Genomic DNA, 121,896 nt, shown 5'->3' on the forward strand with positions numbered 1-121,896 from the left:
AAATCCAGGAGAAGGAATTACTGAAGTGTTTGAGAGGTACAATGCGTTGATCAATAACCTGAACATCAATGGAAAGTATTATTCAATCAGGGAGGTCAACAAAAAGTTCCTTTTAACACTACCAGCTCATCTTGAACATAGAATCACTGCCATTAGAGAAGCTAGAGATCTGAGTGAGATTTCTTTGGACAGGCTCTATGGAGTGTTAAAAACCTATGAGTTGGAGCAGATTCAACAGAAGGAAGTCTACGGGAAGGATAGAATGGTCAGCACATCTACTGCACTTGTAGCTGAAGGTCAACAACAACAACAATCTCAACAGTTAGAAAGAATGGTACAGTTTTCCAAGGGTGAGGAAAATATGTTAGTAGCAGAATATGATCCTTCTACTACAAATCAATCAAGTGATGATTTTTATTCCTTGGAAGAGCTGGAGCAATTGGAAGACGAGTCAATGGCCCAAATTGTCAAGAGATTCTCCCATGTCAGATTCAAGAAGAATCCCAAGCTTAAGTACAAGTCCAACTACAACAAATTCCAGAAAGGTGGATCTTCATCCTCTAACACCAGCAGTGGTGGGTACAAAACAGGGATGGTTGATCGGAGCACCATTAGATGCTATAACTGCAATGAGTTGGGACACTTTGCCACAGAATGTAGGAAGCCAAAGCAAGTAAGAAAGAACTCTGAAAGGGCTTATCTGGCAAAGGGAAGAAGCTGGGATGATACTGATAGTGAAGATGAAGAAGAAGGAAATCTTGCTCTTATGGCTATTGATGGAAAAGCTTCATCGTCAAGAAAAGAGGTAAAACTTTCTGATGCTGAAATGGTTTATCATCTAAGAGGTAACTTAGATTGTGCACGTCGTGATAATGAACTGTTAAGTTTACAGATCACAGACCTTGAGAAAGAGGTCAATGAATTAAGACTTGTGCACATTAATCAAGACAAATTAAAAGAACAGGTATCTTTTCTAGAGAATAGAGTTGACTGTTATAGAAAACTCGAAACTATTCTCAAAGACAAGATCACCGGTCTTGAGACTAAGGTTAGAACCTACTTCAATTCTTGTTCGAAGGCTAAAGAGTTCTACAGTAAGCAAGCTGTTAATCAAACATCTGGAATAGGTTATGATTACAATGCTGCTATTGGAGAATCAGGGACAAATTTTGAAGGTGGATTTTCTTTAAATGCTTAGATTAAAATCACTTTGTAATATGTCAAACCCAAATGTTATAATGTCTTTTTACTAACTTTTTGTATGTCATAATACATGTAAGTACAACTCCAAAAGTCAGTTTGACAAAGAAGTAGGCTGCTTTTAGTGTTTGATTCTGAATAAGAGGAAGTTTAGTTGATACAAACCTTGATAACATGTCTGATGTTTCTTAAGTTGTCTGGGTTCTACGAAACTAATTAGTGTTTTCTCTGATAGTCTATATTTCTTTGCTTTTTATGTTCCTAATTCAGTGTTAGTGTGTCTTAAGTTTCCGATGTGCATAACTAACTGAAATAACAACAACGTCTAAACTCATTATTTAATAATTATGATGTACATATTTATGCATTCAATCAATTTCTGTAATTTTCAGGCTATATGCGCTTTAAAGGGAATTATGGCTGGTCTTACCATAACTTTTATATTGATTGCATTATTTGTGACAATTTTGTTGTGGATGTATAAAATCTTCTAGGCTACAACTTTTTTGACATCTATTGAGGTAAATCTTTGATAATAATTCAGCTGTGTTTATTATACTGTTGTTTTCTATTTTGATTTTGGCTCTAAGGTTGGTATTTCAGTGGTAATTTGTTGGTAATTTAAAATATATTAGCTCTATCTAATAATGTCCCTTCAAGCCATAAGAATCATTCTGCATTTCTGCTACAAGTCAATAGTTCATCAGTTTCGGCTTGACAGATAGAAGAAAATGGTTTTCAATTACCATTCCTTTGCGGTACCAATTTGATCGACCATTTACTTTACTATAAAGTATGGACCTTCCTTCACTTTTAGATATGTTGTTGCTACCTTTAACGTCTACATCAGCCTCTCAGCCACCTCTTCTATAATTTACTAAACCATTTTTTACTGCAAAACTAAAGAGTTGGAAAATAAGAATTTCTATAATGTTTCGAGAGTTTCATTTATAGTAAGTCATCTTTCTAAGCATTTATTTTTCGAGAGTTATGATTTGTTTTATACTTCAAAATTCCCAAAAGTAATTCTAAAGAACTTCCATCTAAAGGGATTAGAGTAAAATAAAAGTATAAAACCCTTTTCAGTGCAATTTATCTTGAGTTCCAAGAAAATTATATTATTTTGTTGGAGATATTTTACCATTTACTGTTTATCTTTCTGAAGCCTTCTTCTTATACCACCATAAACTAAGTAATGACGAAATGGAAAAGGTTAGAGGTTCATCTGTACCATTCTGGGAAAAGTTGAAGATATTAGGCCGTGTAGTAAATGTGGTTGACCTTCGATTAAGTGCAGCCAGAGAGGAAACTCATGGATGCCTACAATGAAAAACCTATCATTTGACGTCTAACGTCCTCAATATGAGTTCTATTTAGTATGTGTGTACTTAATACTTCATATCCTGATTTATGCATATGGATAAGGTTGTAAAATGTGCAGTTTCCGTGAGGATATCAAAAGAATATTTTTTGTAAATTTTCATCATAAATTCACCTGTTTTTTAAGGGAGAAAATTATTTGGAGATCGATTTAGACATGAATAGATTTGGTTACACCTTTGGAGACTGAATCGCTGCATCTTGGACTTCTGCCTTACAATTTAGGGAAGTCGTATAATACCTAAACAACTTTGATTGTTTCATCATTCATGTAGTGGTTCACGCTCTACTATGGCTAACACTATTTCTTTTGTACGCCCAGGAAAACAAACCTAAAGAGTTACTATAGCAAATCTTATATTATGTGCGGTTAAATGAAATTGATTACTCCAATTACCAGCTAGAAAATCTAACTAAAAAAATAGAGTACGTTATAAAGAATTAATCGGCCATTCACAACCACTGATGAAGGATTCCTCGAAAAGTTAAGGATTAGTAATCTTTTTTAGAAATCGAATGGATTCGGTCCAGGAGTATTTAGCCTTGCAAGGTGGTCCTTGCTGATTCACACGGGATTCCACGTGCCTCATCTATTCTTGAAATAAACAACTCGCACACACTCCCTTTCCAAAAAAAACCAATACCCCAGGCACTTTTTCTGTCCGCGAGGATCCCACCAGAGCGCCTTCTACTTGTAATGGATTCAAAGATGGGGTTAAAGATTACAAATTGACTTATTTGGGTGTTTTGCTTGAGCTGTACGAGATCAAAAAAATGATCCATTTAAAGTCCTCGACTAGTTGGATTAATGGACAAATTAAAACTTGAAAAGGATCTTTCTGATTCTCGAAGAATGAGGTAGGATTTGAACCTACGACATCAGGTTTTGGAGACCCACGCCATTAACTACTTCATTTATGAATTTCATACTAATGAAATGATCCTTGATCGGTCTCCTCTACATAGCGCCTAGCCCTCCAGTATAAGTTATACCAATAGCCCCTAGTATCCGCCTAGCTTGTCAACTTTTGGAGAAATGATACAAAGTAGACAATTCTAGTTACAACAATGTTGATTATTTATTCGGCGTGCCAAGCTTATTGCTAGCCTATCGGCTAAAGCCTGCCGAAGACTGAAGAGTAAACCATTGCATTCGAAGGATGAACAAGGTTAGTAATCTCTTACCATAAAAATGGCTGCATGCACAGCAGCGCCAACTATGAGAAATCCACCAATTCATAACCGTTCGAGCACAACCCATATATATTCGACAATTAAACCGTAGCATCCGAGGTTGCATTAATGGAGGATACACGACAGAAGGCCTATTACAAGTAGAAGGCGCTCTGGTGGGATCCTCGTGGACCGATGTACCTTGCAGCTCGTACTGTTTGTTGACCATAATTTGAATGTTCACTCGGGTTAGCGGGGGGTCTACTTGACAGACTCCAAGAACAAAACGCCTGGTTTAGCGTACGATGTGTTTGGAAGCCCGCTCAAGAGAGAGACCCCAGTCCCAGTAGCTCCGCTAAATGGTGATCCCTCTTGTTCCTGTTTAGTCCCCTTCGTTTCGGAAGATGTTTGATTTGGATTCCGAATTTAAAAAATTTATTATTGATCGTCAAACCTTTCTTTAGATTTATAGTCATTATATCTATTCGTGAAATAAGTGTTCCGCCCAAAATAGGAATGGGCTAGGGTTATGAACTTATAATTTATAATCTGATGATCGAATCATTTAAATAATAATTCTTGTGGTTTACGACGTGTGAGTAAAAAAAAGAGGGGGCTACTCTAGGCTCGCTTCTTCAAGCCCCTTCAAAACCGGACGTGAAAGTTTTCTTTCATACGAATAAAAACAGAACAAGTAGAAAAAAAGACTTTGCACTATAATTAGCTCAGCAGTTGAAAACTATCATGCCTTTTTAATGAAAAACTGACTTTTCTCATAATTTTTATATCCGCAATAGTGCGTTATAAATATTAGGCATCTTGCCCGGTGGGCCAAGGGGAAAGATGCCCGAATAACGGTTATTTTGGAATGTACCGGTTGTGTTCATTATGGAATTGATTAACAATATTGCCAAGGCCCTCTAGGGGTATTTTAGTGATAGGTTCTATAGAATCGAGACCCGGCCTGGCTCGTGTCGTTTGCTATCCACCCCTCCTTTTCCTCCCACCCCAAAACAAAATCGAGAATTTGCGCGAAAAAAAATCCGAAATCTCCGGATCTATGCTTATTTTCAACTCCATTTGTATTAAACTCAAACTTCCCTCTTGCATACGCCTATAGCTGCAGAAGTCGGAATAATGGCACCAAGAAATATTGAATGGTGATGTGGGTGGGGGATTCCGAGGAATACGGTCATTTACCTGTAACTATTCAATATCCCTACGAAGTTCCGGAGTTACGAAGGAAGCTTAGAGCTCATATTGGTCATGGGTTGAGAACAGACAGAAGAATTGAACACTAATAGACAAACAAGAGTTGAATGGGCCCCCCTACACTCGGTTTCAGACTTGGTACAACCCAAAGTCGCCTTCCCAAGGTATACTTACTCGCTTTCTGGCATGATCAATTCCTTTTTCAAACCCCGCTGCAGCATAAAATGCGTCTTAATAAGTCTCTGCTCCAAAAATGAGATTTCGGGAGAAGGAATTACTAGCATTTCCCCCTCTTGGGGTTGGTTCCCCGCGCCTGTAGCTCAGAGGATTAGAGCACATGGCCATTGAATAAGTTTCTTCGGCTTGAGTCAGGTTATTAAAAAATAATAAAGTATGGCGGATTTTTCATCATATGTTGTATCCCTTTGCTTTCGAGATAGAAAAGTAAATTTCTAATCGTAACTAAATCTTACAATTTTTATTTGTATAAAATAAATTGAAGCAAAATAACTGGTTATTCCTTACCTCGGGACCAAATTGGTTATTGGGCAGGTGAACTGAAACATCTTAGTAGCCAGAGGAAAAGAAAGCAAAAGCGATTCCCGCACTCTCTCTTAGCCCATTCGGAAGGCTCTCATAATTTCTAGAAATTTCCATCTCATCTCAAGGTTTAGAAAAGAATTTTAGCCATTTGCATTAAACTCAAACTTCCCTCTTGCATACGCGCCCCCCGGAAGCACATACTATAATAAGAAAACCTGTCTTTTTTTTTAATCGAAGAAAAGTCCCGGCGGTTCATTCATCTGACCGTAAACTAGAGCCACTTTTAACAAAGGATTATCCCGGACCTATGCCGAGGTATGCCTTACCATGGCGTTACTCTACCGCTGAGTTAAAAGGGCCATTTTGATTCAATCTCTCGTTCAAAAATAAATTTAATACCTCATAAGAGATTCGTCGTTCCTGACCCTGCTTTGCCCTACCCAGCCCATCTGGAAATATTGGTTCAAACTCTGCCTTCGGCATCCCCCTCCTTGCGGTTAAGGTAACGACTTCGGGCATGGCCAGCTCCCAAGTACCGCCTCGTCCCGGGCCGTCGCACGGAAAACTATAACCGTCAGTCATCCTAAAATTAGGATTCATTTCCCCCCCTATCAAGCAAGAAAGAAGCAGCTCTTCCCACGGCGGAAGACGATGGAGTCTCCCTATTTTTTGTTTTGTTCAACTCCAAAATGGCATTTTCTTTTGACCCTATTTTTTTTCCTTATCAGTCAGAAAAGATAAAAAAATTTCAGGTTCGTAGACAAAGCGGATTCAGAATTGTCTTTCATTCCAAGGCCTAACTTGTATCCATGTGCTTCAAAAGCCTGTGAAACTGCTATTGTGATTAAATCGAACAAGAGATCTTTCTCGATCAATCCCTTTGCCTTACTATGTTCACTGAAGCAATAACTGTAAATGCACCAGAGCAGTTAGTCAATATTCAAGTGCCTAAAAGGGCCAGCTATATCAGAGTCATTATGTTAGAGTTAAGTCGTATAGCATCGCATTTGTTATGGCTTGGCCCTTTCTTGGCAGATATTGACGCACATACCCCTTTCTTCTATATTTTTCGAGAGAAAGTTTTGTATATCTTAATTCGGAATGAAATATTCTGTGCCCAGGTGGTTTGGCCAATAGTGGGCCAAGAAATATTGAAGCTAAATTAGTCGGTCATGCTGAGTTGGAGTTTACAGTAGAGGCCAGTATAGAAGAATTTTCTCAGTAAGGTAGAAAGATTCATGGAGGAAATGCTGCAGAATCTGATGATCAACAGTTTTGAAGGTATCTTTGATTGGTAGTTTTGTTTTACGGTTTCAGTGATTTCAAAATATGAAGTATTAAACCAATGTTAGATTTTGTTATTCACTTTATTTTTCATTATTAATACATGACTACTATTTTTTCGATAATATATGTATTAGTGCAAATAAAATATTTTGAAATTATTTAAAATATTAACACCATCATCGTATACATATGTGCTTGATAAGTTTTATTTAATTATATAGTAATTACTTATTTAATTTCCTTTTTATCTTGAATCTAAAGAATTATTGTCAGGCATCGAGAGACTTTTTATTATAAATGAGACATGTTTTAAATATTTAAACTTCATTTTTAATAAATACATGTTCTTAATTACAAGTTGTTTATTAAATTTTACCGTACATTTATATTTTTCTTAATGAAAAATAAGTTATACATGGTTTTTATAATTAAAATAAAGACCTAATTTGTAAAAATGTGGTTACTCGGATTAATAATTTAATAAATTGACTCTATAGGCCAAAAGAGGAGAAGAATTTAGTAGAATTATGTAAAATGACTGCATTTCTATGACAAAAAAGAGAAAAATAAGGAGGGCAAAGGTGTATTTAAAAAAGAAATAATTAAAACTTAGGGAAAATTTTCATTTATTATAGAAACATGTTTCAAATATTTAGAAATTATTTATTATAGATATATATTATGAATTAAGTTATATATAATTTTTAAAGTACATTTTTATTATTAAAACGCAAGGTACACATGTTTCTATATATATGAATAAAATATTGTGTTTCCAAATCTTAACATCGGTTATGATAACACTATTTTTTCTCTTCTTTTGCTAAATTATAAAAATAGTTTTAGTAGAATTAAAAAGAAATTATGTATATTGCCAAAATTCCCGTGTGCGAAAAACGACCTATATTACTAATATAACAGTTATATATTTATTCGCTATATTAAAGTTTAAAGTTGACTATCACTGATTAGAACTTGCATATGTTGGTGTATGATATAGCATCCGGTAATCACAGAGGAGTTGTACAAAACATACCAAACAATCTAGAACAAACTCACCATGTTTTAGTCTTACCTTGAATTAATTTTTGTTTTATGGTTAAGTTGCTTGATAAACGAGTAATAGACAACGACAACCTTTATTTATTATTTTTGTTATCATTAGCGCGCATCATCTGCACTAGGCCATCCTACAGAAAAAGGTCATATTTTGTTTCAGGTTTCCATTTCGCGGATTAAACCAAGAAATAGTCGTAGTTTAGAGATTGAGCAACAAACTAAGTATAATACTTTCGACAAAGGTAAATCTACTTTTCTGAAGTGTTTTAACACATCTTGGAAAATCTTTGAACCCTCCTCACCGTCTCATTTTTTTGTCATTTTGCTTTTTGCAGATATAGGTTTGTAAGTTTTACCAAAGTACAACTATGGTAGCAATCAAACTCGAATCGATGATCGGATAATTTAAACACCAAACGACTCCATAAAAAAAAGCATAGAGAAGTGATACTTTTATTGTTCCAGAACCAACAAATTGGTGTTAAAGACCATGTAGTAATTTAGACCATTTCTGCCTATTTTTTTTTAAACAATTTTGCTTATAAAAAGTAAGATAATAATCTATTTATCTTTTTCCCCCAGTTTGGTTTCCAGCATCAGGGTAATTAAAATTAATATTTTGTAAGTTTTTCTTTAATATCTCTAATTGATTTCTTAGACGGCGACCATGTTATATTTCTAAATGCAGTTCAACTATATATTTATTCCCTCTTACAATCTTTGGTCAGATAACAATGATGTATACTGTGCTCAACCAAAAATTGATGAACCATCTACCTGCTCTGGTGTCAAAAATTTGTTACCAACATTCAATGAAAAATAAGAAGAATCACTTGAGAATATAACAATTTGTTTCTGATTTAGTTTTCTTTAATTATAATATCCTTATATTAATTCTTTTGCAAATTCCAAATTCTTACTATCCAGATTTTCATGTTGTATATACACTACGATGACGAGAAATTTGATCCCTATTATATGTACTAATTGTAATTAGCTTTTTTCTTATTACTTTTAAAATTGTCCTATAATTCCATACTAATTAAAATTTATCATGTCACAGTAAACGTTCATGGAGGTGGAGGTGAATATTTATGTGATATTTTATATGCATTTCAAAATATATGCATACACAGTTTATATTTTCGAAGAATTATATTTATCTGCATTTCAAAATCATTGATATATTTTATGTAATTTTAATTTTGTTTACTACAAACTATGTCGAGAGAAGAAATATTTTAATTTTATAATTTTTTTTTGAATAATTAATTTTATAATGTTTAAGATATGAGGTGTCAGTGTAAGGTCGCTATCAATAATTTTAAAATGAATTTTTAATAAGCAAAATAATTTTAATACATTAACGTTTACTTTTGCAAATTGTATACATCAAATATAACATAGTGGTTGTCAATTAACATATTTTAAAATGACTTATATAGAATATTTACATTTTTATTTTTTTCAAAGTTTAAAATGCGAGGTGTCGCTGTAAGGCGACGCCGAGTAATATTGAACTAAATTGTATCTCAAAATTCAGCTATTTTGAATATAACTATATAATTTTTATTTGTTTATAGTATATATTTATCTTTTGACAATTAAGGTAATTTATGTAATTTTAAAACTTTTTAGATCAAACTTTTTCAAGGAAAGAAATATTTTAATTTTATTATCTTTTTTTTGAAGAATTATTTTTATAATGCTTAAATTGGAGATGTGAGTTTAAGGTGGCTATTAGTAATATTAAAATGCATTTTTAATAAAAAGTTTTCGTTGCAAAATAATTTTAATGCACTAATGCATAATTTTGCAAATTGTATACATCAAACATAAAATAGTGGTTGTTAATTAATTTATTTTAAAATAAGTTATTATTTTTTCAATGTTTAAAGTGGGGAGTGTCGCCGTAAGCGACGTCGAGTAATATTAAACTAAATTTTATATCAAAATTCAGCTATCTTGAATATAACTATATAATTTCTATTTGTTTATAGTATATATTTACATTTTAACAATTAAAGTAATGTTATGTAATTTTAATTTTTTTAGAGCAAACTCTGTCGAGAAAATAATATTTTAATTTTTTATAAGATTTTTTTTGAAGAATTAATTTTATAATGTTTAAATTAGGAGGTGTCACTGTAAGATGGCTATCATTATTATTAAAATAAATTTTTAATAAAAAAATCCGTTAGCAAAATAATTTTAATGCAGTAACTGTTTAATTTTGCAAATTGTATACATCAAATAGAAAATAGTGGTTGTCAATTAACATATTTTAAAAATATCTTATGTAGAGTATTTATATTTTTTATTTTTTCAAAGTTTAAAGTGCGAGGTGTCGCCGTAAGACGACGTCGAGTAATATTGAACTAAATTTTATATCAAATTTAATATATATTAATGCTATTAGAGGAGTAATTGACAAAAAATGATTTTGAGTTTATATGTTTAATGTGTTAAAACCGCGATCAACTGAAATAATCGCGTAAACAACATTTATAACCTACAAAAATTGCGTAAACAATATTTTTTTACTGAAAAAATGAACTTTAAAAGATTTAATAAAAACAAGATATTAACACCTCTCTCGGTTGAATTAATTATATGTATTACTAACAAAATATTTAAGTAAACATTATCCACTTTAAACTCTTTAAAAAAAATTAAAGTTTATTGAGCGTGCGCTGAGTGCGGGCAAAAATTCCTAATTTGAGTAAAAGATACGGTAATAGATACAATATTTGACTTAATCTGTAAACATTGTTCTAAATGCCAAACTATAAGAATGGTCAAGATATTTCTAATCAATTAATTTTAAGAGTTCAGAAAACTTTAAGGAAATGTAAAAGTTATGAAAACTTGAGCAGTTTTGAGTACTATCATTTGTAAGCTATTAAGCTAAAACAAAATATTTATTTATATTTATATTTATTTATTATTCACAATTTCGGCTTATTATTAATGGTCGGCTTATTAACATAAATATTATTAATGGTTAGCTTATTCAATTCTCTATAATTAATACACAGTCGCATACTTCCATCTTTTTTGAAAGAATGCCCAGAATATCTCATTTTCCAGCCCCAACTGCCCAAAATACCGAGATGCGCGCGGACTGCCCAAAATACCGACGGATTACGCATTAAATTACTGCGTATACAACCTCCAGTTTGTTTGTAAAGGATACGCATGTGTGCTATGCGTATTCACTTTTTTGGAAAACAAGGAATACGCATTTCACACATGCGTATTCCCTAAAAACAAAAAAATGAATACGCATTTCACACATGCGTATCCTTTATAAATTTTAAAAAAATGAAATTCGCATGTTGGACATGCGTATTCAACGGGTAATTTGGACACTCCGTCCCGCCAAATGGTATTTTGGGTACTAAACCCCCAAATGGTGGGTATTTTATTTTTTCACCCATTTTTTTTCTTAACAAACAGAACCGGTGCGCCTCACGGGGATACACTTGGTCTTATAACTCCTTTCTCCAAAAGATCTTGCAATTGAATTGCTAATTCTTTCATTTCTACTGGTGTCATCCAATATGGAGTTTTAGAAACTGGTTCCGTCCTTGGTTCCAAATCAATAGCAAACTCAATCTCTTTATCGGGAGGTAATCCCGGAAGATCGTCTGGAAAGACATCTGAAAACTTATTGACTACTGGAATCACTTCTTGTGCTAGAACCTCCTTGTTAGTATCCATCACATTGGCCAAATATGCTTCACAATTCTGACACGGTAACTTCTTCGCTTGAGCTATTGTTAAAAACTTCTTTTCCTATTTATTTACTCGAACTATCACCTTCTTTTTACATTGAAGTCTCACTTTAATATTCTTACGATCAATCTGTGGGTTGTTCTCTGACAGCCAATCTTGATCTTTTGGAGAATTGAATTATTTATGTATTTATTTATTACTTTAAAGAAATGTAAAAGCTATGAAAGCTTGAGCAGTTTCGGCTTTTTAGACATCTTAATTTATTATATATTTATATTTATTTATTAATCACAATTTGATAATGACTAAAATCATTTAAGGGAAAAAAATAAAAATAGATGCTATATAAAAAGACCGTTGCGAAGCGCAACTTTGTACACTAATAATAATAAAACAAAAACGCTAAACGATCTACCATTTTAGTCAAAAATTATCCGATCACGCACTAATAATATTTTGGCTTAATAATATTTTCAGGCATTTTTACGGATTGTGTCGTTTTGGACATTTATTCTCGCACAGTACACAGGGCCACCCTGCTATTTTCCCATAGTTGTTTTACAGATCTCATAAAAAAACAAATTTTAATATATACTCCCTCTGTCCCATCCATTTCTTTACATTTCTTTACAGTTACTATTTTGGGTCGTCCCATCCATTTCTTTACATTCCAAAAATATTAAACTTTTAATAATATAAAACACTATTACATCCACTAACTTCCTCCACTCTCTCAAATATATTATTAAATATTAATAGGTCCCACTACTTTAACCACTTTTCATCATTTTTCATTATTTACCTACTTTTATATATATATATATATTGGTTTCCGTGCCCACCAGATATGTAAACATCATGGTGTGACGGAGGGAGTACAAAATTATAAATTTATAGTTTGCGAAGAGCGACGGAGAAAAAAGAAAATAAGATGAAGAAGAAAGGCACAAACGTGTCACTCTCACAATAATCGTTAGCTAACTTATGTACGTGTACATATTTGTCATGTACTTTGAATATATTTGTTTTTCTGTGAGGCATTTTATCAAACAGGTTGTGTGCAATCAATTCGATCCGTTAAAAAACCGAGAAAAATCTCGAATACAAAATCGATAATGTGTAGATGAACTCCAAATCAATCTATTTGTACAAGCGTCTTCCCATGAGGAACGCACTCGTTTGTCTCAAACGACACCGTTTCGGTCTCTTTTCACCTGGTAGTTTCGCAACTCTCTTTTGATTTCCTATGTATAATGTCATTGTGCGTTTTTCTCGTTATATATTTTGTACAAATGTATCGTAATTTAGATGTTTGGTAGTATCGTAATTTAGATGTTTGGTAGTATCGTAATTTAGATGTTTGGTGAATTAGTGGAGGTCTGGTGAATTTGGTGATTAACTTGTTGTGTACGCCTGTATTTGCCTTCGGAATAAAGAAACGTTGTTAGTTGAAGTTAATTATGCATTGTTAGGTTAAATTACGGTGTAAAACGACAATTATGTGAAGAAGTAATGGAGAGAGGAATTTTCGTGTAGTTCATAGTTTTCAATATACATTTAATGATGATATGTTTCTTTTTTGTATGTGTTTAATTTGAATCGAGATCAACTAGATTAGTTCCCGGGCAGATGCCCGGTTATATGATATTTATTTTAATTAAATTACTATTTTAAAGTTAATATACATAATTATATATTAAATTATATTATTTATAATTTGGAATTAATAATCTATATGTCTTAATAGACATACTTAATATTGTATTCAAATATGTGAAGATTTACAATGATGAGTATGATTGAATAGTTTAAGTGCTTATGAGTTTATCTTGTATCGTTAAAAGTCATGAATTCGACTCTGGCTCACTTGAAGGATTCACTTCAAGGATTTTTTAGAACAAATATCCCTGTTGTAAGGTTGTAAGTTATATTAGCCAAAAAAATAATTTACAATGATAATAAAGGGAAAGTGAGATAAAAAAGAAATTAAGAGATATGATCCATATGAAAATGAAGAAGATAGATAATTAGTGGAGAAAGAAAAACTAATTAATTAAGGAGGAGTAAGAATTATTAGAGATTTTTTTTAAAGATAGTGGAGTTTTCCATGTAAGCACCAACTTTTAAGGAGAGAAAGGCATGTGTCTAATTTAATGAGAGAGTGACACATGTCTAAGTGTACTCTGTTTTAGTATAGTGTAGATTAGGCAAACATGTAGACACAGGTCGATTTGCTCCTAAGAATTGTGAAGTGAGAGGTTTCGTAATTTTGTCTTGCTTAATGAATTTTTGACTTTGTAAATGTGAGCTTTTCTTGCACATACTAACTGCAATGAAAGTCTATGTAGCTGAATGTGAGGTATCTGGTATGTAGGTCTAGTTTACTATGTAGGTGAATGTGAGGTATCCGATTTTTAAGTCTAGTTTACTATGTAGGTGAATATGAGGTACCCGATATTTAGGTCTAGTTTCTTGCAAAAAATTTTAGCTACGTAAATGCACGTTTGAAAACCCGATGCTTGACTGTATAGTTTATGCAATATCCATGCGGTTTAAATTACGAACAATGACAATAATAATTTGCAGCCTCTCCTAGGAAAGCATCAACTGAATAACCAGGCCATCTGTTTGCTTACTAGTTTTCTATACCCGATCTCTGTAAATTTAGACATCCTAGTAGAGTGATAAAGTTATAATTAGCTGTTCGGTTCTGAGAATTAACCACATCTTCATGTTTTGACGTGCAGCTATGCGAGATGAAATTGCAGTTGAGAATTTGCAAAAAATTATATTGCTGGGTGGGCCTATAAACAATGCAGCTGGGAGGTGGTAAGTGTTTGCTGTACTTGTCAAACTGACATGAAAACATATTCCTAGTCTCGTCTCTTTTTATGATATTGAAGTTAGTTACTGCTTCTTTTAAAATGTCATATACTTTTTGATTTGGTGTAGCCTTGTGCATTAAGCCTCTGGTAGTTAGAATTTGGCTATATTCGTCACTCTGAAATATTTGGATTATAAATTAGTGCTTGAACCTGTCTAGAAGTTGGTCTCCATATTTGATTTAGAAGTTTCTGATTTCGTTTTTCTTCCTTTGAAAAGAAGGATTATTTGTCTATCTTGTGTAGAATTTGTGCAATAAGGATTAGATAATTGGTGTTATTAACTCCTGCTTTTTTGCCCAGCTTTTCGACAGGCTTTTCTAGTGTGCATGGAGAACGTCCTTCTGCTGAGTATGCAAAGCTGAGGAAACAATCACTGGAAAGTGAATTTGGGCATGCATTAAACTATAGCTCAAAACGTCTTTCCACATTCTACCGTTTTGGGCCATTTTTAGCTCTTTATCGAGCTGCAATTATTTCATATTATGCAGTGAAGTTAACCGTATGGCAATTTTTTGTTCACGACACTAAGAAGCGTTCCATTAAGGTAATCTCCCAATATGGCCTTAATATACTCTTTAGAGGAGATGTAGCAAGCCAAATTACAAAAAAATTTAACTAGGGGTTTGTCATTTTGTGTAAAATTGCATGCTCACGAGCATTGGAAGACAGATGCTTACTGCAGCAAAGATATTCGAGCTTTTCCCCAACTTCTGTTATGCAAATCGAGTTATTCTAAAAACGCAGTACATCAAAATATAATGGATTATAATTTTGTATTGTGGATATTTTCTTGGGAAATCAACATGCAAAAAGTGATTTGGTATAGTAGCAACTCACTAGATATATTTGTATTTTAGTTGGCATAAATTTTTTAATTGATGCAGTCAATCAGTCATGCAGGTTATTAATACAGTAGTACTAACAAGTATATTGATTAGTAAGCTCATTTTTTACATATCTTTAACCCTGTGTAAAAACAAAGATCATATGCATATAAATCACCAGTGGCTTAGTACTTAGTAAGGCAGAGCTGCAGGCCTGTAGCAATTCAAATTACTCCCTGCTACTTTTTATGCACTGATTCAGCCTCAAAGAGGGGTCATGGTCTTATCTCCCGAGTCATGGGACGCTTCACCTTACTAATAGCATTGAAACTAGGCATTTTGTAAATTTGACTTTCTTCCTGTTGTATCAACAATCGAAATTCTCTCAACGATTTGTTACATCAATTCCTCGTAAGTGTGTTTGTGGCTTCATTAATGAAACTCTCTTCGGAATATCATTTCCGCTCAAGATTTTTTGACTAAGTTTTCACTTGGGAAATCATTTTCATACAGAGTAAGTGATTAAGTTAAGCTTTTGGCATGTATCTCTGTCTAGATGCATAGTGGATAAGAGTTCTCGAGAAGGTTATTCGATTAATGGGTTATTTAATATTTGTCCTTTTGTTTGTTTTGGGAATATATTGGTTCGATCAGTACATTTTTAAGCGTATTGGCTTTGTTTGTACAGTTGGAACTTGGAAATGTATTTGCAAGTTGCAAGTGCATCTAATATGTATTATTTCGAAACTTGACAGTGTCATGATTGAAGATCAAATTGTTGAGTTATGTGTATTTATTTGTTGCATTGCATTGTTCTCTCGTCAATGAAGTTTTGATGTTAAGCTAAATCAAGTTAAACATTTTGCAGTTTCGCGAAACGCTGATCCAGTTGGGACCTTTCTATATCAAGGCAAGTAATACTTTAGAATAATTGCTTTGGAAATTTATCACGAGTTTATTGTTTAGAATCTGACTTCTGTGAATAATTGTATTCAAGTGGATCTCAATAGAACTGGGGGGTCTTTTCAAGAAACCAAGAAAAATGTATCTAGAGGGACTCATACCTCATAGTAAGCAGAAGATAGCTGTTGTTTGATAAGTGGTAGTACTATGGATAGAAGTGTATGATCTTTTTCAAGTAAAAAAGTTGCAAAATAAATAAACTGAACACCAGTACTTTGGTAGATTTTTTATCTGACGAGCAACATAAAAACATGTTCTAAAGCAATCCGAGGCTTCAAATTAAGGATATGAATAGATCTTTCTGTAACCATTTAAATGCAAAGAAGAAATCCACTATTGATCGTAGTATGGGGTTTCCTTAAACTGGACCATGTAATCATAACCTATGTCGCTGGCAGTCCTATTTGTATATGTCTCAAATGCATGCTCATAGAGGTTTAATACCAACAGCAGTTTATGTTTAGTGCTGCCTCTATCTAAGCTGTTGCTATAAAGAGAGCAAGAAAAGGTATAATGGGCTGCAGTGGGGGTATGTTGGTGTAGTAGTGGTGCAGTGATTCTACCAGTTGTTTGTACCAATTTGGACATTTTTGGGTGTTATCACTAGATTAATATGGCTAAAAAAGGTATAAAGGGCTGCAGTAGGGGTGTGTTGATGTAGTAGTACATGGTTCTAAAGTTATTGTTTGTACTGATTTGGACATTTGGTGATGGTGTTATCACTAGATTAATGTGGCTAGGAAAGGACTACATGTTTGGCTCTCTTTACCTTTATAAAGGGCTGCGGTGGATGTGTTTTGGTGTAGTAGTGTGCAGCGGTTGTACGGTAACTGACTTGGACATTTGGTGCTGATGTTAGCACTAGATTAGAGTGCCTCTTATAAGATTATTGGAAGTCTGATTCCGTAAAAGCTACAGGCAACTGAATTTATACTAGAGTGATCTTATTTTGATGTTCAAAACATACAAAAGTGTCACATGCAATATATCGTGCAGACTGCAGATACATATTTATTTGTTAATGTACAGAGGCAAAAATTTTGAACTTACGTCAGAAGTTTTGTAAATGACTGTAGTGAACAAGTGAACTTTCAGACCTGTAATTAGCATCCATTTATCATTTAAATTGCTCGGATAGTAGTATATGTTTGGTGATATATTTAACTATTATACGTTATGATGGGCTAATAGTGATTCTTATAATGAAAACCAATTTCTGATTCTACAGCTTGGACAAGCTCTGAGCACAAGGCCAGACATAGTGCCCCCTGTGTATTGCCAAGAATTGGCAAAGCTACAGGTATACTGTCTCCCTAATTGCGGGGTTCAATTTGAGCACAAACACAGGGGTATATCCATGTTGAATACACACTATACTCTGTCAGTTTACATTGTATCTTACTTGAAAGGTTATACGTATTGGATAAAAACAATTGAAATTTATTCTCTTATGCCAGGATCAAATACCCCCGTTCCCGAATCGTGTTGCTATCCAATCTATTGAATCTCAGTTAGGTGTTCCTGTTTCCCATATATTTGCTGATATCAGCCCGGAGCCCGTTGCTGCAGCGTCTCTCGGACAGGTGTATAAAGGTAACATGATACAAGCATGTGGAGGAAGTAATCTTAGACCCTTTTGTTATGTCCACCTGTTTTTTTGGACTTCTATGGTTATGTTAATTGAGTTTTAAAATTTGGCTATGTTGCTTTATTCAAATCTTTTTTTGCTCATGCATTCAGCATTCCTCAACTCGTAGGAAGTAGATCACTAGATATGTATCGATCATTATACTTCAATGCATCTTAAGGGTTCTCTTAATGGTTCAAGTTTTGCAGCACACCTGCATTCCGGGGAGCTGGTAGCTGTAAAGGTACAAAGGCCTGGTATGTCGGAATCTTTGACCCTTGATGCCTTGTTATTCAACATGGTGGGAGGCCAGTTAAAGAGATTTGCAAAAGCGAGGAAGGACCTTCTTGTAGCAGTCAATGAGATGGTGAGAATCCTACCCATGGCAATATATCTCTTCTAATTGTTGTTATGCACCACTTTATTGTATCTGCTCATGCAGGTAGATATAGCTATTCATGTGTCGGGAGGCTGTTAGATGTAGAAGCGATATTTAACCAATTCTGATTAATAGGTCCTTGTTCTGTGTAGGCTGTCTTCCAAAAATCAATGGTGAATCAGTTGATATGTCCTTGAACTTTTAGGTTTGTTAGAATTACGTTTTTTTTTCCAAATAAATGCAAGGTTTTTGTCATGTTCTTATACCTGCGAAGGTGGTTTTGGGAGGGGGAGTTTTGTGGGGGGGGGGGGGGTTAAAAAGCCTGTATCTTTCTCTTTGTCTTTTTTCCAAATAAATAAAAGGTTTTTGTCATGTTCTTATACCTGCGAAGCCGGTTGGGGGGGGGGGGGGTAAAAGCCCGTGTCTTTCTCTTTGTCGCTATTATCTCCGTATGCCTACATTTACTGCGAAACTAGGCTTCGTTGCTTTGCACCGGGGCGCTTGGGGACACTTTTGGCACCTCCCTTAGGTACCGAGGGTGCTGACAAACATACATATATAGTGCCTTTCCTTAATCTCTTCCTCTTAGGAGCTCTTATTTGGTCCCCGAAATATACTGGATGTGATAAGGAGATGATGAAAATCTAAGAGATAAATAGAACTATATAACTATAGCTTACCTTTATAAAAATATATTGATAAGTATATATATTTTTTAATCTGCCATAAAAATCCATGATGTTCCTATTATTTTTTCTCTCTCAAAAGAAACAGAGATTCTGACCAAAAAAAAGAAACAGCGAGATACATTAGTTAATTACACATGTATCCCTGTGTTTTTACGAGTTGCAAATACCTTGATTAATGAAAAAACACAAATGACTCTTTCAAGCGACATTAGCTGTCACTGGAAACACATTACTATAATGTGGAAGCATAACATGTCTCATCAATTATCTTAGGACTCAAGACATTATATCTTTTTAAAATTCTGAATTTTAATTTTGTCTGTAGTTAGTCACTACTTATGAACTTTGGACAATAGAGTGGTATATTTGTTGAATTGTTTTCACAATTTATATGTTGATACGGTAAGTATAACACATCTTCTTCATTTGCCTACCTCACATGTGTTTTCTGTACTTCATTTTAAGTAGATACTTTATTTAGTTTAATAAATAGCCTTTTCATGAATGAATAGGTGAGGCACATGTTTGAAGAGATCGACTACATTCTAGAGGGACAAAATGCGGAGCGTTTTGCTTCTCTTTATAGTTACAAATCGTGTAAGTTGTGCTAAAGTTAGTTTTTTTTCAGTAAAACATGTCTTGTTCGGATAAAAATGGATTACGATTTTGTTCATTAATGATATCTTAATCCCTAACTCAATATTCACACAAAGTCTATTCCAGTTTTGAAAGTCCTGAAATTTCCTGGTGGTATGTATAGTTTGTTGGAAACAGTAGGCGAGGTTGTACACTTTCTTAATGTTAATGGTGTCTTGGTGCCACATTATCCTCATGTCTATTATACTTATATGTATTCATCCCGTTTTCTTCACTCATCATTCTGACAGTTACATGATAAATTTGTAAAGTCTCTGATCAATGCAACAAATTAAATGTACAAGTAGTGGTACATGGTTTTCTGCCGGTACCTTCGTTTAAAGAAACAAAGCTTTACTCAGTAAGGTATCAAAATGTTTGAAGAAACATGCTTATAAGTAGACAGTTTGATGATTGGATGCACGATCAAGACTAGGGATTTCGTAATAGTAATTCTGTATCATATGTTGAAGAAAGGCATGCTTGATCTCCTTTTTTGTTTCAATGCCCAAAACAAACTAGAATTTTGAAAGACGTAAAAATTGGTGAAATTGTAAGATTTTGAATTACACAAACACTGGCTAGGAGTGGATAAGTTACTTGCCTAAAATCCCCAACATCTAATTACAGCAAATTACAGCAGAATACCAAAATTTGTAATCAATCAACTAGTGCATAGCTATATACGTCCATACAACATTCTAGTTACGATGCGAGACAAACTTAATCCTCAGTGTTGACCAGAACCGTAAAACAGGAACTCTGATAATCTAAATGATCATTTTTGGATACTTATAAAACACACAGGGTTTAGATAATTGTAAAGACCGTTTCTGAATGATAAGACTTATCAGTTATCAGTACTAGATTTTAAACATATTCAGCATTGGGTAAAATGTAACCCAGCAGAGCTATTAGATGCTGCTACATCTAAAAACGTTTCAAGAACAAGTAAAGAGCTCTGAAGCTTTTTTGACTTATGGATTATGAAATTTCTATTTCTTTCAGCAGAAACAAATTACGCTAATCATATATTGAAGAATTTTATAAGCGTGACTTGAATAAAAGTTTAGGAAGTCCAGACATCGAAATTGAAGTTAGAACAGATACAATATAAATTTCTAGATAATCTAATATTTAGGATACAGAATGCACAAATTCGGATCACTAAATTGAGTATAAGAAACTTCATACATTGCTGAGGCTGAATCAAATTTACTCCTTTGACACCTCGACCTGTTTTGTAGTTTTTTAAGAAAAAGGACAATATGAGCCCAATTCTAATTTATGTATGTTGCTTTTAAATTAGTTCAGCAACTAATCTGACTTGCAGTTAGTGAGTCCTTAGATCTTATCTGTTAATTCACCTTCTAGTTACCGTGACAATTATGAATTATCTCTTTTGATAATAATGATAATAATAATAATAGTAATAATTATAGCAATAACAATAATAATAATAATAGTAATAATAATTTTATGACGTTCATTTTTGGTAAATTACGGTATTGCATCCTCATATCCTCTATTGTATTTGGTAGAGGTATTAACATTGCCGGTATTTTTAATGATGTTTTTAATGATGCATGTGGTATCAATTGTCATTTCATGAGTAATGAGAAGTAAGTATTTCGAGTAATGAGAAGTAAGTATTTCTCGCGACTATTAGTATGAGAGGGGTGAATTTATTATAGCATGTAGTCTAATATTGTATATCATCGTATTGAGTGGAGGTTACCCTTAATGTGCAAGAATAAATTGTTGCCACAAACCCCCAAGTCTATGAAGGCTATGGAAATTGTGATGCATTGTAATCATCACGTTGATGAAGGAGAAGGCACAGGTACTTGCACTGTGTTCTAGAAACTTCTTTTGAAAGAAAAGAAAGGAAATGCTTAGGTTTTATTTCTTCAACTTTTTACTGAATGGATTTTTCAGAAAGAAAGGAGAGGATCTCTGAAGAAATGGGAAGAAAATCCATCTGTAATTGTTTTCATAATTTTCTACCCACTTTTGGAAAGATTTAAAAAGAAAAGAAAATAACTCATTTTCTATTCTTTTTATTGTCTTTCATTGATTTGGGAACATAACGTTAGTTGGATTAGGATTGCAGTCTGAACTTTGAATAGCCACTAGCCGTGTATTAATATACTTTTACTGTCAACCATAAACAGGACCAGATATTAATATCTAGGTATTAAAGTTCGAATGCCTAAAAATGTACCCGGGTTTTGCAGTAAATTTAATCCGTGGGAGAAATGAAGATTATGTAGGATAGTGAAAAAGAATAAATAGATGAAATTCACATATATCTGCACCTAAGTTATAACATCATGTTTAGCAACCTTGCAAGACTGGTTCTTGATCTAAAAGAGAGGAAAAACAAGAAGACTATCAGGTAATCAGAATGTAATACCACCATCTATAAAGACAGATTCTCTTAGAAATGGGTAATGTCAGGTGACCAGGTGAGTGCCGTTGTAAAGAATCCAAGGATAGATGCTATTAGAGTAGTAAGCTTTTTAAACAGATTACATATATATGCTTGGTAAATATAACAATTCGAGGTTGGAAGGCTGGCATCTACAAGCTTAATCGGAGGCAATTGTTTATTTGTTATTTGTTACTCCCTCCGTCCCTCTCATTTCTTTACAGTTTTTTTCACATTCTTGACACGCATTTTTAAGGCAACTACAAAGTATATCTCCGTAATTTATTTTTAATTTTTTTTTTTGTATAAAAGTTTAAACATTATATTTTTATTTAGAGGAAAAAAAATTTTAAAAAAAATTATGCAAATACATTTAATAAGAGCATTAAAGTGCGTGCCGAGCCCCCGTCCCCCAATGTAAAGAATTGAGGGGGACGGAGGGAGTATATCTTAGACTATTTTAGTAATTTTTTCCCACTCCCACTCTTTTTATGTCATGTGTACTCTCTTTCTTGTTTTTTTTTTTTTTTTTTTTGTATCCCTGTTCAGAATGAGATCTTTGACGGTCATTATATTTTGTTGACAGATAACGAACAAAAGAGTTCAAAAAGAAAAACCAGCGATAGTGTAAAGTACGAAAAGGAAAAATATGTGAAAGTACCAAAGATTTATTGGAAGCTGACCCGCAAGTCTGTGCTGACAATGGAATGGATTGATGGAATAAAGCTTACAGACGAAGTTGCACTTAAGGAAGCCCTTTTAAATCGAAAAGAACTGATTGATCAGGTATTGGGCAAGCTTGATGACATTTTCTGTCTTTTCGCCTTTATTATTTATGTATTGTTCTTTTTTGGGCAAATCTGGATTCTACTGTTTGGCCTATTGAATTCAAGTTTCATTGACATGGCTTATCAGGGACTGTATGCCTCTTTAAGGCAATTACTTGAGGTAGGGTATTTTCATGCTGACCCTCATCCAGGAAACCTTGTTGCTATAAAGGATGGATCCATTGCTTATTTTGACTTCGGAATGATGGGGGATATTCCTCGCCACTACCGTGTTGGACTAATTCAAGTGGTAAAATTGTTTACAAATAATTCTTTCAGGGACCACTTATTCTAAAATGTGGTCTCTAGTTGTTTATTCTTTAGAAGGCGCAAAGCACTGAATCACCACCACAGGTAGTGTGCGTCTGGACTTTGGCAGCGGAATCATGGTATCAAACTTAGGGACATTGTGTCGCTGTAGAATAACATTATTCCAATCCATCTTGTTTCAGTTGCTTTCTGGTCCAGTTTGCAGTATGTTATCAGTATATGAGTTTATCTACTTCTTCCCACTTTTATCTCTTGCAGTTCATATAGAACTTAGAAAACTTTTGACTTAGCAAAAATTTATATTTCTTGCTGGAGAATTTTCAAGGTTTTTTTTTTTCTCCATGTCCATATGGTTTGATGCAAATATTTTAAACAGGAATTGTTGACCCTGCCTAAACATTTTACCAAATAAATTACTCTTAAATCTTAGTATGCAACTTTTCTTGTCTACTAGACTGTAATTTAAACTGTCAGTAAGCCCTAGTCACTCCTGACAATACTCCGAATCTTTGATGTTTTGGTTAGTATACTTCAATCTGGACGACAATCACCAAAATTTGTTCTTTATCACTTTTTCTTGCAATCCTGTTCCTTTTCATTATACTCTATATGTTCGTTAGGCAGTGTAGTGATAATCGTTGCATTTAAGTATATATTTCTCTCAACATATATATATCTGGCACATAGTAGACTGTTGTCTCCTGTAAGATGCTGTTGGGATTTTCTCTTCCACTCATGATATTCTATATTTTCTCACACACTTAAGAAATTATATTTTCTAATGGGGTTTGGTTTCTTTCAGCTTGTCCACTTCGTTAACCGTGACTCTCTGGGCTTAGCAAATGATTTTCTCTCTCTAGGGTTTCTTCCGGAGGGGGCTGACATTCAGTTAGTATCAAATGCCTTGCGAACATCCTTTGGTGCCGATGGATCAAGGCAATCTCAAGACTTTCAGGTTTGCCTTCTTTTTCAAGAATATGATAATTTAATATTTCCATTAGCATTTGGCCAGTCTAATATCCTCTACTGAAGCATCTTTGATAAGTAATTATAGAGGACTTATCCTTCTGTCAAAGTGTGTGTGTGTGTGTATGTGTGTGTGTGTATAACGCATTGCCCATAAATCGTTTTCCTAAAAGCACATCTTTGGGTGGTCAACATGATCTTTGATATTCAAAGACATATTTTTCAGTAATTTCGCAGTTTCATTTTTTCTCCCTCGAGTAAACTTTTTATGTTTTATGAAATAAAATTAAAGAGAGAGTTTTGCGATTAAGAGCATTTGTTCACATAGTGTTATCAACAATTGAGTATTGGCCAAGGGTTTTCTTTTTCTGTATGTCGTCAAACTAGTGAATTAAGAATCAATAAATCTATATTAAATAGTTTTTACTTTCAAATGGCAACCCAAAACCAGGATATATGGGATGTGCTGAAGTACATGATATACTACTTTTTCCCCTAATTTGAAGTTCTAGACCCGTTATCTTGTTTTGGCCAATAATATGTGTGAGTATTGTCAAAGTCGTGCCTAGACGAGAGCAATAGTGAGGCACACTAACCACCTTGCCTTGCTTGCCTGAGGGAGGCATTTGCAACATGTGCCCTTCACCTATTGAGGCATTCATGGTGCAGGCGAGTCGTGCTTCATTCAAGTGAAGCCTAATTTGACCTATTCTAATTGTCTGTAGACCCAATTTTCTATGTCTGTTCTGTTGATTATAAGTCTTGAGTATGTAATTTAAACAAAACTTGTAAGCCATACATCTGTTGCGTATATATGCGATGGTAACCCCAAAAAAAATCAATGTTTAATCGTCTTACAAAAGATTACATACTATAAATTAATTTGAATTCGTTTGTAGATAAATCAATAAATCATTATTATTTTGGCATTTGTTCACATTGTATTTTATACTTTAGTTTATGTTCAGATACTAATTATTGTTCGAATCTGTTCTCATAATTTGAACATGTGACCATATCTGGACAAGTGCGAACTGGATCATCACGTTTATACGGCCTTATTTGTGTGAAAACGGGGGCAGAAAGTACTTGTCAAACAATATATATATAAATGAAAGCTATACAAAACTATCTGTTAAACCCAGAATACTTCAAGCTCCTGTCAAGTTCCTGTGTAGACATCAAATGGATATTAGTGGACTGCTACTTAAGTTCATAGTGTTGATCTTTTCTCATTGTGAAACTTGTGTTTTATTTTGTTATTGTGGAGGGGATTTGGACCTTCTGTGATATGGCTGGACCTTCTGCGGCTTAAAGCGTTTTTTTATGATAGTGTGTAAGGTCATTCAGGATCACTGATGCACATGTATAGTTTACCAATACAACACCTAATTTGGTAAAAAGTAGGACACTCTCGCTATACCACTGCTTACGTTACACAGATCTTTGAAATCAATGTTCTTGAAATAGTAGGTTTGAATGGAATAATTTAAGGCGTAGAAATACTAATATTGGATTTATAAAAAATCAGGTCATCCAAAATTCTAAATTTCAAGCTACTGTAGTCTGAAGATCCAATCATTGTGAAATTCGAAAGGATGATTCATCTATTTGACTGCTGTGTGGTGCTAGTATTGTTTATTTATCTTTCTTGATGAGCTGTTTTATTTCACTTCTGACATATGTATACAATGTCAATGTTAATCATGCCCTCCTGCTTGAGTGTAAAATATGCATACACCCGATACCAATGAAAGTATATAATGTTAATTATGTATTCTGCTTTGGTGTAATAGACAATCGTACCAATACACCTGATACCAGTGAAAGATTCTTTGACAAAGGTAAAAAAATTGACATTTATGTTGTATCGGGTTGCAGAGCATAATGAACCAATTATATGATGTTATGTACGACTTTGACTTCTCGCTTCCTCCAGACTACGCTCTGGTGATAAGAGCATTGGGATCTCTTGAAGGGACTGCAAAAACGTTGGATCCCGATTTCAAAGTTGTTGAGAGTGCATATCCCTTCGTCATTGGGAGGCTTTTGGCTGATCCACATCCAGATATGAGGAAAATATTAAGAGAGCTTATTATACGCAATAATGGTTCTATCAGGTGGAATCGTCTAGAACGATTGGTACACTCTTTTGACTTTCAGTGATTTTTTTTTCTGCCTATTATCAACCTCAGTATGCTTCTGCCACAGATATGCTTAATTATTAGTTGTTCAGTAGACTTTCCTGTCAGGTCTATATTTTCAAGTTTCAGCTGTATTTTTCTTTTGAAACTCTTTTTCATACTAAGATATAGTAATAGCATATGAATCAAGTTTCAGCTGTTTTTTCTGTTGAAATTCTTTTTCATACTAAGATATATAGTAATAGCATACAAAATACAAATTGCTTTACAGATTATATTTGGTAGAGTTTACATACATCGCCAGTGAGTAATAATTCTGATTTGATGTTAGGGGCACTTGTTTTTAAGTAAGCAACTTGATTATAGGAATTCAATTAGATCCTTTTATACTCTCTTTGATTATATCCGGCACAAGAATAAAAGAGATAAAACATAAACAGTGGAAAGTGGTGTTAGTTGTGTAACTTAGACCTGATTGCTATAGATAACTTTTTGTGCCTAGACCCCATGGAGTTTTACGCCTTTGACAACACAGATCTCACGTGTATCATAATGTGCACAATTTTTGCAAATATAGTTCTTCTCTCACTCACTTGTTTGACCAATATTCCCAGGGTCTAATCTCTCAGGTTGAGGCAGTCCATGCAAGCTGAGAGTTATAGTGTGATATCTCCTCTTAACTCCAGCTTGCGTCCAAAATTATAAGTATTATACAAACTAATAAAAGATAACTGTCTTTGTATATTTATTATTGTCATATATGGGGATTTGCACCGTCTTGATATACCTTTGTGGAGTAATGAAAATGTTACAATTTTTTGTTTATTGAATAATTTTACCTTCTTTCCTGATGCATGGTCAAAAAATAGTTATTGGTGCTTCAAATTACTATCTATGGTTTCCAACTATCCTATTCTGTTTTGCCTTTTTGAGTTGGTCTGAGCAACTAAATAATGCCTGACCTTGAAATGCTGATTCAATTCTGTCAGGTAGAAGCAATAGCTAATCAAGCGGGGCCTGTGGAGGAGAAGTACTCTAATCCTTTGGGATGGAAGTCATTTGACATGCGGGCAGTTGTATCTGCCACAGAAGATCTTTTTCAATTTATATTAAGTGACAAGGGAGCAAGAGTACGCGTTTTTATTCTAAAAGACATAATTAATGCGGCTGATACTTTCCTTGAAGATGAAGTAGTTGCCTCCATGTTTGATATAAACAGCCAGGCAAAAGGTGCATCTGAATCAGAGGTTGGTATTAATTTACTGTTATATTTTAGTATTAAAAGTTGCTCCGAGGATTATAATGAGAGATTGCAAATTTATAATGAGATATGAGAGAGATCAAATTTATAATGAAAGATGCAGTTGTATTCCCTAAATTATTCTAGTTTTGCTGAACTATTTGGAGTTGGTTATTATTACAAGACAGTTGAGTAAGCATACAAATTTTAATAAACACGTCCACTTTCCTGAAGAACGACATATGTGACTCTAACTAATGCACAATGTGTATATGTATGTTTTAACATACATGTGTATATGTGAATATTTGCTACTTTCCCGAAGTTCCCTTGTGTCTAATGAGGTTTGACTCTTAAATAGTCTGTCAAAAAAAAACTCTCGAGTCGTCTACGTCTCATTACACAGGGGGATGTCTGTATTTAAGGTGGTGTGTAGACTTTATTAGTGTTCTAGGTGTTCTCTTATATGTACCTGTTTCTCCACAGGGGCAGGCAATGTTGAAAAGATTGGTGAAAGGATTCAGATATCTATATCAAGCCATACAGTTGGCCCCAGATGTATGGGCAGCTATGATGATTCGTATGACTCTTAAGCCTGAGGTCCATAGATTTATGTTAGATATTGTATCTACTTTGTTATTACGCTCAGGAGACAAACTTCCACAAACATTGTGGCTTTTTATATCCAAATGTATTCACGAGTCGGTAAATAAAGAAACCCGTTGAGTTATAAAATGAACATTTATACAATCTCACTGTGGGCAGCTTGATCCAGTATTTTTTGTAAGATACCACTTACAAGTCGTTGCCAACCAGTAGAACTGTCGTCGGACAGTTCTTCTCTGCTGGGAAGTGCGTGGTAACAGGAAATCTAACAGCACAAAATTCCAAGGGAGATTAGTTAGAGTTGGGTATACATATGTATGTTAATCTGCTTCCTGTGCAAATAACTGTCGCCGAGCAAAATATAAAGCTCTTTTTTTTTGCTGTTATTGTTATTTTATGGGTTTTATCAGCTGGTCAAGACTTATATAATGCATGAATGCTGATCAACTTGGTTTTGAAGATTTGATCTAAAGGTTTAAGATTCTAGTTTGAGCAAGATAACATGACAGGTCCTACTTCCAATCGGGCTCAAATTTAAATGTTTTCAAAATTGTAGTACATCTTAAATATTATTATTTATGAGAAAAACTAGAAGAAACTTTTTTTTTCAATATTTCATTTTTCATGCTAATTACCAATTCGCTAATCGGTAAACTGAAACTGAGCTGATGCCAAATAAGTCTGGCAAATAAAATTTTAATTTTTTTTTCTTCAATTTCATGCCCGATGGTGATCACGTCTAAGAGACCAAATTATTAGTACATTTTTATAAATAAAAAAGATTAAAAATTACGCTAATAGTAAATATAATTTTGATTGCATCACTTAATGTATTTATTATCTTTATAAATTAATATCAAGGTAACTAATATATTTTTTATTTGGTGAAAGAAGGTAACTAAAAAACAACTACTGTAAAATATTTTTAAAAAAAAATTCAAATTAATGGCATATATTTTTGGTCCGAATGGTTTGGGGCGTTTGAAGGGAAAAAAAGAATGAAGTGGTGGAAGGGTGGCATCTCCTTCCCGTCTTCAATTTGTACATCACAGTCGTTGTATTACAGGTGGATATCTTCCCGCCATTCTTCCACCAAATTGTTTGTTGGAGGTGCTCTCTCTCTCTCTCTCAATCTCTCTCTCTCTCTCTCTGGTGCTCTCTCTCTCTCTCTCTCTCTCTCTCTCTCTCTCTCTCTGCCTCTCTCTTCCTCTCTCTCTCTGGTGCTCTCTCTCTCTCTCTCTCTGCCTCTCTCTCCCTCTCTCTCTCTCTCTCTCTCGCTCTCTCTCCCTCCCTCTCTCTCTCTCTCTCCCTCTCCCTCTCCCCCTCTCTCTCTATTCCCCTCTTTCCCTGCCTCTATCTCTCTCTTTCTATAATACCCCTAGCATCTAGTTTACTTTAGTTAATCAGTAAGAATCTTGCCAATGTTGATCTCTTTGTACTACTACTACATTTTTATGTGTTTTCTTTACAATGTTTAAGCTTGTTGTTATGCACTAACTTCTTAAAACTATGCAATACACACTAACATTTATATAGAAACAGACTTGTGGATAATAACATCTAGAGACAAGGGTGAGAAGAGATTGACAATCCCCTCGAAATGAACTATAAATTAATGAAATATACTGCTAATTCCTAACTGGGTAAAAATTCTCAATAGGCAGCTGATTATATAGTCTTTATATTTGAACATAACTTAAGTTTAATTGAATTTTCTTAATAAGTTCATGTTTAGCTTTTTTTTGTAAAATATGTTCAATTTATTATTTTTGGTATCAGTCTTTCGGGGAGTGGACTGGCAGAGTTGGAACGTTATATTACGTTTATTGTGCTTAGACGTTGTTGCTCTTACTACAAAACTATTATTCGTACAAGATGCCAATATGACTTACGGACATATCACCCTCATCGGCTTGCAGGCTCAGAACCTAGTGGATATTTCGTATTTTTTCACTTAAATAAATTTATGAATGAAATACAAATATTGACCAATATGTGCTAATTACATTTGTATTTATGGAATGAATTCTGATTTTATCCTTTCTTTAGTACATAATACATATTACTTCATATTGTTGCTAATTTGGTTGCAGGGCTTTCTTATGACACCAACGAGACAGTATTGAGGGATGCATTTGTTAGTCATGGTGAAATAATTGAAGGTATATTCACTGACCCTTTTTCAATTATATTAGCTTCTTGTATGTTTTGTGTAAAGAAAATGGCTTCCTTGCTCTGCAGTGAAAGTCATATGTGATCGTGTCAGCGGCAAATCCCAAGGATATGGATTTGTGCAATTCACTTCTGAGAATGCAGCCAGCAAAGCTTTAGAGGAAATGAATGACAAGGTGCATGAGCGTATTGTGTACATTTTGCTAGCTCCAATATTGTTACTCACGCGCAGTCGTTATGCATTGCAGTTATTAGATGGCAGAAACATCCGTGTTCACTATGCACACAAGAAATAATTAAATTGCAGAATGCAGAAAGCACCCCAGGTCTGATGCTGTAGACGTTTTGACTAATAGCTGCAACCAGCTTTTTTTTTTTGAAAAAACGAAAGCAGTATAGTTATCAGTGGAGTATTTCAAGAACTCTGAGTGATGTTAGACGAGACCAGCTGCTTTTTGTTTTCCTAGATTGCACAATTGCGCGTATATAATCAAATGACAATTTTGCTAATGCTATTTGTTTGTTTCTTGTCTGCACCTGTTGTTGTGATACAGTATGTTGTCGTTCTGTTTACCTGCATTGATAAATATGAATCGCGGCTGGTAGCTCACACTCTAGGAATGGATAGGAAAATCGGTATTGTGACGTACCTAAATCTCAGTCCTAAAATTGTTCTTGACTTGTGCAGGGAAAATGGAAGAGAAAAGAGTTATAAGAAAACAAGGTCATAAAAGTGATCGAGACAGATAAGATTTATCTTACTTCCGAAAATGTTTAACTCTCCAGGCCTAGGCCTTCTTATGTGAACATCCTTTCCAACCCGATACCCTTTCCTGAACTGAACCAAACGACCCCTAGTGATAATCTTATGTTGTAATATCCCAGATCTTTGTAAGTTAGTGTAACTTTTGGGGTTAAAACCTGCTGCTTAATCAAAAGTTTGGCTGTTCTTTGCAGAACAATGTTGGTTCAAATTAGTGAAAACATCTTCTTCTTCATGTCATGGAAGATGAGAAGTATATACAGAAGTTGATTCGAGTTGAGTTCCATAAAATTTTACATATTTTCATTAAAATATGAAAATAGCTAGAGTTTGGTCCCTCGTTAACTTGATTTACAGGGCAACTTACAAGTCCGTAATTAGAGATGCACAAAAAGTCTTTCGGGCGGGGCTTTATTCGGGCTTTAAAAACACGGTTTTTTTAAAACGGACGGCCAAGACTTTTTTAAAAATTAGGCCGGGTCGGGACAGGCTTCCTAAAAAATATAAGGCCGTTTTAGGCCCGCGGGCCGGGCCGAACCGGGCTTTATCTGGGATTTTTATTTATATATTAAAAAAATATTATAATATTTTATAACTCGAATTATGAGTAGTTTAAATAACAGAGAAAATAATATCTTGACATATTAGATGTAGTAGTTTAAACACCGAAATAAATAAATATTTTAAAGATAATATATAAATAATCATATATACCTTATTTGATTCTAATATTATAATATAATACTTTAAAAATCATAAAAAGTATTGTATATTTTCAGATTTTATATAAAAAATCGGTTTTTTAATCGGGCTTTTCAAAAAGTCCGGACTTTTATCGGGGCTGAACCGGGCTTTTTTAGATCCGGACTTTTTGGGTTTCGGGTTTCGGGCCGGATCGAATTTTTGAGAAAAAAAGAGGCTTATATAAGGCTCACGGGCCGGGTTTTTTTCCAGATCGGGTTTTTGGGGCTTTTTTCCGGATCGGATCGGATTTCGGACTTCATATTTTTTAAAAATCTCTATTAATAACATATATATACTCTCTATGCTTTTTATTTGTCGTTTTGACTTTTAAATCGGGTTGTTAGAAATCTGATTTTTAAATTTTTATTTTTCTTAATTAAAATATAAGTTGTCTGTCTATTTATATTTACAAATTTTTTTACAAATAATATTTATTTTTAAATTAAATCAAACAATCTATAAAACTCATCAACTGTAACTTAAAATTGATTCTGTTGATTCCACCGTTGTTTAGATTCCATCTGAGAATAAATTAATGGATAAGAAAATACTTTTGCCGACTTGAAGATGAATCACGTTCTTCCTAAATAAACAATGGATTAATTGTTATTTTACCATTTTTGTAATATAATAATTTGGTATCTGTGTACCGAACATTTGACCCCAGATCAACATTTTTGAGTATACACTATAAGCCTCACGCTTTTTTAGAATAAGATAATAATACCCTTTTACTTGTCGCTTTGCCTTTTTTAGTGTTTTGATTGATTAAGTTTAAAAAAATGATAAAAATAACTAATTATTTAATAAAAATAATTATTTAAAAAAATTTAATTTTAATTGATTGAATATTTCACGATCAGTTAAGTATGCCAATTTATATGACATGTTCTAGTAGTAGTTGGTTTTTCACGGTCGGTTGAGTTTATATAACATGCTCCCCTATTAGGTTTTTCACGGTCAGTTGTAAAGTCAATACTTCACTGTAAGTTTGATATCTAATCGGTTAAAGTTGACCGGTTTTTTGAAAATTGCTCATTTTTTTTAATTATAAAAAATAGGCTAAACTTGTCATTTGCCCTGAAGTTTTGGTTAAAGATTATATATTTTTCTCGAATTTTTTAGAAAACTGGATATTATATATAAAATTAAATTAAATATATTTTTTAATAATATAATTTTTTTATTTTGTTCGATTAAAGAATATTAATAAATTTAAATTAAATTAAATGGATAAAAGTTAAATGTGATTATTAAGAAGGGAGTTAGGAGTAAATATATTGATTTTGAAATTTAATAAACATGTATAATAAACGGAAAAACAACTTAGGGACCGGATATTCTAATTTATACAAATGGAAGTTACTCTAACTAAATCTTCATTAATCCATTTGATCATTTGTGGCGAGTTTAAGAATTGTTCTTCGTAAGTACATAAATTTAACCTTTTTGCGGAAAAACAATAATATTTCAAAAAGTAAATATTGAAAAATTCCGAAGCACTTCGTTAAAATCACTTCGTTTTTACCATTTTAATTGTTTTTAATTTTTATGGCCCGTTAAAAAAATCATGATTACATATATTTGTTATTTTTTAATATTTCTAGAATCTAAGCTTTAATTTAATATAAAATTTATATTTGTTTATCAAATATAAATAATATTTTTTATCGTCTTAAAATAACAAAAATATTATTTAAAAATAGAATTAAACAAAAATAAATACAAAAATAAAGTGATCCAAATTCAATATATTTAGAAATGCTGAGTTGTCAAGATTTAAATGTGTTGTCATTCTACCCAAATTCCACGTATATTAATATAAATCACACAAATAAAAGAATACCACGTACCAAAAACATTTTTGAAACTTTTGAGTTTTGAGTATATAGGATTTGCTCTTTACATTTTACCACTTTACCAATATTAAACCTCAAATAATATTCCCAGAAAAAGAAATAAAAATGCACACAATAATGAGTAAATCAATGGTGGTGCCTCACATCACAGTCACCATAGATAAGATTCCTCACTTCAAGGTCTCTATTATTATTATAATGTCTCTGTCTCAACAACTCTTAACTTTATTTTTGTAACATTATTTATTTTCATTGGCTCTTTCTTCTAATATTATCAAGATTATTATTATTGGATTGTGTGTTTTTTAGTGGAGGGAGAGAGTGAAGACTAAAGATTCAATTGGGTTGAAGAAGATGAGGAAATTAGAGGTTGTTTCCCCAGTGCCTGCAGATATAGATATTGCTAACTCTGTTGAGCCTCTCCATGTTTCTGAGATTGCTAAGCAGCTTAATCTCAGTCCTGACCATTATGATCTTTATGGCAAATATAAAGCTAAGGTACTTTGTTTTTTTTTGTGTTTTTTTTTGGGTTGTGAAGAAACAGTTTTTTGAGGGGTTTTTGGCATCTGGGTCATCATGATTTTTGCTCACACACACAAAAGATACAATTTTTATAGTGTTTTTGTGGTTTTGGTCAAATGGGTCATCAAGATTTTTACTCACACACACAAAAGAAGCAATTTTTATGGTGTTTTTGTGTTTTTTGTCAACTGGCTTATCAAGATTTGGATATTTGGAGTGATATAGGTGATCTTGATGGTTAAATGTGTGTTGTATATATGCATATGACATGGTATACATACAAAAGAAACAATTTTGTGAGTGTTTTTGTGTTTTGTGTCAGATGGGTGATCTTCAAGAATTGGATATTTGGAGTGATAGATTAAGTGATCTTTATGCTTAAATGTGTTTAAATATATGCATATGACATGTTATAGATAGAAAGAAACACTTTTGTGAGTGTATTTGTGTTTGTGTCAGATGGGTGATCAAGATTTGGATATTTGGAGTGATAGATTTGGTGATCTTTATGGTTAATGTGTGTAATGTAAGTAAATGCATATGACATGGTAAACATACAAAAGAAACATTTCTGTGAGTGTTTTTGTGTTTTGTCAGATGGGTCATCAAGATTTGGATATTGGGTTGAAAGATTGGATTTTTATGCTATAATGTGTTCATGTACCTGCACATGACTTTTTTTATATACAGAGAGACATAATAAATGTAAAAGATTCATTAAGTGAACAAATAATTTGTAGTTTATGATTCTTAAATGCAACATTTACAGAAGTACATATAAAATTCACACACCTGAAAGAAACATTTTTTTGAATGTGTTTGTGTTTTGTGTGAACTGGGTAATCAGGATTTGGGTAGGAATGATAGATTAAGTTATTTTTTGCTAAAATGTCTACATGAACATGCATATGACTTGTTTTTATACCCACTGACACACACAGAATGCACACATGGTGCGGTAATAAATATAGAACTAAATGAATAAAAATAGATGTAGTTTATTGTTTTGCAAATACAAGATTTACTAAAGTACATATGAGATTCAAAGTACAAATATTGAATGTATGAAATAAAACTCATTGAATCAATATGCATGACTCGCTGTTTGTAGTGTTTGCAGGCTAAAGCTGTTTGTGAAATACAAGCCTACCTGATATATTTATATGTGTGTGTGTGTTAGCATTATGTGCTATTTGCAGTTAAAATGTGTGGTATATTTTGTATGTATGATTATAGGTGTTGTTGCCTGTGATTGATGAACTTCAAGGAAGGGAAGACGGGTATTATGTGGTGGTTGGAGGAATCACTCCAACCCCGCTTGGAGAAGGGAAGTCAACTACCACTGTTGGTCTTTGTCAAGCCTTGGGAGCTTTTCTTGATAAAAAGGTAATTCAATTTATGTTCCTTTCACCTGTACAAACGCATACAGCCATTATCTTTTCGATTACTTATCTTTTCTTCTTCCACCTGACTTATTCCCCTAGTCCAGTTACTACGCCATACAAATCCATCAGAAGAGTCTTAGATTGAGAGATGAATTCTCCTTTGTTTAATGCATATGGCTTTCTAATTTTTTTTGGTAATTATGACCAAGAACTACAATTCTTTCTAGGCTTGCTAAACTTTTTACCAAGTAACTGATGAAGTCTGTGCTATTCTTGTTATAATAATTTCATAGTCTCAGATGCAGCTCTTATGACATGATTTGCCTTCATTTCTTATAGGTTGTTACTTGTCTTCGACAACCATCACAAGGACCAACATTTGGAATAAAGGGAGGTGCAGCAGGTGGTGGATATAGTCAAGTTATTCCAATGGATGAGTTCAATCTTCACTTGACAGGAGATATTCATGCGATAACAGCTGCAAACAACCTTTTGGCTGCCGCCATTGATACACGAATGTTCCATGAATCAACACAAAGTGACAAAGCCCTCTTTAACCGTTTGTGTCCGGCTGACAAAGAAGGTAAACGGAAATTTAGTGACATCATGTTCAGGCGTTTAAAAAAGCTTGGTATCACCAGCACCAAACCTGAAGATCTTACCCCAGAAGAAGTTACCAAGTTTGCCAGGCTTGATTTAGACCCTGCTTCAATAACATGGAGACGAGTTATGGATGTCAATGACCGATTTTTAAGAAAAATTTCTGTTGGTCAGGGCCCCGATGAGAAAGGCATGGTGAGAGAAACAGCATTTGATATATCAGTTGCTAGTGAGATAATGGCAGTATTAGCCCTCACTACCTCTTTAGCTGATATGAGAGAGAGGCTTGGTAAAATGGTTGTTGGAAACAGCAAGGCTGGTGACCCTGTTACTGCTGATGATCTTGGCCTTGGTGGCGCTTTGACTGTTTTAATGAAAGATGCTATCAATCCTACTTTAATGCAGACTCTTGAAGGAACCCCCGTTTTCGTTCACGCAGGTCCTTTTGCAAATATTGCTCATGGAAATTCCTCTATTATAGCTGATAAGATTGCACTTAAACTGGTGGGACCAGGTGGGTTTGTCATCACTGAAGCAGGATTTGGTTCTGATATTGGAACTGAGAAGTTTATGAATATAAAATGTCGCTATAGTGGGTTAAAACCTCAGTGTGCTATCATTGTGGCAACTATAAGGGCACTCAAAATGCATGGTGGAGGGCCGCAAGTTGTGGCTGGGAGGCCTCTTGACCATGCCTACATCACTGAGAATGTGGCTCTTGTTGAGGCTGGCTGTGTTAATCTAGCAAGGCATATATCTAATACAAAGGCATATGGTGTGAATGTTGTCGTAGCTATAAATATGTTCTCAACTGACTCCGAGGCTGAAATAAATGCTGTTAGGTCTGCATCATTAGCAGCAGGAGCATTTGATGCCATTCTCTGCACTCATCATGCCCATGGTGGAAAAGGAGCGGTTAGTACCATACTCTTATTATTTCAGTCCAAAATTAAATGTTTACTTTATAATTTTTAAAAGTCTGTATGAATTACATACGACGAGCCTTTAAAACCTCCTAGATCAATATTGTTCTATTACCTTTAAACAAACAAATTAGTAAAAAAAGATTATGTAAAAAAAGATTAATAGATTTTAATATTGTTTGTCCGTATTAAGAAAATTTCAAATATGTTAGTATGTAGGATGTGCTTTTGAGGTTCTTATGGTTATTGTTTGAACTTGTTTTTTTTCCTTTATGTCAATTTGCTGGAACCTGCAAAAATTGTTGAAAATTGAAAGGGATAGTTATAATTCTTCTAAATTTTACATATCAGTTAACCAGCTTATCTACAATGTGAAATGTTCAGTAGCTTTTTTCCTTCGTTATACTTGGCAGAAGTTGATATAATATTAGGCACTTGAAAGCAAGGCATTAATTTATACATGTGATGACTTTCTCTCTTTTTTTTTTATCTGCATTCCATGTCCATGATAAGTTCCAGAATTCTTCTGTTTATCGCATAATGTTGTCATGGTCTGTTTATTGGAGTTTCTTCTTTTGTTGGGTATACTCAGTGTTGTGACACTTCTGTATAAGTCTAATGTCCAATGTATTTCTATATTCCCTCATTCTGACTTGTGACCCATTTTGACTTCTCAACAAGTCACTCTCACTTAAAAGCTAATGTTGGTAACATAATCTTTTGGTCCAATTTTGAAGATTGTATACTAATAATCTATTCCGGGATTCACATTTACATGTTGATAATGAATTAAGAAATGAGGTTACTTATATTTCAATCTCTATTTGGGAAGGAAAGTACGTTTCTATTGCTTTCTTGGAAGTGAAATCCAGTGATTGTAGAATTGTAGTTCTTGTATAATTTTTTTCAGCTAGTTGTATTTAATTTTGATCGGTAATTAAAATCAATTGAATTATTGCAATCTTGCAGTTGTGTGCATGTCCTCGATTGACGATTATGTATCTTCTTGGAAAATTTAATGTCCTACTGCAAACAACCTTTCACCCACCCAACAGCTTTATAACTTGGTCTGATTTTGTGATCTGCAGGTAGACCTAGGTATTGCAGTTCAAAAGGCCTGTGAAAATGTGACACAACCCCTAAAATTCTTGTATCCTCTAGATATCAGCATCAAAGAGAAAATAGAAGCAATTGCACGGTCTTATGGTGCTAGTGGTGTTGATTACTCTGAACAGGTAAGCGTTCTAGCTGGTTGCACATTTAGTTTCCCTCATTTGTTTCTATTATGTCCATAAGCGTAAGGTAAATTTAAGTACAACAAGTTTTAACGAATAGACACACAAATTCGATCCCTTTTTGGTGACAGTTGAGCGAGAAATAAACGGCAAAATAAAAACTGATTTTATCGCTTCCCTACCAATTAATTGTAGGTAAATAAAATTTAATACTACCTTCACCTATTTCTGAATATATAATTATATAACTCGAAGTCATTTGTTTCCTTTCATCAGAACGACTGGCATTGAATTGATTGTTTATGATCATTATTCTGGTACTAATTATATTTGCAACTAATATTCCATCTTCAAAGTCAATTAGGAAGGCAATATATATGTACGTGACATCCTGTTCAAGCATATCATCCTCTGGCTATTTGTGACACATCTTATAGCACCAATAGCACTGAAATAATCTGTCTGGCTTAATTATTAATCTTTTGCTGGAATAGGCTGAGAAGCAGATTGAGATGTACACCAAGCAAGGATTTTCTGGTTTGCCAATCTGCATGGCGAAAACCCAATATTCATTTTCAGACAATGCATCAGCAAAGGGTGCTCCATCTGGGTTTGTCTTGCCAATTCGAGATGTAAGGGGAAGCATTGGTGCTGGGTTTATTTATCCATTAGTTGGCACTATGAGTACAATGCCGGGACTTCCTACAAGGCCGTGCTTCTATGACATTGATCTCGACACAGCCACAGGAAGAGTTATTGGTCTTTCATAAGAACCTTCCAGGGGGTATAGCATCTGAAAGGATGGGATTGATTTGATACTCCTTTCTCACTCGCAACTTGTTGAGAAATTTGTACAATTTCCTTTCTTCTATATTGTCTTATCGTATTTTGAGAATAATGCTGATCCAAGATCGAATGCAAGTACTGAAAAATAATAAGCAATTTGATTTTTGTTCAATATTAGTTGAAGATTTTTCTCCAGATTCTACTTTGATCCTACTGTTATCTTCTTTTGCTATAACTTTTAAAACCTTGGTCCTCAGCATCACAGCATGTCAATCTTTGAGTTTTGATGCCCATACAAAAATTGCTGGAATTTTTACAAGATTGGAGCAAGTTAATAATAGCATCTATTGACAGACAGCTGGTTGCTAACAAGCAGCCTTTCTGTGTTTTTTCACGGCTAGGTGAAATTCTAAAAAAAATAAAATTAAGCACGTATAGAGTGACGTTTAATAGTATTTATCATTTTATCTTATTCGAGAAGCTAGTTCTTCATTTTTACATCAAATTCCCACAAAAATATGCAGTTTTCTTCATATGCATTGTTCTGTTCCAACATTAAATTGCCTATGAATATCATCATCTCTTCAACACTACTCTGAGCATGGATGGGTTCAAATGTTTGTATATAACTTTAATAAATCACCATTAAAAAAAACAATAAAAAGAGATATATGAAGCAAACTCATGAAACAAATATTTGCTTCACTAGTCACTACCAATAGCATAATAAAGAAAAAGAAACTACAAATTCATACTTACTGAAGCAAAAATGATATCCTATTTTTCAATTTTCCCTAAAATTAAAATAATATAATTTTAATAAACGAGGGTATAATTGAAAAAAAAATCATTCACTATATATAAATAAAAAAGATTTTTAATCCTCCATGCATGTAGATATGCACTAAACAGTAAGTTTGTTCTTGACATCTAAATCCAGAACAACAAACTCTTCTACACAACAATGTCAGATTCTCCAACAACACCAAGAACAAGATCAGTCTTTTCCTTAGAAAGATCAAACAACAACAATAATCATCTTTCAAACATTTTCGCAACTCGTAGATCGACAACATTTGCATGCACCCTCACCATTTTCTTCATCCTGTCAACAGTCTTCTTTGTCCTCAGTCATCTCTCATACGACAGATCTCCAGCTTTTGTTACATACATTATCGAAAACCATTCTCATTTCTCTTCCTTCTTCTCCAATCTCTTCCCTACAACCTCTGCAAATACTGCCAATTTTTATCCTGAAACTAGAGCGGTTTTGCCAGATTCTGTTAATGCAAGTAGTCCTCAGTTTTCACCTGGAACAGATGGTTTTTCGAGGAAAATTAACGAGTCGGCTTCAGATTTTTATAAGAGACAGGGGATTAGTGGTTTGAAAAGTATGGTTAATTCATCAGCTGGAGAGCTTGAAAGTCTGATTAATTGTGATCTTTTTGATGGGGATTGGGTGGAGGATCATGATCATCTTCCTATGTATCAACCTGGTTCATGTCCTTTTATCGATGAATCGTTCAATTGTTTTCTTAATAAAAGGCCTGATAATGGTTATGAAAGATATAGATGGCAACCTAGGCATTGTAATATTCCCAGGTATGCAGTACATTTTATATAATTGTGTTTCAGCTTAGCAGTCAATATAAAATTTGTTTTATAACTCCTAAATTTCGGTTAAAAATTAGTAAAAATTTAATTTTAAGCTCCGGCTAACATCTAAAATTTAGGTATAAAGACTTAAAATTTACAGTAGTCTCTGGTAGTATTAATCTATAGAATGTTTACTTATGTTGCTAAACATGCATGTGTGAAAAGGACTCTAGATTTTTGAATTTATGCATGGGAAAATGAGATCTGCAGTCTCATTCTAGTGGTAGGTATGCAAGTTTATCTTTGAATAGAAAGTCTTTTTAGTTTGGCCTACATATAGTTTGTACATGTGAGATTTTGAGCATTGTTGAGAGCCAGATGTTTGGCCTCCATGTAAATTTTATGCGCCTCGCTTTAAAGTGCAGGTGGAATGGCAGACACATGTTGGAGTTATTGAGGGGAAAGAGAATGGTGTATGTTGGTGATTCACTGAATAGGAATATGTGGGAGTCAATGGTATGTATGCTTAGAAATTCAGTAGTGAATAGGAGCAATGTCTATGAAGCCTCTGGTAAAGTCGAGTTTAAAACAAAGGGTTCATACTCTTTTCTTTTCACAGTAAGTTCCTCATACTTGATGATACTTGATATGATTTGTGTTCATTGCCCTTAGTATACTTAAAGAGTTCTGTATTTGCTCATATTTCTTGGTCTGTCAGTTGAATTTTCTCTATGTATTGGTAGAACTATAATTTCTCGGTGGAGTTCTTTAGAAGTACATTTCTGGTTCAAGAATGGGAGATGCCAGATGGAAATGGATCGTACAAAGAAACCCTTCGGATTGATCTTATTGAGAATTCATCAAACAGATATCAGAATGCAGATGTTCTTGTCTTCAACACTGGACATTGGTGGACTCATGCAAAAACATCGTCCGGGTAATTAGCTATCTCCCACTCTTCTCTTTTGATACATGTCAACTACTTAGCTCCTGAGACTAGGCTAAAACAAACTAGAGTTTTCACCAAATTAGCCTCTCCACTCTTTGAGAGGAGAATGCGAGATGTATTGTACTAGGTACGTCTCAATTGCTTTACTTGGCAAATGCAGAAGGCCAATGATTTTTTAAAAAATTTGCAGAAAAGGTTATTACCAAGAAGGCAACCACGTCTATGATGAACTGGACGGACTGGAGGCATATCGGAGAGCATTGACAACATGGGCAAGATGGGCTGATTCCAATATAAATTTTACGAAGAGCCTTCTGTTCTTCAGAAGCTATTCTCCCTCCCACTTTAGGTGAACTAAGTCTATATCACACTTTCTTTAACTAAAATCATTAGGCTTTCAGTTCACTGATTCACAGATTGTGTCTTAATTATGTGTCTGATCACAGAGGTGGACAGTGGAATTCTGGAGGGCAATGTGACAACGAGACTGAACCAATTAAAAACGAGAAATACATCAACATAAAAGATTTCTTCCCATATCTAGAAACGCTGGAGAAAGTGTTAAAGAAAATGAGAGTGCCACTCTTCTACTTAAACATAACAAGAATGACTGATTTTCGGAAAGATGCACATCCATCTATTTTCACAAAGAGAAACTTAACAGAAGAGGAAAGACGATCTCCGGAGAGGTTCCAGGACTGCACTCACTGGTGCCTGCCTGGTGTTCCTGATACCTGGAACGAAATTGTGTATGCTCAGATGTTGAGAAAGTACTATCTGGAACAGAAAGGTAAGCAGAAGGGGAGGCCTAAACAAGGATAGGTGACTTGAAAATTAGTACATGATGTTGTTTAAGTAGAGCATTAGAGGAATGGTAAGTTTGGAATACTAGTTGCATTAGGAAGTTCATTCTTGTGCTTAACTTTGAGGGAGGGATATAAGGTAACATAGTTGTATCTGACATTACTGATGAGGATAATTTGTGATTATTAAAGTCTATAGGTTGTTTTTTTTTAAATTTATCTGCCACATTGTTCCAGAACAGTTGGATATAATGAAGCATTTGAACACGAAAAGTTTTGATCTGCAAAAAAAACTTCAATCTGGGCCATTAAAATATAAATCCGACGCCTCATAAACAATCTATGCATCAGTGACCAACACCCTACTATCAAATGCATGAGAAATTAATTTTCCTTTATATTTTTTAAAATGCACCATTATTTGTTTAGCTCGATAATTTGAAATCAAATTATTTTTTTAAAAAATGCAGGATTTAAATTATTAAAAAAAATATTTATGTGATAAGGATGAGCATTTCTCTAAATTGTGATAATCTGGACTGTTTAAATTGAAAATTTATTAAAAAAAGGACCCAGATCCAAATAAAAATAAAACAGGTTACTAATTTTTTTAGGAACCGATTTGATATCCTGAAAATTATGTCAATTGAAATAACGGAAAAAAGAGTACGGTTGGATATTTGTAGGGTTTAAGAGTTTATCATCTATCGTTCTAGATCCTGAGTTCGATCCTTTCAACCCCGAGAATTTATGAGAACAGATGGGGAGGCTACAAGCCATATTTGTTTATAAAAAAAATAACGGAAAAAGACGTCCTAGTTGGGGAGTTACAAAAAAATGAAGATAGAAGGTAGGACCCAACAGAAGCTGAGGTGTAAGGACGTATAACCATCCACGTGTCACAAAAAAAATCAGAATCTCTCCCAATATCTCTCCCAGTACATGTACATGTTAAGTTGAGGCTGCCATTCATTTAACCTGCCAACACAACACAACACTAATGGCTGCTGCTGCTGCTGCTGCTGCTGGTGTTACAGCTGCATGTGAGCTTACAAATGTAGTAGGGTTCGGGTCAAGACCAGTATCTACTGCATTTAGTTGTTTTACAACAACATCATTTAGAAATAATAACAAGAAGAATAAGAAGAAGATATGTTATAAGTCTGTTTCGTGTTCATTAGTTAACAGTCAGCAGCAGCAGAGTTGGGATCAAGTGTCGTTCAGCGAAGACGAAAATTTGTTGATTGAAGCTCTTATCGGTATTCAAGGCCGTGGCCGTTCTGCTTCTCCCCAACAATTACAAGTATGATTGTGTCTGTAAGTTATAAGTATTGAATTTTTAAGCTAATGACCAAAAAATATCGAGACCTTACAATTATGACAGTCTTATCGATTAGATTGAAAGTATTTGTGTGCTTGACAAGTTAATAGCTATTCATTTGTCTATTTGATAAGTTAATAGCTAATGGTTATCAAAATTGTTAGCTCGTTTGGACTGACCTGTGGTTAGTTGTTAAGTTTGGTATGCATTCGGTTGTGAGCTTGTATTGTACAGGTTAACTACATCAAGTTGTAATGTCAAATCTCACTAAATATCATGTTATTCAACTAAATCCAAATCCAATCGTAACATATATGATTATTAGGAGAATTGTGGGATAGGTTTTTTACTATATTAGTTCCCTATACAACAATTTTGTAATTTTTGTTACTATTGTTTAATTGTCTCTATATAATCATCTATTCTATTGTTCAATTAACTATTATAATAGAATTTACCAAAAAAATAACTTTTTATGAAAATATTTGCAAAAATAAGGACGCGAGTTGCATATGTGGTTGCATATGAGGTCGAAACGGTTGCATATGTGTTTGCATATGAGGTTGATCCGTATTTTTACAAATATTTTCTGCAACTTGGGTATTTATGCAAAAATCCCTTGATTTTTTTGGCTCAAATCCACTGTTTGAATTGAAATCCTGGTTACGATAAGTGTTTGGAAATGGATGAAACGTCACAGTAAAATTGATCATCTTATTCTGGTTTTAGAATGATCATCATGATTACGATAGAACTCCCTGTGACAGATAATATGAGTTCCTAACTGACATTTAGCGAGACTGATTTCTGATGAAGATTGTGTCTACATATTGATGTGCATTGTGCAGGAAGTTGAACGCGCAGTGCAAGTTTTAGAAGCTTCTCAAAGCATCAGTGATCCGGTGGCTATTTTTTTCACAAATTTTTACTTAGTTTAGAAACTGAACAATAACGAACAATAAGTATAAGTGGAACAGAAATTTAAATGTTCAATTTTATATTTCCAGACAAGTTCTAGTTTGATTGAGGGGCGCTGGCAGTTAATGTTTACAACAAGACCAGGAACAGCCTCTCCAATTCAGGTACTATGTCATCCTTTAGGTATTATTTCAATTTGGTTTTGCAACTTTGCTAGATGGTTAATCTATGTTATTGCCACATCTTCAGAGAACTTTTGTGGGGGTTGATTTCTTCAAAGTTTTCCAAGAGGTGTATCTTCAAACAGACGATCAACGTGTCTCCAACATTGTAAAGTTCTCTGATGCAATTGGCGAGCTGAAAGTAGAGGTATGACTTCTTGATCTATAGTTGTTGGTACAAAATTTATACAGGAGGTATCAAAGGTCCATGTTATGAACTGTTAACTCAATTTGTGGAATCTGGGTGATAAATTTAACAACTGATGTTGTAAATGCAGGCTGCAGCATCAGTCAAAGATGGAAAGCGCATCCTTTTTCAGTTTGATAAAGCAGCCTTTTCTTTCAAGTTCCTACCTTTCAAGGTTCCGTATCCTGTACCTTTTAAACTTCTAGGAGATGAAGCCAAGGGTTGGTTAGACACAACTTACCTTTCAAATTCTGGAAATCTCCGAATATCAAAAGGAAACAAGGTAAATATGCAACTATTTGGCACCTCTGCCTTATCTGCTCTTTTAAGTTTCCGCTCTCAGAAGTAGAACATTACACTCATATTCTCTTCTAGTATGTACCTGCTAAGGATTAAGGACCCCAGATATGTTGGTATAGTGCAGGGCACCACATTTGTGCTACAAAAGACCAGTGAACCCAGGCAAAGACTGCTTTCGGCTATTTCTACAGACACAAAAGTCAGGAAGGTAAATTCCTATCCTTTGAATACCTTCCATCTGCATTACATCCAAAATTGTCTACAATTGACTGGAATATTTATGCTATAGCTTTCTTTTACGGACTAATACATGATTATTTCACAGGAAATCGATGACTTTCTTGCTATGAATCGAAATGCAGCTAAAGGTGAACACCAGCTCCTCGAGGGTGAATGGAACATGATATGGAGCTCACAGGTGAGTTTGAGTCTTAAATACTATTGAACAAGGTATAAAAATGAAATGGATAACTTCCATAGCATAGTGGAATAATCTGTTGAACAAGACATGGCCTCTGTGTTTCAGATGGAGACAGATAGTTGGATAGAGAATGCTGCTAATGGTCTAATGGGAGCACAGGTTCCGTCGAACTCATGATATTAAAACATTACAAAATAAGTTTCTTGGTTGAAGAAGCTCTTCTAAGCTGATCTTTATGTTTTGTTGACTACCTTAGATTGTCAAGGGAAACGGAGAACTAAAGTTTCTGGTTGATATTGTGCTTGGCCTCAAATTCTCCATGACCGGAACATATTTGTAAGTCCACTAGTTCACTGGTTTAAATTTGAAGTAGATGCTATCTTTACCACCAAGATGTTGAATGCTTCCTCATAACGAAAAGCTTCAAATGTAACTCCTAGTTAAAAATTGATAACACCAGATCTTTTGTCCATCGAGTTGTTTCAGGAAATCAGGCACCAACCTATACGAGGTGACAATGGACGATGCAGCAATTCTAGCTGGCCAATATGGACTTCCGGTAGAAATAGAAAGCAGATTCAATCTCGAGTTGCTGTATGTGCTTCCACCTTACTCCCTCCGATAACTTAGATTCATCTCACGAGTTCACTACTTTGATTGACAAACTTTTAAATTAATTCTCATTTTCCAGATATGCTGATAACAAGTTGAGGATCACGAAAGGATACAAAAATACTATCTTTGTCCATGTACGCGTAGAAGGAGCAAACAAGAAGTAAAAGATTCTGGATTCAATTTATAAGCGTAAATTATTTATCATTTAGCTTGTAAATTGTAGAAAGGAGGGCAACTTATCAGGCAGTAAAAGTTTGTATAACTTATGTTTCAGTCCTGGACATGCAAGCCTAAGCTGCGAATTGAATCAAATGTAAGTGAAAAGAAGTCTTCAAATGCAGTTTATGCTTTGGCAGGTTTCTGTATGTAATGTAACTGAGGGTTTATATGATCAACAAATGGCTAGAAATAAGGACTTCAGTTACTTTGATATATGAACAACTCATTGATATTATCTTTATCAAACAAGATAGACACCAATCTGTATTAGTTGCAGATATTGCATTGACAGGAAAGTGTATTGTAGAGCTGTATTTGGTGAAAAATAATCAAAATGCTGCTTTAGTAGAGAACTCAAATGAGAGAGTGGATGACCTGTTTGCTTTGGTGAAGAATTCGAATGGAAAGGGAGGGAGTTTTTATAGTTGCAAAATATGCATTGTTGTGGAAAAATTGGATGTTCGCCGTGATGTAGAATCATAGATTCTGTGGCTGAACATGCTGCAAGACGTAAGAAGTGACAAGAACAATACGCTTCATATTACTCACAGAAATAGTCTACGAATTCTTTACAAGATTCAGCTACATTGACACAAAATTGCGGTTTTGGTGAAAATGAGACACAAATGAACTCCAGGTAACTTGTCTCAAGTCGCTTCATATTAATTTCCATTGTTTTATTCTAGGAGAAAACATCTAAAAAATTAAGACAGAGTTAAAACACAAATTCCATTTCTATTCATTCAAATTCTTCCAAAAACATGTGCAAGATTGTGCAAAATACCTGCGATACTTCCTTCTTTATCTAATACAGAACAGAACCAAATGGGGGGCGATAATAAGGCTACAACCATTTGGCTAAATCAACTTCAGGATACTTCAGCTATTATTTCGCCAGCGGCTGCGCTTTCTACTTCCTCTTCCTTGAGTTCCTTGACTGCCCGTATGAGTCCCGCCGTGATCCCATTAAGATGCAAGCCATTGTTTTCCATCTCCTCGTGCAGCTTCTCTGCAGTTTCCCAATCCAAAGCTTTCAAACAAAGTGATTGGATCAGTTTATTGTACTCATCTGCATTAGGACGTACTCCGTATTGCTTCATCTCACTTAACAATCCCAAGGCTTCATCAAATCTTTCTAACTTACAATACCCTCTGATGAGTGTATGGTAAGTCACTGGGGTCAGTTTGGTGTGCTTTGTTTTGGCTTCAGCCAATACTTTACGAGCCTCTTCCATTTCACCACCCTTTGAATAACCGCTTATGATCACACTGTAAGTGTACACATCAGGTTTCAGACCCCTACTTTCCATGACTTTCATTATCTTTGTTGCTTCCTTCATCTCTCCAGCCTTGGAAAGGCTATTAATAATCAAATTAAATACAGCGTTTCCGGGAGGAGGACCTGATTCAATCATGTCAAATAACAGAACTTTTGCCTTATCAGTGTCCTTTATTCGGCACAGCCCCTGAACGACTCTTGAAAACAGCTTGATTGCACTTTTCCTTTCTTCGTTAGCGACTTCGCCCAACATTTCTAAAGCCAGGGGGACATTCACATCCTCACGACAAAGTGAGCTGATCAAAAGGTTAACTGAGGACCGAGGTGGGATTTTATCTTGCTTCTTTGCAAACAAGTACAGAGCATGTGCATCTTTTGCTTTTTTACCTTTACACAGACCAGTAATAATAACACCAACTTTCTCGGAATCTGGCAACTTCCCTGCACTCACCATCATCTCACAAACAGAAACAGCCCAATCAAAGATCGATCTCCTACAAAGAGCCTCAACCGTAAAAAAGAAAGACTCTTCATTCGGAACACAGTTAAATTCCTCAAACTTGTTAAACACTTCATAACAAGCCTTTCCTTTACCCAACACCGAGAGCAGTGATAACAAACCATTAAGAATCTCCGTAGTCAACAAGCCATCCTCACCCACCTCCTTGAAAAAATCCCACAAAGCATATGCACTACTCCTCTTACATTCAACACCAACAATCCGAACAAGCGCTTCCACCGACGCACTGGTCACAGCAAGCTTCTCCTTCTCCAAAACCAGTTTAACAAACCCAATCAATTTTTCACCCGAAATAAGTGGGGTTTCAATCACCCTAACAACAAACTTCTCCAACAACTCCACACTTATATCATTATCAAGAAATGACCGTAAAGCCCCATAATCGACATTACCACTCTGAAGCAACGCCCCATTATCATCGACATCTCTCTGAAGCAACGACAACACATGCTCCATTTTCTCCAACAAAACCTCTTCACCTACAACACCCACTTCACTATCATCATCACCAACAACATCCCCATTCACATTCTCATCAAACCCCTCTTTTTTCTCCTCAGACATTTCATCAAACACATTGTGTGCATCACCAAAAACATCATTTTCACCAACTTCCACACTACCAAATGTCTCAAATTGGGGCATTTGAGCATCATTGGCAAATGGGGTTGAAGAATCTTGAGAAAAAAATCTAGGGTTTTGAAGAAAATCAAGCTTATGAGCAAGAAAAACCACATTTTTTGGTGTTTTTGAGTGGAGTACCTGAGAGTGAAGAGCAAGATTGAGGGTTACACCAGAGGGTCTTGATCTTCTAGAAATTGCGGCTGCTACAGATCTCCACATTCTCACTTTGTCAAGAGTGTATGTGTATGTATATGTGTGTATATGCGATGTAATACAAAGAAAATGTTGTAGTGCGAAATAGGGGAAGTGAGCGGCAGCAAAATGATAGACTAGCTCTGAAAAGAAAATGGATTTAAAAAGTTGGGGAAATTATAAATAAACACTCGTAAGATACTAACTATATTATAATAATAACTGTATTAAATAAAAAGGGATGGAGAGGTGATAAAGAAGAAAGAAGAATGTAAGGAAAAAAGAGATTGATGCTGGCGTGTTTTTTATTCACAAGTGTATGCCTTTTACGGGTAAGGTAAGTAACAAGATATTAATTGCATGTATATAATTTCAAATGCTAGTTCATAGCCCTACTATTACAAACTGACAATATTGACAATATTGACCATGTGTGACAATCATATTATAACACTCCTCTTTGATTGTCATTATGGATCTTAGATTACTTCATTAAAAACCTTGTCAAAAAAAACCTAGTGGGATAAAAATTTTGAAGAAGAAAAAAGAGTACAATCACCCTTTGGAAAAACTAATCATTCTCTGAAATTTTGCTGTAACAAATCTTTAAGTCGTCGCATTCCAATGTTATGTCGCAACTTCCCAAATATTGAATTCGGTAATGATATCGTGAATAAATCTGCAAGATTGTCGCATGATCGAATTTGTTATATATCAATTTCACCATTCTTTTGAAACTCATGAGTGTAGAAGAATTTAGGTGAAATGTGTTTCGTCATGTCTCCTTTGATATATCCTTCCTTGAGTTGATCAATGCATACAGTGTTGTCCTCAAACATGACGGTAGGACTTCTTGTGATGTTCGGTAATCCAGATAATTCTTGAATATTCTTGATGATAGACCGCAACCAAACAAATTCTCTACTGGCTTCATGAATTGCAATGAGTTCCGAGTGATTTATTGAGGTTGACACTGTAGTTTACTTCGTGGATTTCCAAGAAATGGCTGCACCGTAATATGTAAATACATGTCTAGTTTGTGATTTTCCAAAATGAGGATCTGACAAATATCCAGCATCTGCATATCCGATCAGCTGAGATGTTGAGTTTTTCGGGAAGAATAACCCAAAATCAATTGTTCCACGAAGATAACGAAATATATGCTTGATCCCATTCCAATGTCTGTCCATCGGAGCAAAGCTAAATCTCGCCAATAAATTCACAGCAAATGCAATATCTGGTCTTGTATTATTTGCAAGATACATAAGTGCACCAATTGCTCCATCTTTATCAAGTTCTAAAGATCTAACCACCATTGGAGTAGTCAATGGACGAGATCCATGTAAAATCTGTTCAAAATCTTTTTTGTATATGTGGATTGGTTGAGGAAAATTCATGTTGACAAGTGCTCGACTTGTATTCCGAGACAATATTTTGTCATTCCAAGATCTTTCATTTCAAACTCTCTCTTTAGGTATATGACAGCATCATTAACCTCTGTAGTTGTTCCTACAAGATTTAAATCATCCACATATACAACAATAATCACAAAACTAGATTGTGATTTTTTGATAAAAACACATGGAGAAATTTGGTTACTAATATACCCATTCTTTTGTAAATAACGACTTAGTCTGTTATACCACATGCGACCAGATTATTTCAGTCCATTTTAACCATTCTGGGATTTTTATAAAAAATTCACTATCAAGTGAACCATACAGGTATGCAGTAAAGACATCCATAAGATGTGTTTCCAATTTTTCTTTAGATGTCATACATAATATAAAACAAAAAGTAATTTCATCCATCACTGGCGAGTATGTCTCTTGATAATCAATGTCAGGTCTTTGAGAAAACCCCTGTGCTACAAGTCGAGATTTATATCTCATAATTTCATGCTTTTCATTTCGTTTTCTTATGAATACCCATTTATTTCCAACAGGATTCACACCAATGGGTGTTTGGACAACATGTCAAAATACTTCTCTTTTACGCAATGAATTTAATTCTGTTTGGATTGCGTCTTTCCATTTTAGCCAGTCTTTTCTTCGACGACATTCATCCACACTTTGTGGTTCAGGATCATAAATTATGTCTACATCCAATGTTGCGGAATACACAAATACATCATCGATTATGACTTTACCTCAATCCCATAATTTCATATCATGCACATAATTTATTGAAATTTCATGATTGTTTAATCCCATATCTTCAAGAACTGGAATCTCTTCAGGAGATAATACCACTTCAGGGGTATTTGCTTCTTCTGGAGCACGTGCCACTTCAGGGGCAATTTTATTTATTTTTCTTTTTCGTGGTGCAACATATTTTGCACCGATCGATCTACCACGCTTCAGGTGTGGCTTTGCTTCTGTAACCAATTCTTTTATATCTGATTTTTGAATTGGTATATCTATTCTAGATGGAGTATTTACTACAGGTATATGAGATTTAGTTATATTTCTAAAATCATTAAATGCGTCAGGCATTTGGTATGCGATATTTTGCATATTGATAATTTTTTTAACTTCAAGTTCGCATTGACCGGTACGTGGATCTAAAAAATATAATCCTGATGCATTCTATGTTAGGTCAAGATTAACTTTATATGAATGTTTATCTCCCCCTAAGGGAAAAAACATAGGCTCGTCAAAATGACAATCTGCATATCTTGCGGTAAATAAATCTCCGGTTAGAGGTTTCAGATATCTAATTATAGACATGGAATCAAAACCAACGTAGATACCTACTCTTCTTTGAGTTCCCATCTTCGATCTTTGTGGTGGAGCAATCGGTACATATACAACACTTTCGAAAATTTTGAAGTGAGAAATATTAGGAAATTGACCAAGTACCAGTTGTAGCGGAGAATGTTGGTTGTAGGAAGTTGGTCTAATCTTAATAATATTGGCAGCATAAAGTATTACGTGACCCCAAATAGATGTAAGTAATTTTGCTTTAAACAACAACGGTCTTGCAATAGGTTGGAGTCTTTTGATAAAAGACTCGGCTAACCCATTTTGTGTATGTACATGAGGAACTGGGTGTTCAACTGAGATTTTTACAGACATGCAATAGTCAATAAAGGTTACAGATGTGAATTAACCGGTATTATCTAAACGAATTGACTTAATGCAATGATCTGGGAATTGAGCTCGTAATTTGATTATTTGGGCAAGTAATTTTGCAAAAGCATCATTACGAGTTGAAAGAAGACAAACATGATACCATCTAGTTGAGGCATCGATTAATATCATGAAGTACCTAAATGGGCCAGATGATGGGTGTATAGGTCCACACATGTCGCCTCGGATCCTTTCTAGAAAAGTTGGACTTTCAAGCCGAACTTTAACAGGAGATGGTCGAGTAATCAATTTTCCTAAAGAACATGCTGAACATGGAAGGTCATTGTTGGAAAGAACTTTAAAATCTTTAAGAGGATGACCATTAGAATTCTCTATAATACGAAGCATCATAGAGACGCCAGGATGACCTAATCTTTCATGCCAAAGTGTAAAAGATTTTGGATCTATGAGTTTGTAAGTAATGACATTATGTGACTCGATAATTTTAATTTTTATCATATATAATCCTGAGAAAAGTGAGTGAAACTTTTTTAAGATTTTCTTGTTGCTAGGATTAGCGGAAGTAATAAGAAGATATTCTCTATCAGCCTCATAGGTAGTTTCGATGTGAAAATTGTTGAGTCATATATCTTTAAAATGAAGAAGATTTCTAGTAGACATACTAAAATGTAATGCATTTGGAATGTGTATGTGGGTACCATTAGGTAGGACGAAACTAGCTTTTCCAAAACCTTCGATTATATTAGATTCGCCAGAAATCGTTCCGATTTGGGCTTCGATTTTGGTTATTTGGGTAAAATATTTTCGGTTCTGTAGAATCGTATAAGTTCTAATCAGCAATGCATATATCTTCAGAATCCATTCTATATATAATTAAGAAACATAATTTATTTGATAAGAACATAACACACTACATAGTTCAAACAAAATAAAGCACACAATACACACTACTATAGTAATTATATGAAACTAATCTTCAGCCTCCCATATGGGAGTTTCATTAGGTTCATTCAGACCATTAATGCTTATTCCTCCAGTTGTGATTCTCGGGAAATCATCTATGTTATTGTTGGCAAAATTTGTTTCTACCATTTTCTCTTTTGATTTTTGAGAAGATTGGTATAACTTAACAAGATGATATGGGGCATGACAATTACGTGTTCAGTGCCCATCCATGCCGCACCTATAACAAACATTTTCAGTTTTTCCTCCTCGTGGTGCCTTTCTTTTACTCTTTGATTCAGATTGCCACTTCCGGTGACCAAAATTTTTATATGGACGAAAGTTCCCGTGGCTCCGACCTCGTCCACGGTACCGACCTTGGCCCCATCCACCTCTATACCCTTTTTCACGTACATTCTGCCGGAATGACATGTTATTTACTTCAGGTAATGGGGCAGATCCTGTTGGACTGGATTGATGATTCTTAATCACCAATTCATGATTCTGTTCAACAACAAGGAGAGTTGATAGAAGTTCCCGAACTTAGTAAATTTTTGCTCCTTGGACATCTCTGCTAAGTGGTATTTTTGGAGTGAAAAGTTGATAGTGTTTTATCAATTTTTCTTTTTTTTCGTAACTTTCTCACCGCACTTAATAAGCCTAGAACTTATTTTGAACAAAGCAGAGCTATATGCTCGGACACTCTTAAAATTCTGAAGTCTTAAATTAGCCCAATCATTTTCAGCTACAGGTAGATAAACTAGCTTCTGGTGATCGAACCTATCCATTGGATTTTCCCATAAAATAAAGGGATCATCGACTTCTAAGTACTCAGATTTTAAATCTTCATGCATGTGGTGTTGGAGAAAAATTATAGAGGTAAAGTTTTTTCAGGCGTGGATTTATCTTCTACCTTTATTGTATCGCTTAATTTCTTTGAACCCAAGTACAACTTTATATATTGTACCCATGATAAATAATTATCGCCAGAAATGTCCAAGGCAACGAACGACAAGCTTGTAATATTTATCATACTAAATCTGAATTAACACAAAAATTATTAAATTTTAATTCATCAATGTAAATATTACATAAAATCCTAGTTAATCGGGTGCGTTAATAAGTACGCAATAATTAATGTATATATCATTATTATCATTGATATTATAAACAAATCTATATATAAAATGATAAATGGATTTTCATGCGCCATACGGACATCTGCGTATGCAGGTTATCTCCTACCAATAATAAACTAAAGTGGACAATCCTGCATAAGTTAGTTAGGGACAAAAAGTTATTATCTGATAAGTATATAATTTATAAATTAAGGTTCCCACTATACTTCGGTATTACCCAAAATTAAATGGTACCGTAAAATAATTTTAATATGCGGTGCTCCGGCCATATATATTTAAATTATTAGTATAGGGTGTAACCACGTCTACTCCGATCATATATATATTTAAATTATATGTAGAGGGTGTAACTACGTCTACTCATATATATGTATATTAAAATCAAAATTATACCTTCTCAGTTTCGGCAGTGCTTCGTGCTGATAACGTGTAGTAAAATACTAACTATATTATAACAATAGTTTATTAAATAAAATGGGTGGAGAGGTGAGAAAGAAGAATGCAAGCAAAGAAGAGATTGTTATTGATCTATTTTTCATTCACAAGTGCATGGCTTTTATATGTAATGCAAGGACAGGATATTGATTGCATGTATACAATTTCAAATGCTAGTTCATAGCCCTACTATTACATGCTTACAATATTAACCATGTGTGACAATCATATTATAACATAAACTTTATTATTCACTATTTAAACTCTCATTCATATTTTAATTATAAATTATTCATGTCAATAACTTCATCATTAAAAATCAAGGTTTGAGGTATTTAAAATATCTAAAAAATAAAAGTCGTAATTTAAATGATACATAGAGGAGTTTATTTAACAATTTCAATAAGTAGGTTTTTTGTACTCAAAAGAAAAAAAGTGAGTTTTGAAATAAAAAAATTAAAAATATGAAATCCAATTTAGTATCTCAAATATTTCTAAAATATGTGAAGAGATCGATAACCATCTTTCGCAAGAGCAATACTAGATTCCCCAAATATTTTTCCCAAATTTCCCCCAAATGATGTGACATGATACATGTTAAATTTTAATTTGTGAACAGGCCCAAACTGTCACCATTCTAGTAAAGAATGCCCAAATTGTCACTTCTGGGTAAGAAGACCCAAAATGTCACTTTTTAACGTTATATAATGTAGCGTTTGTTTTTACACCCAAAACGGAACATCGTCTTCTGTTTTGCCTTTTAAATTTTAAAAAAAAAATATACAGACAACACAACATGATAGAGCGGGAGTAGTAACAATATACAGTGAACATAAACACATAACACAGCTGGACGAGAAGACTGAGAAGAAAGCAACAAAACGACCACAAAACACTACAACAATCATTCCTCCCTACAACAATCATAAACATTGAGGTAATTATATGTGTTTTTATATTTTTTGAGTTTTTATGTAATTTTTTATTTGATTGCATACGAACTGTTTGATTTAATTACCCATTGGATTACCTATTTTTAATTAAGATTGTCGTATGGTTGTGTTTGTAATTGACGTTTTATGTTATCTTGAAGATAAATTGAATGTGTATAATGGTGATAAGTAGCTACAATTTTAACCATCTTTGATCCTGATTGAATTTACCTGTAGAAATACGAGAATTACCTGTGGAAATTATTCTTAAAATTGGATCTTCTGTTTATCATATCCCTAATAGTGATAATTAGTGAGCACTATCATTAATCGTTAATAATGTACTATTAAACACGTCTCTTTAATTCCTTTTAGGTTAAGAAATGATGCTCCATTAAACTAATTCGTCATAATGTATAGAACATGCTCAAGTAGTTCAGGTTTTACTTTGCAGAAAAGAAACATTAGCCAAACAGAAGTATACAAGTGAAATGAATTTTCAGTCCTTAAGAACCAGCACATTCCCTAATTCCCTGTAAGTTCATTTTTGTCTATATAACTGTGTATGACAATTTTTGCATTGCATAGAGAATACTCAGATGCAGCGTAATGTGAATCACTGGAGTGGTTATTTTGGAATCATGTACAATTTTGATTCTAGAGGTTTGGGCTTCTCCTGTTTCCGAGGCTGCCTTGCTTTAATACATCAAGTGATTCTTTTATTAGACCTTACCAAAAAGAAACAAAAACATCTCTTGTAACTAAAGGGAATTGCTTAAGAAACTGAGAAAAGAGAGAATAAAAAGTTATCGTTAATATCGGTTGCCATTCTTTTCCCCTTGAAAATGTAAAGAAGTAAAAACTATCTTTGGCGGGAGGAATCTGCAAAATAAAATAAAATCATAATGGTGTTGGAATGAAGTTCCTGACGTTTATGAAGATCCTTTGTTTAATATAATCTATCATCCTATTAATGTTTGTGGAAGTCACTGATCTCTATACATAAATACAGAAGTTTGAGGGGAAATATACATATATTTCATAACTGTTTATTTAATCTCAAGTTAATGTTGTTATATAATTTGTAAGGGACTGGCTCAATAATCGTTTATAGCATTTAACCACCCTTTCACAGTTCTTCAGGTTGTAAAAGTATATTAGGAGAATGTGTCAAGTTGTATTGGACTATTGGTGGCATAAAAGTATATTAGGGCCAACAATACTAAATTCTTAGAAAGTCCTTATATATATGCATAATATGGTACACAGTTTCCAATCTGATAGGCTTTTCATAATGCCTCTATATTTCAATGTACTAACTGATATGATGATAAAATATCTGTAAGGAATGTGACTTGTTGATCTGATGATAGCTTCACTGTATGCAGAATTTATACTGAAATTTACATGTTTATGCACTTTTTAATAAATAGTACCGTGTTATTATGTTTTGAACAATGCACGGCTGTTTTGAACAATATCTGCAAAATAATGATCTTCTATATATTTGCAGGACGTGCATCCAGGTACTGTGAACCCTAGCCTTCTTCATCTTCAGCATACACATAGATCTTTAGATATTTGGAGGTTAGGTGGTGGTGATATGTTGAAGTGTCGCCGAAAAAATCCTAATAATGAAGATGATCTTCCACCGCTAGATCTTCGTATGGTCCCTTTACTTCAGTCTACTTGTTTCCATGGTGTTGTTCGAGTGGCATCTTTACAACTGGATTGGAGTCTCATAGCAGCTCTTGTTGAGAGATGGCGGCCAGAGACTCATAACTTTCACTTGTCTATGGGAGAGGTCACTACTCTACAGGATGTAGGTGTTCTTTTAGGGCTTCCTGTTGATGGTGATGCTGTTATTTATGATGTCACCCCTTGCCCTGATATGAGTTGGTGTTCTTATGTTGCTGAGCTTTTTGGTAAAGATCCCGATCCGAAGAAAGACATGAATGGATCCAGAGTTCGGTTGTCTTTTATTGCTTTATGTGCTCCATCACGTTTAGCGCAGGATGCATCAGCATATGATATTCGCTTTCAGGTCTTGTGTTATCTTGTTCATCTGTTTGGTGGTGTACTTTTCACTGAACATTCGGGAGGTCTCTTCCATCCCATGTTTCTACATTTTATTCGTGATCTGGACAGATGCGGAGATTATGCTTGGGGTGTTGTCGTTCTTGCATATTTGTATAGGGAGTTATGCAAGACAAGCAAAAAGGACGTTGATGAGGTAGCTGGTTGTCTGCTATTGTTGCAGTTATGGGCGTGGCAGAGATTGCCCACTCTTGCTCCCATTCGCATCTCTTCTACTTTATTTGATGCTCGTTTTTGGGAGGGTCCGGTTGCAGCTCCACGTGGACTCAGGTACTTAGCATTTATTATTTTTTTAGGGTTCATTATTCCCCAAATAGGATTTTAGAAGCGTTTAAATGAACTTGATATGATACGTAGCGAGGTAAGGTTTATGATTCGTGGTTTAGGGCCTTTAGGCCCTAAATCATGTAGCCTAAACCCTAATTGTTGCTAGGGTTTAGGGTCGTTAGGCCCTAAACTCTAGGAACCAAACTTTATTTTCATGTAATATTACAATTAATACTTTTTAATTTTCTTGGGTTCATTACTCCCCAAATTGGGTTTTAGAAGCGTTTAAATGAACTTGATATGATACGGAATGGGTTAGGGTTTAGGGTTCGTGGTTTAGGGCCTTTAGGCCCTAAACCATGTAGCCTAAACCCTAATTGTAGCTAGGGTTCCCTAAACCCTAGGAACCGGATCTTTATGTTCATGTTAGATTATAATTTAACACTTTTTTAATTTTTTAGGTTCATTAATCCCCAAATTGGGTTTTAGAAGCGTTTAAATGAACTTGATATGATACGGATTTTTAATTTAAATATAAAACTGACTGTTTATTGTAATGTCATTATAGGTGGCTTCATGGTCATTCCTACACTAGTACGGGTGGTCGTACCCTTCCAGTTATTCGGACATTATTGGATGGGCTTGGACCATCTCAGTTTATATGGTAGCCTTACTCTCTCGATGTCATTTATGATCTTCCTGCGTATTGCTTCACTGGTGAGCGTATTTGGCGCTACTGCGGGCCTTTGATATGTATTTTCATAGTCTCGCTTCACTGCCCTGATAGAGTTGTTAGACAGTTTGGGCTCGTGCAGACTATCCCTGTTGATGTTGTTTACTCGGAGGCAGCGCATAGTACAAACTTGAGGGGCAATGACAAAATCAGATTGATTCAGAAACATGTAGCTAGCACATCTATATGGGCGCATCGTTTAGATCATTTGTTTGTTGGAGATGCGATTGTTGCTGAGAATGCAATGCCTGAGTACCATCCTTGGTATATAGAGAGGACTGTTAGATTCATTTCTCATGTTGGTACATTTATTCATCGCATTGTAAATTTTCTTCTTGTTTATTCAATTTATTGTATAGGTTGTTTTGCTTTCGTAGTTTCATTATAAATGCTTTAGTAGTTTCTTTATTTCATACAATTTTTATAATCTTGTAATATGTGTGTCTTTTCTTTGTTTATTTTTTCAGGATCTTATGTTCAGGCAGATATCTGAGCGGACACAGGATGTTCTTCCTGATGTGTCTCATTTTGCTGACCATTGTCGTGATTTTGTCAGAGAGTACACATTACATGGTTTTGATGAGATGCATGTGGAGGTTCGTAGAGCTAGGTAGTCAGAGGAGAGGCAGCAACCGACCCGTCGAGGTAGACGCGGCGGTGCACGAGCTGTTGCTGGTAGGCGAGCTAGAGTTTTGGTTGATGATGATCCTATTGCTGCAGAGCTTGGAGATGATGGTATTCCATTACATACTGTGTTAGGTCACACTTTCACTGTAGAGGGGGTGAATACAGTGTTTATTACAATCAAATCAAACTTCAAGAACTTATGTAACAGAAAACAAACTTTATTTAAACAATAAACTCTGTTACAATCTGGAACTGTTAACTCTCAGTGATGAACAAAATATCACGAGAGCTGCTAGGGTTATAATAAATAATATTCTCGATAATGATAACACTTTTAGTGTAAACCCTATGTCTGTGTTTATATACTACACAGTTACAAGATAATCGCTAATTGATATGGAATATAATTCTGCTTCCTAAAATATATCAATCAGATATCTTCTATTCCAAGTATTCCATTCTTCACGGAATTCCTTCTTCATGCATATCTCTTCTTATGTTTATCTTGATCTTCTTAACTTTAATCAGCTACTGTCCTTATCTGATCGTCCTTCAGCACTTAAGTTCTGATATCTATCTCCTGATAACATAAGTACTGATATCCCTTAAGTTCTGACTTCCAGTATAAGTACTGATCAGTTAAGTACTGATTTGTTCTGTTCAAATAAGATCTGAAATCTAAACATAAAACATATTAGCCATGACATTATCAAATATATCTAACAATCTCCCCCAACTTGTAAATTAACAAAATATACAAGTTTAACAGATATTTGATGATGTCAAAAACATTAAGTACAAATGCATGAAAAATAGACAAGATAACTACAACTTACAGTCCTTAAAGTTTTTACCAATTCAACTTCTGATAACAACTTCAATCTGTATAAATATCAGAATTCAAGCAGTTGTAGATCTTCGACTTGGCTTCATCATTTTCTGATCTCTCTGATGTCAGGAGTTGTTCTGAGATAATTCTTCAACAAACATTTCTCAGCATATCTGAGTTCATCAATCATTCTCCGTTTGACATCCTTAAACTCTGCAGTATCTTCACCAGTTTGAAATATTGCAGCTCTGAGATCATTAATCTTTGCTTTTCTCAACTCCCGATCTAGTCTTATGACATAAGCTTTATTAGACTCTAGATTGAATTCAAGCCCCTTAATACCAAGATATGTTCTGATCTGTGCAGTATTAGGCTTCATATCAACAATATCACCATTGTGATTTCTGTACTTTGGAACATATCTGCTGTCAGACTTAACAGAATAAAGTCTTTTCTGTCTCTGAATCTGTTCCTTTAAGTAGTTTGCAGCAGTCTCTGTTATTCTGTCATCCACTTGAAGTAAGAATAATACATGCTCCAATTCTTCAAAATACTTCAATGGAATGGCATTTTGTCTTATATGATAAACCCTACCATCTGTCATGAAATACAACATGATGTATTCTTTCAAGAAGATATGGTAAACCATCTGTACAGATTCTAGTTGATTCAATCTCTCAGGAGTTGCTCCAATACCTGGTTCACTCAAGGAAGTTGGATCATCGGTAGTGTTGTGTACTCTTCTTTCATCAGCACTTCTCAATCCAGTTTTATCTCTAGCTTCCTTTCCAGTAACTACTCTTGCTTCAAAACCACTCGAAGTAGTCTTCAAAGATTGAGTCTGTTTTGCTTTAGTGAATCCTGGTAGGAGTGTTTTAGATTTATTTTCTGATATCAAGTTAACTTGACCACTGTCAGAGGTTACTTGCTTCTTCTGAATATCAGAACTTACAATTTCTTAACTCTGAACAACTTGAGCCATGTCAGAGGTTGTTTTAAGAACTTTTCTTGAAGTCAGAGCAAGATTATCTTTTCCATCAGTAATTTCTTCTTCCTCAGGAGGTACATAAGGCTTGATAGGTTCACCAACCTTTTCTTTACCCTTGGATCTTGGATCTATCTGTGGTTGTGATCTAGCCAAAGTTTCTTCAGTATGTATCCTTTCTTTGATCACAATGCCTTTAGGTTTTGGAAGTAACTTTTTACCAGAAGCTTCAGATTTAGATGTGACTTTCTCTGATTTAAGTCTTGCTTCTTCTTCCTTTAAACTTTCCAAGTCCATCCCTGGATTTTCTTGAAGAAATAACTGTCTTGACATTTCCTCATCAAGATCTAGAAGTTCATCAGAACTTATCCTTTTACCAGCAGCTGAACTTATTCTTTTCCCAGTATCAGAACTTGTTCTGTGACTAGCTTGTCTTGATGTTAACCTTCTACCTTGACTATGACCACCACCCATTCCAGAGTTTCCTTGGTCATCTTTTCCATCATCCTTTCCTTGCAGTGACTTGTTGGTTTTGCATTTGGACTTAATTACCTTCTCCCCCTTTTTGGCATCAGCAGGTAAGAAAAGAGAGATAAGTAGTTCCACTGAGGTTTGGATTTCAGTAAGTTGCGATTGCTGAGAAGCTTGATTTGTCAGAATTTGATCAATCTGAGCTTGTTGCTTCTCTTGAGTTTTCTCAATATAAGCAACCCTGTCAATGGTAGGTTGGAAGAACTTTTTCTTATCAAGTTTCCAAACTTGTTCCTGTTTAATAAAGTTCTCCTGAATCTTGTGTAGCTCTGCATGAGTGTTGGAATGAAGACCTTGTAGATGTTTAGTACTCAATGCAGTGACTCTAAGCTGGATTTTAAAATCATCAGAATGTAACATTTCATCAGCTTTAGTCAAGTGCTCAGCAAGATGTAAAGAATTTGGAACACATGAAACTGAGTTCCATTCCTTAGTCCACTCCTGACCTGCAGGAGTTTCACTCCAAGGTACTGGTTCATCCCTGATAACAAACTCCTTTAGCAGTTCAGACTTAGGAGGAGTATGTCCTGAAGGGCCTGCTTCATCAGCATCTACAGTTGTAGCAGCTTCACCAGTATCTCCAACATTTGCAGCATCAGAACTCAAAGAATCAGTATCTTCTGATAAAACAACTGTATGAGTAGCAATGGAGGCTTCAACATCCTCTAATTGTTGATCTGATACTAAGTTCTGATAAACAGCCATATCCTGATGCTCACCTAAAATCTGATCATCATCTTGATGCAGAGAAGGTGTTAGTGATAACTCAGGAGTTTGAACAGCATCAGTAACAGGTGTTGTGGAAGGATTAGTTGCTGTTGGAGCTTCTAAGAAAAGGATTTCAGGCACAACCAAGTTCTGAATATCGATTTCAGCACTTGTGCCTGAAGCAACAAGAGATATAGAAGGTGAATTAGCCTTGTCAGATACACGTTCCGGAGATGGAGTTGATGGAGAAGAAGTGACTGGAGCAAATTCCTTGTCTTGTGAGATCAGAGATTCCTGATCCCCTTCCGTAGCTGCTTCCTCCTCATCATCTGAAACTGGCCTCTGTGCCCTCTGTTTCTTGTACTTCCTTGTTGATTTGGATTCCTTGGGAGTTTCAGGAACCGTCATACGTCTAAGCCTCTTGAGAAGCCTAGAACCCCCAATTTCAGAATCCTTCTGAGAAGTTGCCTTCTCAGCTTCATCAATCATAGGTTCTGAAGAGGGAATCTGATCCTCAGAATCTGATTCATCTCTCAAAGTAATCCTCCTCTTCTTCTGAGATGTTTGAGGAACAGTCTTTGTTCTCTTTGGCTTAGAGGATGTAGGCTTCACAGTAGGTGCTGAAGAAGAAGGTTGAGCAGTCTGTGAAGTGGAGAGATAGGATTTGAGATAAGTTCTGAGGGTAGGTTGAGTAGAATGAGAGGTAGGGACTGAGGTTGATGGATTCTGGTTATGGTGAGTTGGTTGAACATTTGAGTAAACAGATTTGTAAGTAGCAGGATCAGCATTTACCAGAATCTGTTTCACAGACTGAGGAATCTGTAATTGTCTCACCATTGATTTCTTTGTGTCAGCATTTATCAGGTCGTTAAAGTACCTTTTTGCAACCTTAAAAGGTGGGGTTTGAGTGCTGACTAACTGGGGTTCAGCAGTACAATACGTATAAATAAGTTGACAGAATCTAGCAAAATAAACAACATCTCGATCCTCTGTCATCCTATCCCCAATAAAACCAATTATTCCAGTTGCAAAATCAAAATGAGTTTGATGGATAATAGCATACCCGATGTGCTGACTCAGAATTGGGATGGCATCAAAATTTGAACACTTGTTGCCAAAAGCCTTGGTGATGCAATCGAAGAAGAAACTCCATTCTCTTCTGATATTAGCCCGTTTCAACTGTCCAAGTTTCGTCAGACTCTTTTCATATCCCAAATCAGTCATTAACCCCCGAAGGTCTGATTCCTCTGGTATAGAGAAGGTACAATCTTCTGGAAGATGTAATGCTCTTCGTACTGTACCAGGAGTGACTACATAGGAAGAATCACCCACTTGGAAGATAATACTGGGAGTTCCTCGTTTACCACCATCATCAAAAACTCCAGTCCTCCAGAATCGCAGAACTTGTTGACTTGAAAATAATTCAGGCTGAGTTAAGGCGTACCCAACCTCACTATGTGCAAGAAGATCTTGCACAAAATGCAATTCAGATGGAGCTTCAGCATGATCAAGAATTGCAGCATAGTTGTTTGGAACAAACTTTGCTCCATCAATGATTAAATCCTTTGGTGCCATGTGAAAAAATATTGAAATTCAAGTATGCCTGTTAGGTGTGTGAGATAATGTCTGTATGAAAAACCAACGTGAGAAAGAATGAGAAAGAGAGTAAAAGTAAGAAGAGAGATAAAGTATAAAGAAAGTAAAAGATTAAAGAAATCTTCTCTCTGTTGTTCTTATACTCGAAGAAAAATGTTACCGTTGGACACCTGTCAGACATGCAGTAATAACGGATAGTTACTGGGCTCGAGAAAACAGGAATGATTACTTACCCAGTTGCCTTGTTTCAAGAAAAACCGTTCCATTTATCAAGAGACACAGGTTTAATTCAAAATTGAAACCGTTAGCACTGATTGAATTGTTTTTCACTGCAACATTAATATTCTGAAAATGAATCATGTTAAAAGTGACCGAGATTATTTCGATGAATAAGTGCTGACTAAGAATCAGAACTTAAATAAAGACAAAATTTAAATGATCATCAGAATATCAAGCAGGATTTAACAACACAGATAAAATAACTCAGAGACAAAATCTTGAAGTAAAAACAGTTTTCATTAATATATCAAGTCAATACATATATGAAATAGAAATTACATCAATACAAGATTTTCCCTAAGCTTCTAATCCTAACATCAACAGCTTTAGTCCTTGCTAAGAAGCCTGACAAAGCTGAGGATGAGGAAGAACAGGAAGAAGACGAGATTAAGTCATCCTCCTCTTCCTATCTTCGACAAACAAGATAGCGAGTCGAATGATTCGCTCTTGCTGACGAATACGACGAAGGTGAAGGTCTCTTCGAACGGCCACCAGATCACGTTTGATAACCTCTGGAAATTGAATCCAGAGATTGTGAGGGATGTTGGTGATAGGGTAGGGAGTTGAAATTCCATTCAAAAAGACATGCACAGTCTCATCACCGTAATTGTAGAACCAGCCAAATTCAGCCATTTATGATAGTAAATGTAAAACAAGACTGAATTTGAGATACAAGAGTGATGAGAAGACTGATGTGAAGTGGTTGCATATATAGGCAAGAGAATGCCAAGAGACACAAAGATATTTAATGCAGACAGGTAGAATTAATTCTACCTCGTCTCCCTAGACCTTGAAAAAGAATAACAGTCATTGGAAAAGGAATGTGCACATGTAACAAGAGTGATCTGTTCAAGGACGAGTGCCATTATGTTTTAACCATAAACTATTAATCTTCCACTTCAACATTTCGAAATTAATCTGAGACTGTTACCAAATTTTACTCACAGATAAGTCAAGTAAAGGGTTAGACTGAAAAATCAGAACTTAGACCTATACCAGAACTTAACAGTCATCAGAACATAATGTCTTAACTCGAACAAGGAATATCTATCTTAGGAAATACTCATACAAGTTCGTAGTTATGAACATCAGAACTTAATCATCAGAACGTGTAACTAGAACTTGTCCTCAGAATTTGTGCAAAAGTGACACAATGACTGTTGATCTAAAATAACATAGACCACCACAGAAATTTCATCATTCATATGGAGTGATGTGTGTGTGCATTAAGCTAAATAACAGACAAAGAGTAAAGTCTGATCTACTTCAGTACATCTTAGAAATAAGTCATAATTAAAATTTTGCTAAAGAGCTGTCATTATCCTGAAACCTACTGACAAATGAGTTCATGCATGAGTTCACCTCTACTGTTTTTGTGCTAATTTTATGCATCTTTTGAAATTCTATTTTACAGAGGCTTCTCAGTGTAAGTGAGTCACGACTGTTTATCAGAATTTATGCTATTATCAGAGTATTTCTCCAGTAATCATAGAGTGTGAAAAGTCACCAAGAAAATATTATGCTTTTCTAATGCATATTTACTTAATACCAGCAATGTACTTGGGTCGTCCCTTTCACATTTTTACTCTAGATCTCAAAGGAGTACCTGATATTATTCTTTGATTATTGTTCTTCTTCTTTTGATAAGTGAGGTTTATCAGCACTTAGTACATTCAGCAGTTTTACTAGAATCAGAACTTAAACAGATGAGTAGCATTATTCTAATTTGTGACTTAGTAATAAGATATACAAAGTAAACTTAACTAATCTCAGTTATCAGAATTTGCTTGTGTCATAAGATTTCCACAGAAATAATTACTTCCTTCATGGGATCATTTGTTTATTGAAGACTAGTAGGTCAGTATCTAGCACAGTTATCCTCATAGGATTGAATAGTTACTGAAACAGACATATCACTTACCAGAGTTTAGAAACATATATCAGACAACAGTCAGTACTTAAAGACATTTATCAATTAATGCACAGAATATACAAAGAGATTAATTCTGTAAATACTGATCATAAAGTCTGATAACATAGAACAAGTTTAAGCAGATTTAGAGAAAGAACCTGAAATCATTCCAAGTTCATTTACCAATTTTGAAAAGGTAGCTTCACACAGTGGTTTTGTGAAGATATCTGCTACTTGTTGATCTGTGGGAACAAAATGCAATTCCACTGTACCTTCATCCACATGTTCCCTGATGAAATGGTACCTGATGCTGATGTGCTTTGTCATAGAGTGTTGAACTGGATTACCTGTCATAGCAATAGCACTTTGATTATCACAGTAAATAGGAATTTTGAAATACGTTAACCCATAATCTAGTAACTGATTCTTCATCCAGAGAATCTGTGCACAGCAGCTTCCTGCAACAATATACTCTGCTTCTGCAGTTGATGTAGAAATTGACTTTTGTTTCTTGCTATACCAAGAAACCAACCTGCCTCCAAGAAATTGGCAGCTACCACTTGTGCTTTTCCTGTCAATTTTGCAACCTGCAAAATCTGCATCTGAGTAACCTATTAATTTAAAATCTGATTCTCTAGGATACCATAATCCTAGATCAGCTGTTCCTTTAAGATACTTAAAGATTCTTTTGACAGCTGTTAAGTGAGGTTCTCTTGGATCTGCTTGAAATCTTGCACAAAGACAGGTAGCAAACATGATATCTGGTCTACTAGCAGTTAGATAGAGAAGTGAGCCAATCATACCTCTGTAATCAGTAATATCTACTGAATTACCAGTATCCTTATCCAGTTTTGTTGCAGTGGCCATGGGAGTGGATGCACTTGAACAGTCTTGCATTCCAAATTTTTTTAGCAAGTTTCTGGTGTACTTAGATTGACAAATAAAAGTTCCTTCTTCACTCTGCTTGACTTGAAGGCCCATAAAATAAATAAGTTCTCCCATCATACTCATCTGATATCTTGACTGCATTAGGTTGGCAAACTTTTTGCACAGTTTGTCATTTGGAGACCCAAAAATAATATCATCGACATAAATCTGGATCAAAAGTAAGTCCTTGCCATGGTTGAGATAGAACAATGTTTTGTCAATAGTTCCTCTGTTGAATCCACTTTCCAGAAGAAACTGAGCTAAAGTCTCATACCATGCTCTAGGAGCTTGCTTAAGTCCATAAAGTGCTTTATCAAGCCTGTAGACATAATCAGGATGTTTGAAATCTACAAAGCCTGGAGGTTGTTCAACATATACTTCCTCTTCCAATTCTCCATTGAGAAAAGCACTTTTCACATCCATTTGAAAGACAGTAAACTTTTTGTGAGCAGCATAAGCCATGAATATCCTTATGGCTTCTAACCTAGCAACTGGAGCAAATGTTTCATCATAGTCAATTCCCTCCTGTTGAGAATATCCTTTTGCAACCAGCCTTGCCTTGTTCCTTACAATTATGCCATCACTGTCAGTTTTGTTTCTGAATACCCACTTTGTACCAACAACCGATCTATTCTTGGGTCTTGGCACTAAGGTCCAGACTTTGTTTCTTTCAAATTCATTCAACTCTTCCTGCATTGCTTGCACCCAATCAGCATCTTGAAGAGCTTCTTCCACTTTCTTTGGCTCAGACTGAGAGAGAAAAGAATTGTAAAGACATTCATTTGAAGTACCTGTTCTAGTTCTGACACCTGCCTCAGGATTTCCAATTATTAAATCAGGTGTATGTGATTTTGTCCACTTCCTTGCAGATGGAAGATTTTCTCTAGAACTGGATGCTCCCCCATGATTCATGCTGTCTTCGGTTTCATTTTCTGATGCTCCCCCTGAAACTATGCTCTCTGAGTTGGATCCTTCAGTATTTAGATTTTCAGCACTGTCAGTACTTGACTTATCAGAACTTGACGAATCAGAATTTGAAGAGCCAGATGTATGTTCTGATGCTTCTTGAGATGTGATAATATCTTGAGTATGCTCCCCCTGCATTGGTGCATCTTCCTTTGACGTAGTCACCACAGTTTCAATAACATCAGAGTTTAATCCATCAGAATTTACAGTATCAGGACTTAGACTTTCAGGACTTGAGATATCAGAATATGAATCTTCATTTTCAAATCTCAGCTTATCATGATCAATGCAATCTTCAAGTCCAGTGATCTTCTTGTCATCAAAAGAGACATTGATAGATTCCATGACCACTTTTGTTCTCAAATTATAGACTCTGAAGGCTTTTGTAGAAAGTGGATATCCTACAAAGATTCCCTCATCAGCTTTTAGATCAAACTTGGATAGCTGTTCAGGATGAGTCTTGAGAACAAAACACTTACATCCAAATACATGAAAGTATTTGAGATTTGGCTTTTTGTTCTTCACCATCTCATATGGTGTTTTTCCATGCTTGTTAATGAGTGTTGCATTTTGAGTAAAACAAGCAGTCTGCACTGCTTCAGCCCAGAAATAGGTTGGAAGCTTTGCTTCTTCAAGCATTGTTCGTGCAGCTTCAAACAGAGTTCTATTCTTCCTTTCAACAACTCCATTTTGCTGTGGAGTTCCAGGAGCAGAAAATTCCTGCTTTATTCCATGATTTTTGCAGAACTCTTCCATTATCAAATTCTTGAATTCAGTGCCATTATCACTCCTCAAAATTTTCACAGAATCTTTGATCAATTTATCCAGATGTTTGACATGATCAATCAGGATAGATGCAGTTTCACTTTTTGTGTGCAAGAAATACACCCATGTGTATCTGGTGAACTCATCTACTATGACCAACGCATATTTCTTCTTTGCAATAGATATGACATTCACTGGACCAAATAGATCAACATGAAGTAGATAATAAGGCTCAAGAATTGATGATTCAGTCTTGCTCTTGAACGAAGATTTTCTTTGTTTAGCCTTCTGACATGAGTCACAAAGACCATCAGGAACAAACACTGATTTTGGCAGTCCTCTCACAAGATCTTTCTTGATCAGTTCATTTATCTTGTTGAAGTTTAAATGAGAGAGTTTCTTGTGCCAATTCCAGCTTTCTTCAGTTGAGGCTCTACTCACTAAACAGATTGCAGAACCATCAGAACTTGTTGAAAGCTTAGCTTCATAAATGTTACCACGCCTGAATCCCTTCAGAACAATTTTTCCTTTAGATTTACTAACTATTTCACAATGTTCTGCAAAGAAATCAACATGATAACCTCTGTCACAGATTTGACTTATACTCAGTAAGTTGTGTTTAAGTCCTGAGACCAGAGCTACATCTTTAATAATGACATTCCCAAGATTGATATTGCCATATCCCAAGGTTTTTCCAATGTTGCCATCTCCATAAGAAACACTTGGGCCAGCTTTCTCCACAAAGTCTGATAGCAGGGCCTTATTTCCAGTCATATGTCCTGAACATCCACTGTCCAGAACTAAAATATTTTTCCTGTTGCCCTGCAATCAAAAAGACCACTAATTATTAGTTTTAAGGACCCAGACTTGCTTGGATCCTTTGGCCTTTTTAGGTTTGTTAACATTTGCAGCGGATTTAACATCAGATTTTATGTTAACAGTTTTCTTATCAGAACTTATACTAGAAGGAACAACAGAAACTTTCTTTAAAGAAGGTTTTATTTGATAATAATCATAGTACAAACTATGATATTCCTTACAAGTATAAATGGAATGCCATAAACTACCACAATGAAAACAAGGATTTTCTGGTTTGTATCTAACAGACTGACTCTTAACTCCTGACTTTGTAGATAAGGAGTTAATATTCTTATTTTTCCTGCAAAAAGAAGCCAGATGGTTAGAACTTCCACAGTTATGACATGCTTTCCTAGGAGCATCAGGAACAGATTTATAGTTATTGCTTTTATTCACACCTTCCTTTCCATTCCTGTTTTTCCTAGGTGATTTTACCTTGTTTGCATTCTTAACATCTTTCAGCTTATGCTTAAGCTGCTTCTTTGTCATCAAGCCTATGTTAACTTCAGCTGTCTTTTCCTGTTTTAGTTTGTCAGAAGCTAATTCCTTTTTAACTTCTGATTTCTCATTTTCGGATTTTTCAGTTACAAACTTAACAGGTTTTAACTTCGGCTTTTGCTTATCAACAGGCTTAATTTCTACAGTTCCTTTTTTATTTTCTTCATAGCCTAAGCCCTCTTTCCAGTTTTCACTGCTTAGAAAATTTTGAGTTGTTTTGCCAGAGTTAGTCCAAGTTCTGATAATCTCTCTCTCCTTTTCTAACTCAGTTTTTAGAGATTCATTCATTTTTAGCACTTCATCCCTAACATAAAAAGCATCATTTCTATCCTGCTGAGTTTGATGAAACATGACTAACTCTTTTTCTAAGAAATCATTTCTTTTCCTAAAAGCAAGATTTTCAGAAGTTAATCTTTCACATGTTAAAGTTTGATCTCTATAACTAACAAACATGGTTTTAAGATATCTTCTCAACTCATTAATATCATCAGTATGAAAAGCAAAAGTAGTCTGAGGTACCTTTGTTTCAGCAGCTTCAGAACTGCTCTCAGAACTTGATTTATCAGCATTTGCCATCAATGCATAGTTCTCCTCACTTTCAGAGTCTGAGGTGTCTGTCCAGCTTTTCTGCTTTGTGACAAGAGCTTTGCCTTTGTCATTCTTGGTCTTCTTGCAATCAGGAGATATGTGGCCTTTCTCACCACAATTATAACATTTAACATTAGCGTAATCTCCTCTGTCAGACTTTCCTCCTTTTCCTTCAGATCTTCTGAAATTCTTCTTATCAGAACTTATGCCTTTCCTGGAAAACTTCTTTCCCTTCCTGAACTTCCTGTATGCAATCTTTGTGATTCCTTTCACCATAAGAGCACACAGCTTCATCATCTCCTCATCAGCATCAGTTTCAGGCAAGCTTTCAGAATCTGAGTCATCATCACTCTCAGAACTTGATGACTCAGTATCAGATTTTATGATAAGAGCTTTACCCTTATCTTTCTTTGAGGAAGATGGTTTGGGGGATTCCTCTTCAACCTTGAGAGCAACTGTCCTTGACTTTCCTCCTTTCCTCTTGCTTCTTTGTTCCATCTCAAGTTCATGAGTCTTGAGCATTCCATAGATTTCATCAAGAGTTGTTTCATCAAGATTGTAGTTGTCTCTTATTGTTGTTGCCTTCAAATCCCAACATTCAGGAAGAGCTAACAGGAATTTGAGGTTTGTATCTTCAAGATCATACTCCTTATTTACTAATGACAAGTCATTCAAGAGTTTGACAAATCTATCATATACATCAGTCAATGACTCATTAGTCCTAGAGTCAAAGTGTTCATACTCTTGAGTGAGTATTGTCTTCCTGTTCTTCTTAACTGTTTCAGTTCCTTGACACCTTGTCTCCAGTGCATCCCATATCTCCTTAGCAGTCTTGCAGTTGATTACCCTGTTTGACATTACATTATCAATGGCATTATGCAATAAGTGACGTACCTTTGCATCCTTAGCAATAGATGCTATATCTTCAGCAGTGTAATCATTCTTTTCCTTTGGTACGGTCATTGCTGCTTCACCTGCAACTACAACAGCGAGCTTGGTAGGTTTGTGAGGCCCTTCCTTGATTCTATCAAGGTATTCTGGATCTGTTGCTTCCAGAAACATGGTCATCCTTACCTTCCATATGGGGTATTCAGATGGTCTCAATATGGGAACTCTGATAGTCTCATATCGACTCTGAGTTGATGTCTTTGATGATTCCTCAGTTTTGGTAGGCTTAGTTGGAGTTTCTGTGTCAGACATGATTGTGTTTGGATCTTTAACTGTATGTGTGTTAACAGATAGCTCTGATACCACTTGTTAGGTCACACTTTCACTGTAGAGGGGGTGAATACAGTGTTTATTACAATCAAATCAAACTTCAAGAACTTATGTAACAGAAAACAAACTTTATTTAAACAATAAACTCTGTTACAATCTGGAACTGTTAACTCTCAGTGATGAACAAAATATCACGAGAGCTGCTAGGGTTATAATAAATAATATTCTCGATAATGATAACACTTTTAGTGTAAACCCTATGTCTGTGTTTATATACTACACAGTTACAAGATAATCGCTAATTGATATGGAATATAATTCTGCTTCCTAAAATATATCAATCAGATATCTTCTATTCTAAGTATTCCATTCTTCACGGAATTCCTTCTTCATGCATATCTCTTCTTATGTTTATCTTGATCTTCTTAACTTTAATCAGCTACTGTCCTTATCTGATCGTCCTTCAGCACTTAAGTTCTGATATCTATCTCCTGATAACATAAGTACTGATATCCCTTAAGTTCTGACTTCCAGTATAAGTACTGATCAGTTAAGTACTGATTTGTTCTGTTCAAATAAGATCTGAAATCTAAACATAAAACATATTAGCCATGACATTATCAAATATATCTAACATACTGATTCTCATGATGTGCCCTAGTAATCTACTCATGCTTGTACTGATCCTATGGCTATGGATCTTGGAGATGATTGGGATGCTCCTATACTTGATTATGTTGCTCATTCTGTTTCTGTTCATGTGCCGGGATCATCTAGTCGCGTCCAGCACGATCCTCAGATTCTGGATAGGTATGGATATATTCCCCCTTTTGATCTTTGCTTGACTCGTACTCCCGAGCAGCCTCGTACCAAGGACCCTTCCACTGAGCAGCCTCGTCCCGAGGATCCTTCCACTGAGCAGCCTCCTCCTCTACATCGTTCTCACCGGCCTACTGAGCGGGTACCTATGGATTTTTCTATTCCATCATTCAGTCTCCATGTTACACCTACACCTCCTACTGATCCTGATGTCGGTACGGATGTCACTTCTTCATAAAGTACCCATGGCCAGAGTTCCCAGGACTAGAGTTCACATGACCGTCCCAGAAAGTATGGACAATTCTACACTTCTCAGGGTAAACAGCGGTCAAAGAGAACTTGTAATCCTCCAAACTGTGGAACAGATGGGCAGAAGTGCGCGAAGAAATGAGGGTAAACTTAACTTTAAGTTTTTAAGTGTGTGTGTGTGTTTAATTGTGTATGTTTAGTATGCATCTTAATTGTAACTTTAAGTGTTGAAATGTGTGTTACTTGTCAAATGTAATTCCTATCTTATACTTTATATTTATAAAATTTATTTTTTATGTAGATGATGGAGTGGATTGTGGATTATAGGCACTATGCAGATATTAGAAAATGCAGATGATGGAGTCGCTTGTGCTTATTTTCTCTATTTTTAGGATTTTACTTTTGAAATCTTGTAAAAACAAAGACTTAGAGATATTGTGTTGTTTATTTGGCCGCAAACTTTATATTGATTTTAGTTCGTATTGTATTTCGTTGTATTAAATTTTGTTGGTTGTGTTATTGGTATATGTTGGTTGTATTAAGAAATTTAATTTTAGCAAGCCATATTTGTTGGTTAAGAAATTTAATTTTAGCAAAACAGGGCATTTGAGATCTGTTTAAATATAATAGTACAAAACAGTAAAAGCCAAACGGCAAATTAATATACGTTTTGACAAATATAAACCAAAACGGAAGTTCGTCTTCCATTTAACATAAACAAGAGATCTAAAAAGTACTTCTTAATCTTCCGTTTTACCTGTTTTAAAAAAAATGAACTAAAAACGATATTTCGTTTTCCGCTTTAAGTGTTTTATAAAAATTAAACCTTAACGGGTCATCGTGTCCCGTTTTTCCAGTTTTAAAAAATAAAACATGCAACACGCCTTCATGTCCCATTTTGTTTTAATAAAAAAATAGAATAGTATGACGGTGGACAAAGTTCCGTTTTGTTTCATTTCCCTATAAGTGTAAGTAACAGCAGACGCACAATAGTCACTGCTCTTCTCAGTTTACAAACCTAAAAACCAAATATTGAGATACAATTTTTTACATAAATATTTATTAAAATTCTTAAAGATTTAGTAATGGCTTCGGGTTCTGGATCAGGAGCACAATCAGTTACGGTGATTGCGTGAATTTATACCGATGGTAATGTATGACAAACTCAGTTAGAGAGTTACGTATATGATAACCGGTTTCTAAGCAAGTAAAACTCGATTCTAGTATGAATTTTAATAATTTGCGCGATGTATTATTTTTGAAATTGAAAATTGATAGGAGTTTGTATAATTTTAAGTTGTGTTATCGATGGAAAAATTTCAATGATATGAAATTTGGTATTATTCCGGTTGATGATGATGATGATGTTGAGATGATGTTTGGAATTATTGTTTCGAATGGACCTCCTTTCTTTGTTGAAATTTATTTACAAAAAAATTCAACTTGTGCATTGATTGAAACAAGTACGAGAGTTCTGGAAACAAGTTCGAGAGTTTCCGAGAGGAGTGGTAGTAGGGGTTTTGATTGTCAAACTACTAGTAGTATGTATATTGGTGGTGATACGGTTAGTAATAGATGTTTGGATGCTTATGATGTTGTTGAGTCGGCTTTGATTACACGGGAGGAGACATTGGAGCCAATGGAGTTGAGGGAGGGGATGATATTCGACTCAAAGAAAGTGTTGATGCATACGGTTAGAGATTTTCATATCCAGAATCATCAAGAGATTAAAGTGGTTAGATCAAGTGATGTGTATTGGATTGTGATTTGTAAGAATAAGGATAGTGGTTGTGAATGGAGTTTGAAAGCTAGGTTGCGAAAATCACTTGGGAAATTCCAAATTATGGAAACTTCGGGACCACACACATGTTTGCGCACCAACGTTACTCAAGACCATCATAATTTGACATCTCATGATATTCTTGAACTAGTTAAGGATCAAATCATAGTTGATTCCATGGTTAAGGAAAAAGTGTTGATGGCCACGGTGAAAAGTATTTTTGGTTACCAACCGGGAAGAAAGAATATTAGAGATGCCAAAAAGCTAGCAATGGATGAAGAACATGGATCTTAGGAAGGATCATATGAAGACCTCCCTTTTTTATGGAAGCGTTGCAATGTTTTAATGTGGGAACTAAGGTTGATTGAGTTTTAAAGGAGGATGAGATTGAAGATCGTGGGAGCTTAGAGGTATTCTATTTTTTATACTAGTATCGTATAGCTTTTTAAATACTTTTTCATATTTATGTAATGTTTTGTAGTTAACGAGTATACTATGTCTTTATTTGGAACATGAAGTGACATTCAAGAGACTCTTATGGGCTTTCAAACCATGCATTGATTAATTTGAGCATTGTATGGCTACAAATTTTGTTACTGCACATAGGAGAAAGGGATTGAAAATTAGGTTAGTTGAGTTGGCTTCTCAGGTGTAAGGGAAGAAGTTTGAATTTTTATGGGAACAATTGTTGATTGTGGAGCCTAGGACGGCGGAATGGTTTGAGGATAAACCATTAAGTAAATGGTCTTTAGCATATGATGGAGGGAAACGTTTTGACATGATGACCACCAACCATGCGGAAAGTTGGAACAACGCGATCCTTGATGCTAGAAAGCTCCCGATTAGTTCATTGGTTAGAGCACTATTTTTGAAGACGGTTGAGTATTTTGATGAAAGGCATTTGGAAATTGCAACTGAATTATCGGGTCGATTGTTTACTAATTATGCAAGCAAGAGGTTGAGTCGGTCAATTGTGCGTGGTAGGGGTCATAGTGTTAAAGTTTATGATCGAAATTCTTTGTTGTTTGAAGTAGTCACTAGGAAAGTTGACCAAAAGTGGGGTAATAAGCATACCATTAGGATTCCCGGGTACTTGTGTTCTTGTGAGAAATGGCAAACATATTGTATTCCTTATTCTTATGTTATAGCATGTTGCGCGCATTTGAAATTGAGTCATGAATCGTTGGTTGATGAAATCTATAGGTTGGAGAATGTATCGATGGTTTACAATGGTGTTTTTGAACCCATTCTGAGCAAAGGAGATTCTTGTTGGCCAACGGGTATTAACTTTCCAAACGTGATCCATGACAAGGATGTTGAGAAAAAGAAGGGAAGAAGGAAGTCGACGAGATATCAAAATGTGATGGATTTTCAAGCACCCAAGGCAAAAAAATGAGTTTATTTAGTGATTTGTTTAGTAATAATGTTGGATCAAAAAATGTATTGAATTGGGAGATATTTTATTGATCATTTTAATGTATTTGTGTGTTTTGTTATTGTTAATTTAATCGTATGCTTTAATTTCGCGAAATAACAATATTTTATATTGTTTTTATGTATTTTACTAAAAATTTAAAAATTCCAGTGCGTAGTGAAAAGAACAGAAGCTACTGAAGTTCAATGTGTTAAACGGATCTTTAACCTCGGTTTAGACCAAAACAGATGTTCGTCTTCCGTTTATGCTCTAAACAATTCTTTAAAACCAGTTTTATTTTATTTTTTATTTTAAAAACCAGAAAAACGGTTTTTCATCTTCCGTTTTACCATTACACGTTTCTTAATGTGTCGTTTTTGTTGTTTTGTTTTATTTAAATTATCTTCAGAATTTTAACCTATAAACGATTCTTTATTCCGCGTTTTACTTTTTTATTATTTTAAGAAACAGAAAAATGACTTATTAACCTCCGTTTTATCATAAATGTAGCGTTTATTATTATTTTTTATTTTAATAAAAACTTCAGCCTAACGGTTCATTATGTTCAGTTTTACTTATTTAAATTTTTTTAAAAAAACAAAACGGTTTACGAACCTACGTTTTATGTTTTTTACTGTTTGTTTAAAGGTTCACGAAGTTCCGTTTTAGCTTTTCTAAAAAAAAACGCTAGACGAACTTCTGTTGTTATGAGATGACATACAGGGCCTTGATTTTAAAAATGATAATTTGGACCATTATTTACACCAAAGTGATAAATAGGGGCCACCATCCCTCATATTTACACACGGTCCCATATTATTAGTAAAGAAAGTTACAATTTAAACTTGACGCATCATTATTTTGGAAAATTTTTGGGGAAAAGATTTGAAAAATCCGATATTCGTCCGAAAAATCCGCATCATTATTTAAACTCGAAATCGCGTTTTGAAATAACATTTGGGTAGGGCTGTCAAAAAAATTCGAAAAATCCGATATTCGTCCGAAAAATCCGCATCCGTATCCGAGAAAAAGCGGATATTATCCGTATCCGAGAAAAAACGGATATTATCCGTATCCGAATTCGGGATATTCGAATCCGAAACTTAATACATATATGATATTTAAATTATATAAGTATATTATAGAGTAAAGTTCTATGGAGTCCACCTTTAATTGGAGTCCTCGGAGTCCATATATGTTCTGCAAGTAAAATATAGCTTAAAATATTGCAAAACATATTATTTTTCGACAAACATCACTATTCTATCAAAAATCTTGTAGATTGCATACATTTTACAAGCAGAACATTGCAAAAATATATATTCTACAAAACATGTTTAGTTTGCAGAACATAAATGTTCATGTTGCAGAACATATTGCAGAACATACATATTGTACCGTAAATATATGAGATTTGCATGATTTTGTTGAAGTTATGCTATTTGTGTAACATGTTTTGCAAAATAACACGTTTTACAATATATTTTATTTGCAGAACGTAGATGGACTCCGAGGACTCCGATAAAAAGGTGGACTCCATAGAACTCAGCCCTATAATTATATATATATATATATATATATATAGTTAATAGTGTGTGTAAATTATTAAATAATACGTTTATACAAATTTTATATAATTGTACACATACTTTATACATATATAAATATATTATTTGGATTTAATCGTAAAAAATGTACTATAATCATCGTCAAAACGGTTGAGGCAACACAAAAATTCAAAAAATCCGATATTCGTATCCGAAAAAAAGCGGATATTATCCGAATCCGAAATAAAACGGATATATCCGTATTCGAATCCGATGATTGCGGATGCGAATACGGATATAGGCATATCCGTATCGGAATTATCCGTTTGACAGCCCTACATTTAAGGTCATATTTTTTAATTGCGCATTGAAAAATTTGACTTCTACCTTTCTAATCAAATTTTCTCAAAATTGTAATTTCTCAACATTTTATAAATTGGTCAATAAAACCGATTAACCCAATTTTTGCTCTATTTAACTGATTTTAACCAATTCTGGAAATGATTTTTTTTTTCAATCCGGACTTTAACATACTCCAGGCCAATCAGTGTCCACAACCATACATGCATGTATAACATTTTGAAAATGGGATGCTCGTTAATTATTTGGTTCGAAGGGAAACAAAACAAATGTTGGACAGTTTGGAAAAAAACAAAGTTTCGGTCTGTTAGGAAAGTAGAGTTCAAAAGTGGGTTGGTTGAACCTAAATGGTGTCTGCACAAGTGCACACACCACAGTTTCTGCATTACATAGTTTTCTCGAAAATTAAAACAAATACAGGCAATCCAACTCTAACTTGACTTGCACAAGAAAACATAAACTATGACAGTATCTCAAGTCTCAACCAATTTAAAGTTAACTACTGCAGCAACTAACAAGCCGAAATACGTTGCAACAAAGGGCTAGCAATGTAATAGAGCTGCCCAAGAAATCTATGACCCGAATTAATCTGATACCCGAAATACTGTATATTCACCTACCACGATAATTTACATATAATATACAAAGGATTGGAGTAAAAATCAAATTCTCATCAGCTTTACACAAATTCGTTAAGGTTGGGGACTATAAACAAGATATTGCTACAAAGACCAGCATTTGCAAAATTGTTATCATAAACCAGTGTTAGGGTTGTTTCCGGCAAGAATTAGGGAGATCTCCAGTCCTCTGCTAAATGCTTGGTTGAACATTAGTCGGGTTTGAAATGTCGAAATGAATGGGAACCACGAAAAAAATGCAATAGGTATGAAGATAAGCATCCCCATCCCGGCATCATATAGACGAGCCATTGAACGAACTGATTTCCACAAGCCCGTTTTCTTCACAAATGGTTTCCAAGCAACAGCAATCTGGGTCATACAGTTTTAATATGAGATACCAAGACTAAAAAGCAGGCTACCCACCTTCTAGAATAAAAGAGACAATGTGAACTATTTAGAAGACACAAAAGATAGCAATTAGTTACTAGATCATACTAATATATGCTAATGCCATAATAGACACCCTGGCAAGTTTATTCCATACTAGACACTCTTGAAAATAATTTGTAGGGCAGATCTGCTAATAGTACGATTTTACAGCGACAGACTAAAAACATTTGGGCTGGGCAGAGTCTGGTCTCTGGTTCAGTACTATTTTTCAATATACAATTTTATTTTGTACGGTATAGGCTAGTAACTATGATTTTACTACAGATACGAAATTAATACCTAAATACTTACTTAAAACACTACTATCCACTTGGGTTAATGCCACACTGGACACTCTTCTAATTTTACACCCATAAAAACACTATTGTTATTTGCCAAAGCATTATGGTGAGCAATAATCCACCCCCCCCCCCCCGCCCCCCTCTCACCTTGTGTGCTATAATGCCACTATCAGTTCTGTAACCACATCCACAAGGCACAAGCTGACAAGTCCAGTAATATTAAATTACTTTAACCAATGACAGATGCACTTTCGAAAATGTTACTGGTTTTCACTAATAAATTAATATTTATTGCTTCACTGAATTTCTATGCTTCACTAATAACTGAGTCACTGACTAGTGCTTTACTTTATTAAAATTTTAAACAGTGAGAAACAATGAAAATAATATTGAATAGTTATGAAACTGGAATACTCACAGAAAGAATTCCCCACCCAGTGGGTATAAATGCTAGGATACAAGCAAAAATATCTGCAATACTCAAATCGGTGAGTGCAACTGCAGCAGCCACGCCAGCAAGTGCAAGCAGGAAAGTTATGCCTTGAACGAACCGCAACAACAACTGGAAATTTACTGATATCTTCTGGCTGAAGGTAAAAACCTACAGAGAAAAAAATACAATGATATGATGCTAAGATGTTTAGAGTCTGCTAATATCTAGGGTACTAGGAACTTCAAGTTCATCCTGCGGACCTTGAAAAGTATTAAAAGCCCCAGCAGCACAAGCCATGAGAACCCATATACCTACAAAAATATACACAATGCAACAGGATTATTAAAAAATAAATCAATAGCATTTTTATTAATATTGTTTCATGGATAGTTAATCTAAGACAAGTGATTCACAGTTTCAGACAAACACCAGAAAAAAGAAACACTCCGTCCAATTAAATTCGGTGCTGGTTCATTGGACCATGATGGGGCTGTTAACATAACCTACATAATACTTTGTTTAACCTTTGTGTTTCTTTAATTAAGGCTCAATAACCATTCAAAAGTTCCATCTCTATATATCTGTTCAAATTAACCAAGGTGTTAGCATGTTACGATTCAGAACAAGATATAAGATAGACAAAGCATTATTGAGGTACGCAAAATATATCTTAATTATTATTCACTAATTCTGGCACCTTTAGTCATACAATTTATTGCAGGAACTCAACGTGTGCACATGATCTCATGGTTTACTCTAGAGAAATCAAGTTATTATGTAACAGCATTTTATTATTATTACTAGTAAATCGTGGACTTTAAAGATAAAAACATATTCATTTTCCAGCCATAAACTCAGCCTTTATTACTAAAAATTAGATGAAGCCATTGTACAGGGTTTTGAGTTTCTATTCCATACCAGTAATAGTCTCCTCGAACTTGCATAGCACAACTTTTTGAAGTTAAAAGACATTTAAATCATTATTTAGGGTATATGCAAGTATATGAGACACATACGGAGCTGTATCTGATGCATACACTACAAAGTACAATGGGTTTATGCTACAGATATCAGTGAAGAACATGAATACTTATGCTAAGAGTGTCTGAGATGACACTCTTTAATTCAGATGGTATTTACCGTAAGTGAAGTATCTGATCCTTGTATATTTAACTTGTAGACAATGCCATATTGAAAGATAAAAAATCTAAGGCTCAAAATTGTCTCCATTAGTCTCGATCCAAAAGTTCGAATATGTATCTGCAGAAAACAATTAGACACTATTAATGTAGTATAAGAAATGCTTACATATTAAAACATAGATAACATTAAGCATTGATAAAAGAACAAGAGAAGAAAAGGAGAAGCAGTTATTCGATCAAGCAGAGACAACAGAAGCTGCCAACAAGTACTTACAAAACAGAAACTTAGTTGGGTAACAAAAAGCTAAAAGACAAACAGGACAATATGACAAGAATTTTATTCCCACCATATGTAATCAACAGTCTATACCAAATTATACCATTGATTCTTCATTACTAAAACCAGTGTTACCCGGTTCGTGGGTCGATCGGGTACGTGATACGAGTACGGGTACGTGGAACGTTAGGTTGAGCGAATCGGGTACGATGAGTCGTGAATGGGGTTCGCGGATCGATTTGAGGGTCCCTTTTTAGTCATAAATATCATTAAATATAACATATATTGTAGCTACTATTATATAGTTTAGTTTTGATAGCTAGATTTGAGAAACGTATAAATATAAAAAAATATTAACATTTTGTAACAATTAAAATTAATTAATTTTATAAATTAGCATTTTGGATTTATAAAAATGATTATTTTTTAAAATTGTATGTCCAAATGCAAATGAATTCTATAAAACTATAAGATGTGAAAGGGTTGGTAAACAGGTGGGCCATTAATAAGCAAAAGTTATTATGAATCTAGACATTATATAGTCCAGGTTCATTCTTTTACATATGTATACACACAGTTATACATACAGTCGGCGTCTTCTCCAACCCCTCTCTCCCCACTTCATCTTCTCCGCTCTGCACACAAGTTTACATCAGATCTGTACATAACTTGTAATCAACCCACAACCTAGAATTCATTTTCTTCCTTCTCTTAAGTTTTACGGCCGCCGGAATAAAAAAGATAGGTTTGCCAGAAATGACGAATCGGTACGCGACCCATGGCGATCCGGGTCGACTTCGACCCGTGTTCCGGTACGAGCGACCCAGTTCACGGATCCATGGGTAGACCCGCGAACCGGGTAACACTGACTAAAACACTTGACTGTGATGCTTCTTTCTTGCACTTATACATGCAAAAGTATTCCCACCATATGTAATCACCTGTCTATACCAAATTGTATTCCCACCATATGTTTTCTGTTCCACTTCCATTTATTTATTAAGCTCGTTTCACATTGTCATACATCACCAAACAGAAAACAAACTGTCTATTCCAAATTGTACTTCTAAGACTTAAAAAAACACAGTTAAAACACAAGTTGTACAAGATATGCACAGTCACAAGTTTTTGAGTGCTTAACCCGAATTGGGAGTTAAACCATGCACAAAGTTGTCAAATCTCAAATACACAAAATCTTTCCTATGAAAGACAATTACTATCAAAGTAGAAGAGAACGGTGATCTTTACAATAGGGATCTCTACTGCAAAATTTTTGGGTCCAAATATTAGTTGTTAAAATTTTATATCAACTACAACAGAATACTTGGGTAATTTAGTCTATTATGCTTGATTTGTCACCAAAAAAGCCACACTGGTGACTAGACATGAAATACTAGATCCGATTATTATCTGAAATACCCGAACTGGAAATTTAACCGAAAATGATCCGAAATACTAGATCTGATTATAACTTGGAACCAACCAAAACCGAATGATAAATTATCCGAACCAAATATGACTTGAAGTAAGCACAATTTATACTTAAAACAAATTAATGTTTATGATAACAAAATTATTTTATCATAATTTTATGTAAAAGTACAATATATTATATTAAAAATACTAAATTTAATAAAAACATATTTTTAAGTCTCACAAATTGAAAAAAATGAATACGTGATGATCCAAAAATATCCGAACAGAATTTAATCTGACCGAATTTCGTCTGATCTTAATCCAAATTTCATCCCATTTTAATCCGAATTAGAACCGAACAGAATCACATCCGATCCGAATGGTCTCAAAATATATCATAATCCGAAAGTGGATCCAATTCGAAATTGATCCGATCCGGTTGTCCGAATTGCCAGGTCTACTGGTGACACATTCTTGGCTATAAAGTTGCAATGTGCTGAGTATAGGGATTATAAAGGATTTTCACAATAAATAATCTACCAAAATATATTTGTATCAAAATATAATATGCTATGTATCAAGCTTTACGCAGCGTCTGCGCATGCAATCTAACTGAAATTAGTCAAGCATTAAAAATAGATAATTCACCGTAAGAGGAAGTCTAAGATTGGTTTCACTTGAATTAAAATTTGAATGTAAAGAAACTTGAATTATTTTTTGAAGGTTATGAAAAAATATATTGCTTCCAACATTTTGCTCCATAGGTATGACCTATTGTTCAATCCTTCTACTTTCAATAGAAGAGACACCCTATTCCACCATTTTCTGCACAATTCTATTAACTAAAAAATTACCTTACTTTCACCCTACATTCTTCTTTAATAAAGTGGAAATTGTTCATTAAACAATATCAACATGACCAGGAGCAACTTTAAAAATTATTCAAAAATAAAAGTTACTTAAGAGTGAAAACTAACAATATTAAGCTAATACCTGCTTGGGAAATCTTATTGGTAAGAGCAAGTCCAACAAGTGCCTTACATGTTGTTCTAAGTTAAAATTCAGGGCACTTGATAAATAAAGTAGATTCAACGATGTCCTAGTAATGCCTTATTTCACTAGGACAACCTCTTCAAGCCCTATTTCTAAGGCACCATTATGCATTCCTTATTTCACTTATATCAATAAGAAAAATGATTTCCCTCCATTTTACACCTCTCTCTCCTCTCATCTTTTCCCTTAAATCCAATTCTAATTCAAATATATTATTATTTTAAAAATAAGGCACAATTATAAGGCAAATTGTTGGAGTTCTTATACAAAATTTATGTGCTAAACTACTAGGACAATATATTTATAATATTTATAACGTAACTATTAGGACACTCTTGGACTTGCTCTAAGTGTAACTTATGACTTGTTAAGAATATAAAAAAATAAAATAAAATATATAAATTGTACATGCATAAGGTGATTTTAACTTTTATTAACCAACAGATTTTTTCAAAGAAGTTATTCAAATAAAACACCTGCTACCAACTTTTGGCTTTAAAGATATTTATTTTAAACTTTAAGTCATTTATTAACTTACTACACAAACACGCATATTGTTAAATTTTAACTCAAGACAAAAATTACTTGAAGCTGATTGCTTTGATCTTGGCCAAACATCTATAGCAGTGCTTTATTTTTTTTAGTAAAGAAGGTAAATAGCAAGTATGTATAAAGTCACTTGCTTGGCCCTTAGCTCAATGGTACCCATCTCCCCTGTTTAGAGAAGATGAAGGTTCAAGTCTGTCACTAAATAAGTGAAAGTGTGTGGAACTAAGGGTGTTTACTAGCAACCTATGTTACTCCGACACAGCTGGCATTTCCGGCCGGCATACCCATGTCGATATGACAGGACACGAAATCCGTGTTTGATTTGTTGGTTGCAAAACCTTCTCAGTTGCCGGAGAAACTTTGTGGATAATAAATTACGGGAGATTACACAGAAGAAGAAGTGTAAAGAAAGAAGAGGCAGAAGGGGACAACGAGAAAAAGAGAAGAGGGAGTCGGGGACGATGAAAAGACGATACATATTCATACACATGTCTGTACCTATAAGTGTGTATTATTTTGACTGAACAGCTGTGATTAGATTAATAGATAGATTTGATCGGCAACAATGTACTCGGGTAGGTTTCTGATGGATCAAGTATGTAATGAATGATGATGTAGTATAGTGTACAAGGAATGTGCCTGGACTATTTGTAGTCTAGTTTCATTTATTATTATTTATTATAAAAAAATTGTAACAAGCTGTTTACTAAATGGCTAACACACCTTTTATTATATAAAATGATAATACTCGACATAAAAAGACAATCAAGATTATTAAATTATTTTTCAATTAAGTAATAATTAAAAGATATAAAATGTCTTAAACTTAATTCTATAAAAATTATATTCTTTAAATATTTCTATTATAGAAATTAACTAATTTAATTCAAATTATGTCGTACCCCTGTACTCGGATATGTGTCGTCCAACACCCCGTACCCGAGTTTGAGTAACATAGTTAGCAACATGTGTGTGCATAAAGCCAATTATCCTATAATCGAAGTGTATTGAAGCAAATCATACCAGTTCCTCATCCCACCAAGCTTCCCAGCTTTCTTCTCCTTTTACCCCAATTCCACCCCTATATAGAAGCCAGTTTGTCCAATCCCTAAAGTCCTCCACAGCCCTAAATCACAGACCAAAAGTGTAAAATTAACTAATCAAACAGTCCACATTTAAAATGATTTTGGATAGTAGTCTTACTTTTGCCATTCAAATCCAGATGGATTGAATATGTATGGAGCATAAAGCCATGATATAACCATAAACCAACTGCTAACAGTAAGAAGAATATAAGATAGGGCACCATCATCATCATTTCCGTATGCAAGATAGACTATCAACAAAAGTGCGACTTCCATTCTGAAAAGGTAATAAAAACAGGCAACTGCTCAGCTCGATCTTTTAAAAAGCTTGAAACTTGTGCATATGTTTCACCTCAGAGAGAGAGAGAGAGACAAACAGCCACACACACACACACACACACACACACACACACACACAGAGAGAGAGAGAGAGAGAGAGAGAGAGAGAGAGAGAGAGATACCCTTTGACAAAATGGCTGCGAGCATATAGCCTGTAATTCTCTGAAAATTTGATATGGCGTACCACAAATCCCCTACCAGTTGCATGATACTAAGGACAACACGAGACATAAAAATAGATATATAAAAGAATACTTGTTAATTGAAGTCAAAACTAATAGCAGAAGAATGTTAAAGTTTAAAACCTTTGCGCCTCCATGCAAAATAGTACGGCCGAAGTAATGAGTCCTTGTGCCCAAGGAGAATGTAAAAAATACAGTACAAAGCTGAAACTGCATGGTAACAAAAGTAACGACGGCCTGCAGAAGCGATTGAAGGGGAAATATTTATCTTCAAGCAATAAAGAAAAATATAGATGAACTGAACAATTGGATATCTCAAGCAAGACATGTGACATTTGAATCATATATGCTAAAGTACAAACCATTAATTTAGATATTGAAACAAATGTTAGCTTGGAACCTTCAATTGAATGCACATACAACATTCATCCAAGGAAAAGAATAAAATAGAAGAGGCCTGACAATATTGAAAGGTGTGTTCACTAAGAAGTGGTATCATGTGAACGCTTATCCGGTCAGTACTTGGTGTCAGTTTTTGATGTGTTCAAGTGAATATATATTAATAACTAAAAAAATAATATATGCTGTGGATGGAAACCAAAAATGAAAACTGATATAACATCACAGCCTTTAACAATAATGACTAGTGACTTGTACTATTATCGGTGATGATACTTGTATATGGCTTTTAAAGTTTTTAGGCTAAATTGATTTTTAGCCAAGCACAACTCGGTGTGTGTGTTTTAAAGAGTAGGTCTTTTCAGTAGGGGTAGTGTGTTAAGCCAGTTTAAATATTAAATTTTCCGGCATGAGGGCAAGATGTGTTTGTTTTACGTGGACCATCTTGGAGTCCTTAACCAAACAATGTTCACTGTTTGCATTCACAGATATAGTATGAGCTCTGAAATATGATATTACATTTTTTTATTAACCACATTATCAATAAAACTTTGTGTCTTTCTTAGTCAAATGTCGATGAACTGATGGTTAATAGCTGAAAAGAGAGGGGGAGGGGACAAGAAATTACTGCTAAAATAATAGAACTACTAGAAAATTATAATACAAGATGTAGGACAACCTAATTTCATGTAAATTTTCATCAAAATATTTAAAAGTTTTTCTATTTTCAAATGCTTCCAAATCAAATACTGATAATAGAATCTCAAGAAAGGCACATAAACGAAGACAGGAGTACATACCCGTAGAAAACCCTGTTCCAATATAAACCCAAGAACCATCGGAATAGCAGTAAAAATACCAATTTGAAACAAAAACTGTGTATTTAAGGCAGCACTTAAAGCAGTATTTTTTGTCACTGATGCTCTATCCTTAATATCTTCGCCAACACCTGACAGAGCCTACAAAAAAACAGCTTTATGAAGATAACTTCAAATGTAATTATATATATTTGCTAACCAAGGGAAAAAGTTGGAAAAAATAAGGGTGATAACCCCTAGGTTGCATTTATGGGATACACTATGTTCCCCAACTCTTCATTCTGCCTGAAGTACCTATAGGGGACACTCGGACGCTTATTTTAGGCCAGAAAATATATATTTTTCAAAAATTGCCAGGTCCAACACTTGAACATGGATTCATGTTCAACAATTCCTGCCAGACTCAGGTAACAAAGGGTATACAAGCTTGATTCCCATGTAGGTCACATTACAGTAACCATTAAAACGATATTCCTGAAGCTAGTGTCTACATAAATAATTGTCATAACAGGAAAAGTTCCAACAGCAGGTACGGATGTATAGTCATTTTGTGGACACACTAAAATTACAATTCAGGAAAAATTATAACTTACCAAGTATGTCTTTCCATATAGGAAGATGTATACAGTCAGAACGGTCAACTGCAAAGACAAAAGAGACCACTTATTAGATAGGTTACACGTTAGCTATGATATTGATTACTGTACACCTAGTTTCACGGATAAGTAGTTATAGATGACACACAACCCACATCACACAAGAAAAAGCATGTCAATATACATAGGTCTTTGTCTTATCCATCGATGTCCATGAACCCAGAATAATACTGAGAAGGACAGATCATACAATACACTGATATATTGCATAAATAGCATACCATCGTACAAAAATAGTAGCCAACAGTTGTAAAGTAGAATGACATCATCCTGTAGAAATCAAGGAGTTGTCCAAGCCTGTAAACATCCCTACTGAGAACTTGTTCGCCATTCCCGCCAGCCACTTTTCCCTCAAACAGAGCAATTTGATTGAGACCAACATCCCTTCCCTTCCCAACCTGTTCACCATTTAATTAATAGTATGCGTATACTGTTCGTTTATACTAGATGAAGTGCATAAGGGAATAGTGAAAGCAATATTGAGGAAGACCCATGCTTTACCTGGATGTATTCATGGTGAGTTATATTTCCTTGGCGCAAAGTTGAATTGAACCCTACATTTTATTTTGAAATATCAAAAGATGAAATATAGAATTTCTTATATCATTACATAACATACTTGGTAAAGAATTGGAATTTGAAAATGAAATTTTGTGCAAGACTTTGCCCTGGTTATATTTCTCGAACTCTAAAAGACATAGGCCATAATATTCAAAAGGTGGTTAATAATTACACGTGCATTCATGTAGAATTTGGAATGTATCATGCTACATTACATCATCTCTGTTTCCAACCAAGACTTTTGAATGGACATGTTCCTGCCATTATGTAATCCCTCATTAACTTAAAAATATTACTCTTTTGATTACATGTTGGATAAGGAAAATGTCAATTTTGACAGCGAATGGAAAAAACCAATGTTGTGGGTAAAAGATAATCAACTAAAATAATTCCATTCATAATTTAGATATATGAATGAGCTCGCTTCAACTGGCTATGACACCCAGATCCAGATTAAAGCATTAATAAACTTTACCAGATATAAAAATTTATTTAATACGAACAATTAAAAGAAAAAATTCAACTCTTACATATAAGTCAATTAGAATAATAGTCATACCAGCATAAATATCTTCACTGATGTTAATCACACGAGATGCTTTGCTGATACCGCCACGCGTGATATGGAAAACTCTATCAAAAACATCCGGATGACCATAGTGCATACGGACCCTGAGTATTACTAAATTTATCAGCAAGGAGAATTTTTAATAACTTTAGGAGAAATATACTGCCGATGCTTATTTGCAATCTCATTAGGTGTTGCACTTACTTCAAAGGATTCGCAAGGATACGTTGTCCAAGAGTAACAAAACTAGTTTCCTGATTTGACATGAAAGATGCCAAGGAAGAAACACTGCGAAAATATGTAATCAGTTGTGTCCTCTTTAACATAGGGTAGATCTATGTAATATGTACAGTAAGACCACTACCTTCCAGTAAATACATGTTCCCTGACACCAAGTATTGTAGGAGGACGAAGACCATGATTACGGTGAAATTCTTCAAGAAGATTTCTCATCTTCAAAGCTTCCTCAAAATAATTATCCTAAAATAGAATGAATTCAATAGAAGTGAAGTGAAATATTTGCAAGACATAACTAATAAGAATATAAGATTGCATCAGAAACGGATAATCTACAGAAAACATAATAGAAACTAGTAGCAGACCTACAACTTAAACCAGGGAAGACCAAATTAGCAAGATTTAAACAGGTTTTAATAGAACTAATAGCTGTAAAAATGTATGATAAATATAACTAATGAAAATAAAAACATATCAAGTGAACTTAACTCGATCTAATCAATAATAACATTAACACGAAGTCATGAATTATAAGGTTTCTATAACTTCATACTAAAACTTCATTTTACAAACATTAAAAACACCTAATTTACCCAGTCATTAAACTTCGGGCCTAGTTTTTGTTCTTCCAGGATTTCACTTTTAAACCTTTATAATATTATAAAGCTATTCTGCTAGGGTAGTACATGAAAAACTTTACTATTGAAATTTGATATTTACATTGACCAATCTTAACGATGAAATATCAACGGCGTACCAAGGAGTATTACCTAGGAGGAGGTTTCCTGGTTTTTCTTATCACCCACCTGAACCAGGTTCATTTATCTAGCAAAATATACATGATCCCGACAATTTAACAGTCGACTATTCATATCCAAATAATATTCGATCCTTTAGCACAAGTATTTTACTACATTGTCAACTAATCCTCACTCATAAGTTTGCTGGTGTTGAACATACATCGGAATAAGATGAACAACTGCTATAAAACCTTATGAGACATTCTTTAATAAAATTAAATAAGCACTTACCTGATTCATGTCAATCGTCTGCATTGCATTCCCACGAGTAAAAACAACTGCATGATTCTGGTTTTCTGGTTTGCCCTCACCTAGCTTTGGGTTTCCAGGCAACTTTATCGAGTAGATTTCCTGCAAGGAAATAATTTAATAAATAGGAACAAAACCAAAAGATAAATTCAATTTTAAATTCAAAATTACGTTAGGGATGACGATTATATTGCAACTCGGTTGGACTCTCGAAATTAATTTTATCTACTAGAAATTCGTGGTTTAACAGTGGACATTCGAAATGAATTATACTTTTAACACATTTCATGGATTCATCTTGCATCAAAATGCATTTTTCGAGCTGGCTTACCCAAGAATTAATCGGATTTGGTGATTTTATCATATAAGCTTCATGAAATCCCACTGTTGCAGTATAACGATGAAGAGTTTGCAAAAACATACATGAAACTGATACACGCATTTAAGAAAAGATTTATAAGTTGCTTACCTTCTCTTTTCTTCCGTAGCTGTTATAAAAAATATTTAACCATGGGTTGTTCATGTTTGTTTCCAAATAGATATTAATTATAAAATATTGGGAACAATATACTATTTGCATCTTTTTTTGTAACTGTTTTAAATCAGTAAGAAAAATAAAGATATAATTAATTGAAGATAATGTATTTTATAATTAGAAAGAAAAAAGTATACTAATTTAAACTTTATAGTAAATCAATTTAATGGAGACAAATGAGTTGAAACATCAACCCACCAATTAAATGTGCTTTCTATTTAGATACCGGTGATGTTGTAATTGTATGGTATCTAATGAGATACTATTAAGCGTATGATCCAGATGGGAATGCCAAATGACAGGCATTCTTGTAGTCCAAAAATTGTTTCATATACGCATCTAATATAATGTTTGCAACCCTTCAAATGTTATAATTGTGGTGTTCTATTGGTTTCTTTACCATATCAGATTGATCAGTAATTTTAGATATTTTGGTTTTGCACAACTCAGCTAAGACTAGGATTACTAAAACCAGGTTTAACGATACACATTATCCATGCCCAAAACTTGCAGGATTTTTGTGACAAGCTTTGTGGAAATGCCATGGTCAAAACCGAGTTTGATTGTACGTAGTCATATATTTGCAAAAGTTAACTTTTCACTGATACAAGATACAACTGAAGAGGTTTAGATTTCTACTACCTGGACTTTTTCTTATAATCTTATTCCAGTAATATGGAAAAGAAACTTGAGGCTAAATGATAGATATGGGGACGACTCCAGGAGGTCGAGGGAGTACTATTCAAAGCCCACATCATTCTGGCAGGATTTAGATTGTTACATTACATTTAAGGGTAAAAAGGTTGAAGATTAAGAGAAATGTCAGAAGACCGTGATGGAAGAAAGGGTGATGAAGTTTCTTGATGAACTTCAAATTAAGTATGATTTAATCAAAAATCAAACCATCAGATATTAGACAAATTTGATTCCCTACACTAGAAGAGAAACAGGGGGATGTTAAAGGATAATTGAAGGGAAAATAAGTACCCATCTCCCCATGATTCCAAATGTGAAACACATTAAACTACATTACTTTCCTCTTGCGAGTAGAAAATATAAACATATAAACAGAATGTGAAACACAACACATTACATTTAATCTTCACTCTTGAGTTACAAAATAAAGAGCGCAAGGTAGCAAAGAAAAATGACTAAGTAATCCATTTAAATTGCCCAGACATATAACGTGTTAAGCTTTAATTGCAAATACTGCACAAACTACCATGGAAAAGATAAACTAATATGGAAAAATACCTTATCTTTGCCATTGATGTCAGCTTTTACAAGTTTTGAGTAGAATTCTGTCTGCACAATTCCGTCTTTCATTGTCTCTACCTCATCAATATAAGCAACTCGAAGAGCTTCATTTCTAAGAGGAAAATTAAAACAATAAATTTTAGAATGACCGTCTATGGAAGCACCAGGAGTAAAAAAGACAACAAAAACAAATTTAACATGACAACCTTTGCATTAACAAAGCGATATCTGCAGCCTCAGGTTTTTGGTCTTCTTTCTGTTTTCCATATATTTGGCAAGTAACCACATATGTAAATTTAAGGTCAGCTTGAGCTCTTGCTTCGGGAGATAATTCAAAACCTTGAGTATCATTTGCTTCATTATTAGAAACAGCTGCTTCCATATCTAAATTGTCAACAAACAGTGAGAGAATATATATTTTACAGAAAGTGGCTGATTTTATTCTTACTTGTTGCAAGTTTACAAGAATATCTAGAGAGATAATAATGAACGTATTTAAGATGCAAACCTCCTGCAGTCATTCTCTCCAGATAAGCCTGAAGCATTACAGCTTTTCTGTAATACATCATTCCACGAACTGAAAACCACCAATTTACCAAAATTAAATTCAGACATAGATAATTCAACATAAAGTTTGAATTCGAACTAGAGCCATATAACAGACCATCAAAGTACCTATCATATGTGGGAAATCACAACCTAATTCTTTGTTAAAAATATTTGAACATGATTTTTAAAACAGGTGCACGATTAAGATGCAAAAGATATTTCCTTAAACACTATTAAATGATCCAACACAAATTCCAAAATTAAATTACAAAATCTTTATGAACAGCCATGTGTGAAATTCAAAACCATATGAAGCCTAAATAAGCTTAATGAATCCCAAAAAATACAGGCCAACACAGAGTATCACCTCTTCAAACCAAGAATCAAAGTTAGAAGAAAGGAATTGATCCCAGATACACAATCGAAAAGATAAAGAAACAAGGAAAAGAGATCTTTGGTAGGGAAAGGACAGCAAAGAAAAACATGTACTGACCCAAAACCAATATAATGATCCATTCCAGTCCCTGCAATCCCCTTTTAGAAATATAACCAGTGGTGCATGCAACAGGCTACTGACAATTGTCTACATTTTAATTTCCGTTATTCTGTATACAGCAAAAACTTGGGTGCACAACTTTTAATATTTGAGTTCTGCTTATTTATACAAACCCAACTATTCTTTATTAAAACATCTCATATTTTTCCTAATCCACCATTAAAAATAATTTACTAGCATGGGTCAACATGTTAATAATATTTAGTGGCCAATGACCAAATTACAGCTAAGGCCTCTCCTTCAGCAAACATGATTCTCTCAATTAGAATATTTTTTTGGTAGCTAATTATTACATGTCGAATTCATTGCATAAGACTCAAAATTAGACTAAAATTTTTATTTAGATAAAAATATATAACATTATAAACTGTAGTTTAAACTAGTTATTACTGCAAACTCGAAATGACCAAGACTTTCCTCACATTGTAAGTGTCTTTGATATTTTTATTAGGACTCAATATTTTTGCTTTGTCAAACCATAAGGGTGTAAAAATGTAAGGAAACATGTATCACCAATTCCGCACAGTTTCAATTCTTCTATCAGTCACAGGTTCCAGGCCTAAAACACAATACTCCACACGATGTAAACTACTGCTGTTTAAATATATTTGGTTATTTTAAAGAATTGTATTTGCATCAAAATATTAGCCTTTCTCTTGTTTCTAAAGTGCAACAAATGCTAATTTCCAACTATATTTGAATTAGTGTGGGTGGTTGTGCACTAGTAATAGGATTATAAGAACACAATTTAATATGGGATAATATTGTCAAATACACAACTACTTGCATTAATATTTATGAAAGTGGATTAAATATTGATGTGTACCCAACTCTAAAAAGTATTCAAGTTGAAACAGAGGGAGTAATATTTTTCATTTCGCCTTAGAAGACGGTCTTACATGAGATTACAACATGAGCTAGGGATGGCCACCGTGTCACTTCGGGGTCGGGGATAGCGTCGGGGAGTGCTATCCCCGCCCCCGATCCCCGAACCCGACCCGATCCCCGAACGGGGATTATTTTACTCCCCGATCCCCGCCCCAAACGGGGAACGGGGATCCCGGGAGGGATTCGAGGAATTTCTTTATTTTTTTCGTTTAATAAAAATTAAATTGTAAATAATTTTTTTCAATAAAAATTTACATGGTAAACCATAATATATAGATTTTCTTTAAAATTAAATATTAATTTTTAACCTTAATTTGAATTAATATTTATTTCTAGTATCAATAATAAACAAAAATAATATTACTATAATGAAATAATACCACGATAAGTAAACTTAAATCATTTAGGAGATAAGAAATTGAAAATAATAATATATTGTATATATTCCAATATTTATTTGAGGTATTTTATATATATATATATATATAATATTATTTATATTTAAAATACGATTCGGGGTCGGGGATCGGGGCGGGGAGACACTAATCCCCGACCCCGCCCCGATCCTCAAATTTTTCATGGAGACCAGATGACAGAGACCAGGACTGATGTGACCTTAACCTATTACTAGTAGATGCAAGGAAAAGCATCCAAGCTACATTACATGCACGCATACCAGCTCTCATTAAGGAAGCACAAAAGGTTGAAAACAACAGGAGACCTGGTAATACCTTTTCAGTTCATATAAAATATGACTAAAATTACATACATATGGCTATATCATATTAATATAAGGGTCGAATTGCTTCTGCGTCAGGAAAGTTATATTTTAAAAGTGAAAGAACATACCGGTTCTTGCTAGTGTTTGCCCACGGTATGATGCCCAAAATCGGAGTTCGAGAATATCACTGGGATTATCATTAAGTTCTGACTCATGTGCATTCTCATCACGACCAATCCGCGCAAGAAAATTTTTCCATTCATCTGTAAAGGAAGACTATATTAATACAACAGCAGAAACACAGAATAGAAGGTCACTACGATCGCATGATCCAAGCGCCTATAGAAGATTAAATTGAAGACGGAACAAATAGTTTGTCTCTATATTGGTTAATCAACTAAACATACTGAGAAGGTGATGTAGTTTAAGTGTAAGGTAAAATATTTGAATAATTACCAGAAGGAAAAATAGATTTTTTTTCCATTCAACTAATAAATCCTATGTTACTTAGACCTCGGCTAGAAGTATCCGGTATGGACACATGTCCAAGTATCAGACTCAAAAACAATTTGAAAAATATACAAATGCTTAAAATAAGTGTCCATGTCCGAGTGTCGAGTGTCCGACACAGGTACTCGAAGGTAAAATGAAGAGTCCGAATAACATAGATTAAATCTATTAGAAAGTAGTCACTAAACATCTAATTAATTAAATATAGCCATTAACGTTATATGTGTTTTTGTTTCTAGTCATTCCGTTATGTGCGAATGACATGTCGTTAAATAATGTTGACATGGACGCGGTTGTTAATCACACAATTTATTACTTTATTCACAAAAAAAAATCAATAATATCAATTAGCAGAACCAAAAAATTCGATAATATCTTCAAACTAATAACGATCTCCAAGATTTTCATTAATATTGTAAAATTTGGGACATTCAATTCAATCATTTTTTAATCCAAAATTTTTGGAAGTCGATATAAACAATAACTCAAATATAAAATCTTATTTTCAGGCATAAATTTATATCTATGAAATTTTAAAAACCAAATATACGAATCTAATCCAATTTAATAGAATAATATAATTTATTTTAATAAACACATATCTAACTTCATTTATGAAGATAAGTTTTAAAAAACTATTCTTAACAAGATAAATTATCAGGTCCAAAATGAGATAATTTATGATAAAAATTATAATAGTGATATATTTGCAACATTATATAAAGTTCAGTAACTATATTCTAATAAAATATTTTTCAATTATGCCACATCATTGATCTATTCAGCTCTTACGTCCACATCAACATTATTTAACGGAATAATTGTCGGAATGACTAAAAACTAAAACAAATATAATGTTAATGGTTATAATTAATTATTTGAATGTTGGGTGGTTACTTTCTAATGAACACAATAGTTAAGTGGTAAAAAGATCTATTTTCCCTTACCATAATATACCTCTTAAGAGAATAATTTTCAGAAAAACGAAGAACATCAACCATCATGCTTCAGATGTTATTAGAATACTGTGGCATAATTATCTTCATCTTAATAGATAAGATTAGAACACATACTATTGTATCCAAATATTAATATGCAGCAAGAGCTCTCTTTGGATGCCTCAAAAAGCATGATTTGATTATCTACAGAGTTGATACTATTTTTAAGTATAAAAGATGCCATCTTAAAGTGATGTGTGAAGGTGAAGGTGAACGTGCAGGTGTACACTTTGACAAAATTTAACTCAAACTGCAAACACTCACTTACCCCAGACAATAGCTGGGGTTGTACCTGAACTAGCAATATTCTAGGAAGAAACTTCCCTCAAATTATTTAAGGGGGTCTTAACCTATCTCTTGTAACAAGATACTCTGATGCTCAAAATCGTGTATGCTTTCCAATTAAAAGTTTCTTTACAACCCCAAAACCATTTAAATGTCTTTCAAGTGATTTTTATTTTCAACTTGTAGTTCACGTTCCTTCAAATTTCAGTGTCTTGATAAACTGTCGGGATAAAAGACTTTTTTATTTTGTTTGTATGTCACTAAATTAAAAGTAATCGCAACTCATCAAGGAATACAGATATGTTTATAAAGTTAATTATGCTCAAATTGCATAAAAGACAATTGAACACGGAAGCAAAAAAATGAAAGAAATGGGCATCTTTTACATAAATCAACTAACTATTTAAAAATAACAATAAATTGAGAAAACGAAAAGGTGATATCTAGGGATTGTTTTCAGGGTTTACACTAGTTCACTAAATTTAACATCTTTATACAAAGGCCATGCAGTTTTTTACTGATACCAGATTACTAGTCACGACACCAGATTACTAGTCACGACTTTTAACTGACTGAGCTGTGTATCAAGAGAAACACTAATAAGTAAAACAATAAATCTGAAAATTTTAACCTAAATCTAAAACTAAAGACTGCTTAGTTTTTTTCAGGTACCTGCCCAAACATTATGAGTATTATTTGTATCTTTTAAAAAACTGGAAAAACCTGGATATATCTTCTGGAGATAAAACAATGTTGAAATCCCATCTTCATTTTTTTTCAGTAGCTCGGGCATACTATACAGCACAGTCTCGGAATAGTAAGGAGTAAAGACACTGCAATAGAGAGGGTAAAAGGAAAACAATCATAAACTAAACCAATAATTAAGACAGCGACCAAACAACAAAATTAGGTGACTCCTTTCATTTTTTAAGGCTAAGTAGCTCAGTTTACACCACATTCGCAAAACATTAGGATTTAGGATTACAAAGCATTCTGTACAGATCTACCGATCAAATTACAGTTTTTACAATCCAAACCATTTTAAAACCACAAATGAGTTAAATTGAATATTAAACAATTATATAAATTTTTAATAACCTCCACAGGCAGACAGATATGGTATTTATTGAAGCTCGTGCATAAAATGTTTTGACTTTTAAAATGTGAATGGTCAACAATGTTATAGGAAGTAGGTGGGTTACTACGTGAGAAATAAATGTGTACTATATTTGGGTTTACACAATACATTTGGGACCACATGCTACAGAAAGAATAACGTGCGATATACTAGAAATATTTCATCATCACATATTATTAGCCAAATCAGAGACTGGATTTTTTGAGAGTCAGGGAGTGCCTAAGCAGTGGCAAAGGTGCTCTTAAGGTAGAGAGGTCCAGAGTTCGCATCGCAGCTCCCCCTACCACTATACTTTAAAATAAATTACCTATAAAAAAGGAACAAATTAATTACGATACCACTAGCACCAACATGTTTCCGGCGAAGAAAATACCTAAAGGACAACATAGCACGAACTGGCTTGGTCTGAGGCATGTCCATGAAGAGAGAATTTGTGAAGAATTCCAACCTACGTCTGGCCTCCAAGTTCCTTGGGATATTGGCAGCAGAGTCTTTTATAGTTAATAGGGAATACAATCTTTTCACTTGTGATCTCTGCATATAGATTCAAATCAAATTCGATTTTAACTAATCAAGTCAAGGATCTAATACTACATATATTTTTATATAAAGATAAATCAAAAAGCAAAAAAAAAAAAAGAAATAAATAATTGAGCATACCAACTCAGCATCTGTAGGCCACTTTAACTTTGAAAACAGTCTACCTTCAGTCCTTGCTTTTTGCAACGAATTCCAGGTCTCATAATTCTTACTGTATATACCCCATGCACACACAAATAAAAAGGTATCAATTATGGATTTAAAAGGTATTATTAATAGAAAAGTAAAACGATGCATAAGAAAAATCAACTGCATGGCTCACCTCATATTGATAGAAAGGACATCGATCCGCACCACGTCATACAAATCCTGAACAGCTTTAATCGCACCAGTAACAAGTTCCGGAGTTTCTGTGCCTTTCTATAAAGCAAAATTATAAACTCACAGTTATTAAAACTAGAAAATAAGGACTCATTTAACTAAAATACTCAATAGAGTGGACGCCAAGCAATAGATTATAAAAAAAGAAAAAAACAATTATACGAGTAAATAATCTGGAACGATAAAGAGCTTTGAGAGATGATAAATCATGGGTTTGGCACAAGGATTCGGTTTATAAAGAAAACACATGTTCTAAGCAATATCCAGCACAAGTCTATATCTACTGAAGTTGTATGTTGCATGTCTTTCATATTGATTCTTACTCCATACTGTACCATAATTTGGTTTTTTTTTTCTAATCAACCATTATCTTTATGTCAAAGAGCTTTCAGGTGCCTGTATAAGAACTTAGCCACAGAAGTTCTTGACATGTGATCATTACCTAGAAATCTAGAGTGAACACCAATGGAAAAAACAATATTTTTTTATTCATATAGATAAAATTTTGTATTAATCTTAAGCAGTCCACACAACGATGAATTCAGTTTAGGGTGCCTATTGCCTAAGATGAAGAAAAATTCTTGATTTACATATCTAATTGTATCAAGGAATGAGCATGAATTACAGGTTCATGCGTATAATTGCATGAGCTATCTTGCACACAACGTAAGAACATTTAGCTTTATCCATATATAGCTAACATACATATTACACTCTGATGCCAGATGAATGGAAGAACAAATTCAATGACATACGAAATAAAATAAGCCAGCTAATCTAGATAAATTCTTAAGTTTCGCAGAATAACTATGCTATATTTGAACGAACCAGTATTCCCATTAATGCTGTAACTTTTTGAATCACGAGAGAAAGCATAGAGAGTCGGAAATCGTCACTGATACTCTTGTTTGCTATGCTTTCATTTATATCTTTACAAATACGCTCAACCCTGAGACATGAAAGAATAGAATAGCATCACAAACTTGCAAACTTTAACCCATCATACCGAATCATTCCTCAAGATTCTAAAACATTTAGGCAATAAGCAAACATACCACATCTTTCCTTCGTCATCCAATATAGATGTAAGGATAAGTTTAAATGAGTGATAGAATTCTATAACTGCATATTTCATGTAGTCATCCCTACAGATTCTATCCCACAGCTCATCTTGCGAGTCTCGGCTCTCTGCCGCTATATCTTTAGCAAGAATGATCTACCAGAGGATACATAATCATTAGATGAGAACACCATGAAGTTCATGATATACATTTTGAAAATATCAACATAATATAACTACAAAGCACAACTCAATCGACTTTGCATAGTGTAAAACAATGAATTTTAAGACAAATTAGTAAGCAAAATTTTATGAACTCGACAACCTTGCTTGCAAGAAGAAAAAGGGGCCACTGCACCATAGGAATAACTCCAGAATTCTTAGGCATCTGAAGCAACTCCATTTCCCTGAAAGCAGATAATAATTACTGCATATTTTCTACCCTTACATAATACTGACCTAATCTCGATATGTACAAGAAACTGAAAGCATGGAACTTTTCCCACTCACAAACTTGTAATGTAATCTTCTTCTCGCAGATTTCGTATAATCTCATTCCAAAAAGGAGAAAACCTAGTTGCATCGGCCTTGACCATCTCCTGGACCTATAAAAAAGTTATTGAGTCATAAATTTTTAACTTGAGGCCAACACGCATTAAGAAACTAGAAAAAAGAATCATACAAGCATATCAAAGTCCTTCTACAACGGCTCAAAGAATGTAACATAAATTAATAATAACTATCCACAACAGCGCCTACAAACTTAGACCACAAGCACATTAGCCAATAACTTCTGATACTTTCCTGAACAAGCCACATTGCGAGGGGGACGTGATATAATTTTTGTGACTTTTGTCCAAATAAGAAATAATTTATCGAACAACTGCACCTTTTTAATTTAAATAACAGGCTTATTCTTTTAAAAAAGTTAAAACACATTAAACATGCAAATACCAACTCCAGTGAATAAAATATGCCAGAGTACATATTACCTTAATAATACTAAGATATGGAACAACAATAGTGATCCCGATCTAGCTCTAAACCTAAGTAGATGATATTAATCATATAATCACCTGTAAATGTTGAACATAATTACCCCTAAGAGCATCTCCAAGGCTAATAGCTAAAATGGTTAGCTAAATGATCATTATCAAAAAATTTGTTAAATCTGTAAGAGCTTTTACTCCAGTGCTACAATCTATAATGGTTAGCTATATTCAATAAAATTATTTTATTACTATTTTCATATATATATATATATTAATATTTTATATGTTAAAATAAATTTATATTAATTTATTAAATACAAGTGAAAATATAAATAAAACATTCAATGAAAATATATTAAATATGATAGCAATTTAATATAGAGTCATTTGCAAAATGCATCCCCGTGGTTTGGCCAAAATGTATTTTTTACCTATACTTTATATAACTGAACTTTGCATCCCCTTACTATTTTTGGCGCGACAAATTGCACCATTTTCGTTAATTTTGTTAAAATTTTCAGGGGTATTTTAGGAAATGAAAATATTAAATTATTTTCAGATCTTTATTTAAGGTTTTTAACCCTCTAAACGATACATTCTGAAAAAATTTAAAGAACGGAAGTTGTAGAGAATAAAAAGACCTTCTCGAAATAAAAAGGTTCAAAATCGAATTTTTTTTTATAATTGTTTTTAATAAATTCAATAAGTATAGATTTTATTTAATGTTGGCTTCGTAAAATTTTTGATAATTTTGAATGTTATTGTTTTGAAAAGATTTTTTCGTTCTCTATAATTTTCGTTCTTTAATTTTTTTCGAAAAGTATCATTTAGAGGGTCAAAAATCTTAAATAATTATCTAATTTTAATTAAATATTTTAATTTCCTAAAATGCCCCTGAGAATTTTAACAAATTTAACGAAAATGGAGCAATTTGTCGCGCCGAAAATAGTAAGGGGATGCAAAGTGCAGTTATCTAAAGTATAGGTAAAAAAATGCATTTTGGCCAAAACACGGGGATGCATTTTGCAAATAACTCTTTAATATATATTACTATTGAAATATAGTAACATATTGAAATATAACCAAACATAATTAATAAACATTACTTATAAATCTATTTAACAATATATAATTATATTATATTATATCTATTACTCCCTCCGTCCCTTTCAATTGTTTACGTTTTTTAGACAGAGTCCGACACGCATTTTAAGATGCATATAAAGTATAGTTCTGTAATTTTTTTTTACAATTTTATTTTTCTGAATAAAAATTAAAACATTCAACTTTTATTCAGAAAAAGAAAATTGTAAAAATAAGTTACATAACTATACTTTTTATGCACCTTAAAATGCGTGTCGGACACTTCCCCAGAAATGTAAACAATTGGAAGGGACTGAGGGAGTAGTATTTATACAAATATGCAATGTACATTAAAATATATTAAAGTTTAAAATATTAAATATAAAATAAGAATTTTAACATATATGTATTAAGTGTAATATAAATATATGTATATATTAATGTGTAGAGTAGGTCAAGGTTTAAATAAGGCAGGAAAAGTTCACGTGGATGTTTTAGCTAACGGTGCAGGATCAACTGATATAGAAGATGTGATGGAGGATATCTAAAATTATTGCTAACAGATGTCATGGTTGGAGGAGTATATTTTTTAACTAATATCTATATCATGCTGCTGCCACCTAGACTATTTAACTAACATGTAATCATGGTTGGAGATGCTCTAACAAGGTACTTTTTAAATCAACATAGAGATTACAGCATTTCAGATCACTGTAATCAACCGAAATACATGTCCTTTCAGAAACCATTTATATGAAAAATGGTAAGAAACCTTATTGTGAATAATGCAGCTTAAGTAATGCACAACTCACCTGACCAGATGAACGATAAGCATTCCTGCAAAAAAAGTTTATAGAATAAGTAATCACCATCTTATACATATAAAACAAATTTGATAACAGAAACTGTGTCTACACCTGCCAGAAGGAACATCTAGTCTCTTAATAAAAGCTTCTGGGAAACTTTCAAATAGCTTGTGAACAGCATCCAAAGATCTAATCTAAAAGAAATAAACGATAACTGAATTATGATAACTGATAAGTGCATAACCAATAGATGAAAGAAATACTATTATCGTACTTTTGAATTTCAATGAAAGAAGGAACATTATGAAAACATAAGGAGAGCACAAAAAATCATAATCAAACTCAAATCCATTAAACTGAGAATGCATTGGACATCCTTAAACACAGAACTAAATGAATAATAGACTTACCTCCCCAATACGATCTCTGGCCCCAAGCAAGAACCCCCATAGAGCCGAGACAAGAGTGTAAAAGATATAAATATCCAACAAATAGATCTGCAGCAACGAAAAAGAAAGAGCAAGAAAGGACATGTAAGACGGACATATTTATATACATTAAAAGATATTGTCACAGTATCCCAGCCTAGCCAACCCAAATATCAACAACTGTAATTGACACGAGAAAGCAGTATAACATCTCCAGATTACATAGAAAAATAACCAACACGAATGCAACAAAAACAAAGAAAACTAGGTGCATTAGTTGTCCAATGATTTTTCAGACCTTCAGCAGGTAGAAAGTGACTAAATTCAATACAATTTATCTCAACAATTAAGCAGGATTATTATTAATATAGAAAACAATCACCAAAATGATTTTGGTGGCAAATTTGGTAGAAAATGATTTCCAAAAAATGCAAAAGTTAAATGATTGCCAAATGATTTGGTGGCAGATTTGAACGGTTCTGACCCTATTTTATATATATACTATATTACTGAGGTCAGGTGAAATGAATACCCTATTAATTTGAAAAGTTACAGACAAAGAAAATCAATAACAATTCAGTAGCTGCTATACAGACTCAAGCTGCACCATAATGTCTTTACAAATTGAACATCGCTATCAACACTTCCTTATGCTACATGAATTCCAGCAAAAATTATAAAGCTCTGTGAAATCAAAATAAAGATAAAACAAACAAAAGTAGCTAACAGCAACAAAAAGGCTGTAGTACACAAGTAACATGAAGAGAAATGCAAAGCATGAGATCGCACAAACACACAGAGACAGACAGACAGACAGACAGACAGACATAACCACACAAACACACACTTGCACAATACTCCAAAAGGTATTATCCAAATAATTGTATGTCTATTACGGTGGATATAATGTAAGCGTGCGGGTATTGGGACAAAGGGCGCCAAGCATGCTACTTACACAAATCACTGGGGCCCATATGCTAGCAACTGTTAATGCATTGTGATTATCTGCAATTGACATAATATGCCGATTAGAAATAGTAAGACATATAAAGGTACTGAAAAAATATGTCTTACTACTACTTCGCTTGTTATAAACAAAGCCAAGTATACATTAATACAGTAAAACTGTCATTAACAGTGACCACAAGGAAGTTCAATCTCCCTGATCCATTTCATACACAAATATATAGTTTGAACAGAATTCAGCAACTTCATTACTTAAAATCTAACGCTGCAAATAATGGTACATAAAGTTGATTGCTCTACAGTTATCACTCAAGTTTACCCCTTTCAAATGAGTGAAAAGCTTAAAAATAGTTAAAGAAAGATTCCACTAAAGTAGGAAACAGTTCCTTTCAGGACAACAAAAAGCCATTTCAACCACTGTCATTTGCAGTAGCACACCCCATTGTAAAACCTTTGTTGCTGATTTTATGCCAAAGTTCAGGCACTAGATTAGTCCAGAAGCCATTATTGCAATCATTTAAGAAGATTAAACATGCTCCCAGTTTCACCTGGAGTTCCAAAAGCTCTATCATAAAAGAAAATGAGCAATAGGTCATCCTAAACAAATATAGAGTGTGCACCAAACGATTAATGACTCCACACCAAACAAAGAATAGGCTTCCTTATCTAATTATACTACAAAATTAACGCAAGTAAAGAAATATAAGAGTTTGCAGTATGAACAACAAAAACAAGGACTAGATCAGTGAACTCACTTTTGGATACAAAGTCATGCCACGAATACCTTAAGTCAGTGATATCCAATATTATTCTCGTTGGTTTGACAAGGGGTCTTATCTGGATGACAATTAAAATGAATGTGATAAGACTTGAATATGATCACAACTCCTTTCACTGACAGGAATAACAGAACATTACCTGAAGGAAATAAGCGAAGGTGAACTTGCCTCCCAGGACAAGTAACCAGAAAAACATATACCTTCAACGTAGAACAGAAATGAAGAAGATATTTATTAACCATGCAAGAACCAGAGACATTCAAATAAATTTTATCTTCCAACAACAAAAATTAGCAAGACAAATCAGTAATTTGTCATTTACTAATCTGATCCAAATATTGAACAGCCTAATTATCTGAGCTACTGGCAACGAAGTTTCAACACAGAAATAATTAAATCATAATAGACAACATCGGAGAAAGACTAACATCGGTTCAGTAATAAAAGTACATAATATTTTGGTGTAGGATTTTTGGGGGAAAGGCCATTTACACAAAGAGTACTGTGGGTAAACTGTAGTGTAGCAGATACCTAACAAATTCTATGAAGAAGAATATAAAGATTTGGCTATTACTTGATATAACTAGTAGTCTTCTCATACAAGCCACGGCCAACATAATAGCGTTCCTAAACAAGCAAATCAACAAAGAAACAATAAATCAATATCAAGAAGAGAGGTGCAAACTCAGCTGACTAATTAGGGTACATAAATGTAGGGGTGTGCAACGGTCGGTTTGGTCGGTTTTTTACGATCAAATCGGACCGGACCATATATAACGGTTTTACAGAATATCAAACCGGACCGGACCGTTTGAAATTTCGGACCAGACCAGACCGCAAGTTAACGGTCCGGTCCGGTCGGTAACGGTTTGAAACCTAACTAAATACATAATTATAAAATTTATTTATTTTTTAAAATTTAGAATACAAATATTACATGTAAAATACAAATTTGAAGATATTAATTTGAAAATATATCTAAAGTATAAAATAAACTTTAGTAATTAATATATATATATACATAAAAATGGTATATAGTTATAATAAATATATTAATATATATTGAAACGGTTCGGTTCGACCTTAACGGTCCGGTTTGGAGATGAAAACCAGGTCGAACCGTAAAATAACGGTTTTTATTCACACCAAACCTAGACCAAGTCGAACCGCCGAAAAAACCGTAAAAAGCGGTTTGGTCGGTTTGGTCCGGTCCGGTCGGTTTGACTTTTTTTTGCTCACCCCTACATAAATGATACAATCAATAGTGTGAATACAAGTAAAAAAATTAGAAAAACCTGGTTCATCCACTTCAGAAAGTGAACTATAGTCCAGCTACTGCAAGAATTAGTAAGACTGTGGCAAGCTGGTAACCTCATTAGGACACTCATAAAGAACATGATGCCGGCATAGATGGCTATGATAATAACATATACTCTCAATATAAGTGAACCCGCAAGTGATTTATTTCTCTCTTGGAGAGCTTTCCTGTAACACATAACATATATCGACAGACAAATTAATAAAATTGAACTCATATATATATAGTCATAGGCCAACTGAAATTATGAGACCAACGGTAGCAGCATACACATAAAGAAGAGTCATGATAACTGAAGCGGCGCTGAACCACAAGAACTTGATAAAAATTCTTGAAACTGCTGCAGCTCTAGTCGTTGCATAGGCACCATACATCATTAAAATGTCAAGTACACCTACCACCAGAAAGTGGGAAATGTTTAAAACTGAAGGAAAATGATTGAATCTTATAACACGCCAGACATAACGTTTATAAACTGGACTAGGAGACAATGACAAGCTAAAAAACAACTTGCAAAGCAGAAAAACTTACTTTGAATAAACTTCATTACAAAATAAGTTGGAGCAAGACTAAGAGCTTCTCGCAAGGTCTTGGAGTCCAGATTTCCATCATTAAAAGCAATGATTGCAAGTCCCTGAATTACACATTTTAATTAACAACGGAGCAATCTAAAGTAATTGAAAAACAAACAAGGACCGGTAACATAAACACACATAAGGGTACAACTAATAGTAAAGACAATTTTATGTGATTTATGAAATAACCCTATCAAATAAAAGAACACTGTAAATGATAGATTAGATGGCTATAAGTCTGACCCTGTGTTCCTTATCTCAACGCACTAGCATAACATCGTAGGGATGTGAATCCTCCTCCCTTGCTGATTCCAACACGTTATTGCCCAAACATTTGCAGTGCATTACTTATACAATTGTGATCACCCCAGTCAAATATCCTTCTGAATCATATTAAGACAAAACTACTACCTTGAGAAGAAACTGCCTAGTCATCCTAACCCAAAGCAAGCTCACACGTAAGGTCATGAATTGTACATACAAGTACTCAGTAGTGGTTTGGATAATTAAATACACATGATGATAACCAAATGTTTAGACAATGGACTAATGACTGATCATGAAGCTGTGATCTTCCCCAGACAGGAAATAATGTAGGTCGGCTTGGAGTCTAAGTCACAGGAAATATACAGATTGACATCATGTGGTTACAATGGGAATCATAACTGATTCAGTACATTCATCATACAAACTTCTTAAGCAATTTCCATTATCATATCACTTAACGGATTAGATTAATGATTAATGTCCTCAACTATCTTATGAAATAGGCATGAGAAAGCTAGACAATTACACCATTAGTTTTAAGGTACACTAGTTAATGATAATGGTACGGTGTATAAACATACCTAAGATTAATGCCAGTAAATTGAATGCATCTCTTTTTAATTAAGAGTAGCAGGAAAAAAAAGATGAAGGATGATACACATATGAAGACAAATTATAAACTTAACAGGAAGAAAATAATTATAGCAAATGTAGTTAACTTCCGGACCTGAAACATCATAAATAGGAATATCCACAGGCGGTGGAAGCTGTGATACAGATGCAGAAATGTTCGATGCTCAACAAAAGAGGTTTTTCCCTGGCGCTTGCTTTTTCCAGATTTTAAAAAATTCTGTAATAAAAAGATTCATGATAAAATTCAGACAGAGTTGAATACTAAGACAAGCCCGAACTGATATTTACACCACAAAATGATCTCATATTAAAAACAACATTAACCACCAAAAAAATTTGCTTACATATTTAACAACATTACTCCTGATGAAACAAAACAAAATTATTTACTTTTCACAATGCTTAAAACACAGTCACCAAGAACCACTTAATCAAGATATGGACATACTGCTCCAAAAACTAAGAAGAATCTTGACCAACACACTGAACTTGATCGAAATATTTTTACCCACCAAGTAGGCATCCTAAAGAAAAGCATTGACACGACTTCCAAGAAATCGCAGTATTTCATTTCATGTTCCCATATGTTACTATTTCATAAACGCAAAGTCACTCCTAGAAACTTCCTCTAACAAAAATTCATAGTACACCTTATGCTAGACCGAGTTTCATGTATCTAGCAAATAGTATAACTACAATGTGAACCTCAAACAAATGAAGAACTATCACCTTTTTAATGAAAATTCGCGAAAAGCACGAAAGCATATATTTAGACCCTACTCTTGACTGCTTCCATGTTTCTGGAAATAGTTTAACTGGAATGACATTCTTAAAGACATGACCTATACTCTTATTTGAAAGAAACGGAGAACAATAACATTTGATGATGAAAATTTAATTGTGTATAAAAAATGAACAACTCCATATATTAAAACAAAGCAAGATTAATCAAATGACTACCCACAAGCAAGAGAGATTAGAATTTTGCGGACCTTTGACCTCTTTGGTGGCTTAATTAAAAAAGAGGAATCTTTGCGCCAAGGCCAACCAAGTTCTTGAAAGCAAGGGATTGACCTGCAGAAAAAGGTAACGCAGCTTAGTTGCAAAAGATCAATGGTACACTAAAATTTCTAAAAGTACCAAACTTAATAGGCTCACCAAAAATACTCGTTAAAATCATCATAGTTTCTCCAAGCGGAATGAGGTGCTCTCCCATTATCATTATTTCCAGCTTCCTGAAACCCCATATGTTTAGCACAGTCTTTATAAATGACATCCGAAGCTTCACATGAAGATATATAATAGTTACTCCCTCCGTCCCTTTCAATTGTTTACATTTTCTAGAGAGTGCCCGACACGCATTTTAAGGTGCATATAAGTATAGTTCTGTATTTTTTTTTTACAATTTTGTTTTTCTGAATAAAAATTAAAACATTCAACTTTTATTCAAAAAAAGAAAATTGTAAAAATAAGTTACATAACTATACTTTTTATGCACCTTAAAATGCTTGCCGGACACTTCCTCAGAAATGTAAACAATTGGAAGGGACTAAGGGAGTATATGTTAAAAGAAATAAAACCTATAAGTCACAGCTATAATGCATCCTAAACATAGTCGAACTCAAATGTATGAAAAAGCAAGCACTTAATCCCGATCTTCTTAAACTGCAAAAATTGAACCCTAAAGGCAACATTTGTCGATCAAACCAATTACTTGATCTCTTCTTCTCGGGATATTGTAATCCAGAGATTGCTTTGTACATATCTCACACTTGTTTATCAGAGATTTAGTAACAGTTACATGTTAGAACGTAACTACTTTAAAATATTGCAGTTCTATTTTCCACATTAGTTGGATGCTATGGTTTAACAGATTTTAGTGTTTAGGTTCAACATGTATATTCATTGAACTTATAGGTTCAAAATGTATTTAAGCCAAATATTGAGACAAATAACAGATTTATAGATTCGGACTAGAATTTAAATATAGTAGTGGCTAACTTTTTGAAACATATTTATTTAGATAGATATAAATACACACACAAACACAAATATACATACATTGGTTAGAATCTTTCATATTAATTAAATAGAAAAATTTTAGATTTTAGATAAGATGGTATAGATAATGGTATTAGTTAAAAAGGATTTGTTTCCGTTTATTAGAATTTTACCTACAAGTCTGGGATTACCATATAAACTCTTGTAATATTCGTTACTAACTAGAGATTACTACAAATTGGTGATTATTGGTTAATCTAAACATAGATTTGTTGCTCCTCTGCACAGAGATGTAATCCCGTCTTTAAACAGCTTCTCCGCCTTTATTTTATAACAGTAATATATTTTATGTCAATATATGTTTTGTATGCCGCATGGCCTGTGTGCGTCTACTTAGAGACAGTCCGGGTAAGCTTCCAAGTACAAAATGGCTACCAAACTACACAACACAAAAAATACCGCCCAGTGTAAACATAGCACTGGCATAGAATTGCTTAATTAACAGCAATAAGATAGAAAACAGTACAACTAACGCTTCATGTACACATTTGTGAGTCGTACACAAGCAGAAAAAGTGAGAAATGTCCATAACTTATTTGCATAAAGTACAAGGTAAACAACTCTAATAACGAATTCGATCGGTGGATAGTCTAGTAGTCATATTTTGCATCTTCATCATGTGCAGTATCATCACATTTTTAGAGCTATTGAATAATGAATATATGCATTTTTTTATGATTTATATTGAATTTGCTAGATACTTGTGGAATGTCACATTTGTAACTAATGCTTCACAACCACATGTAAGAATGAACACGGTTACGTAGCTCATAAACCAACCAAACTCATGTCTACGTAAATCAGCTACTTCACCAATAATCTATCTCTTCTCTATGCTCAAGATATCTTAAACATCACTCCTAGTTACTCACCGCAGAAAATCTAGAGAATTTTGCAAGTAGCAACAGCAGGAAATATATACATAACAAAACTTCAACGCCATATTGTGATCAACTTATAACATGCAAATGCCAACATATATTCCTATAACATAGGTGGCTGATTTGTAAGTCGCAAATTTACGCCTCATAACCAACTAAAAGGTAGATTATGTATAACAAAATCGCTTTATCTTTTTCAACAACTAAAATACATGGGGGGAAATAAAGTACTTTATATTTTACATTTAGGTTCATGCAGGCATTGCTTCTTAATCTAATGTATAATTAGATTATGTACTTGAAAGTTTTAAATAAATCAAATATTAACAAATGTACTTATACGTACGTATATATAACATATACCTAAATGTGTAAATGAAGAAAAAAAAACTTACAAATGAACACCATAAAGCACATAACATGATGACAACCAGCTCAAGTACAAGCCAATATATTTGATAAATCTAATACTTAGGGCTATTTTTGCAAGGTCCAGTGGGGTTACATCCCATAGTACTAGGCCTTTTATCCTTCATTGGTTCTATCACATTAAGCTGAAAATTTTTCTTTAATGGTAAAAGTAATCAAGAAAAAAAAGGGACGAAAGATAATAGGTGGTCCATACCGCAGCAACAACATCATAAAGAGGACATATAACTTGATTAAGGAAAGAAACCCCAGCTTCAGATGCACAACTCTTGGCTGGTTGTGCAACCTGTTGTCGTAAAATTTCGTTTAATTCCATTCCCATCTGCAAGAATAATAACTTTCAGTTACGAAATAACAGAAGGCCAATTAAGGTGGCGATTCTACTGTCTTAGATCATGTCTTCCTGATTCTTTTCTAATATAACTTGATGCCACAGGCCCACAGTTGACCAATAGATAGGTATATGAATTTATAAACTAACATTATTGTTTTATGAATCCAGTGAGCAAGTCCTATTAGTATTATATTAGAAAAATGATCAACATTTACTCGATTAACATAAAAGGAAAACAGGACATATGGTCATGTGAGAGCAAAAGAAAAGGGAAACGTTGATTGCATAGATAGTGGTGTGGAAATATGAGAGCACGAACATTGTTATTGCTCCAACACATTGCATGAAGGAAGATAAAGGTTATTTCCAAGTATCGGCTTGAAGTAGTTCTTAGTGTAGTTTATTCGGAAACCCGAATTTATTTAGTATGCAAGTACAATTTAAATTGAGAACAGATATCTATTTTCAAACCTAACTAGTTTGTAAGAGTCGAGGATTTTGGACTAAATATTTAGATTGTTCTGTGACTTCGTTGGTGGTAGGACTATAGTTGGGCTCTGTAATTGTCCAGAGCCTTCAACTTTAATTTAATCAAGACAATTAAAGACTACAATTAAGATTTATTTGAAGAACAGAAGTCAAGCTTTATACTATACATGTATGCAAGGATCAAAAGTTTGGAGGTTTAAAGTATTTACATTAGGTTTGATTCTTTAAAATGTGAATGGCTGGCAATTATGCCTAATGTCTTCCTCCTAATCTATCTTTGCAATAGGTGAGGTACCGTAAAACTATGCCTAATGTCTTCCTCCTAATATATCTTTGCAATAGGTGAGGTACCGTGCCACAGTCCTAAAACCTGATTGATATTTAGGCCACAGTCCTAATTAATATTTAGGTCAGACCATGCCATAGAAAGGAAATAGAGGACCAAACAATAGTATTAATTTACGAATTATAAAGTAGTATAACTATAACTAACTCGTTGTTGCTGCATTCTAAAAGGCAAAAAAAAATAAGCAATTGATAAATTTAGAGGATAAATGTAGCTAATCACAGAAAGTACTAGGCACACATAACCATCCTGATGAATATATAATATAACATTACGGAAATTTCAAATATCTTGCTTACTCAACCTACATGGTGGAATATGTAGCACAAGCATTCAGGAAGAAATCTGATGTTGGCTGCTTCACCCCATATTAGAAAATATAAACTTAAAAATAGCACCTTCCTCTCCATGCTAACTTCCGGTAACCTGTGGAAGGTGACCAAAAATAGGAATCAAATTTTTAGGCCATGAAAATCAATCAAAATAAATTATATCAGTATTGCATATAGATACACATACAATGTAGGTGTGTTCAGTATCGGGACATAGAGAGACACATTTTATAATAACGCGCGAAAAGAAACAATATAAGATGCCATCGGTAACAAATATATAACAGATTATAATGGTTAAGGTTCAATACTTGCTCCAGACCAGTGAAATGCTCAAATAGTTGCACCAGTTGATGTAGTTATCCAATGATTTCAAAAATAACTCCTGTGCAGCAGCCTCATCCAGTTTCTAAATGAAACAAGATAGCAGATACACAAGTCAAATGTTGCACAGAATTGCAAGATAGGCCATCAAATCAAATAATCTGTGGATTTTAACAGAAGTCGTCACTAATTCAAATTTTCACACTATCAAAAGGAAGGAAACTGACACGAATCTGCAATGGGAAACAATCTTATAATAAACCAATAATTTCTTTTCACAAAATTCATTTTCACTTGCAAGGTAAGATGCATGCTACTAATAAGATATATAGAAAATGAAAATCACATATAGCTATAGCTTTAAATTCATTTTCTTGAGATGAACCTGTTGTGAAGTAGCCTACTGGCTTCTTTTTCTCTAACGGGAAAGGGGTTGCTTTACCATCAGATCCAAGACAATCTGGGGACAAGGGAAATTTGCCTAGCAAGGGTAATTATTCAAGACCAACTCTTACCGTCAATCCAGGATCTCAAGATGCACATTTGCTAGACTTGTCAATATGTAAAATCAATAGGCCCGCTAGTAAAGGTAAAAGGTCGTTACTTTACTTGTACTCCAGCAAGAACGACAAAGATATATACTAATTACTAAATTCGTATCTAATATAATAACCCTGACACTTAAACTGGGAGATAACTATGATCGGCAGTTATGGTCCACAGGGAGGCCGGAAAATTATTCTCTCTTTATCGTATAATAGGGAATCATTTCAAATTTTCAAAAACATATTTGGTACACAGAAATTTCAGGATGATACAGATTCACCTACATATTGTGTAATCAATTACTATATTTACGGAATCAAGAATACAAATAACTACAATGAGAACTATATTTATAACATCCTGAACCAGCCTACTTTCAATTCATATTTGCAAATTAAATTTCAGATTGTCATTGTACAGCCTTTCGTGAATGTCATTGTACTGCACAGTTTGAGACTCTCTAAACTAAAGCAAGTGGCAACCAGCTGGTGAAATATTCATAATGGTGAGTGGCTAAAGACCCTCAGGTTAGGCTACACGCAAAAAATGAATGGCCCTTTTAATCATGCATATGCTTAGGTGCACCTTCAACAACCATGCACATAGAAGAGGCAATTAATGATTAATTCTGTTATGTTAATCATGCAAAAATGTCTTCTTCCGATTCTTTTAATTAGTGAAACACTAGCTAATAATTACTTGGAAAGGTACACCATCCAATTAATCCATACGGTACACACATGAATGTCTTCAAAGACTGTAACTCTTCCAGGAAAAAAGAAGACCTACCGGTTCAGGAACCTCAGGTATGCCAAGGCGACTTTGTCCATTTGCGAGAAGATGCACAACATGTTCGCGCTGATTGGAAACATTATCTTTCTGGAAAAGAGGATATAACCATCAGGACCACATGTCCAAACAATTTGAAAGCATAATTATTTTTTTGAAGGTTAAACTTATACAAGGGGACAAACATATAATTTACTTTAAACTCTAAGAATCATAGCCAAACACATCCTAGATTAGATAACTGACATCGAAAATTTTGGCTGATACCAATGAGCACTGACTTTATCCCGTAACTACTGACAATTTTCACTATTGCTATTTAATACATCGTGTTATGGCTTTGACCTTTACGCTCACAAACTAATGACCCTATGCTTTATTGCTCAAACTTCAAATTTACTTCTGACAACATAATTTTTTGATATATTTTGAGAAAACAAATGCATATAATAAGCTATTATAGAGTTAATGAGCCATTTTTGCCACTGATACTAAGAAAGGAAGTAAATAGCTACCAAGACATAATCAAAAAACATCGCTGGCTATATACAGGGATCCCACCATAACAATATCCAAACACCAAGGAGCTTAATAAACTCCTCCAAACCAACATGAGCAGAGATTACAGCACAGGGGATACATTTTTTTACTTGAATTAGGGATAACAAAGATGAATAATTTGTCAAATATAGCATTTATAGTAAAGAGACTGTGTGTAAAATGCTTATTCAAATTTATCAGCCCAATACTAGATCTATTTGGGTTACATACATAGAACAGATCCTCTTCTTTTTTATCATCTAACCATCAGGGTAGACCTATATTGGAAATCAAATTATGTAAAATCTCACAGGAAGACATTCTGCAGATCTATTAATATAAACTAGTTGCAGGATCTTGAAGGTTTAACACACCACAAAAACAAAAAACTGAAAAAGTTTATACCACTTTTAACAAATGTGTAAACAAAGATGCCAAGCGTTAGATACATTAATAATTTATTAAACTCTATGACGTAATCAAATTTAATAAGAAGGTCTGAAAGCAGAAGATAACATCTAGTTATAAATATAGAGCACAAAGCGGAAACTGCAGAAAAAGGTAAAGAGCTTCTAAGAACCGTAATGTCACCTGAAAACCAAACACATAGTGCAGAAAATCAAAGATATCTGCATTTCTTGAAGCGGGGATGGGGAAATTATCTGGCAGTTTTGGTAGACCCCTGAAGTACTTCACAGCAGCAATTGCTGCTTGTACCTGTATGCAAGTTGTGTCAGCATATGATTAAAGGTAGCTATATTCAATAAGCAACAAGATGAAGCTACTAACCTCAGCATATGATTAAAGGTAGCTATATTCAATAAGCAACAAGATGAAGCTACTAACCTCGGCAAATGATGTTATGACATTTGTCACTGTGGGAGCATCAAGCGGTATAATGTTATAAGCAACTAAGTCCTCTGTCATTGCCGCATCTGATTCAATCATGCGTTTCAGCTGAAAAGTGAAGCAACTATTTTCAGTGAAGAAATAACAATTCATAATTAACAATACTTGCTCCTAGATTGTAAAATATTTAAAGTCGGAACAAATAATTATCAGTACAACTAATCAAGGAAAAAACAGCCGAAAGTAATCTAGGGAAAAACAGCTGTCCACTATACATATCATGGCACAATAAAGATATTTTGTCTAAACACATTACTTTATATACAATTTTATTCTTCACACAGTTTATCAAATTCATTTATGCAAATTAAGCTTACTATTAGGCTTCAAATTTCTTCTAGTTTTGCTGTAGTGTGGTAAAAAAAGGTGGAGTACTAAATTCCCCGGATTATGCAAGTCTGAAATTTATTGGATATTTTGTCTAAAGATAGTACTAAATTCCCCGGATTATGCAAGTCTGAAATTTATTGGATATTTTGTCTAAAGATATTTTGTCTAAACACATTACTTTATATACAATTTTATTCTTCACACAGTTTATCAAATTCATTTATGCAAATTAAGCTTACTATTAGGCTTCAAATTTCTTCTAGTTTTGCTGTAGTGTGGTAAAAAAAGGTGGAGTACTAAATTCCCCGGATTATGCAAGTCTGAAATTTATTGGATAGGAATTCATGACTCTAAGAGCAAATTACATGTGAGCTATCTAGAGCAAAAGAGATCATTGATAAGAAGACGATCAGAAGTGCATCTTACACGGTATCAGTGTGGGTAAGTAGGTAAAAATGATTTGATGCCCATCTTTCAGAACACATTTATGAACTTAAGGGAACTTGAAAGACATTGTGACATCAAAAAATTCAGAATAAAACTTTACATTTTGATATGAGAATGATGTCCTTCATTTCTGTTTTCACACTCACAGGTAGGATTAGGAGCATATTTTTTTAAAACCACCCCCCCAAGGCAAATAGCCAATTACAGTCCGAATAATGTAGGGGTTCTTGAGCAAGCTTAGGTGTAAAATGGTTGAAAAAGATAAAACCCAAAAAATGAGAAAATAGATACAAATAAGAGAGTTGCCAACAATACAGATTAATATTTACACATAAAAGCAGGAAAATATTACTGCCAAACATTTTTCAGCTTATAAATAACTTAGTAGACATTCCAAACAGGAGGCTCAACAAACACTGAAAGATAACTCCGAAGCCATAACTGTAAAAGAAATTTCATTAAAAAGATATTATACTTGAAAACTTGTATCAGAAGATACCATAACACAAATATCCAGACATGTAATATGTTAGAGCATTCACAGTGGGATCCCTATCCTCATCCCCAAAATCATACTAAAAGTAGTATTTCCCCAAAATTATCTTCAAATTTTATTTACCTCTTAAAAATCTCCTCCAATGCATTCCTCATCTCTATCCCCATTTTCTTTTTCTATTAATTTCTTGAGAGTGGATAGCAGTAATTGGAGAGAGAAAGCAGGGAAGATGATGATGTGGCAGGTGATAAAGGACATATGGGGATCTACAGTGGAACCCCAAATATGGGGATTGAATTTCAGTCCCTAAATCTAAACCTCATTTTAGGGTGCCAGATGCAGGATGATTTTTAGATGAAATGTTATAAATTTTCTCAAATAATGAAGATGGGGATTCGAATGAGAATGCTCTTAAACCATAACAAAGGATCATTACCCAAATATCCAGATATGTTAAACTTCAATAAAAGAACATACAAGCTTATTTAATCTACTTCAATCCTATAAAGTTTACACAACAGAAACATACATTTTACATACTCCACAAAAATGCAAAACAAATTTTTACATGAAAATACTTAAAACTATACTGACTCCTTAGTTATCATAAAACAAGTCAAATTTTAAACTTATATGAAGCAATATATTAACCTCTAGCATATGAGCTGTGTTAAATTGAGTCAAATTAGGTTTTTTGATGCACATGTACATATATTCTCGACATAATATGATGTATCTTGACTCTTGTACATACATACTTTAATTGTTATAAGAATATAACTATTATACAATTTATTTCATAAGATATAAACTGTTTTAGACTTCCTCGCTACTCATTCATTGTTATACAATTTTCATAAAGGATAATTTAGGAAAATGTTCACATTTTTGCTTTGGAAGTTGGAAATGGACATGTAAAATAGTATTTAATCAATTTCTCTCAAAAGAGACTATCATTGTGGGACGGAGGAAGTATATTCATAACAAAAGGAATTTACAACAGAAATCAACACCAAACCTCATCAGGAATTAATCTATCTGCATCTTCAGGAGAAACCTCATTACTAAGCTGCTCTAGTACTGTCCCTAAAACTTTAAGAGTTGCAAAAACCCTTTTTCTCTTGACAGTTTTTCGTTCCAACCTGAAGTTCAGACATAAAATTATTAAACAAAAATGTCAGAAACTTAACTGTAAATTAAGGAATCAAAATTAGGTACATACATGACGACATTTAAAAATGCTTAGGAGCGAAAGGAAACAACTACGTTTAATTGTAACAGTGAATAGAAGACAACAAAGTTTGAGATTAACACTGAACATAGATGAATGAATGAAAAAATAACAGCTCTAAAATACAATTAGTTCCCTCTTCTCATGACATGACATACTCGCCAAGGTTTCCGCTAAATGTGCCAGACTCTCTCAACAACATTTCCTCTTCCTGCATCTTGTCTACTCTATTCTTCTCTCTGTATAGCTTATAAAATTCTCGCAAGCGAGCAATGTCTTGGCTCCTATCAATACCTCCTCCATCCCTTTTTGCTAGCTTTTGCTGCAATATTGTCAAAATATTGTTAGGTAGTGAATATAGCATCTAAAGGACATGTTCAAATTATTAGTAATTCAACGTCCCCGAGAGAGTTCACGAAAATGTTCATACTAATCGACAAATTGTAATATAATTCTAAATTGAAGAATTATACACTGGAAAAGCAATCAGAAATACAATACTACATATATATTGTAACAAATTGCAAACTATGCCAGTATGCCAATGATAACAAAGATAGTCCAGGAGAACAATTAATTTCAGTTCGTTTTTTCTGAATTACATATTAATTTAGCTGCATACCAAAAATGTCTCAAAATTGTCAAAACACATTTCGTGTACAAATATCGAATCAGGGTGTCCCTATCATGCACATGCAAGTAACAACATACCTTGATGACGGACATCAACCCAGTCTTAAACTGTAGGACACCTCTTCCCTCGCTGTTAGGATCCAGATTTTGGGCCAACGAATATGCATGTTCACACACTGAAACAGTTTAATCAAGGAGATAAACCATAATTAAAAGCAATTAGAAACGGATATCATAAAAAATTTAAGTTTTGTGGCAGAGTGAACAAAACATAATCTGTTGTATAAGATATCCTCCCCCCCCCCAAAAAAAAACCAAAAAAAACATAATTATTAAAATAACAACACGTCCTATATGCATTTGGACATCTTAAAATAGTGTGCCATTTAAATCAATAACAGTATAACACTTAACGAATTTTCCCAATTTTGTACTCGTAATCATATGACCAGTGACCAATATAACATTATTTTGCAATAAACAATAATAAATTGAAAATCTGGACAACGAAGATTAAAGAATAAGAAACAAGACTGAAATTTGCATGCATGAGGTAGATAGGAAGATATGTACTAGAACAGTGGTAAAACCAGCAGTTAACCATTTGAGAGACGTCTGACCTATTACATATGACACATCTATAAGATGTTTGGCCAAAAAACATTTTCCTAAAAATAATTTAAAGTATGTCACGCAATTAGGAGATGCAATCAATTTTATTGAAATCAGGCACGTCACTCGTTTGGCGGATGTGTGACCATTTAAATAACATTCTGTAATATGGAGATCTGAAGTAGTTTGCGTCACCATATCTATTTGCGCTATCAAGTGAAATCTACCACCTTTTAGCATGATTTTATTAATAATTGACTAACTTTAAGGCCTTTTAAATGCAATAACATGTTTTAGCTTTCTTAACAAGGGGATACATGGTCTCCACCCAATGATACGTGTGTTTTATGTAAACCTATGAACATACTGTTTTCCCACACAAATATATTAAAAGGATTTTGAGTACTAGTTACTAGGGTCAAGATAGAAAGAAAAAGAAAAGGTGTGTTTTAACTTCTAAAAATTGAATTATTAATTAATTTAAATTGATGGCGTGCAGTTTAAAAGAGGTAACTAACGGTTAAAAAAAATTATCAATAGGCCCATTACAACATTTAATAGATAAGAAAAGGTATAAATATTCAAGGATATTTAGAGCACAACTTGTGTTTCTCAGAAAGGCAAATTATAAATTTAATACACAACTATACTAAAGCCGGTAAAACAAAGGAAGAAAAGGGCACAATCAACCAGTAATATAGAGAAGCATTAATAATGATTTGACAGCTACATAGAAAAAATTACTAATACAAAAGTTTTTCATCTTGTGGCTCCCCGAAAGGTACCTGGGACCTAAAAAAATTTGAAAGCAATACATACAGATTCTAGATATGGTTGCATCTTCATCTTGGATTTCGTCTGCTGCTCTTAATATGGAATCGATATCCCTATTGTTTGTAAGAGAAGATGGGACATTAGCAGCAATACCGCCATGACGTCCATATGCATCAGCCCCAGTTCTATCCCTATGCAGTGCAGCACGCACCAACCTCTCCCACAAATCTTCCACCGGAGGCATCTTCTACACACAGAATAAATTAATTACACCTTTTAAATTCCCTAATAACATTTCTATAGACATACTCGTCGCGTACAGCTAACACTTACACGTCTACAATCCGTTAAACATAAAAAATAAACTACAAACACGTCGCGTACAGCTAACACTTACGAGACAAAAACTCAAAAAAATTAGATCTATAGTAAAACCAAATGATCACTTCTCTACACTCTCAAACCCTAATTACACATTCTACAAAATCTATTTTCGAGTTTCTCTACTAGCTCATCCACAAAATTGACAGAAACTAACAATATAACGACATTACAATCACATATACTACGTAAAATTAAGTACGAACACATTGCATACAGCTAACAACACTAGTAAAACTAAGTACGGAAAAACTCAGAAAACTGGATCTATTCACTTAATAAAACCTAATAATCACTTCTCCACACTCTCAAACCCTAATTACACATTCTACAACATCAATTTTCCCGTCCCTCTACTTGCTCATCCAAAACAGTGACAGGAATTAACAAATAAACAACACTACAATTACATACACAACAATTTCAAGTACAAACACTAACTAAAAGCCGCATCAAATAGTATAAAACACGGAGACAGAGAGAGAGAGAGAGGGAGAGAGAGAGAGGGAGGGAGAGAGAGAGAGAGAGGGAGAGGGAGAGAGAGAGAGAGAGGGAGAGGGAGAGAGAGAGAGAGAGAGAAGGAGAGAGAGAGAGAGAGAGAGAGACTAACCGGATCGGAGATGTGGCCGGAGCTGTATTAAAGGGAGATCTATACTTACGAGATTGTGTATGTATATATTTGAATAAACCCTAGGTGAGAGCGATAAGGATTTAAAATGAAAAAGAGGGAGAGAGAAAACAAGCTCGAATCTAGCTTATAAAAAGAAAGGGAAGATGTATATATATGTTTTGTGAGTCACATCTCACAAGGATGCGCACTGATGAAAGTAAACGGAAACCTTTGTTGCCAAGGAAAAGAAAAAAGAAAACGCGGATTAGGATCAAAGTTTTTTAAATTGAAAATAGATTTGATTCGTTTTCTTTCAGAGCAAATGAATACTCGAAATTGGAAAAGTATTTTAAAATACTGAAGTCACTATTTTTGTAATATTTCTCTCTCCTAAATTAAATTTATTTTATTTAAATTTTAAGATTTAATATTTTCAGTATTTTTGAAATTTTATTTTTGACAAATATTATAATAAATATCCTCTTTTAAACTTGATTAAATTGTCACAAGTGATTTAGTTAAGATATAAAATTAAGAATTACAAATACATTAATATTGTTTTAGCGCGCTAGACCCATTATAAAACGAACGTATTATTATGTCTTAACTTACTGTAATATAAATATTAGATTAATAAATATTCTTGAAATATGATATGAATTCCATATTTCTAAGTAGGGGACTTATAAATGAGAT

The 121,896-nt window shown here is 34.1% G+C and overlaps 9 protein-coding genes across 10 annotated transcripts; 6 read left to right on the plus strand and 3 right to left on the minus strand.

Moving 5' to 3' along the window:
* The first annotated feature begins 12,476 nt into the window (after positions 1-12,476).
* LOC141659394 (uncharacterized) lies at positions 12,477-28,223 on the plus strand. The gene is made up of 14 exons (XM_074466246.1): positions 12,477-12,809; positions 14,340-14,421; positions 14,778-15,021; positions 16,170-16,211; positions 17,493-17,564; positions 17,722-17,857; positions 18,101-18,258; positions 19,472-19,556; positions 22,613-22,812; positions 22,942-23,103; positions 23,926-24,078; positions 25,971-26,231; positions 27,223-27,480; positions 27,960-28,223. Exons 1-14 carry the CDS (start codon positions 12,716-12,718, stop codon positions 28,197-28,199), a joined length of 2,187 nt encoding a protein of 728 aa, XP_074322347.1. The 5' UTR covers positions 12,477-12,715; the 3' UTR covers positions 28,200-28,223.
* An 831-nt stretch (positions 28,224-29,054) lies between these two features.
* LOC141659395 (glycine-rich RNA-binding protein 2, mitochondrial-like) lies at positions 29,055-31,289 on the plus strand. Its single transcript, XM_074466247.1, has 4 exons — positions 29,055-29,189; positions 30,173-30,241; positions 30,321-30,427; positions 30,940-31,289. The coding sequence occupies exons 1-4, from the start codon at positions 29,078-29,080 to the stop codon at positions 30,964-30,966; spliced, it is 315 nt and encodes a 104-aa protein (XP_074322348.1). The 5' UTR covers positions 29,055-29,077; the 3' UTR covers positions 30,967-31,289.
* A 2,402-nt stretch (positions 31,290-33,691) lies between these two features.
* Positions 33,692-39,263, plus strand: LOC141659396 (formate--tetrahydrofolate ligase). The gene is made up of 6 exons (XM_074466248.1): positions 33,692-33,797; positions 33,927-34,115; positions 35,376-35,525; positions 35,864-37,039; positions 38,136-38,282; positions 38,777-39,263. The coding sequence occupies exons 1-6, from the start codon at positions 33,723-33,725 to the stop codon at positions 39,050-39,052; spliced, it is 2,013 nt and encodes a 670-aa protein (XP_074322349.1). The 5' UTR covers positions 33,692-33,722; the 3' UTR covers positions 39,053-39,263.
* A 716-nt stretch (positions 39,264-39,979) lies between these two features.
* LOC141662123 (protein trichome birefringence-like 1) lies at positions 39,980-42,561 on the plus strand. The gene is made up of 5 exons (XM_074469172.1): positions 39,980-40,670; positions 41,090-41,282; positions 41,408-41,601; positions 41,804-41,962; positions 42,060-42,561. The coding sequence occupies exons 1-5, from the start codon at positions 40,033-40,035 to the stop codon at positions 42,433-42,435; spliced, it is 1,560 nt and encodes a 519-aa protein (XP_074325273.1). The 5' UTR covers positions 39,980-40,032; the 3' UTR covers positions 42,436-42,561.
* An 811-nt stretch (positions 42,562-43,372) lies between these two features.
* LOC141659398 (putative plastid-lipid-associated protein 12, chloroplastic) lies at positions 43,373-46,829 on the plus strand. Its single transcript, XM_074466250.1, has 11 exons — positions 43,373-43,719; positions 44,586-44,639; positions 44,745-44,819; positions 44,905-45,024; positions 45,155-45,346; positions 45,488-45,571; positions 45,689-45,781; positions 45,890-45,943; positions 46,041-46,120; positions 46,271-46,378; positions 46,476-46,829. The coding sequence occupies exons 1-11, from the start codon at positions 43,417-43,419 to the stop codon at positions 46,561-46,563; spliced, it is 1,251 nt and encodes a 416-aa protein (XP_074322351.1). The 5' UTR covers positions 43,373-43,416; the 3' UTR covers positions 46,564-46,829.
* Positions 46,830-47,250: 421 nt separating this feature from the next.
* On the minus strand, positions 47,251-49,464 carry LOC141659397 (small ribosomal subunit protein mS80 (rPPR6)). The gene has a single exon (XM_074466249.1). It carries the CDS (start codon positions 49,258-49,260, stop codon positions 47,488-47,490), a length of 1,773 nt encoding a protein of 590 aa, XP_074322350.1. The 5' UTR covers positions 49,261-49,464; the 3' UTR covers positions 47,251-47,487.
* A 749-nt stretch (positions 49,465-50,213) lies between these two features.
* Positions 50,214-50,630, minus strand: LOC141661236 (secreted RxLR effector protein 161-like). The gene has a single exon (XM_074468221.1). It carries the CDS (start codon positions 50,628-50,630, stop codon positions 50,214-50,216), a length of 417 nt encoding a protein of 138 aa, XP_074324322.1.
* Positions 50,631-53,464: 2,834 nt separating this feature from the next.
* LOC141661237 (serine/threonine-protein phosphatase 7 long form homolog) lies at positions 53,465-59,484 on the plus strand. Its single transcript, XM_074468223.1, has 5 exons — positions 53,465-53,713; positions 57,287-58,140; positions 58,706-58,792; positions 58,925-59,192; positions 59,338-59,484. Exons 1-5 carry the CDS (start codon positions 53,465-53,467, stop codon positions 59,482-59,484), a joined length of 1,605 nt encoding a protein of 534 aa, XP_074324324.1.
* A 19,315-nt stretch (positions 59,485-78,799) lies between these two features.
* Positions 78,800-121,423, minus strand: LOC141659399 (callose synthase 9). Of its 2 annotated transcripts, none has more exons than XM_074466252.1 (52): positions 121,201-121,423; positions 120,255-120,453; positions 118,902-118,999; positions 118,349-118,512; positions 117,978-118,101; positions 115,624-115,734; positions 115,369-115,494; positions 114,238-114,327; positions 112,890-112,987; positions 112,555-112,672; positions 111,274-111,399; positions 108,865-108,941; positions 108,699-108,780; positions 107,801-107,923; positions 106,763-106,865; positions 106,502-106,625; positions 106,209-106,398; positions 105,488-105,540; positions 105,053-105,113; positions 104,890-104,971; positions 104,124-104,173; positions 103,151-103,237; positions 102,852-102,934; positions 102,747-102,771; positions 100,370-100,464; positions 100,185-100,266; positions 99,855-100,015; positions 99,628-99,748; positions 98,741-98,838; positions 98,539-98,629; positions 98,252-98,412; positions 97,464-97,573; positions 95,076-95,210; positions 92,742-92,810; positions 92,440-92,617; positions 92,231-92,345; positions 90,424-90,543; positions 89,520-89,635; positions 89,360-89,443; positions 89,147-89,259; positions 88,528-88,580; positions 88,248-88,424; positions 87,964-88,011; positions 87,353-87,511; positions 86,277-86,390; positions 86,094-86,182; positions 85,751-85,909; positions 85,571-85,673; positions 81,251-81,370; positions 80,371-80,421; positions 80,096-80,278; positions 78,800-79,315 (listed from the first exon to the last, which is right to left on the minus strand). In XM_074466252.1, the coding sequence occupies exons 2-52, from the start codon at positions 120,451-120,453 to the stop codon at positions 79,079-79,081; spliced, it is 5,736 nt and encodes a 1,911-aa protein (XP_074322353.1). In that variant the 5' UTR covers positions 121,201-121,423; the 3' UTR covers positions 78,800-79,078. The 2 variants fall into 2 exon arrangements, with proteins under 2 accessions (XP_074322353.1, XP_074322352.1); XM_074466251.1 differs by having other exon boundaries at positions 120,255-120,456.
* Positions 121,424-121,896: the final 473 nt, after the last annotated feature.

Source organism: Apium graveolens, chromosome 5 (genome assembly GCF_009905375.1).
Source record: "Apium graveolens cultivar Ventura chromosome 5, ASM990537v1, whole genome shotgun sequence".
In the NCBI taxonomy this organism is placed as follows: domain Eukaryota; kingdom Viridiplantae; phylum Streptophyta; class Magnoliopsida; order Apiales; family Apiaceae; genus Apium; species Apium graveolens.

Bases quoted from the DNA above. Each gene is read 5' to 3' on its own strand.
- LOC141661236 (XM_074468221.1), bottom strand. From the start codon at position 50,630: ATGAATTTTCCTCAACCAATCCACATATACAAAAAAGATTTTGAACAG.
- LOC141662123 (XM_074469172.1), top strand. From the start codon at position 40,033: ATGTCAGATTCTCCAACAACACCAAGAACAAGATCAGTCTTTTCCTTA. The intron at 40,671-41,089 runs GTATGCAGTACA...TTTAAAGTGCAG, and splicing joins AGGCATTGTAATATTCCCAG to GTGGAATGGCAGACACATGT. The intron at 41,602-41,803 runs GTAATTAGCTAT...AAAAATTTGCAG, and splicing joins CATGCAAAAACATCGTCCGG to AAAAGGTTATTACCAAGAAG.
- LOC141659395 (XM_074466247.1), top strand. From the start codon at position 29,078: ATGAAGTGGTGGAAGGGTGGCATCTCCTTCCCGTCTTCAATTTGTACA. The intron at 29,190-30,172 runs GTGCTCTCTCTC...ATTTGGTTGCAG, and splicing joins CACCAAATTGTTTGTTGGAG to GGCTTTCTTATGACACCAAC. The intron at 30,428-30,939 runs GTGCATGAGCGT...TGACTTGTGCAG, and splicing joins TAGAGGAAATGAATGACAAG to GGAAAATGGAAGAGAAAAGA.
- LOC141659396 (XM_074466248.1), top strand. From the start codon at position 33,723: ATGCACACAATAATGAGTAAATCAATGGTGGTGCCTCACATCACAGTC. The intron at 34,116-35,375 runs GTACTTTGTTTT...GTATGATTATAG, and splicing joins ATGGCAAATATAAAGCTAAG to GTGTTGTTGCCTGTGATTGA. The intron at 38,283-38,776 runs GTAAGCGTTCTA...TTGCTGGAATAG, and splicing joins GTGTTGATTACTCTGAACAG to GCTGAGAAGCAGATTGAGAT.
- LOC141659394 (XM_074466246.1), top strand. From the start codon at position 12,716: ATGAACTCCAAATCAATCTATTTGTACAAGCGTCTTCCCATGAGGAAC. The intron at 17,858-18,100 runs GTAACATGATAC...CAAGTTTTGCAG, and splicing joins TCTCGGACAGGTGTATAAAG to CACACCTGCATTCCGGGGAG. The intron at 26,232-27,222 runs GTACACTCTTTT...CAATTCTGTCAG, and splicing joins GGAATCGTCTAGAACGATTG to GTAGAAGCAATAGCTAATCA.
- LOC141659398 (XM_074466250.1), top strand. From the start codon at position 43,417: ATGGCTGCTGCTGCTGCTGCTGCTGCTGGTGTTACAGCTGCATGTGAG. The intron at 45,025-45,154 runs GTATGACTTCTT...TTGTAAATGCAG, and splicing joins TTGGCGAGCTGAAAGTAGAG to GCTGCAGCATCAGTCAAAGA. The intron at 45,782-45,889 runs GTGAGTTTGAGT...TCTGTGTTTCAG, and splicing joins ACATGATATGGAGCTCACAG to ATGGAGACAGATAGTTGGAT.
- LOC141659397 (XM_074466249.1), bottom strand. From the start codon at position 49,260: ATGTGGAGATCTGTAGCAGCCGCAATTTCTAGAAGATCAAGACCCTCT.
- LOC141659399 (XM_074466252.1), bottom strand. From the start codon at position 120,453: ATGCCTCCGGTGGAAGATTTGTGGGAGAGGTTGGTGCGTGCTGCACTG. The intron at 118,513-118,901 runs GTATGTTGTTAC...ACAATATTGCAG, and splicing joins GGTTGATGTCCGTCATCAAG to CAAAAGCTAGCAAAAAGGGA. The intron at 88,425-88,527 runs GTAAAGCATGGG...AATGGTGAACAG, and splicing joins CTCACCATGAATACATCCAG to GTTGGGAAGGGAAGGGATGT.
- LOC141661237 (XM_074468223.1), top strand. From the start codon at position 53,465: ATGGGGCATGACAATTACGTGTTCAGTGCCCATCCATGCCGCACCTAT. The intron at 58,141-58,705 runs GTACTTAGCATT...ATGTCATTATAG, and splicing joins GCAGCTCCACGTGGACTCAG to GTGGCTTCATGGTCATTCCT. The intron at 59,193-59,337 runs GTAAATTTTCTT...TTATTTTTTCAG, and splicing joins GTACATTTATTCATCGCATT to GATCTTATGTTCAGGCAGAT.